The 144179-nt window shown below is 43.8% G+C and overlaps 1 protein-coding gene across 2 annotated transcripts; it reads right to left on the bottom strand.

Annotated features, from left to right (window-relative positions):
• Window positions 1-28909: 28909 nt before the first annotated feature.
• Window positions 28910-116166, bottom strand: TMEM106A (transmembrane protein 106A). 2 transcript variants are annotated; one of them, XM_077459808.1, is made up of 9 exons: window positions 116056-116166; window positions 115826-115947; window positions 92060-92279; window positions 79294-79357; window positions 65438-65597; window positions 53332-53472; window positions 37140-37186; window positions 34309-34362; window positions 28910-29285 (listed from the first exon to the last, which is right to left on the bottom strand). In XM_077459808.1, the coding sequence occupies exons 3-9, from the start codon at window positions 92250-92252 to the stop codon at window positions 29186-29188; spliced, it is 759 nt and encodes a 252-aa protein (XP_077315934.1). In that variant the 5' UTR covers window positions 92253-92279; window positions 115826-115947; window positions 116056-116166; the 3' UTR covers window positions 28910-29185. The 2 variants fall into 2 exon arrangements, with proteins under 2 accessions (XP_077315934.1, XP_077315935.1); XM_077459809.1 differs by having other exon boundaries at window positions 37140-37183.
• Window positions 116167-144179: the final 28013 nt, after the last annotated feature.

Raw genomic sequence — 144179 nt, 5'->3', positions numbered from 1 at the left:
GGCACGGAAATCCCATTCACCTTTCCTATCCGTAGACCGTGAGGAACCCTGAGAGGAAAACACATCGGGTCGGTGTACTGGGGTGAGTGGCTGGAGCCCCCCCATAAGCTCACAAGACACACTACTATAAGGTGGATGTGTCCAACCCATCTGGTAAGGGTACTTATTCTTTCTACTTGCTTACAATTCAGTTCCAAGAGTCGCCAAGGGCGGAGAGCGCAGCAGGATAATTCACCCTGAATGCCATCTGCGGACTTGTAATTTAGCTTTGGACGCTCCAGAGCGAATCATTTTTGGGACTGTTCTCAAATATTTAATGAACTTTTGCATTCACTTGCTTGTAGTGTCAGTTATGCACATTATTCACTTTTTTCACCTATTTAAATAGGTGCCTTTAAGCGCAGCACTAATTGTATTTATGTTATGTGAACTTGGTTTGTTTGTGTGCTAGCAGCTGGGCTGTGTTTTTCCCAGAAATTTTATAGTTTTATCACTTTTCCTTTCACTTGTTTTTGTTTGAATTAGCGCGGTGTTTTCTTTTTGTTTTTTAGGGTAAACAGACAACTCTCTGTGCTGTCAGGGGTGAGAGGAGCGATCTGTTGTTCATACTAAACAATGATCGCTCTCCTCACCCAGTCAGTCCCCTCCCACCACAGTTAGAATCACTCCCTAGGGAACACAGCTAACCCCTTGATCGCTCCCTAGTGTTAACCCCTTCCTTGCCAGTGACATTTACACAGTAATCAGTGCATTTTTATAGAACTGATCGCTGTATAAATGCCAATGGTTCCAAAAATGTGTCAAAAGTGTTTGTCCGCCATAATATCACAGTCCAGAAAAAAAATCGCTGATCGCCGCCATTACTAGTAAAAAAATAACAATAAAAATGACATAAATCTTTCCCCCAATTTTGTAGATGCTATACCTTTTGCCCAAACCAATCAATATACGCTAATTGTGATTTTTTATTACCAAAAATATGTAGAATATTTAAACTGAGGAAATTTTTTTTTAAATTTCCAAATTGGGCCCATTTAGCCTTTTTCACTCCCCGGTGTCATGTGACTCATTAGTGTTACAAGGTGTGAATGGGGAGCAGGTGTGTTAAATTTGGTATTATAGCGTTCACTTTCTCATACTGGTCACTGGAAGTTACTCGTGGCACGTCATGGCAAAGAACTCTGAGGATCTGAAAAAAAAGAATTGTTGCTCTACATAAAGATGGCCTAGGCCAGTGATGGGGAATCTTGGCACCCCAGATGTTTTGGAACTACATTTCCCATGATGCTCAATTACTCTGCAGAGTGCATGGGAATCATGGAAAATGTAGTTTCAAAACTTCTGGGGTGCCAAGGTTCGCCTTCACTGGCCTAGGCTATAATGCGATTGCCAAGACCCTGAAACTGAGCTGCAGCACAGTGGCCAAGACCATACAGCGGTTTAACAGGATAGGTTCCACTCAGAACAGGCCTCGCCATGGTCGACCAAAAAAGTTGAGTGCACGTGTTCAGCCTCATATCCAGAGGTTTCATACGAAATAGACATATGAGTGCTGCCAGCATTTCTGCAGAGGTTGAGGGGGTGGGGGGGTCAGCCTGTCAGTGCTTAGACCATAAGCTGCACACTGCATCAAATTGGTCTGCATGGGTGTCGTCCCAAAACAAAGCCTCTTCTAAAGATGATGCACAAGAAAGCCCACAAACAGTTTGCTTAAGACAAGAAGACTAAGGAGTAGGGATGAGCTTCGACCGTTTGTTGAATTACGAATAATTATGGGCCATTCGCGCCAAATTCAAGTGGCGTGTCAAGGCTTATAATTCACTGCGGCATCACAGTACATTGCTGGCTGATGATTGGCCAAGCATGCACTATGACCCGCATGATTTGGTCAATCACAGCACAGTAAGAATGGAGAGCCATAATTGGCCAATTGTGCCTCAGGAGAATTAGTACACGCCCCACACTATATAAGGCCACCTGGAATTTCGGCCTTGTGTAGTGTGTTCTGGTGTGCTGAGAGATAGATAGAGAGAGAGAAAGAGAGAGAGACAGTGTCATTTCATTTGAGTTAGATAGAGCAGGCAGGCGAGTCAGTTATCTGCAGTCGTCAGTGTATTTAGTATATATAGGCATCCCAGGTGTTGTGTATATATATATATATATATATATATATATATATATATATATATATATATATACACACACACACACACACACACACTGTATTCAGTTTAGCTAGATCCGGTCCTGTTATTCTCTTCCTAATATACTTACAGGCAGGCAGTTGCAGTATTTTCAGTAAGTGTTCTGTGTCCTGTGCACAGTGTGCAACTAACGCTAACTGCAGACAATTGCTGGTGTTCTCTTCCTAATAATACCACAGGCAGGCAGCTGCAGTATTTTCAGTCAGTGTACTGTGTCCTGTGCACAGTGTGCAACTAAAGCTAACTGGAGACAATTGCTGGTGTTCTCTTCCTAATAATACCACAGGCAGGCAGCTGCAGTATTTTCAGTCAGTGTACTGTATCATGTGCACAGTGTGCAACTAAAGCCAACTGCAGACAATTGCTGGTGTTCTCTTCCTAATAATACCACAGGCAGGCAGTTGATTCAGCTAGCTGCAGTAGATTAGTGTACTGTATACTGGGCACAGTGTGCAGCTAAAGCTCACTGCAGACAATTCCTGTTGTTTTCTTCCTAATAACACTACAGACAGGCAAGAGATTCAGCTAGCTGCAGTATAATCAGTATATATATACATCCCAGCATTGTGCAGCTACGTCTCACTGCAGGCTATTCCTTGTGTACCTATTCCAATACATCAAAGACAGTATGTCTGGAAGGCCAACAAGGAGAGGCAGACAGTCACAGGCCAATAAAATAGGGCAAGCAGGCTCTGTGTCTAGAGGCATCGGTGCTGGTCGTGGACTAGGGTTGCCACCTGTCCGGGATTCACCCGGACAGTTCGGGTTTGGAACCATGCGTCCAGGTTTCAGACTACCTGAAACCCGGACACATTTTTCAGATTGGACTATGGCCTCCCAGCAAGGTTGCTGGCTGCAGTTGTCTAAGCTGAGAATGTCTGTTACACTCTCTTTCACACTGCCCAAAGCCAGCACTAAGAGTTCCCCCTACATACAGATGGGAGAGGAGAAAGGGCTTGATCTGCTCCTTTTCCTCCCTCCCCTACCCCTCTGTGTCTGCCCACACTCCAATCCCCAGTGCTGTGCCTCAGAAAAGGGAAGTGGGAGGCTGGAAATTTGAAGTCCAGCAGCCTCAGATACATCTGGATGAGAGGTGCTGACTGCAAAGGGGTGACTAAGCCTACCATCCTTCTCACCATCCATCCCTGTCTGTGACTGAAGTCTCCCCCTTCTATCTTCTGCCTCTGAGTGAGTACACTAGGGTAAATCGGGATTCTTAGAGCACCCTTTATAACACAGTTCCCCTTTACACCAGAGGCCACAGTGTTCCCCCTTACATCAGAGTCCTCACTGTGCATCATAGTACTCAGTGTTCCCCTTAAATCAGGGTTCCCAGAGCATCCCTTATGTTAGAGTCCCCATAGTTCTCCCTTACATCAGAGTCTACAGAGTCCCACCTTACAGTGTAAGGGAACTCTGCGAGTTCAGATGTAAAAGGGGAACGCTGCGGATTCAGATGCAAAAGCGGAACTCTGTGGACTCTGATGTAAAGGGGCACTCTTATGATTAGATTCATATGATTAGAAATGTTATTTAATTGCAAAATAAATGTATAGTTTATACTATAAAAAAAAAGTGCACCGCTAAAAAAAGCGTGCCGCTAAAGTGTTCGGGTTTGACTTGAAGAAAAGGTGGCAACCCTATCGTGGACACATTGCATCCTCATCAGCACGTGGCCATGGGGCATGCTTGTCCTTTTTTGCAGCAGCTGGCCGTGTTGAGGCACAACATAGCGGAGATTAGAGAGGAGGACCACCGTTGTTTCCACCAGACCAAGTGTCACCTCAAATCAATAGATTGTTAATATACATAAACCTTTCTATGTTAGTTGAGAGTATTCTAATAATCACAATATAAATTCAATCAATTGTGAGAAAAGGCCTACAAATGCCCATATAAAGTGCTTTTGTGCAAAAATAAGTGCAACATATGATACTTAATGCGACTGATGCTAAAATTCACACAATTCCTACTGTGTGTTGAATTTTTCAACGCTAATAAACTACAAACAATCAAATTAAAGTGCAAACATATGAAAAAAGCACACGGTATGGCTATAAGATTTATAACCATATACTCCAAACCTCCTATATCTAATGGTGTAAAGTCACAAAAAGGAAGCATCCAATATGGATGTGTATACGTGGGATATATATCAAGCAACTTTCTTATATATCATAAACAAAAAAATATATCAATAATTATGTGCATAAAAAATAAAAAATATAATAAAAATAAAAATAATTTTTTTTTTAAGAATGAACAATAAAACAAAGTTAGAGAAAAAAAGAGCAAGAAGTCTATTAATGTCCACAGGTGAAAAAATGTGAAAATTGGATAGAAAATCAAAAAATCCTCGGTTGTGCAAATCCAGCAGAAAAAAGGTGACTTTAGTGCTTGCAATATATTCTTCAGGTGACTGCGTGCTCCCCCACAAGGTTCCCCACTCACCAGAAAGATACACCCCTACAGGGGTACTGTGCCTTTAAATCAGCCTTTATACGATTCCAATACTCAGGCCCATATACGATACAATTCTTCAGAGAGATACACCCCTACAGGGGTACTGTGCCTTTAAATTAGCCTTCATGCGATTCCGGCTCTCAGGCCCGTATACGATATCCAAAAAGAGAGTCCAGTTTATTCCTCATAGGAGAAAAAATAAAATCTCCATAGTGTAATATGTAATTTGTATGTGATCAAATGGAAGCACTAATTAATTGTTTTGACGGAAAAAAAAACTTTTATTCTTATAAAGCATGTATACCAAAAGAAAAAATTTATTTTTTACATATAGCAAAAAAATATATAACAAAAAGTATATATATAGAAATTATTATTATCCAATGCTCCCACTTATCATTTAAAAATCAGTGGGATAGCAGAAAATCTAAATCAAAAAGATCCCATAAATAATATAAAAATAAAAATATAAAAAAATATATAAAAAACAGAGAACGGATTTTAAAACATTCAGATGGCTCTTAACCCGAAGGGATCGAGGCTAATCCTATATTAATCAGCAAGAGATCCGCAAAACGGAAAAAATCGTCCGCTCCAGATTAACTCTCAATCATTGCGGGCAGTCCAATACTGTAAAATATGGAGCGGAGATCCCTGATTCCCAGGGTGAGGCTGAATATATCCCCTCTGCGGGCTTTAAAAATTATTCGGGGCCTGATCGGAGGATACACAGCGTGCGCTCCAGCTGCATTCCAACCGTTCGGGGCGACCCGGAAATGACGTAGTGTGCGTGGCTCCGTTGAACGCGTTTTGTCATTGACGTCTTCAGCGGTGGAAACAATGGTGGTCCTCCTCTCTAATATTAGGTAGCGCCAGACACCCCAATTTTTTTGAGATTATTAACCATTTGTGAAAACCCCTTATGGGGATTTCTTGGCTGGGGAGCTGCAACCTATATATACATATATATATATACAGTGGTGTGAAAAAGTGTTTGCCCCCTTCCTCATTTCCTGTTCCTTTGCATGTTTGTCACACTTAAGTGTTTCGGAACATCAAACCAATTTAAACAATAGTCAAGGACAACACAAGTAAACACAAAATGCAATTTGTAAATGAAGGTGTTTATTATTAAAGGTAAAAAAAAATCCAAACCATCATGGCCCTGTGTGAAAAAGTGATTGCCCCCTAAACCTAATAACTGGTTGGGCCACCCTTAGCAGCAACAACTGCAACCAAGCGTTTGCGATAACGTGCAATGAGGCTTTTACAGCGTCCTGGAGGAATTTTGGCCCACTCATCTTTGCAGAATTGTCCTAATTCAGTTACATTAGAGGGTTTTCGAGCATGAACGGCCTTTTTAAGGTCATACCACAACATCTCAATAGGATTCAGGTCAGGACTTTGGCTAGGCCACTCCAAAGTCTTCATTTTGTTTTTCTTCAGCCATTCGGTGGTGGACTTGCTGGTGTGTTTAGGATCATTGTCCTGCTGCAGAACCCAAGTTCGTTTCAGCTTGAGCACACGAACAGATGGTCGGACATTCTCCTTCAGGATCTCTTGGTAGACAGCAGAATTCATAGTTCCTTTTATCACGGCAAGTCTTCCAGGTCCTGAAGCAGCAAAACAGCCCCAGACCATCACACTACCACCACCATATTTTACTGTTGGTATAATGTTCTTTTTATGAAATGCAGTGTTCCTTCTACGCCAGATATACTTGGACACACACCTTCCAAAGAGTTCCACTTTTGTCTCATCGGTCCACAGAATGTTGTCCCAAAAGTCTTGGGGATCATCAAGATGTGTTGTGGAGAAATTGAGACGAGCTTTGATGTTCTTTTTGCTCAGCAGTGGTTTTCTCCTTGGAACTCTGCCATGCAGGCCATTTTTGCACAGTCTTTTCCTGATGGTGGAGGCAGGAACGCTGACCTTAACTGAGGCAAGTGAGGCCTGCAGTTCCTTGGACGTTGTTGTGGGGTCTTTTGTGACCTCTTGGATGAGTCGTCGCTGCGCTCTTGGGGTAATTTTGGGCGGCCGGCCACTCCTGGGAAGGTTCACCACTGTTCCATGTCTTCGCCATTTGTGGATAATGGCTCTCACTGTGGTTCGCTGGATTCCCAAAGCTTTGGAAATGGCTTTATAACCCTTTCCAGCCTGATAGATCTCAATTACTTTCTTTCTCAATTGTTCCTGAATTTCTTTGGGTCTCGGCATGATGTGTAGCTTTTAAGGATCTTCTGGTGGACCTTACTGTGTCAAGGAGCTCCTATTTAAGTGATGCCTTGATTGTGAACAGGTGTGGCAATAATCAGGCCTGGGTGTGGCTAGAGAAATTGAACTCAGGTGTGGATAACCACAGTTATAGTATGTTTTAACAAGGGGGGTAATCACTTTTTCACACAGGGCCATGATGGTTTGGATTTTTTTTCACCTTTAATAATAAACACCTTCATTTACAAATTGCATTTTGTGTTTACTTGTGTTGTCCTTGACTATTGTTTAAATTGGTTTGAAGTTCCGAAACACTTAAGTGTGACAAACATGCAAAGGAACAGGAAATGAGGAAGGGGGCAAACACTTTTTCACACCACTGTATATATATGTTTTTATCATTTTTTTCTATTTCCTGTACTACGGCTGTGTCCAATTTTAATAACAACATGCCGGAGAGTTGGTAGAGTGGATGACCAAGCCGTCCTCATCTTCTTCATCCTCTGTTACCCCGACTACCTTGGTTGCCAATGCAGGTGCCAAAGCGGCCTATTCCTTGGACTCGAGGTCATCATCAGTTACTCCTTCCCTAGCCCCACCAGAGGAGTTCGACCACAGTGTTGGGTACATGCTGTAGGAGGATGCACAGCGTTTTTAAGGCTCTGATGATGGTACCCAGCTTGAGGAAGGCAGTAACGTGAGCCCAGAGAGAGGGGTTGCACAAGGACAACAAACTGGCAGTCATGTTCCCCCAGCTGCAGCATACTGCCAGGTTTGCTCCAGTGATAAGGAGGGAGGGGATGATGAGCTCACTTACTCTACTTGGGCGCCTGATAGGAGAGAGGAGGAGGCAGAGGAGGCACATCTCCAATGAGGCAGGATGCCCTCCAGGGGCCAGCTTAAGGGCAGCCAACCGACTGCATCACACCGCAGAGCTCCGCAAGTGCAGGGCGCTGGTGACTCCGTGTGTTATTCCAAAAGTTCTTCTGGGCCTTTTTTGAGACGTGTGCAGCAGATCGCACCGTTGCTATTTGCAAATTATGTCTCAAGTGTATCAAGCATGGACTAGACAGCAAGCACTTGGGCACCACATGCTTAATCAGACATATGTCGAGCTCCCATGCAGCCCGTTGGCAACATTACCTAAAAGACCCACACCAAAGAACAAGAGCAAGACCTCTCCTTGCTCCTCTTCATCAGCTGGGTCTCCAACCCCACTATACCTTCAGTCCTCTCAGACACCTGCACTGATAGGAATGAAGGTGTAAAATTAGGTGTGCCAAGTACTTGCGGGCAATCTTCTATCGGTACACCAACGTCCAATTCTAGCAGGCAGATTTCCCTACCCCAGTTGCTCCACCGGCGAAAGAAGTTCACTCCCAACCATCCCCATGCCCAGCGGTTGAATGCTAGCTTGGCTAAATTGCTAGCACTTCAACTGCTCCCTTTTCAGTTGGTAGACTCTACCCCCTTCCGTGAGTTTGTGGAATGTGCGGTACCTCAGTGGCAGGTTCCCAAAGGCAGGCCAGGAAAGTCTGTGTCCATTTCCGTCAGTCATATAATGCCAGTGGCTGACCTCCAAAAGGAATTTAACCTGCCCAAAAACCGCCTAATCTGAGACATGAGCAGCAGTTGGAACTCAACGTTGGCCATGCTGCAGCGGCTGCACATGCAGCAGAGGGTCATCAATGAGTGCCTGTGCGACTATGGCACCAGGACAGGGTCAGGAGAGCTTGGTCTTTTTTCCCAAGCCAGTGGGCCATGATCAGGGATGCATGCACTGTCCTGTCACCATTTGAGGAGGCCACAAGGATGGTGAACGGTGACCAGGGCCGCTGATAAGCCAGTACAATTGGCCCTGTTGTACCGGGCCCAGCCAGCAGGGGGGGGGGGGGGCCCGGGCAATCTGAGCAGAGCATGAAAGAAAAAAATATATATATTTCTCCAGCCAGCACGAGATGGGTGTGATCACCAGAGAGGTGAGGAGCGGCAGGCAGCACTCCGAGGCTGGAAAGGAGGAGGAGAACACTTTCCAGACAGTAAGTAAACTCAGGGCAGGGGTTGGCTTCAGTTTAACAGCACCAACGGCAAACAGCCTGCATGTGTGACTTGCTCACATTACACTCACATCTCTACTCATGTCCCTTGTGTCAGTGAGGAGAACAGCACCATGGAATCCTCTCCTACACTGCTATCTACATATTTTTACTTCCCAGCAGGATGTCAAACCAATTGGTCTGCTGCTCTGTCACTCAGAACTGCACCGGCCTCCTCCTGACGTCCAGTCTGTGCAGGAAATACAATGCGCAGCCTGGAGATTTAAATGTCTGCTGGAGCAACAGTGGTAAGAGCCAGTGGCCTCTCTTGTTATAGTTGTACACTGAACCCTGTTTACCATCAATGGTGTACTGTGATGGAACATGTGGGCAGAGGGGTGCACTGAGGGAACATGTGTGCAGCGATGACACATATGTACATGAGGGTAAATCAATGGAACATGTGTACAGTGACAGAACATGTGTGCAGAGGTGTACAGTGACAGAACATGTGTGCAGAGGTGTACAGTGATAGAACATGTGTAAAGAGGTGTACAGTGATAGAACATGTGTGAAGAGGTGTACAGTGATAGAACATGTGTGCAGAGGTGTACAGTAACAGAACATGTGTAAAGAGGTGTACAGTGATAGAACATGTGTGCAGAGGTGTACAGTGACAGAACATGTGTGAAGAGGTGTACAGTGACAGAACATGTGTGCAGAGGTGTACAGTGATAGAACATGTGTGCAGAGGTGTACAGTGATAGAACATGTGTGAAGAGGATTACAGTGATAGAACATGTGTGCAGAGGTGTACAGTGATAGAACATGTGTGCAGAGGTGTACTGTACTTCATATAATGGGGGCCCCCTGTGTGTCCTGAGAACAGTGTACTCATAATGGGCGACCCCCTGTCATGTCATGTGGATGGGGGAGATTTAACTCCTTATATTGAGAGACCCCTGTGTGTCCTAACTCACTGGGGAGAAGCCAGGGTTGGGGCTGAAGGAGGGACCAGGGGCAGGACCAGGGGTGGGGCTGAAGTAGGGACCAGGGCCAGGACCAGGGGTGGGGCTGAAGGAGGGACCAGTGATGGGGCTGAAGGGGGCCCGTCAGGTGGGCTGTAGGGGGCCCAATGATTTCTATCAGCGGCCCTGGCAGTGACAGTGCATACATCAGTGACACTGTCCCTCTTGTCCACCTGTTGGAGCACATGCTGCATGGAATAATGGACAGGGCACTTGAGGCAGAACAGAGGCAGAAAGAGGAGGACTTCCTTACCTCTCAAGGCCCCCTTTATCCAGACAGTGTTCCTGCGTGCCCACCGATCACACAGGAGGAGGATTGTGTCAGCATGGAGGTGGAGCCTAGCACTCAGAATCAGCAGCAGTCTTCAAGGGATCATTTACAGTCCGAAGAAACCCATGGACTTGTACGTGGCTGGGAGGAGGTGGCTGCGGATCATGTCGTCCTAGTGACCCAGAGGACTCCGGACCAAATACCTTAGCAAACCTACGCAATTTGCAAACTACACAAACCTACACAAACTCAAATTTCCTGGTCCTCCTGGACAACGTGTTGCTGAGGCTTCGGTCAGTCACAGAAGGAGTGGTGGAGAAGGTGGCCATCTGATCGATGCAACAGTTCTTTAGTCTGCAGCCCCAAGGTATGATCGGTTCCAGCAACCATCGCCAGCATCTGATTCACATGGTGCAGGAATACCTAGGGGCAGCAAATGTTACAGGGGTGATAATCCTTCCCTATGTTTTCCAAAAAGCTTAAAAATAGATTTTTTGGCTGGAGCTACACGTAAAAAATGTACCAGTTCAAAATTAGAAACAGATTCTACTTAAAGCGGAGGTCCACCCTAAAGTGGACCTTCCGCTCATTGGAATCCTCCCCCCCTCCGGCGCCACAATTGGCACCTTTCAGGGGGGAGGGGGGTGCAGGTACCTGTACAGTACAGGTATCTGCACCCACTTCTGGCATAGCTATCTGCGGAAAGGGGCGTAGATTCTGCAGAATCTATGCCCTTTTCCGAAAGTCCCCCGCTGCCTGCTGGGAAACACATGGATCCCAGAGACAGCGGAACCATCCTTATTGCGCAGCGCGACTCGCACATGCGCAGTAGGGAACCGGGAAATGAAGCCGAAAGGCTCCACTTCCTGATTCCCATACCCAAGATGGCGGCAGCAGCACCCGAGAGACGATCGAGAGATCGGCTTCGGGTGCCGACATCGCGGGCGCGCTGGGCGGGTAAGTGTCCTTATTTTAAAAGTCAGCAGCTGCAGTATTTGTAGCTGCTGGCTTTAAAAAAAAAAAAAAAACGGCGGAACTCCCGGCGGACTCCCGCTTTAAGAGCAAACCTACAGTCCCTGTATTGTTTGCACCGCCTGTATGTACTGTACTGCTGTTCAGAGTATATAGGGCCTTTCCTTTTTTTTATTTGGGTGCAGGGTTCCCATAATATCCATACAAGACCCAAAGGAGCTGGGGGGGGGGGGGGTGTTTCTCAATGATTTTCATCCAGACATGACATTAAAGGACCAGACCAGACATGACATTAAAGCCGCAAGCAGTTTTAAATGACTTTTTTTCCTTTAAAAATTTAACTTTGAGCAGGGACTGTTCTAAACACGGGAAACACGCGCCACTTTACAGGCATACTATAGACACCCCCCAGGCACGTATTTAAAAGGAATATTTCACTTTTATTTTTTCACTTTAAGCATCATTAAAATCACTGCTACCGAAAAAAACTGACGTTTTTAAAACTTTTTTTGCATTGATACATGTACTCTGGGGCAGGGTCCTCAAACCCTATTAAGGACAATAACTTGCATATTAACCTTTAAAATTCGCACTTTTGATTTCTCACGTTTGAATCTCATAGACTTTAATGGGGTTCGAAAGTTCGCACAAACTTTCTGTCCGTTCAAATATTCTGATGCAAAAAAAACCGGGGGGTGTTGGGCTCATCCCTACTAAGTACATAGATTACTGGTTGGTGTCAAACGTGTGTGGCGCCAACCAGATAGTACAGGAGTACAAAGACAAGTGTGTCTGCCTACAGTCATGCATGGTGTTGGGAGTGTCGTGGTCTGGAGCTGCATGAGTGCTGCCGGCACTGTGGAGCTACAGTTCATTGAGGGAACCATGAATGCCAACGTGTACTGTGACATACTGAAGCAGAGCATGATCCTCTCTCTTCTGAGACGGGGCCGCAGGGCAGTATTCCAACATAATAATGACCACTAACACACCTCGAAGATGACCACTGGCTTGCTAAAGAAGCTGAGGGTAAAGGTGATGGACTGACAAAGCATGTATCCAGACCTAAACCCTATTGAGCATCTGTGGGGCATCCTCAAACGGAAGGTGGAGAAGCATCCATCCACTGCTCCGTGATGTCATCATGGAGGAGTGGAAGAGGACTCCAGTGACAACCTGTGAAGCTCTGGTGAAATCCATGCCGAAGAAGGTTAAGGCAATGCTGGAAAATAATGGCGGCCACACAAAATATTGACACTTTGGGCCCAATTTGGACATTTTCACTTAGGGGTGTACTCACTTTTGTTGCCAGCAGTTTAGACATTAACGGCTGTGTATTGAGTTATTTTGAGGGGACAGCAAATTTACACTGTTATACAAGCTGTACACTATTACTGTCACAAGGGATGCTTACATTCCTTGTGACAGCACTAAAAGTGATCAGATTTTTTTTTTTAAAGAGACAGTGTAAAAAATAAAATAATAATAAAAATGTAAAGTGCTCCATCCCTTTGTGCTTACACAGCTGGGGGGGGGGTGCTGTGTAATATGCGGGGGTCTGTGTAATATGCAGGGAGACTGGGAGGGGAGCTGTGTGATGTGCAGGGGGGGTAGTTTAATATGCAGGAGGAGCTGCGTAATATAAATGGGTCCAGAGGTGCAGGGGATTGTGTATTGTAAAGGGGGCCAGAGGTGCAATGGATGTATAATGTAAAGGGGGCCAGAGGTGCAGGGGGATGTGCAATGTAAAAGGGGCCAGAGATGCAGGGGCTGTGTAATTTAAAGGGGGCCAGAGATGCAGGGGCTGTGTAATGTAAAGGGGGCCAGAGATGCAGGGGCTGTGTAATGTTATCTTGAATACATTGAATCCGGCCCTAAAGTGGAAAAAGGTTGCTGACCCCTGATATAAATTATAGTACAACATAGAACACAAAAACCTAAAAATATAGTTTATTAATCCTGACCAACAAAAGTAACAGAAGGCATGATGTCTAAGACAGGACATGAAGAAGCAAAAAATAAAAAAAAGCGTGGGACAATTTTCTGTAACAGAGAAAACATCTTGAACCACAAAGGCAATTGAATTATCGAATTAACATTCTACAAGTTATTTCTTATTTAAATAATTATTAGCCTGTGAACGAAAGCTGCGGGCAAAAAAAACAAATATTTTAACTACACTGTAAATGTGCTTGCAGTGATTATGCCTTCCATAAACAAGTTTGTATTTGCTTGCAATGCCTTTGCTTTGAACTTGATAGAAAATGTGACTTCTCCAGGAAGAGTCAATTTCCTATCACAGCCCCCAACCTCCACTCATGTCACATCCTTCTCCTCTTCTGGGAGTGTAATTATTCTTTGCTCTGGCCCAGCTTCTCCTCACCTCCCTACATAACCTGTCATGTAGCTTAAGGGGAAGGGATGAAGGGGAATGCAATAGAATGTCAACGCTAAGCCTGCTGGGGTTGCTGACATTACATTCACGATGGCAGCACCCAGCAGTAGTTACAGGGCTTCCGGATGTTTCTGGAGGGTGTTTACAATCAAATAACACGCATAAAATATGTTAACTGCGCATATAAGCTTATGGGAAAATTGGTCTGGCAATAAAGTCTCTTATAAGTGTGGGCCAATTTTTATCTAATGGAAAAAAGGATTTCATAATCACCAAAGGCCATTTGATATTTCGCTGGAACAACAGTCCCCAGTGTTATTTCATATAATTATTAGCAGCCTGTAACAAATAAGAAATGGAAGGTATCCAAAATGCTATAACAATAGTAAAAAAACAATAGCACACTGATCAACCAACAATTTCCCAACTAGTACCAGTGCACATGCCAGAAGGAGACAGTCCAGATGTAGCTCACACACTGTGGCCAGGGCTGACACCAGCATAAGGCAGATTAGGCAACTGCCTTAGGATGCTGGGGGGGGTAAAATCAAAATTCCCAGCCACTTGCTGGGGATTCAGATTTTAAACATGCTGCAGATACCGGCTTGGAGTGTGTGCTCTCTTGTGAAGCCGACTGATGGCATTTAATGTGGAACTGATACAAGCGGCTGTGAAGCAACCAATCACTTCCACAACTGGCAAAACGTTCTGCGTGAAGTTGAGGGTAAGCCGTGCAGCCATTACTTTGTCACTGAAACCGGCCCACTGAGCCATCGGCCCACCGGGAAACTCCCTGTAGTCTCAATGGCCAGTACATACCTGGCCCGGTGAGATCATGGTAGGTGTTGCTGTGAAGAGCGACCGGCCAATATCCCAGACATCCCAACCTGCAAAAACTAATTTCAGGGTGGTGACGCACTGGCACCCCCCCCCCCCCAATTAAATGCAGCCTGACCAGTATCAATTAAAGTTAGCTGCTTTTTACATACATAGGCATTCTGTGTCTCTAACGCTAAAAATAGCGCCTGTAAAGAGCCTCTCCAGTGTGAAAGCCCGAGTGCATTCACACTGGAGCTGTGCGCTTGCAGGACGGTAAAAAAAAGACTAAGCGCCTCCAAAGCACTGGCAAAGCGTCGCTGCAGCGGCGCTTTGTGGGCAGTTTTAACCCTTTTTTCGGCTGGTAGCAGGGGTTAAAAACACCCCGTTAGTGGCTAAATAGCGCTGCTAAAATGACGGTAAAGCACCGCTAAAAATAATGCTTAAAGTGAAACAATAAAAGTGAAATATTCCTTTAAATTTCGTACCCGGGGGGGTGTCTATAATATGCCTGTAAAGTGACGCATGTTTCCCGTGTTTAGAACAGTCCGAGAGCAAAAGGACTTTTCTAAAGGAAAAAAGTCATTTAAAAGTACTCACGGCTATAATGAATTGTCGGTCCGCAATACAGATAAAAGTAATTGAAAAAAACATGGGATTCCCCCACAGTCAATTACTAGACCCTTTGTGTCTGGTATGAATATTAAGGGGAACATCGAACCAACATTTTTTTTAAAAATTGCGCGGGGGTCCCCCCCCCCAAATTCCATACCAGGCCCTTCAGGTCTGGTATGGATTTTGAAGGGAATCCGCGCCAAAATGTAAAATAAAAAGGCGTGGGAGTCTCCCCAAAAATCCATACCAGACTCTTATCTGAGCACGCAACCTGGCAGGCCGCAGCAAAAGAGGGGGGGGGACGAGAGAGCGCCCCCCTTCCTGAACCATACCAGGCCAGATGCCCTCAACATGGGGAGGGTGCTTTGGGGTACCCCCCAAAACACCTTGTCCCCATGTTGATGGGGACAAGGGCCTCATCCCCACAACCCTTTCCTAGTGGTTGTGAGGGTCTGCGGGCAGGGGGCTTATCTGAATCTGGAAGCCCTCTTTAACAAGGGCCTCCTCCCGTGTGAAATGGCAACGGGGTAAAAATGTACCCCTACCATTTCACAGAAAAAGTGTGAAAATGGTAAAAAAAACACAAGACACGGCATGGGACAAGTCCTTTATTAAAAAATAAAATAAAAAAAATATGTCCCACGAAGTCTATTCATCTTCAAAGCCGCACGCCGCCATGATCTGCCTCCACAGGAGGCACCCGCCATAATGACTGCCTCTCAGGTGACAGTTCTTTTATAACTGAGGGCGGAGCCACGCGATGACATCACCGGATGACCCCACCCCCTCTGGCGCATGGGGACATCCCTATGGCTTTCCCGTAGCATCAGAGGGGGCGGGGACACCTGGTTCTCCCACTGCCGTCTCTATCAGTCCAGTCTTCTCCCACCGCCGTCTCTTCCAGTCCAGTCTTCTCCCGCCGCCGTCTCTCCCGGTACCAGCTCTTTTTTTTTGTTACATTTCACTGCTTTCTCAGGTGAATGGGTAGGGGTACAATGTACCTGATACCCATTCACATTGGTGAGGGTGGAATCTGGGGGCCCCCTTCATAAAGGGGGGCTTGCAGATTCCGTTACGCTCCCGCCCGCAGGCCAGGGTTGTCGGGAATAGGCCCTTGTCCCCATCCCCCCATGTTGAGGGCATACGGCCTGGTATGGTTCAGGGGGGGACGCTCGCTTGTCCCCTCCCTTTTCGGACCTGCCGGGCTTGTGGACAGCCTACACAGAAGAGTTGAAGTTGTTATAGCTGCAAAGGGTGGGCCAGCTCAATATTGAACTCTATGGACTAAGACTGGGATGCCATGTTAAATGTGCATGTAAAGACAGGTGTCCCAATACTTTTGACAATATAGTGTATGTTTGACCATTGAAGGAAGATTTCAGGAAGTACGGGCAGTCTATGGCCATACAATACTACAACTTTTTATTGCTGCCTGCCCTCCCCCCTGGCTATATAATCCCTCACCCCCACCCCACCTCCGTTTGCTGCTACCTTCCCTTCCCCTGCATTGTAGAAGTGTGGGGACCCTATAGCTATAGGTTTTTCCCTCTGTAGCTATGCCTGCAGTGTTCTGACTACAATGTAATAAAAAATAAAAAAACAATCTGGCCCCTCAGTGCTTGGTAGGAAGACGATTATGCTGCGCAAGTAGATGAATTGCAGATGTGACTGGCCTCTGCTGTGTGCTGTCTGCCAGCATCCATACTAAATGATAAAAAACTAAATACAATTAAAGCAGTTCTTTGCCCTGTTTGGCCATTTTAAATTTAGATTCAGGGATCTAGTAGGTTGGCCATCCAATATCGGTCCCTTTCTTTGGTGACCTGAATCCTGGGGTCCTTGCACAGACCAAGTCCCCCTTCATTTTCACCCCACTCACACACAACTCCCGGGTCTAGGATGGGGTAAAATTCCCCCCTTGAAGCCTGCTTCATTTCTTCCTTCTCACTGCCAACACCCCAACCCTCCTCGTGTTCAAAAAAAAATAGAAATTCCTCTTTTTTTTAGGACTTTTTACAGTGCCTTGAAAAAGTATTCCTTCTTTTCTTAAACTGTCAATAATAATAAAATGTATATTTTTAAATAACAAATGTAGTAGTTTGGTTGCCATATACAATGCCTTGAAAAAGTATTCATACCCCTTGAAATTTTCCACATTTTGTCATGTTACAACCAAAAACGTAAATGTATTTAATTGGGATTTTATGTGATAGACCAACACAAAGTGCCACATAATTGCGAAGTGGAAGGATAATGATAAATGGTTTTCAAGTTTTTTTTACAAATAAATATCTGAAAAGTGTGGCGGACATTTGTATTTATCCCCCTTTACTCTGATACCCCTAACTACAATCTAGTGGAACCAATTGCCTTCAGAAGTCACCTAATAAGTAAATAGAGTCCACCTGTGTGTAATTTAATCTCAGCATAATAACAGCTGTTCTGTGAAGCCCTGAGATGTGTGTTAGAGAGCCTTACTGAACAAACAGCATCATGAAGGCCAAGGAACACACCAGACAGGTCAGGGATAAAGTTGTGGAGAGGTTTAAAGCAGGGTTAGGTTAGAAAAGCTTTGAACATCTCACGGAGCACTGCTCAATCCATCATCTGAAAATGGAAAGACTATGGCACAACTGAAAACCTACCAAGACATGGCCGTCCACCTAAAATGACAGTCTGGGCAAGGAGAGCAATTATCAGAGAAGCAGCCAATGCAATCCACATATCTGGCCTTTATGGAAGAGTGGTAAGAAGAAAGCCATTGTTGAAAGAAAGCCATAAAAAGTCCCATTTGCAGTTTGTGAGAATCCATGTGGGGGACACAGCAAACATGTGGAAGAAGGTGCTCTGGTCAGATGAGACCAAAATTGAACTTTTTGGCCTAAAAGTAAAACGCTATGTGTGGCAGAAAATTAACACTGCACATCACCCTGAACAAACCATCCCCACTATGAAACATAGAAAGAAACAGACGAACGGATGGACCATTGGGGAGGGGATGTGTGGGTGTTTGTGGGTGACCCGAGTAACCAATTTTTGGCAGGCTGGACAAGCCCTGTTGAATGTTGGCACCCAGTAACATCAAAGCTACCAGGTTTCTGTACTTGGGTGTGGCGCTCTTCATTATTTCTTAGGGTCTTTCTTAGGGTCACCCCTCTCCAGGTTGTCCCTCTTTGTGAATGTCTAAAGTTGGCAGGAAAGAGTAAGCAAAGTAATGCAAATCTGTCCTTTATCTATTGCACTTGCCTATATTCTTACATAGGTTACCAGGCTGGGCATTGTTTGTAAGGGTGGGGGGTGGAATCCATCCTTTTTATTGTTATGCCCAGGCTGTACACTTCTGAACTTGGGCGGCTGGACACTTTTCTCCCCAAAGCACCATTTATATGTCTTGGCAAGGATTTTGGTGATGCAGTAGTGGAATAGTGAGCATGTGGACCTCAGTCTCATCCTCCAGCGGTTGTGTTCTATGTGGAGATCCGTGCGTCAGCTCTCTCCACAAGCAGCTCAGCAGCTTCCTCTACATAGAGGCACAACATATTTTCAGTGGACCCATCCCTGCTGCCCTGCCTTGTTGATGTCAGAGGAGAATGGGCAGACTGGTATGAGATGAAAGAAAGGCAACAGTAGCTCAAATAACCACTCGTTACAACCATGGTATGCAGAATACCATCTCTGAACACACAACACATCAAACCTTGAAGCAGATGGGTTACAGCAGCAGAAGACCACATCGGGTGCCACTCCTGTCAGATAACAAGAAACTGAGGCTACAATTTGCACAAGCTCACCTAAATTGGAAAAACTTTGCCTGGTCTGATAAGTCTCAATTTTGATGCTACATTCAGATGGTAGGGTCAGAATTTTGTGTCAACAACATGAAAGCATGAATCCATCCTGTCTTGTATCAATGGTTCAGGCTGGTGGTGTAATGGTGTGCGGAATATTTTCTTGGCACACTTTGGGCCCCTCAGTACCAACTGAGCATCATTTAAACACCACGGCCTACCTGAGTATTGTTGCTGACCATGTCCATCCCTTTATGACTACAGTGCACCCATCTTCTGATGGCTCCTTCCAGCAGGATAATGCACCATATCACAAAGATCAAATCATCTCACCACTGGTTTCCTGAACTTGACAATGAGATCACTGTACTCCAATGGCCTCCACAGTCACCAGATCTCAATCCAATATGGCACCTTTGTGATGTGGTGGAATGGGAGACTTGCATCATGGATGTGTAGGCAATAAATCTACAGCAACTGCGTGATGCTATCATGTCACTATGGACCAAAATCTCTGAGGAATATTTCCAACACCTTGTTGAATCTTTGCCATGAAGAATTAAGACTGTTCTGAAGGCAAAAGGGGGTCCAACCCGGTACTAGCAAGGTGTACCTAATAAAGTGGCCGAGGAGTGTAGAATAAACCTAAACTGAATATCTTTAATATTGTTTTTAATACTGTGCTTTTTTTTAGGGAGGTATTTCAGGACACGATTGCAACATTTCACAAGTATGAGAAGGAGCTCACAGGGTAATGTTTGGCATGGTGGAGCGCAGCTCCAGCTCGTAAAAAGACAATGCATTCGTATGCCAAAGAACATACTGTACCATTATCCCTTATTCAGTAAACAAAAATTTGATTTTTTCAGGTACCTTATAATCATTTCAAAAGACATCTAAAATGTAATCACTTCATATAGTATAATTATATAAATGAAAACATCTTTTAGGCTGGTAATTTCATTTAAATCCATATTTGTTCATAGGAATCTATAATTCCCAATTCCTCATTGTTATGGATTTAGAAAAACACATGAACTATGGGAGTGATGGCGAACCTTGGCACCCCAGATGTTTTGGAACTACATTTCCCATGATGCTCAGGTACACTGCAGAGTGCATGAGCATCATGGGAAATGTAGTTCCAAAACATCTGGGGTGCCAAGGTTCACCATCACTGAACTATGGTATACCTAGAATTAAATAGAATTAAAGTGGCTGTTACCTTAAACATTTATTGAATTTTCTTTGTTTGACAAATTTCATTATTTCACATTACATTATTGAATAAAATCATATTATTTATAAGATTATAATTCATGATTTTGTGTTTCTAACTTTATCACATCTGGGATGTCTACTAGAGCCTTGTTTGGTCAGGTTTTAGTAAGTAATTACTAAGAATTACAGGCCTATGATACATAACACCAAATTTTCATGCAAAAGAATTGTACCGCTTTTGGAATAGAATTCCTGACAGAATCATACCGCCAGGGAGGTTAATGAGACTTGGTGGAGAGTAAGGCTGCTTTCACACTGGGGCGATGCGCTGGCAGGACGGTGAAAAAAGTCCTGCTAGCCGCATCTTTGGAGCGGTGAAGGAGCGGTGAAGGAGCGGTGTATTCACCGCTCCTAAACCGCTCCTACCCATTGAAATCAATGGGACACCGTGGCAATACCGTGGGCAAAGCGCCGCTGCAGCGGCGCTTTGTGGGCGGGTTTAACCCTTTTTCGGCCGCTAGCGGGGGTTCAAAACCACCCCGCTAGCGCCCGCAGACCGCCGCTAAAACGACGGTAAAGCGCCGCTAAAAATAGCGGCACTTTACCGCCACCGCCGCTCCCGCCCCAGTGTGAAAGCAGCCTAAGGCTGCTTTCACACTGGGGCGGTATTCAGGCGTTACAGCGCTAAAAATAGCGCCTGTGTAGCGCCTGAAAAAAACCGGCCCCTTTCCCTCCAGTGTGAAATCCGGAGGGCTTTCACACTGGAGCGATGCGCTGGCAGGACGCTGAAAAAAGTCCTGCTAGCCGCATCTTTGGAGCGGTGAAGGAGCGGTGTATTCACTGCTCCTATACCGCTCCTACCCATTGAAATCAATGGGACACCGCGGGAATACCGCCGGCAAAGCGCCCCTGCAGCGGCGCTTTGCGGGCGGGTTTAACCCTTTTTCGGCCGCTAGCGGGGGTTAAAACCACCCCGCTAGCGCCCGCAGACCGCCGCTAAAACGACGGTAAAGCGCCGCTAAAAATAGCGGCGCTTTACCGCCGCTAAAAATAGCGGCGCTTTACCGCCGACGCCGCTCCCGCCTCAGTGTGAAAGCAGCCTAAAGGAACTTGCTTTAGCGGGGATAGCTTAGTAGTAACACCTGACATGAATTAATTGGTTACTTCATTAACTACTTTATAGCAAATAAGTTTGATTTATTCTTATATACTTGCAATCCTTGGGGACCATACATGCATGGAGTTCTTTGTTACAATATGAATTATCTAATATATTTTTTAAGAAAACTTTTTCTGTAATTAGGGAGGTTACTCTTACAAGGAACTTGGTGCGCGATTGGCCTGAGTGGCGCCTTGTCCGCCTTGTCTGTGTTTTATGTGAGTCTATTGTTTGAATGTATCTTGGTTATTGGTTGTAGGACGCACCAGGAGTGTATTTGTTAGATTTTTGGTGTGTCACTATCTAATGCCCAGCAGGATCGGATGTACTTCAGCCATAGGGCAATGTGATTTTATACTGGTGTGGCTTTTTAAATAATTAATAAACAGTTTGAATTAACTGATATCCTCCTATATTTGTCCGCTACAGCCATAGTAGCTGTCTTTTGCTTTTTGGTATGCTATATGACTCCCTGTGATCAGGCAAACCAAACAAACAAGCTTTCCTCTCTGGAAAATACTTTTCTGACATGGTGAAATCCCCTTTTTGCTAGTTCTCACTGCAGAACCAGCAGGGGAAAGATGCAGCATCAGATCGATTTATATTTTTATTGAGTATAAATATTTTTTTTCATAAATCATACTTCTCTTTTAAATCAGTCATCAGGGGGCATCAGGAGAGTTGTGGTGGTGACAGAGTTAATGTATTCTATCTTGGGTGCGGTTTCACGTTTCAGTGATTTCCAGGGTCGAAAACTGGTGGAAAATATTCTCAGCAGACAATACCTAGATCTGGTCTGTTCTGGGACATATGCCTGTGTTACGAAACCCCAGACATAGACTTCCTAGCATTTCGATTCAACAAGAAGCTAGGCAAGTTTGTTTCCCAGGATGCAGAACCCAACAGTGGATGCAGCAGATCCAGTGATAGCACCATAGGGATCAGTATACTCTGATCTATTTCCTCCACAGAAATGTTTTCCTGGTCTACTTTGAAGGAACTAAGTTGAGAACATTCCAGTCCTTTCTATAACTCTGGACTGGCCTTGGAGTGTGTGGTATGAAGACTTTGTTCATTTGCTAGCCAACGTTCTGTAGCCTTTACCAGATCAGCTAGATCTGTTATCTCAAGAATTGATGTTTCACCCTCAGTTGTTGACTTTGATGACCTAGCTGTTAAAGCCCAGGTTCAGGGGTATTTTATATTCTGTAATATCAAGCTTGATAAAACGTGTAAAATGTCTTCCTGTAATATTTATCAATGAATGTGGAGGACTTTTTTTTCAGTGGTTTAAGTTTTTTGTGTTTTTATAGAGGGCTGTGTCCTTTTTTTTCCCTTCAGTTATTACAACACTCGACCTATACCATCATCATTGCCCATTAAAACCTATTCCACTGGGCCAGTGTGTATTTTCTCATCAGGCCTTAGTGTTACAGATTTGTAAAACTGCAACCCAATCTTCTTCACATGCACGTGTCTGCTACTGCGGATGGTAATTTTGCCTGAAAGGTTCTGTAAGGAGCTTTTTAGTGCTTTCGTTTTTTTCTTTTTGGGCTGTTTTGGAGATCCCTTAGTTGTCCTGACAAGACTTTACCTTGCATAAATCTGACCTTCAAAAATACAGTTCCTGCTTATGCGCTGCCATACAGTCCTGTTTCATCACTCTCATTACCATCTTCTTATTCAGTGCTTAAAGAGGACGTAAACCCTTCCAAACAACTTGGACCTATAGGTAAGCCTAGATTAAGGCTTACCTGTAGGTCCAAGCAATATCTCCTAAACCTATATGGTTTAGGAGATATTTGCCCGAAAATGAGCACCGCTGTCTACGGCGCATGCGCCGTAGACAGCGGCGCGCAGGCGCACTAAATGCGGCAAATCCAAGAATGGATTTGCCTAATTTGTCGACTCCCGTGCGCATGCGCGGGAGTGACGTCATCGCGGCTTCGCCGTATGGCAGCGGTGGAGCTGCGAGACGCGACTTCCGTGCGCATGCGCGGGAGTGACGTCATCGCGGCTGCGCCGCTGTGATTCGTCGGAGCTGCGAGACGCCACCAGCAACATGGATGCGGCAGACTACAGGGGACAGCGGCGACTTCGCTGGCTCCTGTGTCAGGTAAGTGACACATAATGAGCTACTATGCCATGCATAGTAGTCCATTATGCTTTACCTTTGCAGGGAAAAAAAAGAGGAAGTAAACCCATCAGGGTTTACTTCCTCTTTAACTTACTCGCTGCCCAGGAAAATGCCATTTAAAAAACAAGATTGAAGCAAGTCACCGGTTAACAACGTTCTTACCCCACCGTACATATACTGCGTCTACGCTCTGCCAGATCACGTACCAGCTGATATACCAAACACAGAGGGCACCCTTACGTAACGTATCATCTATGCTCTTTTTTTTTATATGCTCTATAATATTCTTCTTCGTGTTTTATGTTAGCATTTCTACTTTCTTGGGAAATAAATTAGATCCTTGCTTATTTAGACAATGTGTTTATTTGTACCATCATCATTAACTTTATCAGAGCTTTGACTAGGCTAGCTAGCTATAGGAATAGACAAGTTAATATGCATTTATAATAAATATGGGGAATCCAAAACCACCCCTATATTTATTTCAGGGGTAAATCTTCCAGAGGTCAACTGGATAATCACCCATTACACTAGATGCAGATCCATTTGCGCTAGAGTATTATTTATATATAATAATATTTTGGTGACTAAGCACCCCAACCTTTAACTGGCCTTAAGTTGAGAACTTTTCTTTGTAGTTTGACATGTGTCACCCTTCCATGTGCTTTTTGCTGCAAAGGCCAGTTACAGGTTGGGGTGGTTGCCAATGGTTTGTATATGCTTCAACTTTGGAGACTTTCAAAATGTATAGAGTTAGGACTGTAATTCACTAGGGTGCTGCGAAGTGGCCTTGCAGCTTACGCCTATATTTGCAAATGTGTGCAAACTAAACCCCTGTTTGTACCGTGAACGTTTTGACAGGACAATTTGGTTTGTTGCAGGCTTGTTGGCAAGTGAGCTGGAAATTTTTCTTTGTTGTTTTTTGACACCTTTAGGTGATCCCTGAAAACTCATCTCTTCAGGAAAGCCTATCCCACTTTAAACTAATATACACTATATTCCAAAACTATTGGGGTGCCTGCCTTTACACACACATGAACTTTAATGGCATCCCAGTCTTAGTCCATAGGGTTCAATATTGAGTTGGCCAACCCTTTATAGCTATAATAGCATCACCTCTTCCGAGAAGGCTGTCCACAATGTTTATGAGTGTGTCTATGGGAATGTTTATTCTTTCTTTCAGAGTCACATTTTGAGGTCCAGCATTGATGTTGGACAAAAAGGCCTGGCTCGCAGTCTCCCAATTCTCCAATTCATCCCAAAGGCGTTCTATCGGGTTGAGGACAAGACTCTGTGCAGGCCAGTCAAGTTCCTCCACACTAAACTAGCCATGTTTTTATGATCCTTGCTTTGTACACTGGTGCACAGTCATGTTGGAACAGGAAGGGGCCATCCCCAAACTGTTCTCACAAAGTTGGGAGCATGAAATAGTCCAAAATGTCTTGGTATGCTGATGCCTTAAGGGTTCCCTTCACTGGAACTAAGGGGCCAAGCCCAACCCCTGAAAAACAACCCCACACCATAATCCTGCCTCCACCAAATGATTTGGACCAGAGCACAAACCAAGGTCTAAAAAGACAAGGATGAGCGAGTTTTGTGTGAGGGAATTTGAGTCCTGACCCCAACCCGATAGAACACCTTTGATAAAAACAACAACACAAGATACTAGTGCTTTAAAAGATACTGGTGTGTCCTTTTCAGTTCAGTCTGTATTGTTCATTAAAATAAATTCAAAACAGTTTTTATCAAAGCAAGATTTTTTTTTTTTAAAGTCATCTGAGAAAACAGTACTTGGAATTTTTTGAAAATCCAGAAAGGTTGCTTGCTGTCCTTAGAAGATAGGGGATGTATGGGCACAATCACCTGCTGCAGCTGCTTCTTTAGAGTGAAATCATCTCATGAGTAGGATACCAATAAAAGAATATATAGAAGAGCACCAAATCAGTAAAAAGTGCATTTATTTTATACAATCAAAGTCTCACTTACATCCATAATTATTATTGATCTCCGTTTGATAGTCAAATCACTGTTCCCTTTCGCTGGTGCTGTTACTGGATCAATCCTCCTCCACAGTGCGCTAGGGGAAGCTCCGCTGTGTTCTGTGATGCACAGAGACACAGACTGGCTCGTAGACAGCGTGTGACGTCAGCCGGGGGGTACCCGAGAGCACAACGCGTTTCTGAGCTTGCGCAAGCTTCGTTCAGGCATGCGCGCTCCTTTCTCAAGTGCAGGTATAGGCAATGCTGCAGTGGACTGCTCTTAAATAGGAGAGTGAATAGATAATGACAGACAAGATAGCAATTAACCCTATAATCGATGCAAGCAGGTTGAGAGGGTTATACTAATGATAATACTATGGCAAGTGAATAAAATATATGGTAACGAAGGTGAACTTGAAAAAGGTGAAACGTTTTAGAGAAGAGTATATATATGTATTGATCCAGTATATATATAATATATATATATATATATATATATATATATATATGGAACAAAGAATGTATGTATAAAAGAGTTGTGAAACATTTAGAGAAATGAAAAAGAATGAAAATAAATAAAACATTTTTAATGCAAAAATACTAATAAACTTAATAATGATAATAAAAATAAAAATAGTGATAATAATGGAAATGAAATAAAAGTAAAAATGAGAATAAAGATGAAAATGAATAAATAATAATAGGAATAAAAATGATAATAAAAATAAAATAAATATAAAGATGGTAATAGTAAGTATATTTATAGATGGTAGGTAATTTTGGATCTCAAAAGTGTCAATAATAGGCCAAATTGAGGAATGTCTATAGAGATGTTGATAACAACTAAAGGCTTGAATAATGTGAACATGGTGATCATAATGATAACAACAACAATAGTAGTGATAGTATTAATGCTACCACTACCACCATTACTACTACTAATCAATCTTGACTGATTGGAGGTATTATAAATGAAGAAATAACTTCATGGTAATAGCATATAATCATGAGCCCAGTTACAGATAAATGCGACTTGCATCGAAATTGATAGAGGTGATGCGATTAAATTATGTTTAAAAGATATGTGTATAAAAAAGGTATATGTATAAAGGAAGGAAGGAAGGAAAATTGTTTACGAGCCTTCACAGTTAAAATATATACCCAAGTTTTGCGTGTACAGAAACGGAGAGATCAAACTTATAACAATTATATAAAAATCACATACATAAAAAGGAGAAATCACATACATAAAAACAAGGTATTCCATATGTATATACATACCAGGAGTTTCTCTCCTGGAAGGACTGCAATCCCAATGCCCTTCCCCTCCCCGGTATATATATATGCATATGGAATACCTTACCTTGTATGTATATATATATATATATATATATATATATATATATATATATATATATATACACATATATATATATATACACACATATATATATATATATACACACACACACACTTATACTCTTCTCTAAAACTTTTCACCTTTTTCAAGTTCACCTTCGTTACCATATATTTTATTCACTTGCCATAGTATTATCATTAGTATAACCCTCTCAACCTACTTGCATCGATTATAGGGTTAATTGCTATCTTGTCTGTCATTATCTATTCACTCTCCTATTTAAGAGCAGTCCACCTGCAGCATCGCCTATACCTGCACTTGAGAAAGGAGCTTGCATGCCCGAACGAGGCTTGCGCAAGCTCAGAAACGCGTTGTGCTCTCGGGTACCCCCCGGCTGACGTCACACACTGTCTACGAGCCAGTCTGTGTCTCTGTACATCACAGAACACAGCGGAGCTTCCCCTAGCGCGCTGTGGAGGAGGATTGATCCAGTAACAGCACCAGCGAAAGGGAACAGTGATTTGACTATCAAACAGAGGACAATAATAATTATGGATGTAAGTGAGACTTTTATTGATTGTATAAAATAAATGCACTTTTTACTGATTTGGCGCTCTTCTATATATTCTTTTATTGATAGAACACCTTTGGGATGAATTAGAGCGGAGACTATGAGCCAGGCCTTCTCATTCAACATCAGTTCCCATAGACACACTCCTAAACCTTGTGGACAGCCTTAACAGAAACATTGAAGCGGTTATAGATGCAAATGGTCGGCCAGTTCAATATTGACCCCTAAGGACTAAGACTGGGATGCCATTAACCACTTCAGCCCCGGAGGATTTTACCCCCTTCCTTACCAAAAACCAAAGCGCTTTTTGCGATTTGGCACTGCGTCGATTTAACTGACAATTGCGTGGTCGTGTGACGTTGCACCCAAACAAAATTGACATCCTTTTTTCCCCACAAATAGAGCTTTATTTTGGTGGTATTTGATCACCTCTGCGGTTTTTATTTTTTGCGCTATAAACAAAACAAAAAAAAAAAAAAAACACAATATTTTTAACTTTTTGCTATAATAAATACCCACATTTTTTCCTCAGTTTAGACCGATGTTCTTCTACATATTTTTGGTAAAAAAAAATAGAATAAAAAAATAATAATATATCTCAATTAGCAAAAGTTATAGCATCTACAAAATAGGGGATAGATTTATGTTATTTTTTTTAAGTTTTTTTTTTTTAACTAGTAATGGCGGCGATCTGCGATTTTTTTTCGTGACTGCGACATTATGGTGGACACTTTTGACACATTTTTGGGACCATTCACATTTACACAGCGATCGTGCTATAAAATTGCACTGATTACCGTGTAAATGTGACTGGCAGGGAAGGGGTTAACACCAGGGGGCGCTGCAGGGGTTAATATGTTCCCTATGGGAGTGATTCTAAATGTGGGGGGAGGGGACTCACAAGGGGAGGAGACCAATCGGTGTTCCTCTGTACAGGGAACACACCATCGGACTCCTCTCCACTGACAGGACGTGGATCTGTGTGTTTACATACACAGATCCACGGTCCTGCTGTGTTCCCGGGCAATCGCGGGTGCCCAGCGGACATCACGGCCGCCGGGCACATGCACCGGGTCCAGAGTGATGCCACGGGTGCGCACGCGCCCCCTAGGTGGCCAGGAATCAGAGGACATCATATGACGCCCACCGTGTGGGCGTTATATATGACTATAGGCCGGGGCTGAAGTGGTTAAAGTGCATGTTCCGGTAAAGGCAGGTGTCACAATACTTTTGACAATATAGTGCATCATCCATCAGCTCATCCCACGCAATTTTTACTTTTTTGTATAACTGGACCCTCCTTTTTCGATTGTATGCTCTCATGAGCAGTGTTCTTTGAATTATATTGAACTGTATTGTTACTGAACTCTCTCCCTTTATTTTGTAAAGTGCTGCACAAACTGGTGCTATACAAATCCGGTTTGATAAAAATATAAAATGTGACAACTGGGCGGCAATACAATATCTTATTCGGCATCAATTCCATAATCTTATTTGGCTTGTAAAGGCTAGAACATCATAGCGTCATATACAACCTCATGTAAGCCTGTCTCTTATCTAATCAAAAAAACGACTGCAAATACAGCTAGATACAGAACTAAAGATTGAAACTTTGAACGGAGATGTTGAAACATGGAATGAATCGCTATACCAGAAACAATTATTTGTACAAAAAGGAAATGAAGTATAAAAAAAATGTTTTACTCAAATATTAAACAAAAAGAAAAGTTCAGTTTACATATTTTTATGAGTTTTTTAAATGCATTTTAGTGCCCATAAGTGATATAAATAATCAACGATACAGAAAATGCTCTTCATTTAAATTGTCACAGTCAATCTAGAAAAATGACATGTATTTGCAAATAAGAAAGATTGATCCCTAACAACAGGGACTATTAAGGTATTTTTCAGAATGTATATAAAAATATAAATTCTGCTTGGTGCAACAGACGAAAGTCACTGGGGAACCGTGGAATTATTTTTACAGTCTAGGTACTCATATCCAGAAAATTGTACCTCTTCCTCATGACCGATGTGCGAGAATTTCAGAGAGCCCCTGCAAGCGACAAAAGTAAAAGTGGATACTGAATTAATAAAACGTCATGGGAAAAATAATATTGTTTTAGCCAATGGTCTAGGATTTAAGGGAGTTTAGAGGAATTATAAAAGCTCAGCTGACTTAAGCGGTTAAAGGTCTTGATACAATGGTGCCATCTAGAGGATGTTTAATATATGGTTCTTGACTTTTTCCAAATTTTGATTTTTCGATGATATAGCTCTAATTGGAGATCTTCTGCTTTACAAGTGGTTATTATTTATACAGTGTATCCAGAAAGAATTCACAGTGCTTCACTTTTTCCACATTTTATGTTGCAGTCTTATTCCAAAATGGATTAAATTCATTTATTTCCTCAAAATCCCACAAACAATAATACCTCATAATGAAAACGTGAAAGAAGTTTGTTTGAAATCATTGCAAATTTATTAAAAATAAAAAACGAACATAAGCCTTTGCCATGACACTCAAAATTGAGCTCAGGTGTATTCTGTTTCCACTGATCATCTTTGAGTTACTTCTACAACTTCATTGGAATCCATCTGTAGTAATTGATTGGACGTGATTTGGAAAGGCACACACCTCTCTATATAAAGGTCCTACAGTTAACAGTGCATGTCAGAGCACAAACCAAGCCATGAAGTCCAAGGAATTATCTGTAGACCTCAGACAGGATTGTATGGAGGCACAGATCTGGGGAAGGGTACAGAAAAATGTCTGCAACATTGAAGGTCCCAATGAGCACAGTGGCCTCCATCATCCATAACTGGGAGAAGTTTGGAACTACCAGGACTCTTCTTAGAGTGGGCCGCCTGGCCAAACTGAGTGATCAGGGGAGAAGGGCCTTAGTCAGGGAGGTGACCAAGAACCCAATGGCCAGCATTCCTCTGTGGTGAGAGGAGAACCTTCCAGAAGAACAACCATCTCTGCAGCACTCCAATCAGGCCTATAGGGTAGAGTAGCCAGGCAGAAGTCACTCCTCTCTAAAAAGCACATGACAGCCCGACTGGAGTTTGCCAAAAGGCACCTGAAGGACTCCCAGACCATGAGAATTCTCTGGTCTGATGAAACAAAGATTGAACTCTTTGGCCTGAATGGCAAGTGTCATGTTTGGAGGAAACCAGGCACCGCTCATCATCTGGCCAATACCATTCCTACAGTGAAACATGGTGGTGGCAGCATCATGCCATGGGAATGTTTTTCAGCGGCATGAACTGGGAGACTAGTCAGGATCAAAGTAAAGACAAATGCAGCAATGTACAGAGACATCCTTAATGATAACCTGCTCCAGAGCTCTCTGGACCTTAGACTGGGGCAAAGATTCATCTTCCAACAGGACAACCACCCTAAGCACACAGCCAAGATAACAAAGGAGTGGCTATAGGACAACTCCGTGAATGTCTGAGTGGCCCAGCCAGAGCCCAGACTTGAACCCGACTGAAAATCTTTGGAGAGATCTGAAAATGGCTGTGCACTGACGCTCCCCATCCAACCTGATGGAGCTTGAGAAGTCCTGTGAAGAATGGGAGAAACAGCCCAAAAATAGGTGTGCCAAGCTTGTAGCATCATACTCAAAAAGACTTGAGGCTGTAATTGGTGCCAAAGGTGCTTCAACAAATTTTTGAGCAAAGACTATGAATACTTATTTACATATGATTTTTTTTGTTTTTATTTTTTAATTTTTAATAAATTTGCAAAGATTTCAAATAAACTTCTTTCATGTTGTCATTATGGGGTATGGTTTGTAGAATTTTGGGGAAAATAATGAATTTAGCCACTTCTGCCCCGGAATATTTGGCTGCTCAATGACCAGAGCATTTTTTGCTATACGTCACTTTAACTGACAATTGCGTGGTCGTGCGACGCTGTACCCAAACAAAATTGATGTCCTTTTTCCCCCCACAAATAGAGCTTTCTTTTGCTGCAATTTGATCAGCTCTGTGGTTTTTATTTTTTGCGCTATAAACAACACAAAGCGAAAATTTAGAAAAAAAACGAAATAACACAATATTTTGTACTTTTTGCTACAATAGATATCCCCAATTATTTTTTTTTGTAAACAATTTTTTTTCTGAGTTTAGGCCGATATGTATTCTATTTTTGGTAATAAAAATTAAAAAAAAAAAAAAAAAAAAAAAAAAAAAAAATCGCAATAAGCGTATATTGGTTAGTGAAAATTTTATTGCGTCTACAAAATAGTGGATAGATTGATGGCATTTTTATTTCTTTGGCAGCGATCTGCAATTATTATTGTTACTGCGACATTATGGAGGACACATCAGACATGTTTGACAAATTTTTTGGGACGATTGATAATTATACAGCGATCAGTGCTATAAAAATGCACTGATTACTGTATAAATGTCACTGGCAGGGAATGGGATAACACTGAGGGGGGGTTAAATGTGTTCCCTGGCTGTGTGTTCTAACTGTAGGGGGAGGGGACTGACTAGAGGGGATGACAGATCGTGGTTCCTAGCTATTAGGAACTCACAATCTGTCTCTCCTCACAGAACAGAAAAGGGATTTGTTTATACACAAACATCCCTGTTCTGCCTGCGATGGCTTGTGGCCGTCGTTCATTGCGATCGTCTGCCACGAGCATCGGCACTCCCGCAGTGTAGCGGGCACACCTGCTATGCCGCTTAAAGGAGTCGACATATAGCTATGATGGCTCACGGAACGTGCCAACCTGACAGCCGCTGGTCGGCAAGTGGTTTATCAATTTTGGATTTAGGCTGCAACATAACAAAATGTGGAAAAAGTGAAGCGCTGTGAACACTTTCCGGATGCACTGTATAAATTGGAAGTTTAGTCATTTTAGTTTTCTGGATTTGCACCTTAGAAATGCAGATTCATGTTTTTTTTTTACTAATTATTTTTAGTAATTTGTTTCAACTATTATTACATAGATTTCTGCCATAATGTCTCCATGTTGCATTCATTCTGGTATACTGAGTCCTCCATATTGGTTTGTCTTCCGATTTTGGTAAAGTTTGTGACATCCCAGGTAGAGGTGTAAGCTAGCGTCTCTCTGCTATCCCAAAGCCTGGCCAGCATGCACACTGCCTTCCCTCCACACTCCTCTCTTGTCTATACCATCGATCGTCATACTCTCACTTGTCTCCTGCATCTACTGTCCATCACCATACCCTCTTTATTTCTCCCCTGCATGTTGCCCACAGTCATATCAACCACACTTCTCCCCTGCGCATGCTGGCTGCTGTCATACCATCTGCACGCCTCACTTGCATAGTGCCCATTCTTGCCTCATTCTTGCCACATACTGCTCCATCCATTATACTAAGCAATCCTCTATGTACATACCACCCCTGCATTATCCTAATTATTCCTCTCCTGCGTATACTGCCCCCTCCATTATCCTCAACACTCTTATTTTGCACACACTACCCCCTCTGATACACTTACCAATAGCCTTCTGCACATACTGCCCCCTCCGATACCCTCAGCAGTTCCCTCATGCACATACTGCCCCTTTCAGTATTCTCAATCCTCTACTGCTATGTCTCTTACCTTCCATACACCACTCAAAGCAATCCTCCCCTGCACATACTGCTACCTCTCATACTCTCTGCAATTCTTTCCTGCACACACCTCCAGTATTCCCAGCAATCCTCTGTGCACATACTACCCCCTCCATTATCATCACCACCCCTCTACTGCCTTCTATCATCCTCAATACCCTTCTCCTGTACATACTGTTCCTCTGACACCCTCAGCAATCCGCTCCTGCACATACTACCCTCATTACCTTCAGCAACCCTCTACTGCATAGACTGCCCCCTCTCCTATCCTCCGTACACCTCATGTCTGCATATTTCCCATCAATTCTTCAGCTTTGTTTCAAATATCCCAGATCTTGCTCATTATGGAACAAGCTCACTTGTACTAGTACATTTATAATTGTTTTATTGGTGCTTTCATGTGCCGTTATATTTTGCCATTACTATACCATTACTTGCTGAGCAATTTCTGTTTTTTCTATTAAATGTCAACATTACTATTACCACATCCTAAATGCAGGCTTGAGAGATGACACTGTGGCTTAACATTTTTGGCTTGCACAATAAGCTTTCTGGGTTTGAAAATACTGGGGAGAAAATCTAAATTTGAATGCCACTTAAAGTGAGCGTAAACCTTTATTCTTTTTAAAATTAAAATAAAATAAAAAGTTATACTTACCTGGGCAAGGTGCAAGGGTATGACACAGAGTGGCCTGTTATCGCCTCTTCTTGGGTCACCCGCCAGTGCTGTCCGCTCCTCCTCTTCTGCATGTGACCTCATAGCAAGCCTCTTATTATTTTATTGATTACAGGTACCTTTATAGTGCCATCAATTTACGAAAATTTCTCTCTCTCTTAGATTATACAATATATATATATATATATATATCTCCATCATATACGCTAGCACAGGGAGAACATGCAAAACTCCAGGAAGGTAGTGCCGTGCTTGAGATTCAATCTGACGACTCTAGTGCTGCCTCTTGTTATGGGGGCACACATGTGGGCTGCTCCCAAACCGAGCTGCACGAGTCCATAGACGCACACACACGCAGCTTGGCCCTGCCCCATGTCCCCTCCTCAAAGGATTTGACTGACAGCAGGAGCCAATGACTCCCGCTGCTCTCAGTAAAGCCTGTGAGAGATGGGAGAGGGGAGAGAAGAGCTGCAGCCGGGCACAGAGCTGGATCAATGATGGAGTAGTCAGGTAAATGTTAAGGAGGGGGGGTACAGACACTGGAAGGTTTTTTACAAATGCAGAGAATGTATTAAGGTTAAAAAACCTTTAGAGTTTAGAACCACTTTAATATGTTATGTGGCCATACTTGCACTCTGACAAATGAGGTGGTATTTGGCATACCTCAACACCATTCACAGCCATCTAGCTATAAGTGGTAGAGACTTTGCTGTCCTCTACAATAGCCATGGCATAAGCAATCCTGTACCTTGGGGACACCATAGCAGCACCAACCCTATTACTTACTGCACGGTATACTTACTGTATAAGTAGCAGAATGTTGTGAATTTTGATCTGGTCCCAGGTGCAGACCTTACTGAAACAAAAAAAATATATCATTTTAAAATGCTAAAGATTTAGTTATATTTAAATCTTTTTTGATCATTTAATTAAGAAATCATGCAATAATGATCGCAATGAACAGCGTGAATATGTTGGAAAAATGACCATTCCTAATTTTATTGCTATAAGATGGGTCATTTTTTGTGCAAAAGAATTGACCAGGTCCCTTGAATATATTTATAGACCAGTCTAACTTTTCCAATATTCTATTTGAATCACTTGTAAACCTGTGGCCATCATTTATGCTGGCAATACAAAGATCTTTTATGTATTTCAGATGATGGTATACCATTTTGAGGCTTACAGTATATGAACCTTTAACTGTTGAGCTCTTTCATCTAAATTTGGGTAGCCTCTTTGCATAATGAAAAACCTCATCCTTTTCGGAGCAGAAAAATTACCGCACTTTTTTTTTTTTTTTTTTTTTTTTTTTTTTACATTTAACATCACTAGCAAAATAAAATCAGGGAGGATAGGGTGCTTTTGTGGCTTTTTGACCAGCTTAACTCCAGGCATACAATATAATTAACAAGTAAATGCCGTAATGCTGCTGATGCTAAAAGTTTCCATCTACTTATAGCACTATTATCTTTTCAGAAGTCATCTATATTCTTCACACTGAGCAAGTGCAATGCAGGACAGACTGAACACACTGTTACCTGCGCCCCCGCCCCCCCCGTATCCATGACATGTGTGATCTCTGCACGATAACATGCACAGTGCACCAACCAGTAACCAGTGCGACTTAAGGCTGACCTTCAGTAATTTTTCCATATTTCCATCTATTAAATCTTCTGCCCTTGTTGTTTTAACTTTGGATAGTAAAACATATTTTTTTCTGCCAGTAAATACCTTATGCAGCCCACTTCCTGTTTGTCTGGTAAAAAGCCTAGGCTTATGACATCATGCACAGCTCTCTCACGCTTGTGAATTTTCTTGGAAGGGTGCGAGGGATGAGTTATAGGAGAACCAATGAGAGCTGCAGAGCTGGATGTGTGTCTGTCTAAATCCAGGAAGTGAACAGGCAGCAGCTTCAGCTGCCCACAGTTAAAATGGCTGCAGCCAGACCCCGTGGCGTCGCTATGGGGGGCGGCCCGCATCCGGGTAACACCCACCAGAAGGTTGACATCAGCGGTGCATCATTCATGTGTGTGGTGTGTGCAGGGCTGAGCCCCACTGAGCCCCACTGCACATTTTTTTTGGGGGGGGTTGCTGCATTTTTATATTTTTGTCCCCTGCTCTCCCCCCCCCCATTTTTTTTCTTAATGGTCAGACGGTTTTTCTGACTGGGACGCTGGTGTTCCCCCTTTTTTTTATAATCTTTCTTTATAGGTTTTACATTTCTGTCAGCGTCAGCCCTCAATTTAAAGTGCACCCACTCACACATTTCCAAGTTTCTATTAAATTTGGAAATAAGCCCCCCCCCCCCCCCCCACATCATGTCTGGGAAGCCAACAAGGAGAGGCAGACGTTCCCATGCCACTATGAGGGGGCCTGCAGCATCTGTGTCCACAGGGAAAAAAAAGACATGGTCCATCCTCAGGCAGGGCATATTTTCCTCTGTTTAATGATGTTGCCCATGCTATCCAGCCACAGCATGCAGAGGTGGTGGTGGACTGGCTTACTAAACTATCCTCATCCTCTATGACCTAAGCTGACACTAGTGCACTGTCCACCGCAGCTGCCAGAGTGGCTTTTTCTGCCTCCTTGTCCACAGCTACTCCTGCCATAGCCCTAGCATCATGCATGGAGGAGTCAGGTGAAATATTTGAAGTGTCGGGCACTTGCTCCTTGAGGGTGCACAGACATTATTGATTCGGATGTTGGTTTGTGAGGTTGAGGAAGGGAGTAACACGAGCCTACAGAGAGGGGAGAAAACTGATAAAACAGCAAATCTGCAGTTATGTTCCCCCATGAACCTGGACCTGAGTGTACTAGAATTTGCCTTCTTCACATAAGGCTTGTTCACTGTGGTGCAAAAAATTGTTGTTATTTCCATCCAAAGTCTGCCAAAGACACCAGAATTTATCCAAAAAATGTCTAATCTTGTTCCGAGTGCACTAAATTGTGGCCTCATCAGATTGGCTCCCCAAGCCGCTGTTTACAAAATAAAGAACGCTTGCAGGAAAAATACATTTAAATGTATTTTTTTTTCTTTATATATGTCAGTTTTGGTGCAGCAGATTCTATACACGGTACAGATGCACCACTTTACAGGCAAACTAAGGGGGACCCCAAGGCACTAGATTTAAAATAGTTTTTAATTGTAATTGTTTCATTTAAAGGATCATTAAAATCACTGCTCTTTTAACCACTTACCAGCCGCCCTATTGCAGATTGACAATGTGGTTCCATTATCCTGACTGGGCGCCATATGACGTCCAGCAGAATATGCCACTCGTGTGCGCAGCATGGCAATCAGTGGTGCTGTGCGTCACTCGGACACACCGTATCTCCGATCGTGGTAAAGAGCCTATGATGTAGGCCCTTTATTATTATTATTCAGGATTTATATAGCGCCAACAGTTTGCGCAGCGCTTTACAACATGAGGGCAGACAGTACACTTACAATACAAATCAATACACGCGATCAGCGGTGACCAATCACAAAACTGTTGCGTTTAGGATTTAGTTACTTCATTTTTTTTTTTACCAATTTTCATGTTACCATCATTTTGTCTACCCCCTGTATATAATATTTTAATGTCATGTTATGCGCAACAATGATTACCCAGTCCCTCAGTGACTTACAATGTGTTTGGGTCCTGAACTTTACTCTTCACAGTATAAAATATCTGCTAAAAAAAAAAAAAAAAAAAAAAAGAAGAGTCAGTTTATAACAACTGAGAAACAAATGCAATAAGAGTTTATGTCAAGACACAAAAGTTTTAATATATTCCAATGTAAAAAAATTCTTAAAGTTTAAAACTTTATGAATTAGTTAATATTTCTAGAGTACTTTTTTGGGGTGTGAGGGGAAACCAGAGTACCTGGAGGAAACTCATGCAACCACAGGGAAGAACATGAATGCTGAATAAAGCAATCCGATGACCCCAGCGTTACATGGTAGAAAAGTTAACCATTATGCCACTGTGCTCGGTTCCTCTGCCACAAATTACACTTTCTTCAGTACCTGTACAGTGCCCTGAAAAAGTATTCATACCTCTTGAAATTTTCCACATTTTGTCATGTTGGAACCGAAAATATAAATGTATTTTATTGAGATTTAATGTATAGACCAACACAAAGTGGCACATAATTTGTGAAGGGGAAGGAAAACGCTAAACGGTTTTCAATTTTTTCTTACAAATATCTGAAAAAGTGGCACTGGTAGCTCCTCCCCGCATCGAGTGTCCACATTGGAGAAGCACTCCCCTTGCTAGACATCCATGCGGGCGCACTCCTGACACCTGTGTACATTCACACATAATGCAGGACTCAGCACTGCCTCCCCAGGAGCCAATGGCTGCGCTGCTATCAATCTATCCAATCAAGAGCTGAGACAATGGGCAGAGATGAAGAGCGTGTCTCCACCGAGGGAACAAACATGCTCAGGTGAGTAAAACGGGTGGCTAGGAGGCCAGCCAGTGTGAGTTTATTCAACCCCTTTAAAGTCAGTATAATAAACGTAAATAACCCTTCAAATTCATATCTTTAAATTCAGTTCCTAGATAGTAAACAGCCAATAATAAACCCATTCACCACTAGGGGAGCAAAATGAACAGGCCTATTCTAACATGACAAAAAAAAAAAAAAAAAAAAAAGAAGGAGAGAACAGATGTCCTCTAGTAAATCTATGTAATCTAGCGAGTCAAACTAACCAGAAAATGAAATCGGCAAAAGTCTCTGCAAGAAATATCGTAAACAACAACAACAGGGTACCAAGTGGTAGTTAGGAATGAGCATACAAGTCTTAGTACTGTAGATGCTTTAGGATGTATGATCCCATAAGTGCCAGTGCTTTTTAAAGTGAATTACATTATAATTTTTAAGAGCCAATAGTAATTAATAGTACACCTGGGTGTTGATTCTAAGAATGACATCACATATAGATTAGGACCCTCAAATGATTTCCACATTTTTGTTATGGTAAATCTAGCCACTATAAGAATATTTGCCACTAATATTTTTTATTGAAATCAGAAAGTGTCAAGGTTGATACCTAAAAGGGCCATAGCAGGTGATAGTTTTAACAAGTCGCCTGTGAGAGAGGCGGTAAAAAGATGGATATCGAGTTCCAGAAACTGGTCAGATTTTTACAACTCCATAAAATGTGGAATAAGGAACCAATTTAATCCTTACAACGCCAGAATAGTGGTGATGTAGATGGATATATTTTAGCGAATTTGTAAGGAGTTAGGTACCCTCGATTCAATATTTTCTGGGAGTTGTCCCAATGCACTAAGCAGGATGTTGCAGTTTGGTTTATTCCCATAGCATTGTACCAACATTCTTCCGAAAAGGATTGCCCTACATCTTTTTCCCCATTTATACACATTAGGATTTTTCTCATATTTAGGATATTAAGAGAGAAAAAAAAAAAAAAAACTTTATAGAAGAAAGCTATACTTGTGTTTTACAGGTTTGTTAATTGTGAGGTGTGTCCAAATTAAAGAAGGAACTTCAAAATCTTGATTTGGATAAAACTTTTCGGTTGAGCTTATTTCATTTATCGTCAATCGTGGCTTTGTATCCTGAGGGAAGGTGTACGTAGAAGTTAAAGCCCTCGGCAATCCATTTGTTCAAGAGTCGGCCTCTACAGTAATCAAGGGCTCTGAATGGCATAGGTATCTTTTGTAAGTGTCCTAGAGCATGGAACTTTGAGACAAGAAACTTCCATGCTAACAGGGTAGCTTTAATGGAAAGCAATTTAGGAACAATGACCTTAGGGAATATCGTGTAAGCCACTGACAGGGCAAATAAATAACTTCCCTTGGTGATTTCTCTTTCGATGGAAAACCATAGCTTATTGTCATTTGGGAAGAACCAGTATTTAATTTGATTCAAAAGTGTTGCGTAGTAGTAATTATCCATATCAGGTAAGTTCATACCCCCTTTGTTTTTAGAAGATGTTAAAATAAAAAAACAAGGGTAGCGTTCTCTGTTATTCCAGACTAGGTTTCTCAATCTAGTATTTAGAATCTTGAAAAAGCTTGAAGGTATTGGAATAGGTATGGAACAAAGAAAAAAAAAAAAAAGTATAGTATCTTGGGTAGGGTTTGCATTTTAAATGCTGCAATTTTGCCTATCCAGGATAGGTGCGTTTGTTTTATGGTTTGAAAATCTTTAGAAATCAAGTCTAAACGTAGGAAAATTAGCTGCATATAGTTTTTTTTTGTGGGAAATGTAAGGTTGATACCTAGATAGATGAACGAAGATGCATTCCAATTATACTTTTGAGGATGGTAAAAGGTATCGTTGGATATATTCATAGGTAGGGCAAAGCTTTTCCTGTTGTTAATTTTGTAATAAGATACTCTACTAAATAAAGGCAAGTACTGAATATAGCACATGCAGGGATTTGTTGGGATTAAAGATAGAATGATGTCATTGGCAAATAGCCCAATTTTATGTATTCTATTACCTATCTTTATTCCTGAAATATTGTAATTGGACCTAATGGTTTCCGCTAAGGGTTCAATTACCAAAGAAAATACAATGGGTGAGAGTGGGCAACCCTGTCTGGTGCCGTTTGGGAGGTTAAAAGTCTTAGATAATATTCCCCAAGGTGGAAATTTTTACTGATGGTTGTGTATAAAGTAGAATTGCTTCATAGATAACATTATTGAAAATCCAAACTTCCAGAGTACTGGAGATATAGTCCAAATGCACTCTATCGAACGCCTTCTCTGCATCCAGACCCAAGAGCAGTTCATGTATTCTCAACATAGTTGATCAAATTTATCATCCTTCTCATGCAGTGCAGGGCTTGACGACCCTTAAAGCCTATTTGGTCACAGTCAACCAAGTAAGGGGTGATTACTAGCAAATGATTGGCCTATATTTTGGCATAATTTTAATGCCCGAATTGAGCAATTAGACTGGTCTATGGTTTAAAGGAGAGGTCAGGTCTTTGTCAGATTTTGGGAGATTATTACCACTTCTAATAGTTCTTTCGGGCAACATTTGGATGTAGGGATGCAATTAAACAGATTTGTTAAGTGCAGAGCTAAAATATTAATGAACGTTTTGCAATATTCGTTGGATAGACTATCATTACCTGGTGATTTATGCAGTGGAAAGTCTTTTATAAAACTTTCTGGGTTTCCATTAATGATATGTGTTGATTGAGTATGTCAAGTGTATTAGAGTCAATTTTGGGTAAGTTCACTTTGTCTAAGCCCACGTACACACGGTCGGAGATTTTGCCAACCAAATCCGTCGGATTTTGCCCGTCGGATTTTGCCCGTCGGATTGTGTCCGAAACTGTTGCATACACACAGTCGGGCCAAGTTGGCGAAAAATCAGATCTTTCAGAACGTGATGACGTAATTTCGTTACAATGGGACTACATTCAGGCTAGTAGCCAATAGCTTTGATGTAGGAATTTGATCTGAGCATGCGTGGCACTTGGTCCGATCAAAATGCTCTACACATGATCGGATTAGGTCCGTCCGGCCCAGTTGGTCGGGAAATATTTCCAACATGTTGGAAATTTGGATCGGACAGAGATTCGGACGGAATCAGTCCGATGCATACCACACACAGTCGGATTATCTGACGACGCGGTCCGATAAGACTCATTCCGACAGATTCTCCGACCGTGTGTACAAGGGCTAAGAATACTGTAATGTCTTTTAATGTTGGTTGGATAGTATCTGTCATTTTTTTAAAGTTGTATAAATCTCCATAATCGAAGAAAGCATCTGCTATTTCTTGTGGGTTTATTAACGCTTTCCCAGATTTGTGATGAATTAGTCTGTCAATTTTTGTGTGTTTTGATAGTACAGAGGCCATCAATTTGCCTGCCCCATTATTCTGGGAGTAATAATTCAATTTCAGTCATTTGGGGAATTTGTCATGGTTAGTTAATAAGGTTGACCTAAGCTCATTCCTTTTATTGTTGAGTTTTTGTAATAGATTAGAATTATCTGAGGATTGTTTAAGTTATTTTTCAAGACTAGAAATGTCTTGTCTTTTAAAAGCATATTAACAAAATGTCAGCCTCTCTCTTTTATCCCTAGATGCCATCGGATGAGGATACCCCTTATAAAAGCTTTGTGAGTACATTTTGTCTGCAATGAAGAAGTCAATTCTGGAATACGTTTGAGAAAAAAAGTGTAGTCTTTATTCAGTAGTAGTTGACCTGGTTGTCTATTACGGAGTCCAAAAGGTGGCTGTCCCTTTGACTACTGTTATAACACTTTTCTTCTTTTTCTGGCTGTTGGAGCAGAAGATACGCGGGAAAAGACGATGTGAAAATGTAGGTGCTTTAACCTTCACAAAATGCGATTTTTGTACTCATATAATGTCACTCTGACGTTTGATAGCATCAGTCCAGAGAGCCTTTCTTTCATGAGGACTGTTAAGCCCATTGGTGTTCAGAATTTTTTTAATTTGCAACATTTAAGGTGTTGGCAAGTAGTAGCAACATCCTATTGTGGATAAATAATAATGCACATAGTTAGGTAAAAATGTACCATTTCCTTCTGGGGATAAAAATTTCACTGAGAGCAGATAAGTTTGAGGGCTTAGCAATATAAAAGTCTCTATAAGGAAAAACATTTAAATAATTAAGGGTAGTTAACCATAGCAATCCAGTGAGTTTAGGCATGACCAAGTTGCTCTTCTTGTGTGATTTATACTGCAAAATTATTTCCTCTGAGTTATCTTCATCCATAGGGAGTAACCCCCCATTTGCCCCCCAAAAACTTCAGGCCGTCATCCAGTGTATGGATGTTGTAGGAATCATTACGATCAACAGTTTGGTGGAGAAACTCCATTTATACCTGAGGTTATGATTAGAGAGAATCTTAGTAATGGAATTCAGGTTTTTCCATGCCAGTAAAGTTGCTTGTGAAAGGTCCGAGTAGAAAAAAATACCTGCATATGGATCAGGTAGTGGGACATGTCATGCGCTTTGCATCAGGAGGTCTTTAATATGATAGAAGTGAATTCTCTCAATAACGTCTCAGGAGTTTTTCTGGTACATGCAAAGGTTTTGGATGAGCCCTGTCTATTGTCAACTCCTGATGCAGGATCTTGAGAAGGTCAGACAATTTTTTTCAAAAAGTCTTGTAATTCAGTATTTTTGACAGTTTCAGGGGTCCCTCGGAATTTATTATTGCGTCTGGAACAGTCCTCGATATCTGACACTTTCAACTTAAGTTGCCTCATTTCTTCTATTAGCTCAAAATGGTCCACCAGTTCATTATGCACGTCAAGGATATCCTCCATTTTGTTTTCCATATCATCAATTCTTACTCCTAGACCTTCTATTGTCACGTTAGTTTTGTGCATAAATGACTGCACATCCTGTTGAATTGCTTCTCTCAGGGAGGGAAGCATTTCTTTAATATCTACATCAAGAATAGGCTGTCCAGATGTGGGAAAGACAAGCAGTTTTTCAGCAGTGAACTACTAGTATGTTCATCTGAGGGGGAAATCATTCTTTGTCTCTGAGGGCCAATAATCTCCTCTACCATGTCAGAGTCAGTCACATATCTGCAGGTTTCAGTGTTTCCAAGTTCACTGTGTCACTGAGGCATGCTGGCTGCTGTCCAGCGCCAGAGTGCTGAGGTGAAGCGGTGCCATTTTTCCCCTCACAGGATCACCATATTGATAATAAAATGACCCCAATTTTCCAGAGCCTCCACAGTCCTTCCTTTTCCCCATTGTGACCAGCTATTACTCAGGGTACTACAAGATCTTGTGCGCCCTCAATACCTCTTTCGTTGCCATGTCCCACTTCAGGGAAAGTTAGTGCTGCAGAGCTCAGCTAGATAGTGGCCATCTTCCTCCGCTGCCAGCCACAGCCCCCTCTAGAGAGAAATTTTTGCCCATTCTTCTTTGAAAATAGCTCAAGCTCTGTCAGATTGGATGGCGAATGTCTGAGCAGCAATTCTTGTCACGAGTCTCAATTGGATTTAGGTCTGGACTTTGACTTGGCCAGGCTAACACATGAATATGCTTTGATCTACACTATTCCATTGTAGCTCTGGCTGTATGCTTAGGGTCATCCTGCTGGAAGGTGAACCTCCACCCCAGTCTCAAGTCTTTCACAGATTCTAATAGGTTTTCTTCTAAGATTGCCCTGTATTGGGCTCCATCCATATTCCCATTTTACTCTGACCAGCTTCCCTGTCCCTGCTGCGGAAAAAGCAACCCCACAACATGATGCTGCCGCCACCATGTTTCACGGTGGGGATGGTGTGTTTAGGGTGTTGTGAAGTGTTAGTTTTCCGCCACACATAGTGCTTTGTTTTAAGGACAAAAAGTTCCATTTTGGTCTCATCTAACCAGGCCACCTTCTTCCACATGTTTGCTGCGTCCACCACATGGCTTCTCGCAAACTGGACTTCTCATGGCTCTCTTCTTGCCGCTCTTCCATAAAGGCCAGATTTGTGGAGTGCACAACTAAGGCCTTATGCACACAGAGCATTAGAAAAAATGAGCTGCAAAGCCAAAAACGGCTGTAAAAACATGCTTTTAGTAGCTTTTTGCATTGGTGTTAATGCGTGTTTAGCCACTCTAGCTTTTTGCAGCGTTTCCCTGCCTCAGTCTACCCTTCAGAAAACCTGGTATCGATTTTAAGGAGAACCCCCACAGCAAAAAAAAAATAAAAAATCCCATTAATGTGCCACTTGGTGTTGGTCTATCACATAAAATCCCAATAAAATGCATTTACGTTTTTGGTTGTAACATGACAAAATGTGAAACATTTCAAGGGGTGTGAATACTTTTTCAAGGCACTGTAACAATCAGTATTTTCTGCTGGAAGATTACTTAGAGTCCCCAAACATTATATAGGGCAGAGGCCCTAGTGAATAAATTGGTGGGATTGCAATGATTTACGTCACATGGTATTTGGACAGCGCTTTTTCAAACGCAATTTCTGGAAAAAATACACTTTTGAATTTTAATGCAAAAAAAAACCCCACAATACAATACATATAAATGTTACGCCAAGTAAAGAGATACCAAACATGTCATGCTGTAAAATTGCGACAGCCTGTGTAAACATTCTTGTGACAGCAATAGGTAGGCGACAGGTACTCTTTAAAAGGCAAGGTCTATAAGACCCCAGATGCCTTCTCTGCCCTTAAAAGCATTCGATCACACCACAAATTGGGTTTTTCGAATGCTTTTGATGTTTGAAATTGGCGGTGTTGACATCTGGGTAAACCAAAAGTGATGTCAGGTTATCACTTCAGGGTTATCCTAGCCGATCAAACCGGGTCCGGGCTTTTTTCGGCTCTCTGATCAGCCGGCGGAGGTGCCAGCTGGTCACCTGGGTCTCCCATTGGGATGGAAGCTCCCAAGAAAGCCGCAGAAGGCGGCGGGAAAGGGAGGACATCCCCTTCCTCTGCTTGTAAAAGCAATCCATCGGCTAGTTAGCTGCTAGGATTGCTTTTACAAGAGAGCCGATCGCTGCCTCTAAAAACGGTACCAGGATAATGTAGCGCTAAAAAATTTTAACTCAATATTGTCAAAACACAAAAATGAATGACATCAAACTTAGTAGGTGAAAAAACATGTATAAAGAAATCACGCCAAATATGTGTCCTTAAGAGCCCATTCACAAGGGCTAAAAAGGAAAAATATATGTGAAACAAGAAAGTCCAAAAGGGAACACATCATCCACAATTCACTTGCTCCACCAGTGTCCCTGCATTCACAATTCGTAGTGCTTTCACCACCAGGTGACACCAAGTATTAAAGCCTCTTACCGGATCCTGTGGACCATCGTATACTATGGTAAAATGCGCACGTGACATCTTCTTATAAAGGGAAACTGCAAAAAACGCCAAACGTGATCCAGTCAGGGTTGGTTCGTCAGCAGCATGAAAAATAAAATGCATATACGCCCATAGTGTAAGCCATAAAAAAAAAAAAAATATTTTTTTTTTTTTTTAAATAAAACACCACAAGTTAACCTTGCAAAGGGAATCACGCTGACTCTTCGTCATCACGCACACTTTGACCGGCGAGAGAGTTTGGTGCAGCCACACAGCCTGTAGCTTTTAGGGAGAGCAATTGTATCTGTTTTTATTGCATTATGTCGGTTTTTTAAACCTATTGCCCAAAGATTTGCTTAGTGTGATTCCCTTTGCAAGTTTTACTTGTTATTTTTTTAATAAATGCTCTTTATGGGTTACACGACAGGTGTATACGCTTTTTATTTTTGATGCTGCTGACGAACCAACCCTGACTGGATCACGTTTGGCGCTTTGGAGTTTCCTGTCATAACGAGATGTAACGCGTACATTTGACCATACTATATGATGATCCCCAGGATTCGGTAAGAGGCTTTAATGCTTGGTGTCACCTGGTGGTGGAAGCACTACAAATTGCGATTGCAGGGACACTGGTGGAGCAAGTGAATCGTGGATGATTTGTTTGCTTTGGACTTTATTTCACATACATTTTTCTTTTAGCCCTTGTGAATGGGCTCTTATGGACACTTATTTACATATTTGGTGCAATTTCTTTATACACATTTTTTAACCTAATAAGTTTGATGTCATTTTATAGGTTTTATTTTTGTGTTTTCACAATACTGAGTTACATTTTTTTAGCGGTGCTTTGTATATTTATCACAATTCTTGCATCTAGTGTCACTGATTGCTTAAGTGGCTGCTCATTTGTAATTTATGTGTTTTAGTGCAGATAGCTTATATGATTTTTGGTACCTGCAGCTGCAGGCATCACCCTGGTATAATCACTTGAAGTCCAGCGATGTACAGGTACAACGCTGGTCCACAAGTAGCTATAGATATGTAATATATATTGGGGAGCACATCTAAAAATGCCTATCAAGGAGAATAGGGCATACTTATTATTTGCAACAGAACTCTTCGCTGTGTCAAGGACTAGGTAAAAAACATGGATGAGTGAATTTAAAAGAGATAGCTGGACAGGTTTGCTTAGATGAGATCATTAAAAGTATTTTTAAAAAACTGTAATTTCACTAGAAGCACTTCTCTATGTACTCCTTACCGGTAAAGTGTCAGACTTTTAAACCCAACACCATCCAAAATGGTTTTGAATTAAAGCGGAAGTAAATCCATCCATAAAACGGTTTCATAGAAATGTCAGAAATGTAACACTCCCATTGGTTGTGCTCTTAACCAAACTGTCAAACCATCCAATGGCTGATGTCATAACTGATAACTTCTGTAAGTGATTTTATGGTGTCTTAATTAAGGAAAATTTCCCCTTCCTGTTTTGTTCATTGCAGGCTAGAGACACAAAGTAAAAGGGAACTTTCCCCATCAGGGAAAGTAACAACATTTTTATCATCATGGTGAAAGGTTAGAATTTCAGTCAGATTTTTATTGCTGCCAGTATCTTCCTGCCCAGACAACAGACACCAAGTGGAAATTCTACCCCATCCAAACTCCCAAAAAAAGTTTTGATGAACGTTTTGGTTAAAGAAGAGTTTAACCACGACCCATTTGGCAGTTTTTGCTCTCGCCAGCTTCCAAACGCAAGGGCATCTCCTTTTTCTATAACCAACTGCATTCTAAAAACTTTCCTTTACTAAATCTAGCCCCCTTACTTAAATGGTCTTCTGATTTATAATCTTCCATCACAGACCAGCAATGGCAGAAAACCATCAAGGTTAACTTAACTACTTCCAAATGTTCAACTGCAAAAACTTCATCTCCGGTGGTACTATACACCTTATGCTCTAGCCAAATTTAAGTACAACAGTTCTGGCCTATGTTGGAGAGGGTATGGGCAGATAGGCCCTCTGCTGCACATGTTATGGTATTGTCCGCACATACAGAGCTATTGAAATGCCATACAGTATATCATTCAATAGCAAGTATAATGGGTATCATCTCTATAGTATAGCTTGTTTAAAGTTGGCTAAGTATTGACATTGACAAGTTTCCCCCGACCTAAGGCCTATAACCATGCATGTGCTGTTCACAGCACACCTGGTTCTACTAAGTAGAAATCAAATAACATTCCCAATGCAGGAGGACTTCCGGCCGGATGTGATCGAGGCAGCAGCGTGTCTTCACAGCTCCGCTCCTCCGGACCATCATCCACCTCATTTGGAGCCGCCATCCGCCTACAAATATCACCACCTGCAAGGGGAAGGTGAGCTGCAGCCGGGGATGCCATCTTCTGCCGCCCGAAAAGGGGCTAAAGCATGCAGGGACCAGCGGCATTCCCACGCGGCGGGAGACACAGCGCTTGACCCCGCCCCCGCCATCTTGTCTTCCCCGCCGCCTTCACAGCGCGCCAAGCATACAGGAGGGAGGATGGCGCAGCTGAAGGAGCTGAGCCAGTGCTGGATCTGGTCCCAGCAGTGGACACAGACGCCATTACCAGGCCAATATTGGAAGCAATCAGTGCAAGTAAAGCAGAGCTTATGGGTCGCATAGATCATCTCTCCTCTGAATGCAATCTGATTAGACATGATCTGGACAAGACAAGGGGCCGCCTGACTACTGTAGAAACGAGGGTGTCAGATGTAGAGAACAAATCCCATAGCTATGGTGCCCAGTTGGCGGAGCTCAGAGATCAGGTCAGAGCGTTACAGCATAAGTCTATTGATGCGGAGGACAGACAATAAGTAATAATATTCGGGTGGTGGGGCTACCGGAGGGGACTGAAGGTGACAAGCCAGCACAATTCTTTAAACAACTGTTGTCTATTGCTGAAGTGCCTCCCACGTATGTGGTGGAACGAGCACACAGAGTCCCGACGGGTAACAGGCCCCCAGGAGCTTTCCCCCGGCCATTCCTGGTCCGTTTTTTGAACTTCCGTGACTGGGACCTGATCCTGACACGGGCCAGAAAAGTCCTGGAGCTACGTCACGGCAATGAAAAGATTATGCTCTTTCCTGATGTCTCTGCTGCCACGCAACAGAAGAGGAGATCTTTTACTGATGTGTGACGTCGACTGAGAGACAAGGAGATCAAATACAGCATGCTGTATCCAAGTAAACTCCGTATTCAACTCAGGGGTGCTGTAAAGTTCTTCGAACATCCTGAGGAGGCCAGTCACTGGATGGGCAAGGAATTGTGAGTGGTTTTCCCTTCTGGATGGCGTCGGAAAGAGTTTTTTTTTGTTATGCCCTGGTTGATCTCTCCGGCCGAGTGCACGATGGCATTTATTTGTGCCAAAGGCTGCTGCAGATCTATTCTACCTTGCTTTTACCCATTTTTCCTTCCCTGCAACGAGCCCCGAGCCACTTTGTATAAACACCACGTTGTTCCTGGAATAGAGAAATAGGGGTTCTTTTTGGGTCGATGATCCAGAGGTCTGGGCCAGTGGATACTACACTTACTGCCGCATACGTTTTCAGATATTGTGGGTGGCCCTTTCCTGACTGAGCTAGCTATCCTGTCCTGGTGAGGATTCATGGGATAAGGGTCAACCTGGTCTCGTGGTACAGGACTGGGGGGGGGGTGGATGCCCATATGTTATGCACCTGGCTGCAGGCTCTCTCTGCGTGGGTGACACGCGCCTACGCGTGCATTGCAGTGGCCAATCGTGCCTTGATATATGGTTCCAATATGATACAGAGAAACAACGTGGAGTGGAAGAGGCCTGAATTAAGTACTGCAGGACTACCGATCACTGCGGCGTGGCAGTGCCACAGCCACAACTGTTCTTTTGGTTGTGTTTTTGGGGTTAGGGACAAAGCTGAATACCGGACTAGTTGGGGTTGTTTCAGGTATAAAGGCAGGGGTGGGTTTTAAGGGAGTCACAGCTCGACTTGGGGATTTACTTACAAAATGTGGTCACAATGTACTTATACATTGTCTGGATTGAATTAATCCTAAACTTACCGAGGGTACTCTGGTCTATTTATACAAACCCCAAAAATAATGGCGGATGATGTGAGAATTGTTTCATGGAATGTTCGGGGGTTGAGTCACCAGGTGAAGAGGGCCGCTATGTTTAAATTTATTAAACTGTCCAAGCCACATATCATCCTCCTGCAGGAGACCCATCTTGATGGCAGCAGGGTCCTAGCTCTGTGTAGACCGTGGATACAGAGAGCTTTACACTCAACGTATTCCACGTTCGCCAGAGGAGTCTCGATCTTGATTAATAGAAGTATCTCCTGCAAAATCCATCAGGTTATCTCTGATCCGGGAGGCAGATTTGTGGCTGTGGTTATAGATGTTTCTTACAAACAAATGGTACTGGTTAATGTATATGTCCCGCCTCTTTTCCATGTCAATGTGTTGTATGATCGGTTGTCCAAGATTGCACCATATGCTCACCTCCCGGTGCTTTGGTTGGGGGGACTTCAATGCCGTCCTTGATGCGGCTTTGGATACCACCAACCCGAACAGGGGGGAATCGGCCGATTTGTTTGGCTGGTGCTCGGTGGCGGACCTTGTGGAGCTGTGGAGATGGAAACACCCAATGGAGAAAGGGTACTCACATGTGTCGTCAACTCACAAGTCGTGCCGAGAATTGATTTGGCGTTTGGGAATAGGCTGATGCTGCAATATGTGACTGGGGTGACCTACCTAGCGGGGGGATTGACGGATCATAACCCACTTGCGGTTACCCTGGCGCTTCCATCGGGGGGGGGGGGAGGAGAGGGGGATGGAGACTTTCCCCAGGTTGGATACAAAATTACTTGGTCCACGAACAGGTGTCTGAAGAGATGCAAACGTACTGGTCTACTAATGTAGAAACGGCTGACCCACGGGTGGTATGGGACGCGTTCAAAGTGGTGACACGAGGGCATTTAATTTCGGCCATTAAAATGGCTAGGCTGACTGATGGGAAGGAGGTGGAAGGCTTACTGCAACATGAAAGTCAGGCAGCCAGGGCACATGCGGACTCCCCAGCGTATGAGGCCCTGCTGGAGGCGAGGCGCACGTTATCGTTGCATTTTACTAGTCAATCCTGCGTAAGAAACAGCTAAAAAGGCCCAGACGGTCTTTGCAGAGGGTGACAAAAATGGGAACCTTTTGGCAATGCTGGTGGCAGATCATGGCTCCCTCACCTGTGTTCCGGTTCTTGGGGAGCAGGGTGGAGGACTGATTAGTGATCCGGGGGCTATCATGCATGAGTTTGTTAGATTTTAATCCGCATTATACTCCCCTATCCCTCCCTACGACCTGTTAGAATTGGATTCCCTCATGTTAAATCTGTAATTCTATTTTTCTTTGCATCTTCCTCTGTAAACCTTGCAAAAATCAAGAATATTTGAAATAAAGATACGTTTAACCACTTGCCGACCGCCTCACGCCGATGTACGTCATCAGAATGGCACGGGCAGGCATAAGCACATATATGTACGTCCTTTGCCTCCCGCGGGTCGGGGGCCCGATCGGGCCCCCGCCCGGTGCCTGCGGCGGTCGGTTTTCGTTCGGGAGCGATCCCGGACGAGGGGACGGCCATTCATTCATGGCCACCCCCTCGCGATCGCTCCCGACGAATGGAAATCCCCGGTGACATCACTTCCTCTCCTGTAATGTAAACACAGGAGAGGAAGTGATGTATTCTCTCCTCCGTGTCGGTATTTTTCGTTCCGACACGGAGGAGAGCGGATCAGTGAGTTGCACCAACACATCCCACACACAGTAGAACATGCCAGGCACACTCACACCCCCCCTTTACCCCCCGATCACCCCCCCAATTACCCCTGCCCCCCAGTCACAGTGACACCAATGTCATTTTTTTTTTTTTTTTTTTTTTTTTTGCATTGGTGTCATTTGTGACTGTAATAACTGTTAGGGCAGTTAGGGTTAGCCCCCTTTAGTTCTAATGTACCCCCCTAACCCCCCCAATAAAGGTTTAACCCCGTGATCACCCCCCGTCGCCAGTGTCACTAAGGCTGGGTTCACATTGCAGCGGTTTATGAGAACGAATGTGATTCGCACCGCACTGCAGTGCAAATCACATCCGATCTCTGTGCGATTCGAGTTCAGCCATTCGCCGCACCCGCCGCACCCGCCACACCCGCCGCACCCGCCGCAAATTCGCACGGGACCCTTTTTTTGGCCCGCAGCAGAATCGGATCGCATGGGTGTTCACACCATGCGATCCGAGTTTGCAGATCGCACTGCGATATGCGAACTGATCTGGGGGTGTCAGTAACATTTCACTGACACTCCCAGCAGTTCGCATAGGGCAGTGTGAACTGCCGCCGGGAGGCATGCGATGCGGGAACCCGCCGCGGATTCGTGGCGTTCCCGCATCGCTCCAGTGTGAACCCAGCCTAATAAGCGATCGTTTTTCTGATCGCTGTATTAGTGTCACAGGTGACGCTAGTTAGGCAGGTAGGTATTTAGGTTCGCCGCAGCTTTTTATAGCGCCAGGGACCCCCATATACTACCGCATAAAGCCCCCTGATTGCCCCCTAGTTAACCCTTTCACCAGTGATCACCATATAACTGTTACAGGTGACGCTGGTTGGTTAGTTATTTTTTTATAGTTTCAGGGCACCCGCCATTTATTACCTAGTCTCACTAGTGTACCCCTAAATTTAGGGGTGTCTACTTTCTAAAATGGGGTCATTTGGGGGGGGGGGGTTTGTGCCATCTTGGCATTTTATGGCCTTCAAAACTGTAACGCCCTTAGAAAGCCTGAAGGCGGTGCTTGGTTTTTGGGGCCCCGTACGCGGCTAGGCTCCCAAAAAGTCCCACATATGTGGTATCCCCGTACTCAGGAGAAGCAGCAGAATTTATTTTGGGGTGTCATTTCACATATGCCCATGGCATGCGTGAGCAATATATCATTTAGTGACAACTTTGTGAAAAAAAAAAAAAGTTTGTAATTTTCCCGCAACTTGTGGCAAAATATAAAATATTCCATGGACTCAACATGCCTCTCAGCAAATAGCTTGGGGTGTCTACTTTCTAAAATGGGGTCATTTGTGGGGGTTTTGTGCCATCTTGGCATTTTATGGCCTTCAAAACTGTAATAGGTAGTGAGGCGTGAAATCAAAAATTGACGCCCTTAGAAAGCCTGAAGGCGGTGCTTGGTTTTCGGGGCCCTGTACGCGGCTAGGCTCCCAAAAAGTCCCACATATGTGGTATCCCCGTACTCAGGAGAAGCAGCAGAATTTATTTTGGGGTGTCATTTCACATACGCCCATAGCATGTGTGAGCAATATATCATTTAGTGACAACTTTGTGTAAAAAAAAAAAAAAAATTTTTTTTTTGTCATTATTCAATCGCTTGAGGCAAAAAAATAAAATATTCAATGGGCTCAACATGCCTCTTATCAATTTCCTTAGGGGGTCTACTTTCCAAAATGGGGTCATTTGGGGGGGTTTTGTACTGCCCTGTCATTTTAGCACCTCAAGAAATGAGATAGGCAGTCGTAAACTAAAAGCTGCGTAAATTCCAGAAAACGTACCTTAGTTTGTAGATGTGACAACTTTTGCGCAAACCAATAAATATACAATTATTGACTTTTTTTTTACCAAAGACATGTGGCTGAATACATTTTGTCCTAAATGTATGACTAAAATTGAGTTTATTGGATTTTTCTAATAACAAAAAGTAGAAAATATCATTTTTTTTCAAAATTTGCGGTCTTTTTACGTTTATATCGCAAAAAATAAAAATCGCAGAGGCAATCAAATACCATCAAAAGAAAGCTCTATTTGTGGGAAGAAAAGGACGCAAATTTTGTTTGGGTACAACATTGCATGACCGCGCAATTACCAGTTAAAGCAGCGCAGTGCCAAAGTGTAAAAAGACCTCTGGTCATTTACCAGCAAAATGGTCCGGTCTGAAAGTGGTTAATATAATCCTCTATTAGATTAACAATAGTGGAAACATTTACCTGGTTAGTTACCCGTGACCCAACTGTTCCATCTTCTTTCAGGTTGAGAGTTCCGACTACAACAGACATGTGTAGAACCTCAACATTGAGGTCCAAAATTTTTATCCCAATCAGGTTATCATTAGTTATATTCAATTTATTCTGTGAAAAAAAAAATGCAGTGAAATTACAAGATAGTTTGTATGGAAATTGTTTATCTAAAGAGGACATCAATATGCTGGTGCACTGCCTAGCCTAATTTATACACATCTTACTAGCGCTTCCTCGCAGCTCCTGTCTGTGCCACACTAAAATCCAAGGTGTAGTCTGGAGTTGGTGACTTGGGGGCAAGGGGTACAGTGGCATCACAGCCTCCATCATGCAACATTGCTTGGCCCTAATGATTGGCTGAAGACACGAGCACTGTCACAGGTGATGAGGTCACGTAACCTCCAATACCCAGAATCTTTCCCATATGCAATATTGTCACTGTGCAACAAAGGCAGAAGCAGCTGGTAAGGCAATTTTAAATAGGGAGGTCCTTTATAAAACACACTTTTCTTTTACATCACTTTCCTCTGAATGAACAAGATAAAAATGTCTACCAGGAATGATGGGTATGCTCTGTATGTACTTCATGTTGTATACTACTATTAAAGTAGTAGCAGCCAACTCAATGAAGTTGATATTCTAAAGACAAACACTGTGCAGTTTGCACTTGCAGAAGCTCTGCTGACTTCCATTGTCCAATTATGTTCAAGCAAAAGGGCTCTCTTTTTATTTTCCTTGCACGTGATTGGATACCCTTTGCAAAGTGAAGCTTTACCTCATTTATTAAGCACTAGAGCAACTGCAAAGTGCACAGTCCATTTGCCTTTGGTAGATCAACCTCAATATGTCCTTAAAGTGCATCACTATATAAAAACATTTTAAATTAGATAAAATATATACAAAATATAATTAACATCACCATCAGTGATCAAATAGTAAAAGAAAACAGCAAAATGAAATAAAGAATCAAAAAAATAACGGGTCCATAAAAAAAGTCTCCGTATGTACAAAAGGAGGCAACAGACTTCCACTCCTGGTGAGAAAAGTATCCAAACATAGTTAAGGGTCAATGATCCATAGATGAACCGCCACAAGTGAAGAAAGCACCCATGAAACCAATTCACCTCTGTGTACGAGGCTCTTACCAGAAAGATGCGACCAGATGTGCATATGGGGTACTGTAAGGTCCCCGCAATGGTCATATAAAAAGCAAGGGGACTTGCATGGTGTAATATTAGGTAAGAATGTCCGCTTTTATTACAAGTAAAGAATGTGCACCAAGATGTATAAAATGCCAGGCAAAGACCCTCCTTCCAGTCCGACTTCCGGCAGAGATGTGCATGACGACGTCGCATCCGTTAGCTCTACCCAACGTCTTTAGTCCCAGTAGACGTCATCAGGGTTTACATCATGCAAGTTCTCTTGCTTTTACATGACCATTGTGGGAAAGTTTGGATCTTTCCTTGCTTGGTAAAGAAAGTGTTACTGCTGCAAATGTTTTTTTTTTTTTTTGCACATGGTAGGCTCAAAATATTTTCTGCACCAGAAATATATAAAAACAGCACCTCAAAGTTGTATTGTCAGTCATAAAAACAATGAACCTGAAACCAGCAGGTATTTATATTACGATAAGTAGGCTGTGCTGATCAGTCATTCTTGCTAAGAGGCTTGTGAACAAATTGGAGTTCAAAACACAAGTGTTAAAAAAGGAGTTTTGCAACACTGGTGTTACATGTAATTAAAGAGGAGCTACAGGCTCCTTTTATGTTTCAATATTTTTATTGAAGGTTTTCAGTACAATACAAACAAAAGTCTCATTAATGCGGCAAAGTATTACATCTAGCACGATGCACAATTGAGCAAAACACCGGTCAGTTCCTAAGACATGTTGGCAGCGGCAACGCAGGTTCCATAACTAAAAACCCTGGATCACACAGAATCCCATCTGCCGATGCTGTTACCTCTTGAGTTTTATAGATGTCCAATCATGCAGCTAGCACCGCTAAATGAGAGATTTAAAGAAAACAAAGAACAGAAAAGAAGAGGGGAAAGACCCAATAGCAGAGGAAGAGAGAAGATTAGAGAATAGGAGAAGGTGGAGAAAAAGGAGAATTGGGGGAGAGCTGGGAGGGAGCCGTAGTCCTGGATCCTCGAATCCTTGCTACTATAATAGCGTTAAACAGAGCGTGTCCTGGGATCGTTAGTTAGATAGAATATGGGATCCATGGATTGTCTATGGAACATTTTCATCCTGTCTTGAGACAGCGCAGATAGCCGTTCGTTTAGCATTAACCATGACATTTTATGTTTGAGCTGGGCTATCGGTAGTGCGGCAGATCTCCAGTTACGAGCTATGGTGATCTTAGCTGAAATAAATAGAAAGGTAAGGAGCCTCTGCTGAGGTCTGGAAGCCCCTGCCGCTGTGCCCCCCAAGAGGGCCAGCTTAGGTGATTTTTTCAGGTTCAGTCCTGTGATTGTGTAGACAAAGTTATACACTCTAATCCAAAACCTTCTGACCTTCGGGCATGACCACCAAATATGGTAGGTGGTCCCCACCTGGCCGCATCCCCTACAGGCTCCTTTTAAATAATTAAGTCATAGTGGCTGACTTTTTATATAAAAAGGACAATTACCTGTCCAGGGATTCAGCGATGTCCTCACCCGAGCAAATTCAATTGGCTTCGGGTGCAGGCACCAGCATCTCAAGTAAGGGAAAAAGGCAGTGAAGATTTGCAGCTCCTTCTGCACATGTGCAAGTGACGCTGCACCTTGTGAATGGCCCCATAGTGTCCCAGAACACTGTGGGGGAAGGAGGGGCAGGGTGGGGCCAATGGTGGCCTAGGCAGAAGGGGTTGTTGTCTGAGGGTCAGTCGGAGCTGGATAGATGAGGAGAAACTTTTACCTCACTCCCCTAAATATTACTGTTGGTTGTTCACCCTTCTTTTTGGTTGCCTCCCCTGTTGATGTTTGGTGAGAGGTGGTGTACGTTATTTTTTCAGGGCATTTTGCGTGGGGGTCTGAGCAGTGATCAAGGTTTTGAAAGTGGGCATGATCAATTGTCTGAGGAGAATGATGGGTGGGGCCCATATTTTGTATAGGAACATTCCAGAATAAGTGACTTCAATAAGGCGATATTGGTATTGGGGCTGTATCAGGTGGTAATGCGGTAACTAATTGTCTCCGAGTCGGAGGAATTGCAGCCGGGGGCTGTGGTATGGACCTGGTGCTTGATACAACCTATTCAGTAGACCAGGCTTGTAACAAAATCTATAACAACAATATTGCGCAAATGGAAAGAAGAAAAGAAAAATATATAAGCGATCGGCTGCTGACACGCTAAAATTAGGGACCCTTTTAGCTGAGAGATATGTCAAAAGTGTAGTGTAAGCGCTCTGCTTATATGACTTAAGATGATCCAAAATGGTATGTGCTCATGTATACTAAAACATGAAAAAAAATAATAACCCCCAAAGAGATAGGGGTGATGCTACAAAGTAACAAAAGTTTATAAATACATAGAAAGTGACCTCTAAATATGTGTATAGAAAATAAATATCAAAATATGTGTATAAACAAACAATATTTGTATAGAAACTGTATAAATAATTATCCCAGTGATAAGACAACCAAAAACTGTAAATGAATGATCACAGTAATAAAGTTCATAGATGTGCATATAGTCCAGATAAACATGCAATTTATCAATCCGGATGTATTGTGATGACAACAAAAATTCCTGTGGTATTGTGATCGAAGAGAATAGTATTTCACCCTGTGACGATCCCACCACCTTATAGGGCACGAGCTTACCAGATCTAAATGACCCTAGTAGACATACGCCTCAGGGGTCAAACAAAGCTTGTGATCTCAGCCAGTGTAATGGATATACCGATCATGGCATTTGCGACTCCAACAAACGACTAGATGAAGTAAGAATTCCTCAAGTACAAGTCCGACAACAACTCAGGCATGGGGAATGAAAAAATAAAGCCAACATGGCATAATAACGTTTTTAAAAAACTCTTTAATAAAAATATGGCTAAAACTCACATTTCCAAGATGGGTAATACAGCATATCAGAGAGAAAAAGATGGCAGTAGCAGAGTCCTCTGCTACTGCCATCTTTTTCTCTCTGATATGCTGTATTACCCATCTTGGAAATGTGAGTTTTAGCCATATTTTTATTAAAGAGTTTTTTAAAAACGTTATTATGCCATGTTGGCTTTATTTTTTCATTCCCCATGCCTGAGTTGTTGTCGGACTTGTACTTGAGGAATTCTTACTTCATCTAGTCGTTTGTTGGAGTCGCAAATGCCATGATCGGTATATCCATTACACTGGCTGAGATCACAAGCTTTGTTTGACCCCTGAGGCGTATGTCTACTAGGGTCATTTAGATCTGGTAAGCTCGTGCCCTATAAGGTGGTGGGATCGTCACAGGGTGAAATACTATTCTCTTCGATCACAATACCACAGGAATTTTTGTTGTCATCACAATACATCCGGATTGATAAATTGCATGTTTATCTGGACTATATGCACATCTATGAACTTTATTACTGTGATCATTCATTTACAGTTTTTGGTTGTCTTATCACTGGGATAATTATTTATACAGTTTCTATACAAATATTGTTTGTTTATACACATATTTTGATACTTATTTTCTATACACATATTTAGAGGTCACTTTCTATGTATTTATAAACTTTTGTTACTTTGTAGCATCACCCCTATCTCTTTGGGGGTTATTATTTTTTTTCATGTTTTAGTATACATGAGCACATACCATTTTGGATCATCTTAAGTCATATAAGCAGAGCGCTTACACTACACTTTTGACAGTAGACCAGGCTTGCCTCCAAAATACCTGGACTTAAAAGAGAGTCAGTCTTCGTGGAATGTGATAAAAAAAATGCATTTGTTAATTGTGTTCCTTAATAAAAGGCTGTTATGGCCGTTTAAATCCATTCTAAAGTGGTTGTGTCTTATTTATGTAAGTGGGTAGTCAGGCATGGTCATGGCAGCCGGTAAGTCAGCAATACATCAGTAATGCTGTTCCAGTTTGGTGGCATTTTGTCCTTATCCCTAGGATCCTTCCAGCTGCTTGCCTGTGTTAACAAAGTACCCTAGACTGCACTGAGAGGAATTCCGATTATAAAGATAAGTACATATAATTGTTTTGTGTTCTAAACTTTTCTACTGAAGTAGAGATTTTAAAGAGGAGTTAAACCCTGATGGGTTTACTTCCTCTTTGTCATCCTGCAAAGGTAAAGCGTAATGGGCTACTATGCATCGAATAGTAGCCCATTATGTCTCATTTACCTGACACAGGAGCCAGCGATGTCACTGCTGTCTCCTGTAGCACGGAGCGTCCTTCTTACGGGTATCGCTGCTCCAGCCACTCGTCGGAGCAGCGATGACGTCACTCCCGTGTATGCGCACGGCAGCAGCCACTAACGGCATATCACTGTTAGCAGCGGCATGCTCAGTGCGCCTGCGCGTCGCTGTCTGCGGTGCGCAGTGCCTGTCTTTTTGTACATATCTCCTAAACCATGCAGGTTTAGGAGATATTTCTTGGACCTACAGGTAAGCCTTAAAGGGGTTGTAAAAGTTAAATGTTTTTTCACCTTAATGCATTCTATGCATTAAGGTGAAAAAACATCTCACATTACCGGTGCCCCCAGTCCCCCCGTTTTACTTACCTGACCCCTCGAAAATCCCGCGCTCGCCCCGCAGTCCTCTTCGCCGCTCAGCCTGGCCGCTGATTGGCTGGAGTGGATGGATTGAAAGCAGCGCAGCCATTGGCTCGCGCTGCTGTCAATCACATCCAATGACGCAGCGCGCCGGGGGGCGGGGCCATGTGATACAGCGAGCGGCTATAGCCGCCGGCTGTATCACGGGAGCGCGCCCACAGGTGCTTCTCACCATGCGAGGGAGCTCGCATGAACATGAGAAGTACCTGCGGGAGAAAGCAGAGACAGCCGCCGAGGGACCCCAGAAGAGCAGGTTTGGGGCCACTCTGTGCAAAATGAGCTGCACAGTGGAGGTAATAACATGTTTATTATTTAAAAAAATTATAAAAAAATGTTACTTTACAATCCCTTTAATCTAAGCTAACCTGTAGGTTGTAAGGGTCTACAACCACTTTAACTGTTGCTATAGAGTCTTATGCCCCCATTTACTCCTGGGCAGAGCAATTTTCAGGCATTTGAGCATTTTTAGAAGTGTATTAAAAGCCTTTTAGACATGTATTACAAGCATTTTAGAACTTCAAGGGTTTTTGTTTAGCCAATAGAAAGCACTAGAGGTAGATTAGGGGTAGAGAGCTGCTATTTGAGCAGAAAAAACGCATGGCAAAATGCTCGTAAAACACTCATGTCACACATTTTCAAGCATTTCCATTGAAGTCTATGGTGCCAAAAACACTTGTATTCTGCCAAAAAAGAGAAGCTTGTGTATTTTTTGGAGTGACAAACATTTTGCTACAGGAGACAAAACACCCAGATGTGAATCGGGTCACTGAAATTAATAGGATTTTGTTTGTTGAGCGTTTTAGAGCTTCAAGTTGAAAATCACTCAAGTGTGAACGGGGCCCAACAGGCTATGCTATGTAACTACTGAAGAGCCCATGTTTGTGCAGCTTTCATTATCTCTTGTGCGGTCTTAATCAGCGGTGTATACATGCTCTTTGCCATTTTGACCCCAATATGCATTATTGGCTCTACTTTACCGGTTTAGTAAACTGCAAGTTCCAGTTAATCTCTGTCTGATCATCTGATCAAGAAAGATTTGATTGAAAATGTTGGCCTTTTGCGTATACATGAGGGCTATCGCTTATGGATTATCAGGATCTGGTTTTGCATGCTGGCTTTTTGTTGTGCCTGGCAGTGGCTCCTCCCACTGAGTCTTTAGAAGCGCTGAAAAGATCCTTGTCTGATTTCTTTATCACTTTTCATTGATACTGTTTTCTGCTGAACTCATTGTTCCTCTACTGAACTTCCTATTTAAGCCTCTGCACTTCCTGTGTTGCAGATTGTGCTTATGTCAGTGTTCTGGTTGCTACCCTAACCCTGCATCCTCATCACCACTGCTCGTGTACCTATCCTTGGCTGCAGATTTACCGACCACCCTCAATGCTCTCCGCATTAAACCAGATACATGTGGCTATTGACTTTGGCTAGGTAACTGACTATGCTACTGCTTGCTCCTTTAATACCAAACCTTGCCTGTTAATAACCACAAACTTGCCTGCTGTTTCACCTACTATACTCCAAGCCTGACTCCAGACTGATCCCTTTTAAATATAGGAACCACATTGACCAAAGAACTAAAATTGTTTGATCAGTGGACACCTACACCTTAAACGTCTACAGCAAAAGGGTATCTTCAGGTCACTTTACCTCCAATGGGAGTTTACTCTCATCATCAAGGAACTAAAAAAAGTTAAGCTGGCACATGACTCAGACCCTTACAGAACCTTAGCGTTGAGTCACAATACAAGTGCAATTAATTTAGAATTCATTCAACGAAATTCCCCAAATACGTTAATTCGGAAATATTCGCATTAACGAAAACCCATCTAACAAATTTTTTCCGAAAATCCAAAGTAATAAACTATTACGAACCATTAAATTATAGGCATTGGAATTTCCTTTCAAATTTGGCCGTTAGTGAATGTAACAAATACGAATTTATCAGAAGTTATGAATTTTCCTAAACAAATGCTGCATCTAAACTAACGGAACGGAACTAAAATAGTAAATACGTTATTAATTAGTATTAATTCGCTATGTTCCATTCATTTAGATGCGGCATTCATTATTTCGGATAATTCAGACCTTGATAAATTCATATTCATTACATTCATAAATGGGCAAATTTGAAAGGAAATTCCAATACAAACAATTTAATAGTCCGTTATTAGTTGGTTATTTTGGATTTTCGAATTTCACGAATGCCGCATCTAAACGAATGGAACATAAATTCAAACTTTTCCGGAGATACAAATTTATTCGAAATAATGAATTTTGACCATAACGAATGACCCAAAAACAAAAAACAAAATGAAACGGAAACAAAAAACTAACAAATTTTTCGGCAGTGCACATGTCTAAGAGTCCCTATCTCACATTTAGTTCAAAATACAACTAACATTTCAGACATAGCGCATCCTTTGCCTTGACCTTAAACCTACCAGCTATGTCTAGACCCTAAATCCACCAGACACTCCTTGTCCCCTACTCTGTGGTAGTGACTATGGATTCAACCGTTCAGTCCCCACACATAGACATGGGAAATAGAATCGAATATCTTTCACACACACACACAAAAAAAAAAAAAAAAAAAAAAAAAGGAGGATTGCATGCTATTATTCGCCCATGAATCCACTATTCAAACATGTACTAGGAGATTGATTTTAAAATATTGTTAAAGTGTTACTAAACCCACAACCACATAGTACAGAGCCTTGGGGGCACTCTGTACATCCTCAGTTTGGTGTGTATTGCTAGAGTTTCTTTCTTTTCTTGTGAGAGGGCATGTGATCGACGCAGGGCCAATCAATACTGTCCAGACAGGGGGTCAGGGGTCAGGCAGCCTCATAAGACAGTCAGAGGAGAATAAACCCCTTCCTACAAGCTTTAAAAACAGGAGTCCTGCAAATGTATCTTTTTTAAAAGTCAGCAGCTACAAATACTGCAGCTGCTGACTTTTAAAATAAGGACACTTACCTGTCCAGGGCACCCGCGATGTTGGCACGCGAGGCCCAACCATCTCTCAGTCCTTGGATGATGCTGCTGCCGCCATCTTTGGTAAGGGAATCAGGAAATTAAGCCTTGCGGCTTCACTTCCCAGTTCCCTACTGCACATGCGCGAGTCACGCTACGCAATCAGAATGGATGGGAAGAGGCGTAGACTCCCACAGGAGTCTATGCCCGGTAGTGGGTGCAAATACCTGTCTTAGACAGGTATCTGCACCCCCTCCCCCCTGAAAGGTGCCAAATGCAGCACCGGAGGGGGGGGGTGGTTCCAAAAAGCAGAGGTCCAATTTTTGTGTGAACCTCCGCTTTAACCAGACACTGATAGAAGTCACAAGACTGCTATATACTTCTGATGAGAAAAGGTATTTAGGAGTTTATATTTACTAAAATATATGCATTTCCATGTTCTGTGTACTGTGGGAAAATTGGGGAAAAGGGGAAGGTGAAACACTGGGACTTTAACCACTTCAATGCCAGGCACTTAGACACCTTCCTGCCCAAGGCAATTTTTTAGTTTTCAGCGCTGTAGCAATTTGAATGACAATTGCGCGGTCATACAACACTGTCCCCAAACAATTTTTTTATCATTTTGTTCCCACAAATAGAGATTTCTTTTGGTGGTATTTGATCACCTCTGCAATATTTATTTTTTGCGCAACAAATAAAAAAAAGACGGATTTTTTTTTAAAAAAAACAAGCCATTTGTTTCTGTTAAAATTTTTTGTAAATACGTTTTCTTCTTCAATGACAGGCAGAGATATGGCTAAACTGACGGGCACTGATGGGCACCGATGAGGTGACATCAATGATGTGGTACTGATGAGGTGGCACTGACAAGCGGCACTGGTATGCAGCACTGATGGGCACTCATAGGTGGCACCGATAGGTGGAATGGATGGGCACTGATGACACTGATGGGTGGCATTGCTGGACATCACTGATTTTATTTGGTACATGATGGTTTCCAGTCAGTGCATATTTGTGGGCACTGATTGGCACAGATTGGGCTGTCATTTGCACGTGGATGGCCATAGGTTACATACCTGGCCATCCACATGTTGTCCACTTCCCTGGTGGTCCTGGGGGCTTCCCTGGTGGTCTAGTATGGGCATCCAAGGGGAGGCTGACCCCCCCGTCAGGAGAGCCGCCGTTCGGCTCTCCTCTACACGCGTCTCACAGACGCGAGTGAGGAAAAGCCGATCAACGGCTTTTCCTGTTTATATCGTGATCAGCCGTGATTGGACACAGCTGATCACATGGTAAAGAGCCTCCGCTGGAGGCTCTTTACCAAGATCGGTGTAGCGGTGTGTCAGACTGACACACAGCACCGTCGATCGCCACGATTCGCAACCTCAAGGCGCGCAGCGGCTGTTATCCTGACGGACGTCATATGACGCCCAGTCAGGATAACTGAACCACTTCCTGGATGTCAGTCTGCTATTGACCGAGCGGGAAGTGGTTAAATGAGGCCATGGCCTGGTAAGGTCATGACCCTCCATCCCTGACAATGATATTGTTAAAATTAGGAGCAAGAGGGTGGGATTTTGAACAAAGCATGTGGTTAAAATGAATACAACATTGGAGATTGAAATATTTAATATTCTGTAAATAACAAAATTACACACATAATTTCCATACATACATATGTAGCACTAACTCCCAAAGGAGCTGCTGGTTAGTTTTGGACTTACCGTTACCTCCTGTTTTCCTCATTGTACGTTTTGGGGTTCCCATGATAGATGACCCAGTAACTTAGAGACTGACAAACAATCCACTTGAATGGATTTTATTTGCAATAAACGTAGACAATAAAACAAACAAACAGTCTCTTGAATTGGGATCAGAGGGTTGGAAAGGAAAGTTCAGGTACTCTTAATGTCAAAGTCAAATTTGTTGAAGAACTTGCTTACTTTGACTGCATCCAGAGAATAGCCATTTGCAACTGGATGATCACTCAGGTTGGGCAGTCCTTCTCTCACAAGGCCTAGCAGCCAACAAGGTGCTTACTCAGGAACAAGTCTCTGCCACAGACGTTGTTGTAGAACATGTAGGAAACTAAGCTTGAAACACTTGTAGGATACATGGTTCTTTCAGCCAGCTTAGTGATATCCACAAGACCGGATTCTCTCGGTTACCTCAGCCCTTCCAGGCTTTTACTAAGATGCTAACCCGTACGTGGTCTTCCTCTGAAGAGTCTTCCCCTGGAATACTTGAAGTTACTGGGTCTCTCCCGAACCGGAGACGGCACCCAACCACCTCAGAATCCTTCTTTTACTTTCCTTGCCTCAGGCTAGCCAGCCCCGAGACAAAGTTGGGTGGATCTGCACCCCAGGCCATAGCCTTCCTGGGGGCTGGTCAGGAGGACCAGGACCATGAAGTCAACACATCATTCTGAACCGGAACCCCGAACCATGTGATGTCCGCATCTTAAATACCCTCTCCCGGAAAGCACAGCGAGAGCGCCACTCCCACTGGGTTGGCTCCGAGAGAGATTAACTTAAGCACCTAACCAGATCATAGTTCCATGCCTACCAGAAGAGACAGTGCCTCCTGTGGCCAGGCTGAACATCTCCAGTCCAGTCAGACTGATGCTGAAGTCTAATTTAGACAATTATACCCAAACCAAACTACAGTTTAGGCAATTTTAACTTTTGGAAAAAAAGCACATAGCGCGTGCTCTTCAGGAGCCGCCGCTACACAAAGAAATAGGAATACACATTAAATGTGGCGTCAATTCCTAAAACAGTTGTAACTGGTAATAACATGGTTAAAAATGGGTAGCATGAGAGAGTTACAGAGTTCACCATATATCACAGTGGGATACAAAAATGTTGCAAGGTAACATCTACATGGCGCATGACCTATCTCTGTGTACTGTGGGAGACCAGAGTGAATGCAGGGTCCTTGGTTTAGTAACACTTTAAGCTGATATATAATTTCAATCACACTACACAAAATCTACCAAGTGTCTGATATATTGGAGATGCCAGGGGCACAGAGGTTCCTTTTCTCCATATTTTTTGGAGCTGCCACAAACTTTGGGGGTTATTGCAAACTGGCAAGGAAAATTTGTAGGAACAGAGCCATAGGCTTATCTTCTGCATTACACTCCATTAATTTAAAAAAACATAAAAAAAAAAAATGACATTCCTGAACATATTAAAACGACTTTTTGTTAAAGAGAAAAAAAAATATGCAAATATGACAAATTCCTTTTGAGTCTCACAAAGTACACTACTTTATAGGTGCAGGCATCCTACAATTCTTCACAGAATACTCTATGATAAAAGGAATAGATATTATTCTCAACTTACTGTGGTTTCAAGGTACACAGTTGAACTGGAGGCATCATGGGAAACAAGTGATGAATTCACCCCTGCATGATCCACAGTGACAGAAAGTTGAATGAGCAAAGCTGCACCAATGGCACAGATCACCAGGCAGGAGAAGACAGCAATGCATACATAACACTTCCTGAAAAACATCCAACAAAGTGTGCCCATAACACTTTTACACCACACAAAAATGACATTCCAGTATACTGTACAGTGTTAGTTTAGTTTCAAAGAATATCCAGAGAAGTTAGAGTGTCTTTAATAGACAGAGAATCAGGCTTGTGGAGTCCATTTTAGGAGATCTTCCTTTGTTGAGCCTTGCTATTTCCAAATAAAGCTTACATTTAATCTACTCGCCAATAACTTACAAAAAAAACAAACAAAACGCACTTGTTTTCATTACATTCCTTATTTTACACTATGACATCATCACTGGATCTTTGCACTTCTCTACGGAAAGCAGTGAGATCATGGCTGATAGGAGGGGCCAGCAAGGCACTGTACATCACTTCCTGAAACCATCCCAGTACCCGTTTCGGTACTCAATATCCATCAGCTCTGACACAAGCAGAGAGCCGTCTCTTGGGAGAAGTTATACAAATATTAAAATGCCTTGATGGGTGAAAGTCAGTCTGGAGGAGTGGGTGATCTTAGGCAGGCTGCATTTGCATCCAGACCACACACAGGTGATACTGAGCTTCATGATTGAAATAGTTGAAATCCAATAAATGAAAAAGGGGCAGGTCAGGTACAGTTAGGATCGGGAGGAAGAGAAGAGATGATGCTAGATGTCCTTCAACCAGGAAAGGGTTTTATATAACTTGCCAAGGCTAAGGCACACTGTGAGTAGCCTAGAGTAAGAAATTGAAGTATGGAAAAGGTAACTGAAGATTGAACTTGCCTTTGCACGGATATCCCAATTTATTCAGTCCACTGACTTTAGGAGAGAGACTTGGAGGTGGGATGTTTTAAAGTCAACCCATTATTAGGTTGATCTTTTTGCATACCTCATTATCCCTGATGGGTCGGGACCATCCCAAGATTTGATTCCTGGTGCGAATTTGGGCTGAAATTCACAGTAGAGCCCAGTGCTGAATCAAGTTTCCAGCACTTGATTCCACCAATTCACCTGCCAACTGTGCACCGTGCTGCAGCTGGCAAGGCTGAGACTGACATGCTTAGTGCCCAGCCAGCACAATTCCTCCACCTCCCCCACCCACTCTACATCCTGTATGAATGCAAGAGGTGGGGGGCTAGGTCTGCTCCACCTCCTCCTCATGTTCCCCTGTATACTTCCCGTCTTCCATGTATCATAGTGATCCTTCCTTCCTGCCTTAGGTGCATCATAGTGATCCTTCCTGTAACAAACAGATGGCCCCTGCCCCCACCTATAACCTATGGCCTTCGCAGCAAGGAGCACATGGAAGGGCAACGCATGAAAACTGGAGTTAGTACTTACCGGTAACTCCTTTTCCGGTGGTCTTCCAGGACAGCCCTTGAGAGATGGAGCTCCTCCCATCGACACAGGAAACACATTGCCACAGTTCAAAAGGCGGTCCCTCAGGTCCCTGGTCAGTCATTCACCAAGAACCGAAGGATGGAACTGAAAAACATATAAACCATAACAGGTAATAACATTAGTACATCACTATAATCAAATAAAGGGTGGGATCGTGCTGTCCTGGAAGACCACCGGAAAAGGAGTTACCGGTAAGTACTAACTCCAGTTTTCCCAAGTGTTCTTCCAGGACAGCCCTTGAGAGGATCCCCAAGTACTTACCAGATTAGGGGGGGACCACGGCCTGGAGGACTTTCCTCCCAAAGGCCTGATCCTGACTAGACATTAAGTCCAGTCGGTAATGCCTTGTAAAGGTGGAAAAGCTTGACCATGTGGCTGCTTTACATACCTGCTCCGGGGTGGCACCAGCTCTTTCTGCCCAGGATGCAGACAACGCTTTTGTGGAGTGAGCTTTAACACCCTCAGGAGGATCTCTATTCAAGGCCTTATACCCCTCTGCTATAGCTAGCCTAATCCATCTAGCTATGGTTACTTTTGAAGCTTTCTGTCCCCTACGCTGTCCGGAAAAAAGGACAAAAAGGGAGTCTGAGATTCTGAATGGATTTGTTATTTTAAGATATTCTAGAATACACCTCCTCACATCCAATAAATGAAAACGTTCCTCTTTCTCATTTGCTGCATTTTGACAAAATGAAGGGAGGACAATATCTTGGGACCTATGGAAGCTAGATGCTACCTTTGGTAAGAACCCAGGGTCTGTCTTTAGAATGACTCTGTCTTCTAGGATCTGTAGGAATGGTTCCCTGATGGAAAGTGCTTGGATTTCACTGACCCTACGGGCTGAAGTGATTGCCACCAGGAGAACTGTCTTAAATGTAATAAGCCTTAGGGAGGCCTCTGAGATAGGCTCAAAGGGTGACCCCAAGAAAGCCTTTAGCACAACTGCTAAATCCCAGGATGGGACTTTTGTGATTCTGACTGGCTTGCGTCTAGCGACTGCCTTACAGAATCTAGCGACAAAAGGATTTTCCTGTAAGCGTTCATCTAGGTATACACTTAAGGCAGCTATCTGTACTTTAATAGTACTTAGGGTTAAACCCTTGTTTACACCTTCCTGTAAAAACTGTAGAATATTAGCCGTATTTATGTCCCGGCTATTCAGCCAGCTATTGAATTTTTTCCAGACTTTTTTGTAAATAGCTCTCGTGACTGGTTTGCGACTCTGTAGTAAGGTCGCAATTACCTCGTCTGACAGGCCCTTACTCCTTAAGATTTCCTCCTCAGTAACCACGCTGACAGCTTCAGTGTGGCGACCTGCGGATGGTAAAGAGGTCCCTGCGACAGGAGGTCCTGTCTGTAGGGAAGTCTTAGAGGCGGACAGTCTGTCAATTGTAGCAACGTTGTGAACCACGGTCTCCTGGGCCAAAAAGGTGCTACTAGAATCAAACAGGTTTTCTCCTTGAGGAATCTTGCTAGGACCCTCGGAATGAGATGAAGAGGGGGAAATGCATACGCCAGACTGAAAGTCCATGGAGTTTGCAAGGCATCTACCGCCAGGGGTTGATCTCCTGGGTTTAGCGAGAAAAAATTGGGAACCTTTGCATTTTTCTTGCTCGCAAAAAGGTCTACCTCTGGTTCTCCCCAGTGAGCTGTTATGAGATTGAATGCCTCTGGGTGTAAGGACCATTCTTGGTTCGAAATCTTTTGTCGACTCAAGAAGTCCGCCTTGTTGTTCAGCTCCCCTTTCAGGTGAACTGCAGAAATGGATTCCAGATTGGCTTCTGCCCACTGGAGAATGCGTCTGGCTACCACCATCAAACGAGGACTTCTGGTTCCTCCTTGTTTGTTTATGTATGCTACAGCCGTCGTATTGTCTGAACGGACTTGTAGATGGTGACCCTGTATTGCGGGGTGGAAAGCTAGAACAGTTCTCAGGATTGCTGTTAGTTCTTTCCAATTGGAAGAGAAACATTTCTCCTCCGGGGTCCACTTGTCCTGGACCCAGCTTGAGCCTAGGTGGGCTCCCCAGCCCCAACTGCTCGCATCCGTTGTTAGTGTTGAAGTGATAGGAAGGACCCAATGAACCCCTTTGTTTAGGTTCTCCCTGTCCTTCCACCACCAGAGGGAGCGTTTTACCCTTGAGGGGATCGATACCTCCTCCTCCAGATCTCTGCCTTTTAATTGTTCTAACAGAAAACCCTGAAGTTCTCTTTGATGGAACCTGGCCCATTGTACGGCTGGAATGGCTGCCGTCATAAGACCTAAGACCGACATTACTTCCCTCACCGTACACTTGGGGCTGCATTGAAGAAAAGATATTCTCTGCCACAGATTCAAAATCTTTTCTTCCGGCAGTATAATTTTCTGATCTACAGACTTGATCCAGTACCCCAGATACAGGATCTCCTGTGTTGGGGTTGTCTTGGATTTCTCCTGACTGACAATCCACCCTAATCGACTCAGACTGAGTTGAGTCAATTCTAGGTCCTGAGAAAGACGACTCTCTGAGTGGGCTGTTAGGAGCAGATCGTCTAGGTAGGGGATAATTGAGACTGATTGAAGCCTCAGAGGAACTAAAGCCTCTCCGAGAACCTTGGTAAAGATTCTCGGAGAGGATGATAGACCGAAGGGAAGTGCTCTGCACTGAAAGTGGTAAACCTTTGTGTCTATCTGCACTGCCATTCGAAGAAATTTCTGGCATTCCTCCCTTATTGGAATGTGCAGATAAGCATCCCTTAGGTCCAGGGTTGCCATAAATGTCTCTTTCTGCAGGAGATTCTTTATGGAATAAATGGACTCCATCCGAAATCTCTTGTAACGGATGGAGCGATTCAGTGGACGGAGGTTCATAATTAGTCTGAATCTCCCTGACGGTTTTCTTACCACAAAGATGTGCGAGTAAAAACCGTCCCCTTGTTCCTGAATCGGGACTGGTGTCAATACTTCTTGATCTACCATTTCCCCTATTAGTAAAGGTAAGGCCCTGGCCTTTTCTGAGTGACTTGGAAGCTTTGTCACCAGAAACTTGGAAGGAGGGTTGCTGTGAAATTCCAGCGCATGACCCCTTTTTATTATATTTAAGACAAACTCGTTCGAGGTTGTCTCTTCCCATTGAGGAAGAAATTTGCTTAATCTTCCTCCCACAGGAACCCTGACGTCACTGGGGTTTGGGATCCTGATTGGGGCGGCTAAACAGTATGCCCCCTTTTTCTTTCCCTTTATGTCCCGACCAATGCTTTTTGGGGGTTGAACTCTTCTCTGATTTAGAGGGTTCCTTAAAGGGACGAAAAATTTTTCTTTGAAAATTTTTCTTTTTTGCGGGAAAGGTTTTCTTTTTGTCCGCCGTCCTTTCTAAGGCGGAGTCTAATTCAGGCCCGAAGACTAAGTCTCCTGTAAAAGGGACGCTGCACAGGCGGGTTTTAGACGCCGTGTCTCCCCCCCAGGTTTTCATCCATACTGACCTCCTTGCTGCCACTGAAAGTGCTGCAGATTTAGCCGTAAATTTAACGGAGTCCGTGGAGGCGTCAGAGATGAAACTGGTGGCCTTAAAAAGCATAGGGAAGGATTTCAAAAGCTCCCCCCTAGGAGTGCCTGCCTTTAAGTGTTCTTGTAGTTGCGATAACCAGAACTCCAGGTTTCTAGCTACACAGGAAGTGGCTAGAGCTGGTTTTAAGCCTGCCATAGAGGCATCCCAGGCCCTCTTTAAGACAATGTCTGTTCTCCTGTCCATGGGATCTTTCAGGTGGCCCATATCCTCAAAGGCCAGATCAGCCTGCTTTGAGATTTTGGACAGAGGGGCGTCTAGTTTTGGATTTTTATTCCAGACCGCCTCTGGGCTCTCATCAAAAGGGAACCTTCTCTTAAGGGATTTAGGAAAGAAAACCTTCTTGTCTGGTTCAGACCACTCCTTAAGGACAAGGTCAGAAAGCACCTTATGTATAGGGAAAACCCTTGCTTTCTTTTTCCCCAGAGCCTCATACATTTGATCATGTCTGGATAACTGAGTTTCTTCCTCCTCAATTTCCAGCGTATCATAGATAGCCCCCATTAGCTCATCTACTTCCTCGAGAGATAATCTATATTTTGAGGCTTTAGATGCTGCTTGATCCTCTTCCTGACCCGAGTCAGTGTCAGAGGATTCGGGACTAATCAACGTGGGGCTAGGCTCCCTGACCATACGGGGCTCCCCTGAGCTGGGTGTTGTAAGGCATGGTGAGGATGAGATTATAGTTGTTTTACTCGTGGAGGCAGCTGCAGCTGATCCCACGTCAGTGATTAACTCCCGGAGGGACTTAAAGGTCGACGCCATTTCCTCTTTAAAGGAGCCCAAAAACTTTGCTAAAGGGGAATCTGCCTCAGATTTAAGCAAGCTTGCAATGCATTGCTTGCATAGGGCTTTGTTAGAGCCCGAGGACAACCTATTCCCACAATTAGGGCACTTTTTGCGGCCTGTCTTGTCTTCCCTTGGCATCTCTTTAGCCTGAAAATAAGAAGACAAAAGGATTTCTTAGCGTCAGCACCATGTCCCTCTTAGAATCACCACTAACAAACAACCTCACTGTGAGTAAACCGCCACCGTGGGGTACTACAGGGCCCAGCCTACAAACACCACCACTCCACCAGAGTAATAGCATGCCCAGCAGCCTACCTGGGTTTGGCTGGTGCCTGTCTCCGCCGGAGTATCCTGGGGAATAGCCTCCATGGTCCCCCTCTGACGCTCCGAATCCCGCCGCTAATCCGGTATAGCTGGACGCTGGTCGGGCTTCACAGGCACAGCGCTGGCTCTCCCTCTCCTCCTTGTACCCTTAGAGACCCGGAACCGGAAGTCTCGGCACGCAGTGATGACGCGGTTCCGCCGGAAGTGAACGCTCGGCGTCTCCGACCCCCTGCAACGAGGAGGGAAGATGGAAGGTTCCACTCACCACTCCTGGGGGAAACCGGCGTCATTCTGCCCCTGGCCACCTCGGCACTGGAAGGAGGAGGGTAACGGGTCTGCTCCGGTTCAGCTGGACGGTACCCGAGCCAAAGAAAAAGGTATGGACCCAAACTGCAGCCATAAACCAGGACCCGGTCCCTTAGGCTTGCAGGTTCTCAGGCAGCCCCTGAGAGGGGCCTCCAGGTTCCTGGCAACATGTTCCTCCGACGGAGGAAACACAAATGACTGACCAGGGACCTGAGGGACCGCCTTTTGAACTGTGGCAATGTGTTTCCTGTGTCGATGGGAGGAGCTCCATCTCTCAAGGGCTGTCCTGGAAGAACACTTGGGAAAAACAATTCCCAACTCAACTCTCCAACCAGACTGCCCATTAGAATGCATGTGCTCCCACTGTGGAGATGCTCATAAATTTACAAGGATTAGGACCGCAGGTAATACAGGGTGTCATGAAGAGGTCTTGCAGCTTATGCATGCGTTTGCAAATGAGTGCTAACTAAAACCCTGTTTTTACACATACTGCTGGACAGGTTAATTTGGTCGGTAAGCAGACTGGTTGGCAAGTTGAGCTGGGAATTTTCTCTGGTTTTGTTTTTCATAGTGACCCTTCCTGCACCATAGTGACCCTTCCTGCCTTCCATGTACCATAGTGACCCTTCCTGCACCATAGTGACCCTTCCTGCCTTGCCTGCACCATAGTGACCCTTCCTGCCTTGCCTGCACCATAGTGACCCTTCCTGCCTTGCCTGCATCATAGTGACCCTTCCTGCCTTGCCTGCACCATAGTGACCCTTCCTGCCTTGCCTGCACCATAGTGACCCTTCCTGCCTTGCCTGCACCATAGTGACCCTTCCTGCCTTGCCTGCACCATAGTGACCCTTCCTGCCTTGCATGCACCATAGTGACCCTTCCTGCCTTGCATGCACCATAGTGACCCTTCCTGCCTTGCATGCACCATAGTGACCCTTCCTGCCTTGCATGCACCATAGTGACCCTTCCTGCCTTGCATGCACCATAGTGACCCTTCCTGCCTTGCATGCACCATAGTGACCCTTCCTGCCTTGCATGCACCATAGTGACCCTTCCTGCCTTGCATGCACCATAGTGACCCTTCCTGCCTTCCATGCACCATAGTGATCCTTCCTGCCTTCCATGCACCATAGTGATCCTTCCCTCCCTTCCATGCACCATAATGATCCTTCCCTCCCTTCCATGCACCATAATGATCCTTCCCTCCCTTCCATGCACCATAATGATCCTTCCCTCCCTTCCATGCACCATAATGATCCTTCCCTCCCTTCCATGCACCATAATGATCCTTCCCTCCCTTCCATGCACCATAATGATCCTTCCCATGCACCATAATGATCCTTCCCTCCCTTCCATGCACCATAATGATCCTTCCCTCCCTTCCATGCACCATAATGATCCTTCCCTCCCTTCCATGCACCATAATGATCCTTCCCTCCCTTCCATGCACCATAATGATCCTTCCCTCCCTCCCATGCACCATAATGATCCTTCCCTCCCTCCCATGCACCATAATGATCCTTCCCTCCCTTCCATGCACCATAATGATCCTTCCCTCCCTTCCAAGCACCATAATGATCCTTCCCTCCCTCTCTCTCCCACTTAGGGTTGGTTCACATAGTGCAGGACGGGGTCGTTCTGTGCGCACTTTCCACACTGCATGCAACCATGTGGTCCTTTTGGAACAAACATGGGTGCCATTAATTGTTAATGGCAGCAGGTTTGCAGCCAACATACCACATGGTACTGCAGTATTCTGTGGTTTGGCGCGGTACGATTTGAAAAAGTAGTGCACTGCAGAGCATCCCCATTTATTTGAATGGGTCGTGGTCGGCGTGCAGTTGCTCAATCACTGTGCTTAAGCCCCTCCCACTATCATGTTTGGCCACACCCAATTTTTGCTACAGAGCGTCACAGATCACCATCTCCCTGAAAATCATTGCATATATACCTGCCATTATATTAATTGCACTGTGTAGCTATGCAGACAGTTCAGGCTGCCTGGGTTAGGAAAGGGTTATGAAAAAAGGTATAGGTAGGAATGGCGCTATGCCTCAGACGTTACAAGAACAAAGAAATGCAAATATTTACTTGGGAAATTAGCCCAAAAATAATGAGGTCAACCGTATTAGGATCTGTGCAGTGCCTAAACCATAAATATAATATATCCTTTTGTGTACTAGAATATAAAGAAAATAAATGAATGAATAAAATAAAAATTGTTTTAAAGTGAAGTGAATGGAAAAAAAAATGAAAATAAAAATTAGAAATCCCTATAAAAAATAATGCTGCCGCGTTTCATAATTTTTTATTTTCTCATTGCTGGGCACTAGTCACTATTATTGTTTTTGGATTTATAACTGCTTTATTTATTCAGTTGACAGGTGCCTCTTCCAGGACTGCTCCCTAACCCAAAAAAGGTTGGCATATGTTGTTACCATTGCCCAGGTAACTGTAGGAAGGATTTTCCCCTTTGCAGATTTTTGGTTATTAACCATAAACTGAGGCTCTAGCGCACATTTGGAGTCAGACACATTATAGCTTGAAACTTTTTCCTGGACATATGGTAGGGGTGTGGTGGGTGTGTGGCGGGACCCCATTCTGTCACTGGGAGTATGGTATCGGAGGTGCGCTGGACTGATCAAGAGGACATGGGCTCAGCAGTGTCCCTCCTAATTGCAACAAACATCAAGCTAAGGTGTGTAGTGACACGGGACAACATGTTTCAGAGGAACTCTGTACTTTTATTACTGCATACAGTGACACGGCTCTTCAAGTCGGGGAAATGCCATGATGTTGAAGTCTCACATGAGGGCAGTCCCCACCTGGCCCCATGCATTGATGAGCGCATTCACAGCGAAAAATACCCCCACGTGCAGGGCGAGTTGGCCCCACCCACGTACAATCAAAACCATGCATCAAAGTGATGAATAAAGTTTGTCAGATGTGGTAGCATGTTCTAAGTAAGATCAAGGACAAGAATTAAAAAGTTCTATAATGCATAGCAAAGACTTTTTGATTGATTTAAAGGTTTGTCGATTTTGCTGAAAAGCCATTTAATTGCTAAATTCAACAGACTGAAATGTACTTTTGTTGCGTTACGTTTTAGGTTCAAGACAATCCAAGGCTAAGGTCAGCCAACCACGGGTTACAGGAAAGAAAAGTGCTCGATTTTCCCATCAACACAGACAGAGTTGATTCGGGAATCTCTCCTGCCGGGCCATTGTCTTCTCCTGGCAGGGGGGCACAGGAGGGTGGGGGAAGCCATCCCCACCAGGGAGAAGACTCATTATTGCTAGCGGCTATATCAGCCACTAGCGATAATCACAGGTAAAACCCATCATGCTGGTTGTACCCGAGTTGATCGATCAACTTGCGCATACATGGTTTGGATTAAGGCCGCCATCTGCTGAATCTGCCGAAATTAGAACCTGCCTTAATAAAATTTCTGAGTCTTGAATTTCTCAGGTCCCCTTCACTCTGTTGCACTGCAGTAAAACCCACATTGCCCCAATTTACAGGAATACAAGAATCATGAAACACTGCATTGCCATTCATTCTAAATGGCCTCTTTCATTTTGAATGCCACAAAAAAAAAAAAGGAGAAGGTCAGGATCATAAAAAAAATAAAAAATTTATAAAAATCACTAGGTGGATGCAGCATGGTTTCATCTTTCCCCTGCTGCCTCCAAGACAGAGAACAGTGATCAAAGGCCAATGTCACAGTCTCTGCATGGGATGGGAGCAGCTGGCTAAGGCCGCGTACACACGAGAGGATTGTCCGTCCAACTTAGTCCGCTGAAACGTGTTTCAGCGGACAGTCCGCTCGTGTGTGGGCTTCAGCGGACTTTTTCAGCGGACAGTCTGGCGGACTAAGTCTTTCGGAATTTCCGTAATACAGTCCGTCCAACTTTGGTTTCAGCGGACAGTCCGCTCGTGAGTAGGCTAGTTGGACGGACTAAGTATGGCGCATGCTCAGAAAGGATTTACACGGCCGAAGGTTGCATTGCAGTGTATTGGACGTCGTATTTCTAGTCCCGTCGTACGTGCTGTACACGTCATCGCGCAAGCTTTCAGCGGACTGTCTGTTCATCGTGTGTGGTCAAGTCCGTTCATTCAAAAGTAGGACGGACTGTCTGTCGGATTGTCTGACGGACTTAGTTGGACGGACAATCCTCTCGTGTGTACACGGCCTAAGGCTTCCAGCGACATGCTGAGAGGCTGAGGCAGCTGCCAGTCCAGGCATCTGGGTGGGTCCCGACATTAAAGTCAGGATGCCTTCAGAGCCTGTACCAGTTCAGGGATGTTGACCAGAAATGGGTTTTAGCCCACTGTTGTCTGAAAACAGGGCACTGGAGTAGAGAACAGAGTACACTCCCATGACCCACAGTAGAGGTAGGGCCAAAAGAGCATTGGCCCTACTTCTCCTTTAAAGTGGAACGTCACTCTCCCAATCAACATTTTTAATCCTTATGCTGCTAGTATTAGTAGATAGATAGGAAAGTAGATCATATTTACTGGTTTTAAACTTTTTTTTAGCTTTCTTTAGTTACTTCCTGGTCTATTGCCTAGACAAATGATGTCATACATCCCAGGAGTCTTTAGGAGGGGAGGAGAGAAGAGAAGAAGGGGTTTTCTTAGCCAAGCACACTCTCCTGCATGCATGTTTGAGCTAAGGGCAGATTTTGGGAAGTAAATGTTACATCAATGATTTGCCCTTAGTGAAGATGGCCGCAGACAGAGATGATAGGGGGCGTTTTTCAAAGCGGATGGATGGGCGAGTTTGGTTTGAACATTAAAAACAAATTAAATTGTCCTTTTTGGTTTGTGGTACTTGCAGAGAAGATCCAATTTAAGTATTCACACAGGCACAACGAATGATCAAAATATTGTTTATATTAATGTAGCACCCTCTAGTGTGCTACTAGCATCAGAGTAGGTAAACCATAGTCTGTCTCAGGTCTAAGTCTAAGTCATGGAATCTGGGTTAGGGTTTACTGGAGTTCAGGGCAGAATGACTCATGCACGTAGCTCTCTGGAGCCTCCCCCTGGTTCTAGAAAGTTGGAGAACATTCTGGAGTCTGGAGGGTGGAGGCTAGGAGAATTGTTCTGCATATTTAAGGGAACTTAGCCAATCTCCAAGATGTGGGCCTGGCAGGCGACTAAGCGAGTCCTTAAATATGGATTATGCTGGTAGGGGAGTCGGGTGTAAGATGGAGATGGAGTGAGCGCTGACGAGGCGGTCGGTGGCACTCTGCCTCAAAGCCTGTTCCTCATGGTCTGGCTGCGCAGCAGTAGGGAACCCTGGCATTTCCAATCCCTACGGGGGTAGTGCTACTTTAAGATTATCTCCTATGATGTAGAGGCTAGAATTCAGCATTTTCCTGAAATACCTCAATCAAAAAAATACTGCATTATGGCCACTAGAGCTGACAATCATAGGGGAAAAATCATATTACAAACAATACTGCTCAAAACATTTGTGCAAGGTTATTTGCATAGTGTCCAGAGAGCTTCAAGGTGTTGTGTCCCAATAGTCATGGGTTTCCCTTCAAGCAGTTGAGTGAGGATATTAAAAAGAAGAAAAAAAAAAAAAAATATATAATTAATATATTATATATTATATATATATATATATATATATATATATATATATATATATATATATATATATATATATATATATATATATATATATATATATTTTTTTTTTTTTTTTTTTTTTTTATATAATATATATTTTTTTCTTCTTTTTAATATCCTCACTCAACTGCTTAATATATTTTTTTTTACAAAGCAAAAAGGAGGACTATATAGTGATCTAAATTCATGCAATGCACATCTAGAATGTCACCAAGCAAGATCAAGAAAAATCTGGCAGAACTGGTTGTAGTCGTGCCAAGAATGAAAAGCAAAAACCACATATTACTGCAAAGGACCTGGAGGAATAATTAATTGCCACTTGTGAGCTCAAGATGAAGGTCAATGTTTGAAGAACACAAAACCTAGCTAAGCTAGAGGCATTTTGGAACCACGTGTTGCGAGAAGCTAAAATCAAAACGTAACTCCTTGGCATCAATAGCCGAAGACACATAAAAAAAAAAAATAATAATAATAAATAAAAAAAACACACATAGCTGAATCTAGGGCAGCCTTTCCCAACCAGGGTTATTAGGGGTTCCTTGAGAAAGTTCTGCGCCTCATAGTAATAATTGATACCATTTTTAGCTATCTGTAAGGGGGAATGCTCCAGTCTGGCACAGTTGTACAGGCTCCTTTCGTGTAGAGAAAACACTTTAGTCTGATTTCACTGCAAACTGTGAGCTTTCCACAATGTTCATTAGAAGGTACAGAAGTCCGATAAAGCTCATATCCTTTTGGCTGGACGACATACAGTATCATCTAGTCCTCCTGTCCCTGGCCTGATCTTTTATTTATTGAATTTCAGTTTTAATCATGGCAGGTTTGGCATTGGATATGGATTTTAACAAGGGCAGTCTGCCAAGCAATGCCCACGCCTCTAGACGGACATCCACCCATCAAGCCATTGTAATATTTGCATAACTGCTCCCAAGAGCCAGCCCACTGCTTGCATCAGGAATGGGGGCTCTTGAGGAGTACCAGGGCATGTACAGCACCCCGCTGGCCCATCCCACCAGCCATGACCTGCCTGCATTGCATAGAGAAGAAAAAAGACCAAGTAATAATGTCACTGTCTAAAATAAGGTATGTCACGGAAATGTAAAGGTTTTATTTAAAATGCTATTAAAAAGCTGATGAAATTGATAAGGAGTAACCAGGAGAAGCAAAACCTAGGCAGATTAAACTTCAGCTGTTAAAGTATAACTGAAGGCAAAACTATGTTTTTAGATTTTGGATAGAGCGGAGGGGGATCAGAACCCCTGTCAGCATTTTATTGCCAACTGTGACCTTATTAGGATGGAGTGGGGTTGTTTGAGATCATACATTTTATGTATTATACCGTTTTGAAACAATATTTAATTTATCTATTAATCAATCTATCCATTTTGTCAGAATAATGTGACTTCAGTTTTTAGACAAATTGTAGGTCAGATACAAAGATTAGATATTAGTCTTCGATTTTATCCAAAGTGGCCACCATGGTATCCTACCAGCCCATCAATCTGTATGAGAGGCGCCCCTGGTCTACTGGGACCCTAGACATTCCATACAATTTAATATTACCTGGAAACTGAGCTATTAAAACAATTATCTACAGAAACAAATCTGCACTACTTTTTATATTGCTTTCTTGCAATGAATCGGATGCCCAATTACAAATAGTAATCAACTAAAACACATAATGAATAAATATAAAGAATCCCAGCTTACGTTCTCCGTGGTTTTAGCCTCTGGTCGCTGTATGGAATCAAAGCTACCAACTCCTTTTCTTGGCCTAAATTGAAACAAAAAGAATGTCTCATCTTATATACTGCAGTAGACGAGGGGCAGAGCCATTATTGTGCGAGATTTAGACCAATGTTCATTACATACAGTACAGTGATAGATGCCACCCTATGGCCGGTTCACACTGGTGCAACAAACGCTCGGACTTTGAGAACGCGCCATGTGCTCCATACCAGACCCTTATCAGAGCATGCAACCCGGCAGGCCAAGAAAGTGGAGAGGGGAAATGAGCAAACAGCCCCCCATCCTGAACCATACCAGGCCACATGCCCTCAACACTGGGGGGGGGGGGGGGGGTCAGGTATGTTGCCGTTTTTACATTTTGGTGTGGAGCCTCCCCTCAAGACCCAAGTTGCACTCATCTCAAAGTCGGATCAATTGGATCCCGTTCATTAAAGTCGCATCAATGTTAGGCTGAAGTTGCATGACTTTCATGTCAACTCTGTTGTACTATGAATAATGTGGTGTATTTATATACCACAAAAAAAAAATAAAAAGATACAATTTGCAGAAAAAAATAAAAAATGTTGAACAATAGCTCAGAATATCCAGTTAAAATGTATTTTGAATATATCAAGTGCAGATTATAGAATTGAAACCAATACCCAGACACAGTTTCTCTGCTTTTGTTTTTTTATTTTAGCCATTCTATATTCTGTTATAGGAAGAAGTCAGATTTACATTTCAGTTCCCATTTTCTGTGCACAAAAAACAGACTCTGGTGCCATAAAGTAGCAAGATATGGTCAGAAGAATTAGGAGTGCCAAGGAGGAGGGTCAAGGGGAAACCGGATCCCGAGCTTCCACTGAGATGGCGTCAATGTCTTTTTCTGTTCATGCACGATCAAAAAAAATAACGTGCGATATACAGCATGTGAAAATCTGTATGTATGGGAATTTAAAAAAAATTACCACTGGGATCTATTGGTTCATATACAGAATCTCACAAAAGTGAGTACACCCCTCACATTTTTGTAAACATTTTATTATATTTTTTAATGTGACAGCACTGAAGAAATGACACTTTGCTACAAAGTAAATTAGCGAGTGTACAGCTTGTATAACAGTGTAAATTTACTGTCCCCTCAAAATAACTCAACACACAGCCATTAATGTCTAGACCGCTGGCAGCAAAAGTGAGTACACTCCTAAGTGAAAATGTCCAAATTAGGCCCAAAGTGTCAATATTTGGTGTGGCCACCATTATTTTCCAGCACTGCCTTAACCCTCTTGGGCAGGGAGTTCACCAGAGCTTCACAGGTTGCCACTGGTGTCCTCTTCCACTCCTCCATGACGACAACATGGAGCTGGTGGATGTTAGAGACCTTGTGCTCCTCCACTTTCCATTTGAGGATGCCCCAGAGATGCTCAATAGGGTTTAGATCTGGAGACATGCTTGGCCAGTCCCTCACATTTTCCCTCAGCTTCTTTAGCAAGGCAGTGGTCGTCTTGGAGGTGCGTTTGGGATCGTTATGTTGGAATACTGCCCTGTGGCCCAGTCTCTGAAGGGAGGGGATCATGCTTGGCTCCAGTATGTCACAGTACATGTTGACATTCATAGTTCCCTCATGAACTTTAGCTCCCCACTGCCACTGGAGACATGCTTGGCCAGTCCCTCACATTTTCCCTCAGCTTCTTTAGCAAGGCAGTGGTCGTCTTGGAGGTGCGTTTGGGATCGTTATGTTGGAATAATGCCCTGTGGCCCAGTCTCTGAAGGGAGGGGATCATGCTTGGCTCCAGTATGTCACAGTACATGTTGACATTCATAGTTCCCTCATGAACTTTAGCTCCCCACTGCCACTGGAGACATGCTTGGCCAGTCCCTCACATTTTCCCTCAGCTTCTTTAGCAAGGCAGTGGTCGTCTTGGAGGTGCGTTTGGGATCGTTATGTTGGAATAATGCCCTGTGGCCCAGTCTCTGAAGGGAGGGGATCATGCTTGGCTCCAGTATGTCACAGTACATGTTGACATTCATAGTTCCCTCATGAACTTTAGCTCCCCACTGCCACTGGAGACATGCTTGGCCAGTCCCTTACATTTTCCCTCAGCTTCTTTAGCAAGGCAGTGGTCGTCTTGGAGGTGCGTTTGGGATCGTTATGTTGGAATAATGCCCTGTGGCCCAGTCTCTGAAGGGAGGGGATCATGCTTGGCTCCAGTATGTCACAGTACATGTTGACATTCATAGTTCCCTCATGAACTTTAGCTCCCCACTGCCACTGGAGACATGCTTGGCCAGTCCCTCACATTTTCCCTCAGCTTCTTTAGCAAGGCAGTGGTCGTCTTGGAGGTGCGTTTGGGATCGTTATGTTGGAATAATGCCCTGTGGCCCAGTCTCTGAAGGGAGGGGATCATGCTTGGCTCCAGTATGTCACAGTACATGTTGACATTCATAGTTCCCTCATGAACTTTAGCTCCCCACTGCCGGCCGCACTCAAGCAGCCCCAGACCATAACACTCCCGCCACAATGCTTGACTGTAGGCAAGACACACTTGTCTTTGTACTCCTCACCTGGTTACTGCCACACACTCTTGACACCATCTAAACCAAATAAGTATCTTGGTCTCCTAAGACTACAGGACATGGTTCCAGTAATCTATGTCCTTAGTCTGCTTGACTTCAAACTGTTTGCGGGCTTTATTGTGCACCATCTTTAGAAGAGGCTTCCTTTTGGGATGGTGGTGGTGGGTGGTCATGCAGACCAATTTGATGCAGTGTGGCACATATGGTCTTAGCACTGACAGGTAGACCCCCCCACCCCTTCAACCTCTGCAGCATTGCTGGCAGCACTCATATGTCTATTAACCAAAGACAACCTCTGGATATGACACTGAGCACATGCGCTCAACTTCTTCGGTCAACTATGGCAAGGCCTGTTCCGAGTGGAACCTGTCCTGTTAAACTGCTGTATGGTCTTGGCCACTGTCCTGCAGCTCAGTTTCAGGGCAATCTTCTTATAGCTTTGCCATCTTTATGTAGAACAATTGTTTTTTTGCAGATCCTCAGAGTTCTTTGCCATGAGGTGCCATGTTGAGCTTCCAGTGACTAGTGACTAGAAAGTGAGAGCAGGGACACCAAATTTAACATACCTTCTCCCCATTCACACCTGAGACCTTGTAATACTAACAGGTCACATGACACCATGGAGGGAAAATAGCTAATTGGGCCCAATTTGGACATTTTCACTTAGGGGTGTACTCACTTTTGTTGCCAGCAGTTTAGACATTAATGGCTGTGTGTTTACACTGTTATACAAGCTGTACTCTCACTACTTTACATTGTAGCAAAGTGTAATTTCTTTAGTGTTGTCACATGAAAAGATAGAATAAAATATTTACCACAATGTGAGGGGTATACTCACTTTTGTGAGATGCTGTATATGAATGGTGGCGATCAAATAAGAAGTATTGGGAATAAGACTCTTTACGATAAGATTCAACCTTCCAAAACATACACAAAAAAACATAAAAATACATACAAGCTGAGAAGCTGCAAACACTGTATGTATTCCCACACCAACACAACAGAAGAATAGTGAATAGTGTTGCGCAACTCAAAATTAACAATGAAGCTACATGGATCAGTGGTGTAATGCATAGGGCAGAGCCAAAGTGACATCACTTCCAGTCCGGAGTCGAGAACCGAAAGTATACATTGTTCATGCTGGCTCATGTGACTTTAATCATTTTAACATCATGAGCGAGATTCCTATAGCAGTTTGTGTGTAGTTTTATTGGATTAAACTTGATCACACTACTGGGTGGCTTCCTTTTCTTTTCCTTGCGCGTCACCTATATAGTAGTTGTTATGCAGTTGTCCATTTAAAGACGACCCATTGCTGGTATTTTCAGAACCATCAGTTACACCAGGGCCCTGGGTATTATAGGAATGGATGGACTGATGCACCAATTGTTGATTAGCGCATTGTGGCCTGCATATTTACATATACACAGATCCTAAACGGATTGAGCTCTGTCATTTCAAACGCCATTGATTCAAATTTTTAGGGAGTCATTAATGACTGGAATGGTACCACTGGATTGGCATAAGGAAAATGTGGTCTCTATATTTAAAAAAGGGATCAAAGTCTTAACCAAATAACTATAGACGTGTTAGTTTAACTTCTATAGTTGTGAAGATACTGGCGAGTTTAATAAAAGCCCATATAGATGAGTTCTTGCTGGAAAAAAATATTCTAAGTAACAGACACCATGGATTCATGAAAGACAGAAGTTGTCAGACAAACCGGATTTCTTTTTATGAGGAGGCAAGTATTTGGACAAAGGAATGGCTGTGGACGTGGTATATTTAGATTTTGCAAAAGCGTTTGACACCGTTCCAAACACAAGACTCATGTGTAAGGTAAAGTCTGCAGGCTTGGAAAGATCAGGTTTGTAAATGCAGAGAAAACTGGCTAAAAAAAAAAAAAAAATTCTGAGAATAGTGGTTAATGATTTTTACTAGGGTTGTCCTGATACCAAGTATTTGCAGGAGTACTTGTACTCCTGCAAATGCTCGCGATGCCTAATCCGGTACCTGGACACTTGGGAACTATCAGTGCAGTGGCGGGGAATTTATAATTATTGGATTTCCCTATTGGGCTTTTAATAAAGCAGCTAGAAGCCGTGGACGGGAGAGGAGGAGAAGCACATAGGGAGATCTGTGATTACAACTTCCCCCATCACCGCACCAGTTCCAGAGTGTCCCCTGCATCCTCCTGTGTTCCTGTATGTGCTCCTCCAGTCCCCACCCCCTGTCCTTCTCCGGTCCCCCCCTGTCCTCCTCCCCCTCAGGTTTTCTTCTAAGATTGTCCGGTATTTGGCTCCATCAATCTTCCCATCAACTCTGACCAGCTTCCCTGTCCCTACTGAAGAAAATCATCCCCACAACATGATGCTGCCACCGCCATGTTTCACGGCGGTGATAGGGTGTTCAGGGTGATGTGCAGTGTTCGTTTTCCACCACAGATAGCGTTTTGCTTTTAGGCCAAAAAGTTCAATTTTGGTCTCATCTGACCAGAGCACCTTCTTCCCCATGTTTTCTGTGTCCCTGATATGGCTTTTCGCAAACTTCAAATGGGACTTCTTATGGCGCTTTTTCAACAATGACTTTCTTCTTGTCACTCTTCCATAAAGGCCAGACTTGTGGAATGCACTACTAATAGTTGTCCTGTGGATCTCTGCCGTTACCATGGGCCTCTTGGCTGCTTCTCTGATTAATGCTCTCCTTGCCCGGCCTGTCAGTTTAGGTGGACGGCCATGTCTTGGTAGGTTTGTAGCTGTGCCATACTCTTTCCATTTTTGGATGATGGATTAAACAGTTCTCCGTGATGTTCAGAGCTTGTTTTTTTTGTTTTTAATAACCTAACCCTGCTTTAAACTTCTTCACAACCGTATCCCTGACCTGTTAGGTGTGTTCCTTGGCCTTCATGATGCCGTTTGTTCACCAAGGTTAGCCAACAAACCTCTAAGGACTTCACAGAACATCTGTATTTATACTGAGATTAAATTACACAGGTGGACTCTATTTAATTAGGTAACTTCTGAAGACAATTGGTTCCACTAGATTTTAGTTAGGGGTATCAGAGTAAAGGGGGCTGAATACAAATACACAATTTTCAGATATTTGTAAAAAATGTGTAAAACTATTTATCATTTTCCTTCCACTTCACAATTATATGCTACTTTGTGTTGGTCTATCACATAAAAACACGTTTTTGGTTGTAACATAACTAAAATGTCAAGGGATATGAATACTTTTTCAAGGGACAGTATATCCATAGTTAGTCTGGCTGAACAAAGTCCTATTTAGTTCAACCAATAAAAAGAAAAAAAAATGATATTATATTACATAGTAGGTGAGGTTGAAAAAGTCCAAACGATGTGTGTGATTATATGTCAGTATTACATTGTATATCCCTGTATGTTGCGGTCGTTCAGGTGCTTATCTAATAGTTTCTTGAAACCATCAATGCCCCCCCACAGAGACCACCGCCTGTGGAAGGGAATTTCACATCCTTGCCACTCTTCCCGTAAAGAACCCTCTCTACGTAGTTTAAGGTTAAACCTATTTTCTTCTAAGTCTTGTTAAACTCCCTTCTGCAAAAAAATGTAATCCCTATTGTGGGGTCACCAGTACGGTATTTGTATACTGAAATCACATCCCCTCTCAAGCGTCTTCTCCAGAGAAAATAAGTTCAGTGCTCGCAGCCTTTCCTTGCGACGAATATCCTCCAGACCCGTTATTAGTTTAGTGGCCCTTCGGCCGGACCAGAGTCTTGTAGAGCTGGAAAATTATCTTTTTAGCACTGAAATTAATCTCCTTTTTAATGCATGCCAATATTCTGTTTGCTTTGTTAGCAGCAACTTGGCCTCTGAACTCGCCCTTGTAGCCAGTTTTCAAACCACGTACTTACCCTATGGTAAACGTTTATGGGGGAACTGTGTCAAATGCTTTTGCAAAATCCAGATACACCACGTCTACTGGCCTTCATTTATCTAAATGGCAACTCACCTCCTCATAGAAGGTTTGGCAAATATTATAATTTTTTTTTTTTTTTTTTTATAAAAATGTATATATTATATACACACACACACACACACACACACACACACACACGTAAGTGTATCCGCCACCAAGACACAGGACATCCGCCACCAAGATTTAGAGCGGATGTCCTGTGTATCTCGGCGGTGCTCGGTAGTTCTTGGCAGCTTTCAGGTATTTTCGGACACACTCGGCCATTCTCGGCAGCTTTCAGCTTTCCAAAAGCTGCCGAGAGTGGCTGAAAATTGCAGAGAACGGGCGAGTGCGGCCAAAAATACCCGGAAGCCACAGAGAACCGCAGAGATAATTAGCAACAGCGGGGGATCGGCATATAACACACACCCCCGATTTTAGGGGGAAAAAAGTGCGCATTTATATATTAATTATATTATATATTCATGACCCTATGGCCGAGAGAGTTGAGAGAGAGAGATGTGGATCAAACACGTGACAAGACTTACAACATAAATAGACCTAAAGTGTGCCTTGGTGGTTTGGTCGGTATGTCAAGAAAAAGGGGCAAAAGACTCAGGGGGAATAACTTTATTGATTCTTGTGGTTATTGAGCCAGCTTGGTGAAGGATTTGGGATGTATGTGGCAAAAAAACAGACTTCCATCGGCCTAGTTTCTTGATTACATGGTCTGGTACTCCATGCAGGGAGGCTCAAAGCCCAAGTTTCTTAGGAGGATCCTGACATGCTTGATAAACTGGCTGGCACTCAGAAGGTTGGTTATAAAGGGTAGCAATGAGCTACCATCAGATTGGCTGGGTAGATGGGACAGTAGTCGGTCGAGTTGTTAGTCTAAAAACAGGTTGATGCCAACCCCAGGGCCGGTGTGTTGCGTTTTGCAAACTGTGAGAGTCAGGTGGCGTCAGAGCAGTGTCTGACTGCCGGAGCCACTGACGATAAATTCAATAGGTCTTAGGATACCGTAGAAGATTTGGTAGATGGCTACTTGGACAACTAGGTTGGGCAAAGCCCCAAACAGAGAATAAGTAAGGATTTCATACATGTCTCTGAAGAGGTCACTCGTGATAGGAAGGCGTTTGCCACTAACTACGGGGTTGGTGCTTCACTATGCCCCTTAGGAGGGACTTGACTGCATGAGCCGAACACCGACGGTTTACTGGGGTCCTGTATCGATAGGAAATGCTGGTCACTCGTTAGGTATAGCCTGATAGTATTGTGAGAAAGGGCCAGCTGCGCGTGGCAATACGATATAAAGGCTAGGGCATTTCAGAGCATGCATGAAGTCCATAAGGCAAAAGCACACTCCTTTCTCAAGTGTAGGAGGAACAGGGAGAGAGGGATACTTAAATACTCAATCTTATTAAAGGAATACAGCTAAATGCATAACAACAAAGTAGATACTACATGATTAGAACAAAAAAATAAAATAATTATGCTGCATATACTACTAAAAATAATTAATGATTAAATAATGAAACCATAAGACGTGGTCGGCATGGATGTGTACCCAAAAAGCAGGAGCCCAACTGCATTAAAAAAGGCACACATACACAATACAAGCACATGCTGACCAAATTTAGATGGACCTTAAATGAACATCATGCAGCAGTTATTTAAAATAATAATACATGACCATTATATAACAATGTATGAAAATTCTTATAGATATAAATAAAAATATATATAGAAAATTCTTTAAAAATACATGTACACACTGGCATGATCAAATAAAATAAAAAACTATATAAATCTATTAAAAATCTACAGTATATCAAAAAAAATTGTTTAAAAACATGGGGTTGCGCCGAAATTTCAGCCGCCGAAACTGGCCTTTTCAACAACTTTCCGAAAGAGAATTCTTGCCAAAAATGGGGCGGGGCCCTGTCCCTGGTGCCCCCCAGTACAGGAGTGTCATTCTGGAGCGCCCCTGTCCAGTCCATTATTCCTTTCTTCCCCTCCCTCCCTCCCTCCCTGATGAGGCAGCTGAAAGCAAACCAGTGCTCTATAGAGAAAAGCTGTCAACACACCGCTATAAGGAGCGCATTGTCGGTATGATCAGCGGGAGGAGCATTATTAGTGTGCAGCACCGCGGGGGTTAAGAGTGCAGGACTTGTTCTTTGACATGCTGTTAGAAACGGTGAGCCTGCTCGGTGAAGCTAATGCCGCGTACACACAATCAAACAATCCGGTGGAAAAGTCCGGCAAACTCAAGTCCGCCGGACAATCCGCCCGTGTGTAGCCTCCGGCGGACTTTTTATACCCAAAAGTCCGGCGGATTAAGAAAGTATTTTTGCACTCCAATCTGTCCGCCGGACTCGCTTTTCGGCGGACAGTACGGCCATGTGTGCGCTAGTCCGCCGTACTTTTGAAATGAGCGGACTTTTCCCGCGCGGAGAAAAGTCCGCTCATTTTGAGCGCGTCTCCAGGTAGCCGGGGCCAGCGAAGGAGGCGTCGCTGGCCCCGTAACCTGGTATGGACTTAAAGGGGAACCCCCTATGCCGAAAAATCGGCGTGGGGGTCCCCCCTAGGTCCACATCAGACCCTTGTCCGAGCACGCCAGCCAGGAAAGGGGGTGGGGACGAGCGAGCGCCCCCCACCACCTGAGCCGCGCCAGGCCGCGTGCCCTCAACATGGGGGGGTGCCTAGTGAATGTCCCCACCCATTATGATGTCACAGTCCCAGCATCCTCTGGGACTGTGACATCATAATGGGTGGGGACATCATCCGGTGATGTCCCTATATAAGTCGCCGCCCGCTGCATCCCTGCCATTGTGAGCGGAGGCAGTGACGAGGCAACATCTGAAGAGAAGAAAAGAAGAGAAGAAGAGGAGAAGAGAAGAAGAGAAGGAGGAGAAGAAGAGAAGAAGAGAACAGAAGACGGCGACAGCAACGACAGAAGACCGGGCCACCGCCTGTAAAAGAGCTAGAAGAAGGCACGGTGGCCCAGCAAGAAGAACCGAAGAGGGGGACAGGACCCCCGAAGTCGGAAGAAGAGGGCGGCGGCGAAGAAGAAAGCCGGGCTCCTCCGCTAGTGAAAGAGCTAGCAAAAGAGCAGAAGATAGCGGAGGAGTCCGCGAGAAGACGCTGTGCAATAAACTATTTTAACCCTTGTGTGTTGTGTTTTTTTTTTTTACTTTTTTTTTTTCTTACAGGTGAATGGGTAGGGGTACATTGTACCCCATACTCATTCACATAGGGTGGATGCATTTTATTGGTATTTTATGTGATAGACCAACACAAAGTGGCACATAATTGTGAAGTGGAAAGAAAATGATAAATGGTTTTCCAAATTTTTTACAAATAAATATATGTTTAAAGTGTGGCGTGCATTTTTATTCAGCCCCCTTTACTCTGATACCCCTAATTAAAATCTAGTGGAACCAATTGCCTTCAGAAGTCACCTAATTAGTAAATGGAGTCCACCTGTGTGTAATTTGATCTCAGTATAAATACAACTGTTCTGTGAAGACACCAGAGGTTTGTTAGAGAACCTTAGTGAGCAAACAGCATCATGAAGACCAAGGAATAAACCAGACAGGTCAGGGATAAAGTTGTGGAGAAGCTGAAAGCATTGTTAGGTTATAAAAAAAAAAAAACATCCCAAGCTTTGAACATCTCACGGAGCACTGTTCAAGCCAGCATCCAAAAATGGAAGGAGTATGGCACAACTGCAAACCTACCAAGACATGGCCATCCACCTAAACTGACAGGCCGGGCAAGGAGAGCATTAATCAGTGAAGCAGCCAAGAGGCCAATGGTAACTCTGGAGGAGCTCCTGAGAGCCACAGCTCAGGTTGGAGAATCTGTGCACAGGACAACTATTAGTCGTGCTCTCCACAAATCTGACAGAGCTTGAGCTATTTTGCAAAGAACGACGGGCAAAAATGTCACTCTAGAAGTGCAAAGCTGGTAGAGACATCCCCAAAAAGACTTGCAGCTGTAATTTCAGCAAAAGGTTGTTCTACAAAGAACAACAGCTGTATTGACTCAGGGGGGCTGAATACAAATGCACACCACACTTTTCACATATTTGTCAAGAATTGTTGAAAACCATTTATCATTTTCTTTCCACGTTACAATTCTGTGCCACTTTGTGTTGGTCTATCATATAAAATCCCATTAAAATACATTTACGTTTTTGGTTATAACATGAAAAAATGTTGAAATATTTAAGGGGTATGAATACTTTTTCAAGGCACTGTTGGTCCAGGATTCAGGTGAATGGGCATTCCTGTTGGTGGTGGAGTTGTTCCTTCTAAGGTAGAGCACATTTATTTTTCAATGGAGCACTGATGAGATACTGAATTCTGTGGAGCACTGCAGGACTGTTTCATCATCTACACATTTATTACTGGACTATTCTTTTGTTTTCTGTTTTTTAGTATAATGAATATTGCTTCAATATTTATGTATTGTTGACATAATTTTCTGCATTAAATTTTTTTTTTCAGCTGCACATTTATCACATAATTCATTGTTTGAGTTGCGCAACACTATTCTTCAACCAAAGAAGTGTAGAAGTGGTATTAAAATGCTCTATTTTTACCTACAGGTAAGCTTATAATAAAGAGATATATATATAATTTTTTTTTTTTATTATCGCTCTCAATAAATATTCCTCCTATTTGCACATCATCTCAGTCTTCCAGTGATCCATAACCATACTATTTAACTATGATTACGAACCATGTCCACCCCACATCGGAGTTAGTTTTTCTGACCATAAATTCCAATTTAGAGTTTGGTCTATGTACTGAAAAAATTTAGCAGAATACCATTTTATTCTATAACTTTTTAACAAATGATAGTTTGGCATTAGTAGTTATCATGTATACATATATATGTTTTGCACTCTCTTAAAGAGGAAGTAAACCCTAATGGGTTTACTTCCCCTTTCATTCCCTGCAAAGGCAAAGCATAATGGACTACTATGCATCGCATAGTAGTCCATTATGTGTCACTTACCTGACACAGGAGCCAGCAAAGTCACCGCTGTCCCCTGTAGTCCGCCGCATCCATCTTCTTGGTGGGGTCTCGCAGCTCCGCCGCTGTCATTCGGCGAAGCCGCGATGACGTCACTCCCGCGCATGCGCACGGGAGCCGACACGCGCGGCAGCTCCGTCATTGAGAATGCCACGCTCAGTGCGGTGCCTGTTTTCGGGCAAATATCTCCTAAACCTATATTTCTTGGACCTACAGGTAAGCCTTAATCTAGGCTTACCTGTAGGTCAAAGTGGTTTGTAAGGGTTTACAACCACTTTAATGCTGTAATAATTGGTACATAACTTATAAAAATGCATAAAATCTAACCATTTATTCTGGAATTGGTGTTACTCCTAAATATAAAGCAGATTTTGGGAGATATTCACATCAGTACCTGCCCACAAAAAAAGTTCATAATTTAAATGTTCCTACCTTACAAGTGGCAATTTGGGAGTTACGAGTGTAACGTGGACCAAAGTACTTGGAGAAACCTATTAAATTCTCTATGGGTTTTAGAAATCCAAATCCAGGAGCAAACTACTCTGCAGCCCTTGGGTGGTATAACACGGTAAACTGAACCAAATAGGTTAATTGATTAGATCCAGGGATTATAGTCTTTTTTGCATCTTCTATTTTAATTTTTTTTTAAATAGAGAACCAGACACACTTAAACTTCCAAAAAACACCCCATATTATAAAAACCGCCTTTTTAAAAAAGGAGTGCCTTAGCAAAGTGCCTCCATATTGTCTCAAATCGCTCAAAAATTGTCAACCAGCCAGCATTATTGTTACACAAAGCCATACATTTTTATTGTGCGGCACCAAAACCTTGGACACAGGCCAACCGTTGGCATCCTAAAAATGGATGACATCATTGGTTGATAAGGATGCTGTACAGGTGCCTGAAGTCTTCCTTGTTTGCACCACCCCTTCTCCCCTCTGTCACATTAGCTGAATGAAGGAAAGAAATTGAAAGAGAAGAGAAACGTATACTAGTCAATACTAGTCTGCAAAGGTGAAAGGTGTATTTACTTTGTAAATCCCCTCTACTGTTGGGTGGCCCATGAGTGTGGATGCTGTTGCGATATGTAAAACTATTAGTTTAGTATTTTACATTTCAGACTGAGGCATAATTTTAAATCATACATTAACTGAAAAATGGTTGAGAAACATGGCTATAAAAACACTGTACCTCGGGGAATCCTCCCTATCCCTCTACAGGTTGGGCAGGTGACTGTGGGGGGCTCTTCAGAAGAGCTGCTTGATCCAGATGCATCGTTGTTAATGCTGATGTACTTTTGATATTTCTCTGATCCAGATCCTTCCAGTATGGAGTTCTTCTCTTCTTTGTCTGTCCGCTTAAAAGGGGACAGTAATTTTTTCATGATGACCTTACAAATTTACACTTGGAACTATAAGGGGAGAATAAGAGGAAAATAATAAGAATTCATCACCGATTATTCAAACTAAAATCACAGGTCACTAATAGTTCTAGATCGGAACTGGCATAGAACGATAAATCATCCCAAGTTCAAGCAATCTGTCCAATTTATTTGCCCTTCCTTTCCCACAAAACAGTCGGTTTATCAAAATACAGCTTTAGGAGGTCTGGATTAAGGTCCAAGCTAACCAAAATACTGTAGAACTATTCTAATGCTCAGTGGCCAAAATGAATTCCAGGATTCATAGGATCCGAGTAAACTTTAGTTCAGCACTCAGTTTTTTATATGCTTTCATTTTATATCCCACACAGCCAAGTTCAGATCACATTATGCTTCTAAAGATGGAAATTTTGATTGTCTACTTTTAAAAGTGGGAAGAAGAATCTTGACAGTCTTGAGGATTCTCAAACTCACCTGATCTTTAATATTTTGTTGAAAGTGATTGTAAAGTCTCAACCTTAATGCATTCTATGCATTAAAGATGAAAAACATTCTTTGCTGCAGCTGCCCCAAAAACCCCCTTTTTTTTACCCGACCCTAATCTGATGAATGAATGAATGAATGAAATACTTATATAGCGCACAATGCGAACTGAATCGCCTCTAGGCGCTGATCCAGCGATCTGCACAAGCTCAACAGTTCCGGCCGCCGTCTCTCTCCTCATTGGACAGACCGATAGCAGCAGGAGCCATTGGCTCTCTCTGCTGTCAATGAAATCCAGTGACACAGTAGCGGGGGGGGGGGGGCCCGAGTCCCGCTGTCAATGGATACAGCAGCAGGACTCAGGAGCAAGCCTGCACGGGTTTCCCCATGGAAAGCGGATTTCCGTGGGGGGGACCTGATGAAGGGGCGAAGCCAGGAGCACCGGCAGGGCACCCCAGAAGAGGAGGATCCAGGTTGTGCTGTGCAAAACTCTTGAACAGAGCAGGTAAGCATAAACATGTAAGTTATTTAAAAATAAATAATAAATAAAATCTATCTATATCTATCTTTACAACCCCTTTAATGACGGGATACTAAAAACTGGATTCAGGTCTTTGCATGGCATTACATTGGTTAATTTGGGTCCTCTGCACAGTTGTAGCAGTTAGATGTTAGGGTGTGTACAGTTGCAACACAATGAATAGCAGAACAAGTAACCCGGTTGTGTTGGGCCTAGCCTAGCAAAGTTTCCTTACCCTTTTTCCCCTGACTTTCCTAAAAAAGAAGAAGATGTAGCCCACCCACATCTTTTTTTTTTTTTCTAGATTTAATCCTTTGCCAGTTGCTTCACATGGTAAAAGGATATTTACACATTCCCTTATATCCTTTGATACAATCAAAATGGTAAATGGCAGTGTCTCCAACCCTCTGCAGGGCACGGGACACATGGATTCCCATTTGTTTTTTTTTTGCACGCGATTAGAGCCTGAGGCTCCAAATGGTTTAAAAAAATAAAAATAAAAAAGTACTGCGCCCCAAGCCCATCCACTTGTGCGACAATAGCGAATATTCGCTATTGTCTTCCCAAATCTCCTCCTGAGGTCTTAGGACTCCCTGGCCAATCTCGTCTCAGGACACGCCCCCTGTTCAGGCTGGATGAGAACAGAGGGGAGAATGGCCCAGCTCTTCATTCCCACACTGCCTCATATGTTAAAGTCATCTCTGCCCCCTCCTTCCCATCAGTCTAATGCCCGGGCGGGGGGGGGGGGGGGGGGGACTGTCATTGGTGTCCTACTACCATGCAAAAGTTTTAGGCAGGTGTGAAAAAAATGCTGTAAATTAAGAATGCTCTCAGATAGTGTTAACAGTTTATTTTTTATCAATTAACAAAATGAAAAGTAGATGAACAAAAGAGAAATCCAAAAGCAATATTTGGTGTGACCGCCCTTTGCCTTCAAACATCAATTGTACACTCTTAATGACATCAGCTGTATGTTTGGGGTCATTGTCATGCTGCAGAATACATTTGGGGCCAATCCCATGCCCCCTGATGGTAAGGCATGATGGATAACTATCTGCCTGTATTTCTTAGCACTGAGGACTCCATGGACCCTGACAAAATGTACAACTCCATTTGCAGAAATGCAGCCCCAAACTTGCAAGGATCCTTTACCATGCTTCACTGTTGCCTGCAGATACTCATTATTGAACTGCTTTCCAGCCCTTTGGCAAACAAACGGCCTCCTGCTATAGCCAAATATTTCTAACTAACATTTCTCTGAACTCCAGTTCCTATGTCAGTGATGGCGAACCTTGGCACCCCAGATGTTTTAGAACTACATTTCCCATGATGCTCAGGCACTCTGCAGTGTGGATGAGCATCATGGGAAATGTAGTTCCAAAACATCTGGGGTGCCAAGGTTCGCCATCACTGTCCTATGTTTTTGTGTATAGTTAAGTTGCTTAACATCAGAGGTATGTTTCCACATTGGAGGTATAGCTTTGTGGCTGCAATTCTTCCATGAAGACCACTTCTGGGCCGACTGGACAGTAGATGGGTGTACCTGGGTTCCACTGGTTTCCATCAGTTCTGTGCTGATGGCACTGCTGGACATCTTCTGAGGTAAAAGGGAAGCAAGCATGAGGTGTCTTTCATCTGCTGCATTAAGTTTCCTTGGCCAAACACTGCATCTACAATCCTCAAAGTTGCCAGTTTATTTGTGCTTCTTCAAAAGAACTTGAACAGTACAATTTGAATTCCCAGTCCGCTTTGAAATCTTTGCCTGGGAGAGACCTTGCTGATGCAGTATAACTACCTTGTGCCTTATTGCTGTGCTCAGTCTTGCCATGATGTATGACCTGTGACATGAAACAACCACCTCACCTTAGTAGCAGAGTTTGGCTGTTCATCACCCCGTTAGTCAGTTTTAAGCCTCCTACACAGCTGTTTCCGTTTCAGGTAATTGCTGTGTGGCAACCTAAATATGGATGATCATTAGCACATGCTTGGTGTAATTGGTTAATAATTTACCTGACTAATCCTACAAAATCCCTGACGTTGTGCAGTGTACAAACATAAGAATTGATGCTGGTTTGAAGCCAAAGGGTAGTCACACCAAATATTGACGGGATTTAGATTTTTCTTACGTTTACTCAATTAGCATTTTTTAAATTGATAAAACTAAACAAAGAATGAAATATATTATTTTGAAGGCATTCTTACTTTACAGCATTTCTTCACATCTGCCTAAAACATTTGCACACTGCTGCATTTTTAAAGATAAAAAAAATTCAATAGAACACAATTTGTATTATATTAACGTTAAAGGAGTTTGATAAAAATCTAATATAAAAATTTGTTTTGATAAGATGGTTTGCATGGAAGTGAGCAGTTTGGGAATAAAAAGAAAATTTCAATGGCAATTTTGAGATAAAAGCACATCTGCCTTTTAGTTTCAGGATGGAACAAATTAAAAATTTGTTGATTCACCATCTCTTGTGGACGTTCCAGTAATGTTGCAAGGAATTTGAAAAGATTAAATCTGTTTCCACTGGTGGATGACAGCCTCCAGTATTCCTTCCGCTAGATCCTTGGAGTCACCTTAGACTTCTTGGCTTATACAGAAAGAATGAAAAGGGGCCCCTTCTATTTCAGTTCCTTTTCTAAGTTCTAATTCTTACTTAGTTCTCTTGATACTTGAGTTGGCGTCAACCACACTAACACCTGGGAAATATATTGTTTTATTTTCTATTCAGCTTGACTGTATCTCATTCAGACCCAAAGGGGAATACCACCGACATTTTAAAGAAGGATTCCTTGTCCTAGTAGTAACCATTTAATAAATAAATAGTGCAGCGCTAAATGCTAGGTGTATATATGAAAAATAAAATGCATAATAAAACAAATGGTGAACCCAAGTGGTGATTAAGCCAATAGTGCAATAATTGAAAGTAGCAAAACAAAGTCCATTAACAAAATAGTGACAAAATCAAAATAGTCAATAACACTCAAAAATGCATCATTCAATGAAAATAAAAAATGAAAGCCCATAATGGAAATGAAGTCCATAGAAGTAGAAAAGGACACCCATGTGAGGGCACAGTAGAGTTAAAAACTTCTTCCCGAGTTGTGCAGTCCACCACCATACATACAAAATATTTTAATGTAAAAACAGGTGTACACTTAATAGAGCTGTATAATCCAACATGAGATCAGAAGAGATTGCAATAACTCCACGAGCATCACCCAACACGTTTCGTAATATTGGACATTGTTTGAGCCTCATTTTGATCACAAAATTCCCATATAATAAATGAATCAAAAAAAAAAAATGTAATTAAAAAAAAAGGTCATATAAAAGGAATGATATATATCCATAATGTGTAAGTAGCCAAATTCATTGGATCTAAAGGATTTTGTTTTTCTTCTCCCATGTGCGTTATGAAGACACAGATTACATTTTTTACATGGATAGTACCCAGTTAAATTATGGAAAAAGTGGGTCTAGAAGGAGGATTGATTACATTAGCAGCAACTTTCATCTGTAAAGATGGAGCACCTCTGTAGATAACATCAGCTCTTTCAAGCATTAATGGCCCTATAATACAGTCATTTTTTAAAACATCTCAGTGTTAAGGATGTATTAAATTTCAGGATGTTGGATCGAGAAAGACAAAAAAAAAAAAGAAGAAAAAATAACCGACCATTTGGGGTACTTGGAGTTACGATTGGAACAGTTCACATCTAAGTTTCAAGATCGATGGGGAAGTATCCCTTTTCCAAAAAAATCATTATTTTAATTGTAGTCGCTTGTACCTCAAAATCTTGAGCACTAATGCACTTACGACGTAATCTTAAGCATTGGCTGTGCGGGACCGAACTCAACCAATTCTGATGATGGCACCTATCGACAGGAATAAATTAAATTCCTATCTGTCAATTTAAAATACATGCTGGTAACAAGCCTAGTACCTTCCACTCTGATCTCCAAATCTAGAAAGTGAATCTTCTCTGGGCTAGCTTCAAATAATAATGCTATGCCCCTAGTGTTAGCATTGAGAGTGGCCATGTAGCAGTGGAGTGAGTCCAAACTGCCATTCCAAAGGAGGAGGATGTTGTCTATATAACGAGCCCAGGAGGATCAATTCTGGTCTCCTCTAGGCAAAGACCGCATACTCCTCGCATTTGGCCATAAATAAATTGGCCAAACGGGGCAAACTTGGCCCCGATGGCCACGCCTTTTTTCTGGAGGTAGTATTGGCCATTAAACCAAAAGTAATTATGACTAGTGGTGAAGGACAATAATTCCATGATAAATTATTTTTGGACTTAGGGCATAGAGACCTCTATGTTGTCTAAAAGTTGGATCGTGTCTTTAGTATCTTTCAGATAAGGTGGCATATTTTTGACTAGAGGTTGTAAATAAAGTCTATATATCTACCAATTCTTGATGTAACCAAATCAATCCCACTAATTATGGGTCAAGCGAGAGGATGTGTGATACTCTTATGGACTTTGGGGAGATAATATATCATAGGAATACGAGGTGCTATTGGAATTAGATATGGTTTTTCTTTTATCTAAAATTTAATCATGGTATGAACGTGTAGTGGGACATCAGTGTGTTTATTAATAGGGAGTGATGTGCCCATCAACGGTCATTGGGGCACATCAAGGCACTCAAGTCATATTACAATATATATCACCACTTAGAGCCTTAACTCATATTAAAAGGTTAGATAGTTGTCCTTCTCACCTGTGCATCTAATATACATATTATATATAGATTTCTAAATATAAATTTTTATGTGTAACAATTTTCATTAACAATCTAATTCATGTCTAACTTTACAAATGTTCTAGTGCCTTCCCTTTATCCATTCACTCTATAGACCATTGGGTTAGAATTTTTGGTTTTATCCATTAGGTTTTTAATTTAAAAGGGGTTGTAAAGGTAAATGTTTTTTCACCTTAATGCATTAAGGTGAAAAAATATCTGACAGTGCTGGCGCCCCCAGCCCCCCGTTTTACTTACCTGACCCCTCAAAAGCCCTGCGCTCGCCCCCGACATCCTCTTCGCCACTCAGCCTGGCCGCTGATTGGCTGGAGTAGATGGATTGAAAGCAGCGCAGCCATTGGCTCGCGCTGCTGTCAATCACATCCAAAGATGTGGCGCGCTGGGGGTGGGGCCGTGTGATACAGTGAGCGGCTATAGCTGCTGGCTGTATCATGGGAGCGTGCCCGCAGGTGCTTCTCACCATGCGAGGGAGCCCGCATGAATGTGAGAAGTACCTGCTGGAGGAAGCCGAGACAGCTGCCGAGGGACCCCAGAAGAGCAGGTTCGGGGCCACTCTGTGCAAAACGAGCTGCACGGTGGAAGTATAACATGTTTGTTATTTAAAAAAATAAAAATATACCCTATAGCCGCTCGCTGTATCACACGGCCCCGCCCCCGTCGCGTCATTGGATGTGATTGACAGCAGCGCGAGCCAATGGCTGCGCTGCTTTCAATCCATCCACTCCAGCCAATCAGCGGCCAGGCTGAGTGGCGAAGAGGACGTCGGGGGCGAGCGCAGGACTTTCGAGGGGTCAGGTAAGTAAAACTGGGGGCGCCGGTACTGTCATATGTATTTTCACCTTAATGCATAGAATGCTTTAAGGTGAAAAAACATTTACCTTTACAACCCCTTTAACACTCATGACGCCTGTATATTGATAGATATTGTCAATATGTCATTATTCTGCAGTTATTGATTGTGTATGTTTAGCCGCTTGCCGATCGGTACACACAGAGGTACGTCGGCAGAATGGCATAGGCAGGCAAATGGGCATACAGGTACGTCCCTTTAAAATTTACCGCTTTTGGGCACGCATTCGTCCGCTGCGGGAGCATGCCCGCAGGTCCCAGGAACTCGATGTTCTCTGGCTGCCCGTGATTGCGGTGTTGAGAGGAAGAACGGGGAAGTGTATGTCCCCGTTCTTGCTTGTGTTGTGACAGATCACATATCCCTGTGATCGGGAGCAGTGATCGCTGTCATGTCATAGGTAGCCCCTCCCCTCACAGTGAGAATCACTGCCTAGGACACACTTAACCCCTTCATCTCCCCCTAGTGGTTATCCCCTTCCCTGCCAATGTCATTTAAACAGTAAGCTGTGCATTTTTATAGCACTGATTGCTATATAAATGATAAATGGTCCCAAAATAAGTGGCAGATGTGTCCGCCATAATGTCGTAGTCACGATAAAAAAAAAAAAAATTGCAGATTACTAATAAAAATGGCATAAAGCTAACCCCTATTTTGTAGACGCTATAACTTTTGCGCAAACCAATCAATATACGCTTAATGCCTTTTTTTTTTTTTTTTTACCAAAAATATGTAGAAGAATGCATATCGGCCTAGACGGAGGGAAAACATTTTTTTTTTTATATATATTTTTGGGGGATATTATAGCAAAAAGTAAAAATTATTACTTTTTTTCCAAAATTGTCGCTCTTTTTTTGTTTATAGTAAAAAAAATAGTACCAAAAGAAAGCTTTGTGGGAAAAGGACGTCAATTTTGTTAGGGTACGTCGCATGACCGCGCAAATGTCAGTTAAAGCGACGCCGTGCCGAATTGCAAAAAATGGCCGGTCATGCAGCAGCCAAATCTTCCGGGGCTGAAGTGGTTAATGGCCAAGTTAGGATTTGGCTATTTACACATTATGGATATATATCATTGATTTTATAGGACCTGTAACCAGTTATTTTTTTTTTAAGATTCATTTATTATATTGGAATTTTGTGATCAAAATGATGCTTGGGAGGACATGTGTCTTTATAACCAACCCTCCCTGTAACCAGAGGTGGCGCCTGAATGTTTTAGTTCCGGTTTTGATCACGTGCTCCCTCTGGTTCAGGTCAAATTTGATAATGAGGTGTGGACCGCAGGGTCCAAACGTCATTGCGCTTCCTTTTTTTCCCCCCTTGTCATAACAGGAAGCAACGGCGAGGCGCAGAACGGTTTGGATAATGAGGCGTGGATCGCATGATCTAATGCCCCAATTGCCCTTCCTTTTCCCTTGAATCATAATGGGAATGATAGCGAGGCGTGGAACGCACGCCGACGCCATCTTGGAACAACATGGATCCCTGAATTCAGGTGGCGTTACCATTGCCAATTTGGGGGGGCTATTTCCCATTGGATTGAAAACACACACACATTATATATATATATATATATATATATATATATATATATATATATATATATATATATATATATATATATATATATATATATATATATATATTATACATATATATACACATATATATATATATATATATATATATATTATACATATACACACACACACACACACACTGCAGTCACTGTGCATGACCCTCACACCCCAGATGATGTCCAATTGGATAAAACATGTCGAGTTATGCTCGTGGAGTCATTTCAATCTCTTCTGATCCCATGTTGGCATATACAGCGCTATACAAGTGGATGTTGGCACGTATACACCTGTTTTTACATTAAAATATTTGACAGTATGCAGTTTTTCACCGTGTGCCCGTTCATTCCCTACATATATGCCTGGGACAGGCCTTTCTCATTGATGTCTGCCGTTATTGGGAGCCTATTTGCTTCAAGTGGAACCTCTCCATTCAATCTGGACATTGTTGATGCATACCTTACAAATGCTTGTTTGATTCAATACTTATCAGTATGTGACTCCACACCCTCTGGTACGCGTGCCATTTTCAATATATGGTGGGGGACTGCACTACTCTGAGCAGTTTTTAAACTCTACTGTGCCCTCACATGGGTGTCTTCTCTCTGTTCTATGGACTTCATTTCCATGGTGGACTATTTAATGATCCATTTATGATCTTTGAGTGTTTTTGACTATAGCACAGTTTTTTACTATTCATTTTATCACTATTTTGTTGATGGACTTTATGTATTGATATTTTTAATTATTGCACCAGCCTATTGCTTAAATCGCCACTTTCATTTAATCACCACCTGTTTTATTATGCACTTTATTTTTTTCATATATACACATAGCGCTGCACAATCATTTTTTATACTTACACTATATGTATAGTGAGTGTAAGCTGCTATCTATAATCTCTGAGTGCAGTTTTTATCTTCCCTTTAAGTAGTAACCATTTGCCTACCAGGCTAATTCTGACATTTCTCACATACATGAAAAAAAAAATCTGCATTTGTTTGCTAGAAAATTACTCCCAAACATTATATATTTTCTGAAAGCAAATGGACAATTAAATGGTGGTTGTTGCAAGTTTTTATGTCACCCAATATTTGCGCAGCAGTTTATCAAACACATTTTCAGGAAAAAATACACTTTAATTTTTTTTTAGTGCAAACAAAAAAAAATATAATCCCTATTTTTTCTGGTAAAATACAAAAGATGATGATATACCAAGTAAAGAGATACCCAACATGTCAAAAATTCGTAAACCCATGGGACGACGATAAACGATGGTACATTAAACTATCCATATACAGCACTTTAAACTTGTAACCTGTAAAGCTTTTTAGAGTTAAACAGGAGGCCTGGCATTAAAACGATTGCCTTTTCTGACATTCACAATGATACCAGAGCGCTTTCACACCGATCGCTAGTCGGCTGCTAGCAGCCGAGGAAAGAGTTAAACGTGCCCGTGTAGCGGCGCTTCAGCAGCAGTGCCCATTCACTTCAAATGGGTAGGAGCAGTGTATACACTGCTCCAAAGGTCCTGCCAGCACAGCACCCCAGTGTGAAAGCACTCAGGCTTTCAAATTGGGGTGGCAGAGGAGGCATTTTTCACACGCTATTTTTAGCCCTTTAGCACCTGAAAACCGCCTCAACGTGAAAGCGATCTAAATGTTTGATCACCGTTTACATGTGTGTGCGAAACCTACATACATATTTGCATTTGCTTATCATTTTTTATTGTGTCTACATTTTTTTTTTTGGATCAACTTTATTACTATCACAAGAGATGAACAACATTCTTTGTAATGGCATGGGCAGTAGCAAGTACTCTTTATTGAGAGATCTGTTGTCTATTAGACGGTAGATCCCACATCTCTTCTCTGCCCTCAAAAGCGTCTGATAAAACGGAGATCTGTTTGATAAAATGCTTTACAAACCAGTAACAGCTTGTAAACAAACCAAAACCAGAAGTGATGAAACCCTTGTCGTTTCTGGCTTCATTTGTCACAGAGGCTGTACCTTCCTTTGCCGTGTACTCAGACAGCCACAAAAGGTAGAAGCAGTACATCAGTGGGGGCGGACGAGGAGGGAGGGTGGCTTCCTTCTGCGCTCTATAAAAGTGACCCAGCAGCTATAGAGCTGCGTGGATCACTTTTATAGGAAAGCCCATCACTGGCTGAAAACGTTGATACCCACAGCCATGATCCTGGTATAAGCACTTCCACCAAGGACATACTAGTATGTCCTAAGGGCTGCAAGTAGGTAAAGTTTCAGTAAACCCATAACATGAAATTAACTTTAAAGAGGAACTATACTCACCTTGAATCCAATGATGCGCTGTACCCGGAACTCCACGCTTCCAGGCCTCTATTGCCAGCCACCATTGGCTGGACTGAGATTACATCACTCCCACACTCCATCAGCTTTGGCATTGCCAAATATGTGCAGCGAGATGCGCTTGTGCAGCTTTCTGTACATGAGTAGACAAGCAGGCATATAGCTTTAATGCAGAGGAGACAAAGCTTCTGCAAATCTTAGCCTGAAGTTCCTCTATAAGCATCAAAAAAATATATTGTCCGACTATGTGTGCTGTTCTATTTATTTACAGTTGTGCTCATAAATTTACATACCCTGGCAGAATGTATGATTTCTTAGCCATTTTTCAGAGAATATGAATAACACAAAAACATTTTTTCACTCATGGTTAGTGCTTGGCTGAAGCCATTTATTATCAATCAACTGTGTTTACTCTTTAAATCATAATGGCAACAGAAACTACCCAAATTACCTGATCAAAATTTTACATACCCTGGTGATTTTGACCTGATAACATGTACACAAGTTGACACAATGCAGTTTGAATGGCTACTAAAGGCAGCCATCCTCACCTGTGATCTGTTTGAGAAAAAAAAAAAAAAAAAAAAAAAATAATATATATATATATATATATATATATATATATATATATATATATATATATATATATATATATATATATATATATATATATATATATATATATATATATATATATATATATATATATATATATATATATATATATACCGTATTTGCCGGCGTATAAGACGACCTGGCATATAAGACGACCCCCTAAAAACCTGCACAGTTAAAATGTTTTGCCCGTACTCACCGTTTAAGACGACCCCCGATTCCGACGCTTCATATCCCTCTTCTTCTTCGTTCTTGCTGGAGCCATTTCCTTCTTCCTTCTGGTGCTGGAGCCAATCACGGCGAGCAATGTATTCTATTAATGAATACAAAGCCTGCTGGGATTGGCGGAGGCTGTTACATCATCAGCCCGCGCCTCACTCTCAAAGCCAATCGGAGCAGGCTACTGTGTGTAGCCTGCTCGGATTGGCAGAGATTGCTGCTCCAATCCGAGCAGGCTCTGTATTCATTTGAATACATCGCTCACTGGGATTGGTTCAGTGGTATATACTGTATGTAGCCGAAGCTACATACAGTATTACCGGACATCTAGAAGGCATCCCAGCAGCTGACCCGGCATATAAGACGACCCCTCCTTTTTGCTCAGTTTTTTTAAGTGTAAAAGGTCGTCTTATACGCCGGAAAATACGGTTATATATATATATATATATATATATATATATATATATATATATATATATATATATATATATATATATATATATATACACACACACACACACACAATGCGTTTCTGGACTCCTGACAACAGACCCTTGCATCTTTCATCCAGTGCTGTACTGACATTTCTGGATTCTGAGTCATGGGGAAAGCAAAAGAATTGTCAAAGGATCTGCAGGAAAAAAGGTAGTTGAACTGTGTAAAACAGGAAAGGAATATAAAATATAAAAAGATATCCAAGGAATTGAGAATGTCAAGCAACAGTGTTCAAACTAATCAGGTGGGAAATGCAGGGTTCTGTTGAAACCAAACCACGGCCAGGTAGACCAATTGAAATTTCAGCCACAACTATCAGGAAAATAGTTTGGGATGCAAAGAAAAATCCACAAATAACTTCAGGTAAAATACAGGACTCTCTGAAAGCATGTGGTGTGGCTGTTTCAAGATGCACCATAAAGGAGGCACTTGAAGAAAGATGGGCTGCATGGGCGAGTCGCCGGAAGAAAGCCATTACTACGCAAATGCCACAATGTATCCCGCTTACAATATGCCAAACAGCACAGAGACAAGTCTAAAACCTTCTGGCACAAACTCATTTGGAGCGATGAGACCAAAATTTAGCTTTTGGGTCACAACCATAAACATGGAGTCAACAAGGCCTACAATTATAAAAAGGTACGGAGGTGGATCGCTGATGTTTTGGGGATGTGTGAGCTACAAAAGCATAGGAAATTTAGTCAAAATTGTTGGCCAGATGAATGCATTAGGTTATCAAAAAATATTGGAGGAACATTTGCATTCATCAGCCAGGAAGCTGCGCATGGGACGTACTTGGACATGCCAATGATCCAAAAACACAAGGCCAGTTGATCTGTCATTGGCTACAACAAGATAAATTGAAGGTTCTGGAGTGGCCATCTCAGTCTCCTGGCCTCAATATCATTGAGCCACTCTGGGGAGATCTCAAAACGTGCAGTTCATGCAAGACAGCCCGAGAATTTACATGAACAGGAGGTTTTTTTCCAAGAGGAAAAAGCAGCTTTACCATCTGAGAAGAAATAAAGCCTCATCTACAAATAGCACAAAAAATACACGGTATTAAGAACTGTGGTGTGTAAACTTTTGGTCAGGGTCATTTGGTAAATTCTGTTGTCAGTATGATTTAAGAAAAAAAAAGAGTAAACAGTTGATTGATAATAAAAGGCTTCAGCCAAACACTAACCCTGAGTGAAAGAAAAGTTTTTGTGTTATTCATATTGTCTAAAAACCTTGATCTACCTTGAAAAGTATTCACACCCCTTGAAATTTTCCACATTTTGTCATGTTACAAAAAGAAAAAAAAATAACTTAAATATGTTTTATTGGGATTTTATGTGATACCCAAATCACAAAGTGTGAAGTGGAAAGAAAATGATAACATTGTTTTTAATTTTTTTTTACAAAGAGATCTGAAAAGTGTGGCGTGTATTTATATTCAGCCCCCCTGAGTCAATACTTTGTAGAACCCCCTTTCACTGCAATTACAGCTGCAAGTCGTTTTGAGGATGTCTCTGAACATCTCTGAACAGCAATTTTCAAGTCTTGCCACTGATTCTCAATTGGATTTAGGGCTGGACCCTTATAAACACATGAATATGTAAAAGGGAAATAGTCACGCTAGTATTATGACAATCTTAAAATGAATAAGTATGTTCAAAACCCAAATGCACAAAATAACACTACGTGAATAAATTATAAAGGACTATATCTATCCATACCAGTGAAAAAAGCAATTGACTAAAGTCCACATAAAAACTTTATATAGTGCAAAAAAAAAAAAAAAATTGTATAAGCGAAACAAATTACTGTATAGTTCACATATAATGAACACTGAGTCCAATTCTAAAAAAACATAGAAAGAAAAAGGGGGAAAATAAATACAAAAAAAAACAAACAAACACACAACACACAGGTTGATTTCACCACCACCGAGGGAACGAAGGATAGGCTTCTCCTTAGGACATACACGAAAGATGATGGAGACCCTTATGATGTGGTAGACCTGTCAGTAGCGAGGTCATTATCACTTGCAGATATAACCTTCTGCGAGATCTTTGGTCGATCCAAAATGCCAGTACTTCCAGGCTCCTAGCATCATCCTCCCTCCTTACGTGGGTTTTCCATCCAAAATATAAGGGGCTCTCCTGGCGGGAAACCTATATACTCTCTCAGACCAGAACAGGCCTTATTCACATAGGAAAGGAAGCATAAATATGCTTTGATCTAGTCTAAACCGTTCCATTGTAGCTCTGGCTATATGTTTAAGGTCGTTGTTGTGCTGGAAGTTGAACCTCTGCCCCAGTCTCAAGTCTTTTGCAGACTAATGCCACGTACCCACGATCGGAATACTCATCAGAAAAAGCTCCGATGGTTTTCCCGTCAGAATTCGGCTCAAGCTGTCTTGCCTACACAGGGTCACACCAAATTCCGATAGTTTATAACGCAGTGAAGTACAACACGTACGACACGACTAGAAAAAGGAAGTTCAATAGCCAGTAGCCAATAGCTTCTGTCTGAGCATGCGTGATTTTTGGCGTGTCGGAATTGCATACACACGATCGGAATTACAGATAGAAAGTTTTTCCGTCTGGAAAATTGAGAACATGCTATAAATTTTTGGCTGGCAGGAATTCGGACAGCTAAATTCCGATGGAGCATACACACGGTCGCATTTTCCGATGAAACGCTCCCATCTGTCTTTTTCTGTCCGGAAAATTCCAATCGTGTGTACGCAGCATAACAAGTTTTCTTTGACGATTGCCCTGTATTTGTCTCCATCCATCTTCCCATCAACTCTGACCAGCTTCCCTGTCTTTGCTGGAGAAAAAACATCCCCACATCATGATGCTGCCACCACCATGTTTCAGGGTGGGGATGTTGTGTTCAGAGGGATCTTCAGTTTTAGTTTTCCACCACACATAGCATTTTGCTTTTAGGACAAAAAGTTAAATTTTGGTCTCATCTGACCAGAGCACCTTCTTCCACATATTTGCTGTGTCCCCCCCCATGGCTTCTTGCAAACTGCAAATGCGACTTATGGCTTTCTTCTTGCCACTCTTCCATAAAAGCCAGATTTGTGGAGTGCACAAATAGTTGTCCTGTGGATCCCTGCAGCTCCTCCAGAGTTACCATGGGCCTCTTGGCTGCTTCTCCGATTGATGATCTCCTTGCCCGGCCTGTCAGTTTAGGTGGACGGCCATGGCTTGGTAGGTTTGCAGATGTGACATACTCTTTCCCATTTTCGGATGATGGATCAAACAGTGCTACGTGAGCTGTTCAAAGCTTGGGCGATCGATATATACATATATAAATAATTTTTCTTTTATATAACCTAACCCTACTTTAAACTTCTACACAACTTTATCCCTGACTTGTTTGGTGTGTTCTTTGGCCTTCATGATGCCGTTTGTTTACTAAGGTTCTCGAACACAGTGGTCTTCAACCCCATCCTCAGGGCCCACTAGCAGGCCAGGTTTGCAAGATAACTGAAATACATCACAGGTGATATCATTTTCTGCTCAGTGATTGCAGTATTCTAGTCTGCATCTCCCCAAGGTAATACATAAAACCTGGCCTGTTAGTGGGCCCTGACCACAGGGTTGATGTCCACTGATCTAACAAATCTCTGAGGGCTTCACAAAAGAGCTTTATTTATACTGAGATTAAATTACACACAGGTGGGCTCTATTTACTCGTTAGGTGACGTCTGAAGACGATTGGTTCCACTAGATTTTAGTTAGGGGTATCAGTAAAAAGGGGGCTGAATACAAATGCAAGCCACACTTTTCAGACATTTGTAAAAAAAAATTGAAATCTATTTATCATTTTCCTTCCACTTCAAAATGACGTGCCACTTTGTGTTGGTCCATCACATAAAATCCCAATAAAATACATTTACGTTTTTGGTTGTAACATGACAAAATTGTGGAAAATTTCAAGGGGTATGAATACTTTTGGAAGGCACTGTACACATTTGATGAACAGCCACACGAACTGACAGAGCAGATCACCACCCAGGATGAAGTCGCCCCAACTGTCGGTAGAGAGAGCAGACAGTAACGTGCACTCTAAATTCTCAACCAGGACACTGTGGCACCCCAGTTGGGAATAGTTGCATTACACTACAAGTCCAGGAAACCATGAAGATCCTCTGGGGTGCAGAAACTGCTTGCCTAAGAACCAGAACATTTACATTAATGTTAAATGATCTGGGGGAAAAAAAAGAAAAAAAAGAGAATCAACCCATCAACCCAGCAGGGATACAGACAACAATAGAAAACATAACAGGGGTTATGATCCTTCTCTAGTCTATTAAAAAAAAAAAAAGAAAAAAGAAATGAAGTGTTTAACCTGTAGATACAATTTAATCGGTAGTAAAGCATATTATTATGCTAACAGCCTACAAAGATATATTTGCTCCATAATGAAAAGTTTGGAAAACAGGAAGTGACCCCAGAACCTGATCTTTAGCAGCATCCGCAGTTATAGGACGGTGAAGCTGATCCAGTCATTATTAAATGATCCTGGCTGCACATACCAAGGCTACCAAGGCTTAAAATTGATGCCTCTGCTTTCTATGGCCATATAAAGGGGACCTGTACAATTCAAAAGAGACTGAATAGGCTCTGACATGTTCCTGGCTTCTTCTAGGTGTTAGGTCTGTGGATGTCTTGATTAGCCAGCACAGGATGACAAGTCCTGCACATGTGCACAAGAACTCATTTATCCCACTGCTGAGAATGTGCATGTTAGAAGCGCCCCGATACACCACCAGCAATGGTCATGCCAATCCAGGGTGCTTCCCATCTTTCTCCTTGCACACAGCAGTATTATGGCAAGAACCCTGGAGACTTGCAGTGGTATTATAACATAAGCAGAGGCCTGCGGCAAAAAAACCAGGGGACCCGCAGTGGGATTGCGGCAAGAATCCCGGAGACGCCCAGTGGGATTGCGGCAAGAATCCCGGAGACGCCCAGTGGGATTGCGGCAAGAATCCCGGAAACGCCCAGTGGGATTGCGGCAAGAATCCCGGAGACGCCCAGTGGGATTGCGGCAAGAATCCCGGAGACGCCCAGTGGGATTGCGGCAAGAATCCCGGAGACGCCCAGTGGGATTGCGGCAAGAATCCCGGAGACGCCCAGTGGGATTGCGGCAAGAATCCCGGAGACGCCCAGTGGGATTGTGCCGCTTTAACATTAATTTCAAGGGGCCGGGGAAAAGCACACCGAGTGGTGAGACTTAATGTTAACATGTATAGAAATGAAGGCCCAACGTAATACTGTACCTGCAACTAGAAAGAGTGCTCACTGGGACACAAGCGCCTAACACAAATATCTGCAAACAGTACAAGAATATTTGCACAAGGCCAGTACCTTAGAAAGATATTAGATCAGGTCTGGTTCAATTTAAAGGCACTTCTATTGCACCAAGTGACTACTAAAGAAGGACAGGACAGCAGGAGCACTAGAATCACTATGGGCTCATAAATAAATTACATCTCCTATTCACATGGGATATATGTATGGATCTTAAAAATCTCTAGCGGTGACACAATAACCTGTGCTAACACTTTATGCTTATCACGTAGCATAAAAGCGGGTTCACACCGGTGCCCTGAGGTTTTGGTGCAGCGAGATTTATCCACGTTTTACACACAGTTTTAAGCGCACTCCCATTGAAGTCTATTAGAGAGTGCATTTTTTATGAAAGCGCATCAAAGTCCTGCATGCTGCATCCTTGATGTGCTTTCAGAAAATGCACTTCTAATAGAAGTTTATGAGCCATGTGTAAAATGTGGATATAATCATGCTGCACCCATGCTGTGGTCAATCCACAGTGCACTGGTGTGAACTAAATGTGAATGAACTACAAAATATATGTCCAGCCAAAATAATGATTTTTTTTCGTTCTAGAAGCAGGAAAGATTAGAACACTTGTTGAGGGTAATGTCTCTAATGGAGCCCTGGATTGCAGTAAAAATGCATTTGTTGACACAGCAACACAGACAACAGAAATTGAGTAGGGGAAGGGTAGAGCCCCTGTCAGATTTCTTGTCACTTCCTGTCTAGTGAAACGATTGTCAGCAGGACAGGAAGTTAGGGGAAATTCCTCTAATGCAGGGATATGCAATTAGTGGACCTCCAGCTGTTGCAGAACTACAAGTCCCATGAGGCATTGCAAGACTGACAGCCACAAGCATGACACCCAGAGGCAGAGGCATGATGGGACTTGTAGTTTTGCAACAGCTGGAGGTCCGCTAATTGCATATCCCTGCTCTAATGGAATCCTGTATAGAAGTAGACAGGGTTTCTAATCCTTCCCCGCTGTATACACACTAAAAAACAAAACAAACAAAAAACTCCTGAATCTTCCAGCATATACCATCCAAACTTTAAAGGCCTCATGTACACTACTTCTGGTAAACGGACGCTTATGAGCAGTTGGGCATTTTTTACAGCTGCCCCTGAACTCTCTATGTTATCTTTTCAGTAAATGTACACAGGGTTTTTTTTATATTAGTTTCTAGGCAGTTGAGTTTACAGGGAGTCACCGGGTTACAAACCTGTTAGGGACGGTCCTCCTGTTTGTAATTCGGAAATATTCATAAGTCGGCCGCACATGCGCAGAACGACAATTATGGACATTTCCGATGTCCCGTTGAATGCCATTCTGCACATGCGTGGTAAATTATGGACATTTCCGATGTTTTCCGTCATTTTCCGAGGCTCCGCCTGGCTGCGCATGCGCAGAACGGCCATGTCTGGGCAAAATGGTCCCCATTTTGATTCCCTGCAGCGCCCGGTTCATAAGTAGGAGATGTTCGTAAGTCGGGCGTTCGTAAGTTGGGGACCCCCTGTATAAACCTTTTTTGGAACGCAAAAAAAAAATGGGTTCAGACACATCTTCAGAGGCATTTGAAATGCGAAATGCTTGTAAATGTTGCAAGGCTTCATGTAGGGACGTTTCTCAACCTCGCTGGAACAGCACAGCTATTAATCCACGTTAAAAACGTGTGTTTTAGCCACGTTTGCGTTCAGAAGCTTTACTAAAGATAACCTCAGGAGACCCTCCCAAATGATTAGAAAGCACTAAAAACACGTATGTATTAACTATTTCAGCCATTCTGTGAGAGAACAGTGCTTGTAGCCGGCTGTTATTTCTTTGGTTGGTTTGTTAATATGGATCCCATGATGAGCGTGTGTGAGGAAATGCTCCTGATGTTGCTTTTGCTGAGGCTCCAAAAGATGTAGAAAATTGCATGAGAGGACCAGGATTTGTTGCTACTGGACACATCCATTGATGGCTCAACTCATGTCCACAGGATACTTTCTAATATCTATGTTCAGATGCGTAATTACCCAGAGATTTTTTATTTTATTTTACACGCATGTCAATTGCCACCTTTGGCATTCTCTTGGAAAAGGTTAGACCCCGTCTAGTTCGCATGGACACCAACATGAGGAAAAGCGTGCCACCAGAGGAACGTCTGTTGGTGACTCAACTTCACATGGTATATAAAGCTTGCAGGCAATGATAATGGAGTTTTTGGTGTGTCGTTAGCATTTTCCAGGCTCAAAAGCAATAAATAAAATGTTTCCCTTTTAAAACGCTTCTAGACCATAACGCGGGTAACCGCGCTTAGCATTTGAAATGCCTTTTAAAATGCATTTTTTTGGGTTCCAAAAAAAAAAAGCCTCTAAACTCAATTGCCTAGAAACTACTATAAATGACCCTGTGTATATATAAAAAGTAATACAGAAATCAATGCGATCCCTGAAAATTTCAGTATTAAAACAGCGCTCTAAATAAAGTCCAAGAAATAACCATATAAAGTTAAAAAAGAAGAGTCCTTAATGTGCAGAAAAAGTGACTGTATTGGTTTAGTCAACGTTGCAAGGTGATAACGGTGGTTGTTTCAAAGTGCTGTTAATATCACTTCCACCAGATAATGGCAGGATTTCACCGCGTGTGACACGTCCCCTTTCGGGGTTTAAACTCACCAGACACAGTTGAGCAAAAAGCCTTAAGGAGGTATTCCCTCTTTAGGTATCCCAAATTCATACGTCATCCACTAGGGTCCAGCTTTCAATAGTGCTTCACAAATGTCATAAAACAAAGCAGAGTTTGCACCGAGCGAATTTCGGGGCCTATTGATCCAGGGATGGTCCGGTGCCGTCTCACCAGAAGGGAGAGGCCCAGCAACTGAAGAACTTTTAGGAGAAGGCCATGTGCAAGGCTGGCTTCTCTGGAGGAACCTGGAAGCTTAGTTGAAGGATGTAGCCTGGATCAACACTCATACGGTATTGCCGGATCGGCTGAGAGAAACTGGTACCGTATGTCAGTTCTTTAAATTTATCCACATCCTTCAGTAACGTTCAAGTGTATCTCACAAGTCTGTGGCAGAGACTTTACCGGACATCCCACCGGCTGCTAGGCCTAGTGAGAGAGGTCTATCCGGGAGTTGTTGAATCCAGTGTGGAACCATTTTATTCTCTGGATTCTCTCAATATCTTCACCCTGAAATTTAAGTGCCTGAACACACCCCTAACCCTCTACCCTCAGTTAAGAGTCTGTGTTTATCTAAATAAATAACCCAAAAGAGGATTCAGTGTCAGTTTCAACATTCTTTGGGCCATTTTTACCATGGGATCCCCAAGACGGAGAAGCAAGCAGGTGAGGCGACGGTAAGCCCAAATAAAAACAACAGCTCCTTCGGGGGTTAGTGCCACACACATTTTTATAATATGCTTTGATGCAAACGTGGCTAAATGGACATTTTAGACGCCGGTTTCTAGCTCTCAAGTTAAATCATTCAGGAGAGGTTAAACAACGTTCCGTGTACATGAAGCCTAACCCGAGAGGTGAGTTTGGAGGCTTCTGGCAATGCAATGAATACTGGAGGGGAAGGGGGGGGCAGACATTACATGTGGTGGTGCATTTCTTGTATGTGCTTTCTAAGGGTAGAAAAGTTCTGTACAACACTTTAGGGCCCAGTCACACCATGCCAGACCACAGTGGTACATTTAACGCACATGTGTTACCCTGCACTACAGCCTAGGAGCAGACTAGCGCATTTTTGGCACCTAAAATACTTGCGTAAACATGCGTCTTTCAGGTGCTCCTATTCAAATCTTTACAACCAAAAGCACATGATTCTGCCCCAAAGAAGCCAGTATATTTTTCTGTGCTTCACCCAACAAGTCGCACAACTCCCAGATATGAACAGATCCATTGATGATAACGGGATTCCTCATCCCGAGAACTGTCCTGCTTCAGGAATTGCACAACAAAATGCTCAGGTGTGAACAGGGGCTTAGCCACAGTTTCAGATGTGGGAAAACGCTCAGTCCAATGTGTACATAGACACACGCTTGTAAAGAGTATTGTGACGGGCTGAGAGATGCAGCGGTTTTACAAACTATTCCATATAGTGATGGGCTCAGACACAAATCCAACCCCACCTGAAATATCCCACTGGGAAGCTGTAAAATCATAGGCAGCGGAGGCATTCACTGCAGTTGCACATATATGCAACCCTTGCATACATGTGGCTGCGGGGAATGCCTAGGATTGGCTATTGGCTTTGGCAACCACCCAGAAGGGACAGCTCAGGCAGGTTTGGACTTGTGTCCAAACCTGACTGTGCTCATACCTATTCCTGTACATCCAAGAATCTTATACCTCATACACATGATCGGATTGTTGACCAACAAAACTGGGAATTTTGTCCAAAGGGCGTTGGCCCAAACTTGTCTTGCATACACACAGCCACATAATTGTTGGCCAAAAATTACAAACGTAGTGACTTACTAGATGTACAACGTGGTTTTTCAGCTCTTTAGCGCCACCCTTTGGGCTCCTCCTGATAATTTTTGTTATGTTAGAAGTTTGGCGCTTTTCAGTTCATTTCTGAATGGCCATTCATCAACCAGCCATTATTTATCATTGGCCTTGGAGTTATTGCTTTGGCATTTTTTTTGGTTGAACAATGATTTGATTAGGTATATTTTTGGATGCATAGAATGCACTTTTGGTTAAGTTCTATTGGCAGATAGCATGTCTAATTTTATTTGTTTTCTTTTTTTAATGCACAATAAAAAAAAAAAAAAAAATTTGGAGAATAATACTTGGCTATGTTTTACTTCAAATGGACAGTTTGGGAGTAGGTAGTTACATTTAAAAAAAATACAATGTAAAATTAACAAAGAACAACATAGTTGTATTTTTGATCTTAAAAACTACGGGATAATGATAATCCAAATGCAGAAAATTTGAAAACCTGTGATCCAACATTTGCACGATGGAGCATACACGCGGTCGGATTTACTGCCAACACCCTGTCATCGAACATTTCCCATCGGAAAGTCTGATCATGTGTATGCGGCTTAAGGCTTGGTTCACACCAAAGTAGTTTGCTTTTGATCCGTTTCTGCAGTGCATTTTTTTGTACACACGTTTTTAATGCATTTTCACATGTTTTTTGATGCGTTTTTTATGGGTTTTTTTGGGCCAATTTGTTGTTGAGTGGATTAGAAAAAAATAAAAAATAAATCGCAAGCAAAAAAAAGCATACTGCATGCTTTTTTTTTTTTTTTTTTTGCAGCTTCTTCATTGAAGTCTATTAAACCAATAACGCCTCATTTTGCTTTAAAAAAAAAAAAAAAAAAAAAAAGTCAATGACCCTTTCCAAAAAGGCAGCAGCTCTGAAAAAAAAAAGCATAGCTGTAAACGTGTCCCATAGGATACCATGTTAAATGGACTGTAGCCCATTTCTGCAAAAAGCATTAAAAAAAAAAAAAAAAAAAAAAATACACAAAAGGTGTGAACTGAACCCGAGTCACATGGCTTCACATGGAATGCATAACTCCGTATAGTGCACGGCAGCCAGGTTTACTATATGGAGATGCGCAAGCGTTCATGCATACCGGTGTGGGCCTCCAATTTGCTGTCAATTAGGACTGAGGATGGACATGTTCGCAGCTCCACATGCCCAAGCCCACCAGGAAGCTTACACTGTGCAGCGCTAATCACAGGCAGCGAGACACTTCCTGATCCGCTGCAGAGATGGGAAATGTCTCACTGCCTGGGATTAGCGCTGCGCAGTGTAAGCTTCCTGGGGGAATTGGGCACATGGGCCTGCAAGCCCATCCTTAATAGGGATGAGCTCAGGCCTGTTTCGCATGCTCCACGTGCAGAGCCTGCCAGGAAGTCGGCAATGTCTCACTGCCTGTGAATAGCGCTGCGCTGACTTCCTGGCTGGCTCTGCATGTGGAGCATGTGAACCCGCCGGAGCTCATCCTTAATCAAGACGCAACAGCTGCCTGGACATAGTTGCTGCTCCCATAGTGACATCCGTGTGGGTGCATGGCCCCAAGCGCAGGGGTACAGATTCATACCCCCCGTGTAAATAAGGCCATAACAGAAAGATGCATAGATCTAGTTGCATATATACTGCGTCCTTAGCTGAGCCCTCATCCCTGTACGGATGTAAACACTTGGCCATACAAGATGAAACATGCAGCTGCTGCCTAATTTTTACCAGCTGGGTGCATGAATTCAGCCCTCTGCTCAGATGTACGCCTGTGTGAATGAGGCCTATAGCTCAGGAATAAAACAGACAATATAGATACAGGCATACACTTTTAAAAGCTATTTGCAAATCAAGCAGGATCGAGTCTGCAATAAATTGTTGGCTGATGTTAATCTGTTTACCTGCAGATTGATGTCGTCTGTTCCACTTTGTACAATCATCTGTATCAGCTATCAAACTATGAAGATTTCCGTGTGTCTTACACAGACAAATGTGGAAGTGAATCTGCACCATAAAACCCAACCTAGAGAAATGAAAGTATGCAGATTACTCAGAACTGTAAACATAACATATCAATATGAGGCTGTAAAGTAAAAGTCTATGAAGGTCTGCACTCTGCAGCATTCAGTACCTGCACCTCTCTGTACTAGTCCAAAGGTATATAATAGACGTAGTGTCTCCAGGAACTGAGCCTGACCAGGCCGCACCTCCTGTAGGCGGAGAGGGACCTTGTGAAATCATGAGGAAGATGTTTATGTGAAAAGTGCACACACTGGTTTTAGAAATGTTTAGAAAATCACACACGTAAAATGATGTATAAGCAATCCCAGGCCTGTTGTAAAATGTAAATAAAATAGAAAAGTGGGCCTGTATGAAAAACATAGAAAAGGGACAACAGAAATGGACCAATCGGGTCTGATCTTATGTATGCTGTAGCGCAGTCGTCATCAACCCTGTCCTCAGGGGCCACTAAGGCCTGATTCACTTTATGCAATTTTAGTGTTTTTTGCATTTTGAAGATTTGCACCACAGAACGTGTTCCATAGGAAACCATTTTAAATGGACTGTAGTGCAAATTTTCAAAAAGCACTAAAAATGCATAGGTGTGAATAAGGCCTAACAGGCCAGGTTTGCAAGATAACTGAATTACTGTAAATCACAGGCGATATCATTTGCTGCTCCGTGATTGCCGTACTCTAGTCTGCATCTCCCCCAAGGTAATACATAAAACCTGGCCTGTTAGTGGGCCCTGACGACAGGGTTGATGACCATTGCTGTAGCGTAAAAAATACTGGTGTTTTTTCCACAAAAAGGTGACACGTCCAGCCATAGATGTGAATGGCTATATGTGGCCATATTAGAGGACATCCCTTTAAACCCAAACACCTTTCAATTACACAGGTTCTGAGGCTAATTAAATGCAGATAAATCACCAAGTGAGTTTAATTACACCTTAACCAGTTGCCGACCGCCGCACGCCGATGTACGTCGGTACAATGGCACGGGCAGGCATAAGGACATACATGTACGTCCCTTGCCTCCCGCGGGTCGGGGGCCCGATCGGGCCCCCGCCCGGTGCCTGCGGCGGTCGGTATTCGTACGGGAGCGATCCCGGACGAGGGGACGGCCATTCATTCATGGCCACCCCCTCGCGATCGCTCCCGACGAATAGAAATCCCCGGTGACATCACTTCCTCTCCTGTAATGTAAACACAGGAGAGGAAGTGATGTATTCTCTCCTCCGTGTCGGTATTTTTCGTTCCGACACGGAGGAGAGCGGATCAGTAAGTTGCACCAACACTCACACACACAGTAGAACATGCCAGGCACACTCACACCCCCCCTTTACCCCCCGATCACCCCCCCAATTACCCCTGCCCCCCAGTCACAGTGACACCAATGTCATTTTTTTTTTTTTTTTTTTTTTTTTTGCATTGGTGTCATTTGTGACTGTAATAACTGTTAGGGCAGTTAGAGTTAGCCCCCTTTAGTTCTAATGTACCCCCCTAACCCCCCCAATAAAGGTTTAACCCCGTGATCACCCCCCGTCGCCAGTGTCACTAAGGCTGGGTTCACATTGCAGCGGTTTATGAGAACGAATGTGATTCGCACCGCACTGCAGTGCAAATCACATCCGATCTCTGTGCGATTCGAGTTCAGCCATTCGCCGCACCCGCCGCACCCGCCACACCCGCCGCACCCGCCGCAAATTCGCACGGGACCCTTTTTTTGGCCCGCAGCAGAATCGGATCGCATGGGTGTTCACACCATGCGATCCGAGTTTGCAGATCGCACTGCGATATGCGAACTGATCTGGGGGTGTCAGTAACATTTCACTGACACTCCCAGCAGTTCGCATAGGGCAGTGTGAACTGCCGCCGGGAGGCATGCGATGCGGGAACCCGCCGCGGATTCGCGGCGTTTCCGCATCGCTCCAGTGTGAACCCAGCCTAATAAGCGATCATTTTTCTGATCGCCGTATTAGTGTCACAGGTGACGCTAGTTAGGCAGGTAGGTATTTAGGTTCGCCGCAGCTTTTTATAGCGCCAGGGACCCCCATATACTACCGCATAAAGCCCCCTGATTGCCCCCTAGTTAACCCTTTCACCAGTGATCACCATATAACTGTTACAGGTGACGCTGGTTGGTTAGTTATTTTTTTATAGTTTCAGGGCACCCGCCATTTATTACCTAATAAAGGTTTAACCCCCTGATCACCCGGCGGGTGTCATTTGTGACTAATAACTGTTAGGGCAGTTAGGGTTAGCCCCCTTTAGTTCTAAGGTACCCCCCTAACCCCCCCAATAAAGGTTTAACCCCGTGATCACCCCCCGTCGCCAGTGTCACTAAGGCTGGGTTCACATTGCAGCGGTTTATGAGAACGGATGTGATTCGCACCGCACTGCAGTGCAAATCACATCCGATCTCTGTGCGATTCGAGTTCAGCCATTCGCCGCACCCGCCGCACCCGCCGCAAATTCGCACGGGACCCTTTTTTTGGCCCGCAGCAGAATCGGATCGCATGGGTGTTCACACCATGCGATCCGAGTTTGCAGATCGCACTGCGATATGCGAACTGATCTGGGGGTGTCAGTAACATTTCACTGACACTCCCAGCAGTTCGCATAGGGCAGTGTGAACTGCCGCCGGGAGGCATGCGATGCGGGAACCCGCCGCGCATTCGTGGCGTTCCCGCATCGCTCCAGTGTGAACCCAGCCTAATAAGCGATCGTTTTTCTGATCGCTGTATTAGTGTCACAGGTGACGCTAGTTAGGCAGGTAGGTATTTAGGTTCGCTGCAGCTTTTTATAGCGCCAGGGACCCCCATATACTACCGCATAAAGCCCCCTAATTGCCCCCTAGTTAACCCTTTCACCAGTGATCACCATATAACTGTTACAGGTGACGCTGGTTGGTTAGTTATTTTTTTATAGTTTCAGGGCACCCGCCATTTATTACCTAGTCTCACTAGTGTACCCCTAAATTTAGGGGTGTCTACTTTCCAAAATGGGGTCATTTGGGGGGGGTTTGTGCCATCTTGGCATTTTATGGCCTTCAAAACTGTAACGCCCTTAGAAAGCCTGAAGGCGGTGCTTGGTTTTCGGGGCCCCGTACGCGGCTAGGCTCCCAAAAAGTCCCACATATGTGGTATCCCCATACTCAGGAGAAGCAGCAGAATTTATTTTGGGGTGTCATTTCACATATGCCCATGGCATGCGTGAGCAATATATCATTTAGTGACAACTTTGTGAAAAAAAAAAAAAAAAAAAAAAGTTTGTAATTTTCCCGCAACTTGTGGCAAAATATAAAATATTCCATGGACTCAACATGCCTCTCAGCAAATAGCTTGGGGTGTCTACTTTCTAAAATGGGGTCATTTGTGGGGGTTTTGTGTTATCTTGGCATTTTATGGCCTTCAAAACTGTAATAGGTAGTGAGGAGTGAAATCAAAAAATTACGCCCTTAGAAAGCCTGAAGGCGGTGCTTGGTTTTCGGGGCCCCGTACGCGGCTAGGCTCCCAAAAAGTCCCACATATGTGGTATCCCCGTACTCAGGAGAAGCAGCAGAATTTATTTTGGGGTGTCATTTCACATATGCCCATGGCATGCATGAGCAATATATCATTTAGTGACAACTTTGTTAAAAAAAAAAAAAAAAAAAAGTTTGTAATTTTCCCGCAACTTGTGGCAAAATATAAAATATTCCATGAACTCAACATGCCTCTCAGCAAATAGCTTGGGGTGTCTACTTTCTAAAATGGGGTCATTTGTGGGGGTTTTGTGCCATCTTGGCATTTTATGGCCTTCAAAACTGTAATAGGTAGTGAGAAGTGAACTCAAAAATTTACGCCCTTAGAAAGCCTGAAGGCGGTGCTTGGTTTTCGGGCCCCGTACGCGGCTAGGCTCCCAAAAAATCCCACATATGTGGTATCCCCATACTCAGGAGAAGCAGCAGAATTTATTTTGGGGTGTCATTTCACATACGCCCATAGCATGTGTGAGCAATATATCATTTAGTGACAACTTTGTGTAAAAAAAAAAAAAATTTTTTTTTTTGTCATTATTCAATCGCTTGAGGCAAAAAAATAAAATATTCAATGGGCTCATCATGCCTCTTATCAATTTCCTTAGGGGGTCTACTTTCCAAAATGGGGTCATTTGGGGGGGTTTTGTACTGCCCTGCCATTTTAGCACCTCAAGAAATGAGATAGGCAGTCGTAAACTAAAAGCTGCGTAAATTCCAGAAAACGTACCTTAGTTTGTAGATGTGACAACTTTTGCGCAAACCAATAAATATACAATTATTGACTTTTTTTTTACCAAAGACATGTGGCTGAATACATTTTGGCCTAAATGTATGACTAAAATTGAGTTTATTGGATTTTTCTAATAACAAAAAGTAGAAAATATCATTTTTTTTCAAAATTTGCGGTCTTTTTACGTTTATATCGCAAAAAATAAAAATCGCAGAGGCAATCAAATACCATCAAAAGAAAGCTCTATTTGTGGGAAGAAAAGGACGCAAATTTTGTTTGGGTACAACATTGCATGACCGCGCAATTACCAGTTAAAGCAGCGCAGTGCCAAAGTGTAAAAAGACCTCTGGTCATTTACCAGCAAAATGGTCCGGTCTGAAAGTGGTTAATGAGCCACAGAACCTTAAGTTTGAGTTTAACCACTTGCTTACTGGGCACTTAAACCCCCCTCCTGCCCAGACCAATTTTCAGCTTTCAGCGCTGATGCACTTTGAATGACAATTGCGTGGTCATACAACACCGTACCCAAATTAAATTTTTATCATTTTTTTCCCACAAAAAGAGCTTTCTTTTGGTGGTATTTAATTACAGCTGGGAGTTTTATTTTTTGCTAAACAAACGAAAAAAGATGCAAAATAAAAAAATAAATAAAAAAATCATGTTTAATAGTTTGTTAAAATTTTTTGCAAACGGGTCATTTTTCTCCTTCATTGAAATGCGCTGATGAGGCAGAACTGGTGGGCACTGATAGGCTGCACTGGTGGGCACTGATAGGCATGGTTAAGGTGGCACTGATAGGCACAGATAAGGCGGTACTGATAGGCACAGATAAGGCAGCACTGATGGGCACAGATAAGGCAGCACTGATGGGCAAAGATGGGCACAGATAAGATGGCACAGATGGGTGGCACGGATGGGTGGCACGGATGGGTGGCACGGATAGGTACCACTGATAGATGGGACTGATGGGCACTGATAGGTGGCTCTGATAGGTGGCACTGCTGGGCACTGATGGGCGGCACTGGTAGATGACACTGATGGGCACGGATATGTGGCATATGAGGTGCAGCACTGTTGTTATGGCAGATTGTGGGCACTGATAGGGTGCACTGTGGGCACTGATGGGTGGCACTATGGGCACTGATGGGTGGTACTGATGGGTGGCACTTTTACTTTATTTAGGTGGCACTGGCAGGGGGCAGGTGGGCACTGATGACTTGGCCGTGATCAGGACTCAAGTCCCTCTCATGGCCGCCGGTGATCGGCTTTTTTTTTTTCTCCTCGCGCTGACAGCGCGAGGAGGAAAATAGCCGATTGCCGGCTCTGTTGTGATCACATGATCAGCTGTCATTGGCTGACAGCTGATCACGTGGTAAGGGGTCAGGATCGACCCCTTGCTTCGTCGATCCGTCAATAGACGTCGTCCCGGCAAAGCAGGTCCTCGCGGATCCCTAGTGGTAAAGGGATGAGGTGGAAATTCGTCATACTCTTCTTCATATATAAATGTTGATAGGCATATTCATTCACCTGAGTATGGCCGCATACAGCTATTTACTTTTTTTTGGCGGGCTATATGCACCACCTGCGACTACAAAGTCAGGATTTTATGCTACAACTAGAGTTGCCACCTCATCTCTTTATTAAACCCGAACACATATGAATTACACAAGTTCTGTGGCTGGTTCGGTGGTAATAAAACTCACTTGGTGCCTTACCTGCATTAAATTAGGTTCAGAACCTGTGTAATTCATATGTGTTGCGGGTTTAAAGGGATGAGGTGGCAACCCTAGCTACAACATATTTGTATATCTTAAGGCCTGTACACGCGATATAAAATGCGGATGGAAAAATTCGTACGACGAGCTGTCTGACGTTTTCTGGATCGTTAGTACAGTGCTTTCGACAGCCGATTTTCCGCTTTTTTGCCAGAAAAAAGCTGGATGTGCAGACTATAAGATTTTAGTCGGATGTGAACTCAACGTCTGATTTTCGCTTCATTAGTACGTTTTTTTTCTCACGGAAAAAAACGTAAGAGAAAAACTACGCAGGCTCAGAAACGAAAGAACACATACAAAAATGCAATAAATGCAATATATTCTTGTGCCACATTTTTGATGCACTTTCAGTTGCATTTTCGGGGTGCTTATTTCCCAGCATGCACCTGTGAAACTTGGCCATATGACTCAAAAAATGCAACTGCAGGCGAGTTGTTGATGCATTTTCTATTCATTTCAATGAGGAGGTGCATTTTTTTAACATGCATCAAACACACCAAAAATGCAACGAAACACAACTGACCGGTGTGAAGCATTCCAAAGGATTTAACCACTTAAGCCCCGGACCATTTGGCTGACCAAAGACCAGACCACTTTTTGCGATTCGGCACTACGTCATTTTAACTGACAATTACACGGTCGTGCAACGTGGTTCCCAAACAAAATTGACGTCCTTTTTTTTATCACAAATAGAGCTTTCTTTTGGTAGTATTTGATCACCTCTGCGGTTTTTATTTTTTGCGCTATAAACAAAAAAATAGCGCCAATTTTGAAAAAAAATGCATTATTTTTAACTTTTTGCTATAATAAATATCCCCCAAAAATATAAACATTTTTTTCCTCAGTTTAGGCCGATACGTATTCTTCAACATATTTTTGGTAAAAAAAAAACACAAAAAGCATACATTGAATGGTTTGCGCAAAAGTTATAGCGTCTACAAAATAGGGGATTTTTTTTTTTACTAGTAATTAGCGATTTTTATCGTGACTGCAACATTATGGCGGACACGTTGGGCAATTTTGACACATTTTTGGGGCCATTGGCATTAGCGATCAAAAGTGCATTGATTACTGTAAATATGTCACTGGCAGTGAAGGGGTTAACACTAGGGGGCAAGGGAGGGGTTGATATGAATCCTATTTTGTGTTCTAACTGAAGGGGGGATGGGACTGTGCAGGGAAACTAACAGATCGCTGTCCATACTCTGTATGGACAGACGATCTGTCAGTTCCCTGTTCAGAGAACCATAAACTGTGTTTACACACACAGCTCCCGGTTCTCCGTGTGACTCGAGTGATTGCGGGAGCCCGGCAGTGATTGAGACCACCGGGCACTCGCATCGGCTCGGGGAGCGAGTGGGGGCAAGAACCCCCTAGTGGCAGTTTATGCTACTCATGTAACATAACGGCGATTCGCGCAGCCGAGCCATGCTACCGCAGTACAACTGTGGTGACTGGTCAGCATGCGGTTAAAGGGCTGCATTTTTTCATGCATTTTTATTATGCTTTTTTTAACTGAAAAACTGATCAGTGTGAGTGGACTCTGTAGGGCTCATGCACACGAGTGCATTCCCCCATACAGCATAAGCGCACTGGCACCATTTTGAACCGGAGTTCTCCTGGCGCTGCATACAGTCACTCCTCTAAATTAACCACTTAAGGACCGCCACATGTAAAAATAAGTCGGCAGAATGGCATGTACGGGCACAAGCACGTACCCGTACGTGCCTGCCTTCCAGTGGGTGGGGGGTCCAATCGGACCCCCTCCCGCTGGCTGCGGCGGTCCGTTTCGCTTCAGGAGCGATCCAGGATGAGGGGATAGCCGTTGGTTTCTGGCCATCCCCTCTCGATCGCTCCTGGCGAATGAGAAGCTTCCCCTGCCTGTGTAGTGTAAACACAGGCAGGAGGAAGTGATGTCACTCTCCTCGGGCGGACTTTTTGACCGGACTGCGAGGAGAGAAGACATAGTAAGTGCACCAATCACTACACTGACATGTAGGTACACATAGGCACACAAATCACCCCCTAATCCCCTCCCCTCCCAGTCACAGTGTTACTGATTGCAGTGATCATTTATTTACTGATCACTGCATTTAGTGTCAGTTGTGACAGTAAAAAGTGTCAGGGCAGTTAGTGTTAGGTGCAGGGTAGCCCCCTACCCCCCTCAATAAAGGTTTAACCCCCTGCTTGCCCCTAGAGTTAACCCTTTCACCCCCTTTTGCCAGTGTCACTAAGCGATCGTTTTTCTGATCGCTGCATTAGTGTCACTGGTGCCGCTAGGTAGCTAGTTATTTTTTAGGTTCACCGCCAGGTTTTTATAGCGTTAGGTACCCCCATATACTACCCAATAAAGGTTTTAACACCCTGATTGCCCCTAGAGTTAACCCTTTCACCAGCGATCACCGCATACGTGTCACTGGTGCTGCTGGTTAGCCAGTTAGTTATTTAGGTTCCCCGTCAGGTTTTTATATAGCGTTCGGGACCCCCATATACTACCTAATAAAGGTTTTAACCCCCTGATTGCCCCCAGGTAACCCTTTCACCCCCTTTTGCCAGTGTCACTAAGCGATCGTTTTTCTGATCGCTGCATTAGTGTCACTGGTGCCGCTAGGTAGCTAGTTATATTTTAGGTTCACCGCCAGGTTTTTATAGTGTTAGGTACCTCCATATACTACCTAATAAAGATTTTAACCCCCTGATTGCCCCTAGAGTTAACCCTTTCACCAGCGATCACGGTATAAGTGTCACTGGTGACACTGGTTAGCCAGTTAGTTATTTAGGTTCCCCGTCAGGTTTTTATATAGCGTCAGGGACCCCCCTATACTACCTAATAAAGGTTTTAACCCCCTGATTGCCCCTAGTTAACCCTTTCACCAGTGATCACCGTATAAGTGTTACGGGTGACTCTGGTTAGTTAGTTTGCTTTTTATAGCATCAGGGCACCCACCATTTATTACCCAATAAAGGTTTAATCCCCTGATCACCCGGCAGGTGATATCAATTAGGTTTTAGGATCAGATAGGGTCTGCGTAGCCCCAGACAGTGCTAGGTTAGTGCCAGTACCGCTAACACCCATGCGCAAAGCATACACCTCCCTTAGTGGTATAGTATCTGAACGGATCAATATCTGATCTGATCAGATCTATACTAGCGTCCCCAGCAGTTTAGGGTTCCAAAAAAATGCATTGTTAGCGGGATCAGCCCAGATACCTGCTAGCATCTGCGTTTTGCCCCTCCGCCCAGCCTACCCAAGTGCAGTATCGATCGATCACTGTCACTTACAAAACACTAAAACACTAAACACATAACTGCAGCGATCGCAGAGTCAGGCCTGATCCCTGCGATCGCTAACAGTTTTTTTTGGTAGCGTTTTATATTTAAATCCTGAGGGCAGTGCTTGGTTTTTGGGGTCCCGTACGCGGCTAGGCTCCCAAAAAGTCCCACACATGTGGTATCCCCGTACTCAGGAGAAGCAGCAGAATGTATTTTGGGGTGTAATTTCACATATGCCCATAGCATGTGTGATCAATATATCATTTAGTGACAACTTTGTGCAAAAAAAAAAAAAAAGTTTGTAATATTCCCGCAATGGCAGTGATTGGGTTTCGGGATGCCGTACACGGCTAGACTCCCAAAAAGTCCCACATATGTGGTATCCCCGTACTCAGGAGAAACAGCAGAATATATTTTGGGGTGCAATTCCACATATAACTATGGCATGTGTGAGCAATATATCATTTAGTGACAACTTTTTGTAAACTTATTTTTTTTTGTCATTATTCAATCACTTGGGACAAAAAAATAAAAATATTCAATGGTCTCAACATGCCTCTCAGCAATTTTCTTGGGGTGTCTGCTTTCCAAAATGGGGTCATTTGGGGGGGGGGGTTGTACTGCCCTGCCATTTTAGCACCTCAAGAAATGAGATAGGCAGTCATAAATTAAAAGCTGTGTAAATTCCAGAAAATGTACTCTAGTTTGTAGACGCTATAACTTTTGCGCAAACCAATAAATATACGCTTATTGACATTTTTTTTTACTAAAGACATGTGGCTGAATACATTTTGGCCTAAATGTATGACTAACATTGAGTTTATTCGATTTTTCTTATAACAAAAATTAGAAAATATCTTTTTTTTTCAAAATATTCAGTCTTTTTCCTTTTATATCGAAAAAATTTAAATCGCAGAGGCAATCAAATACCATCAAAAGAAAGCTCTATTTGTGGGAAGAAAAGGACGCAAATTTCGTTTGGGTATAACATCGCATGACCGCGCAATTACCAGTTAAAGCAGTGCAGTGCGAAATTGTAAAAAGACCTCTGGTCCTTAGGCTGACAATTGGTCCGGGGCTTAAGTGGTTAATAAGGGCCCTGTCACACTGATCAGTTTTTTATGCATTTTTGGTGCTGAAAAAGGGGAACAAAAATGCATGAAAAATGTATAACTTTAACCTTTCACTGCCAGAAACGTTTTTACATTTTTGCACATGTTTAAAAACGGAAAATTGAATTCAAATACCGTAATTTTCCTTATCTGACGAGCTCCATAGCAGCACAGATGGGTATAGGCCCCCAAACAGTATATATCTTCTGAAAGCAGACATCCTAGAGAATGGTAGTTCCAATTTTTTATGTAACATGATATTATCGCAAAGGTCTTGGAAGGTTCAGTAAAAAACACACTAAGGCCGGGTTCACACCGCTGCGATGCGGGAACGCCGCGAATCCGCTGCGTTTTCCCGCATCGCATTACTCCCGCCGGCAGTTCACACTGCCCTATGCGGACGGCTGGGAGTGTCAATGATATGTTAATGACACCCCCAGATCCATCCGCATATCGCAGTGCGATCTGCCGACTCGCACAGGAATCGGATCGCATGGTGTGAACCCCCATGCGATCCGATTCTGTTGCGGACCAAAAAAAGGGTCCCGTGCGAGTTTGCTGCCGGAGCGATGCGAATTCAGCCATACTATCTGTATGGCTGAACTCGCATCGCTACGGAGATCGGATGTGATTTGCGTTGCAAATCACATCCGGATCTCCCCCCGCAGCAGTGTGAACCCAGCCTAAAGTGAATTTTAGGGCAAACAAACTTAATAAATTACTCACATTTTTGGTAAGATATAAATGTTTACACTGAGTAAGTAGATACCCAACATGCCAAACCTTAAATTTGTACAGACCCCTGAATGGGTGATAAACTTCAGTACCCTATATTTTCTATGTGACACTTCAAAAGTCCCCTATAGGTCATCAGTTTAGTGTTATGGAGGAGGCCTTTTGATAGAATTATGGCTCTCACTCCGGCGTGTGCGGAGATATGTGACATGTATTGCAATCAACGTTTTCATACATAATTTTTTTTTTTTAACTGTTTTCATCACATCGGGGACAAAGAGTTGTCTATTTGATATTTTTGTGACAGGTTCTCTTTAATGAGACGTGCAGGATCTACAAGATCCTGCATGTCTCCTCTAGGCTCCACTGGATGTATTGCAATGAAAATGGCATTGCTATACATTGCTTCCCTATATGCGCTATGCTATTTTCCTGCCCTCTACGCTAGCCAGGGGAAAGTGACAGGGTGACCCGGAAGTGATGTCATACATGTCGCTTTCCGGGTCACCAAAAATAAAACGAAGAGTCCCTCCACCTGCTGGCACCCACCGTGTCGGTCCTGGGCCTGCAGATGGGCAAGCAGAGCCCAGAATACATGGCGTGGCACCATTACCGGGGGAGTGTGGAAGCAATCAGTTGGCAGCGTAACTACCTGAATGCTTCCACCTGACAGGCAGGAGTCTGCTTGTCAGTTTTAGCAATATGTGTACACAGACATCGCATGTGATTCGCACTGCATTGCTGTGCCGATCAGATGCGATGTCTGCAATGCGAATTCAGCCATACAGTTGTGTAGCAGAATCTCTAATCTCCTCCAGTCTAATGGGAACCTTCAAGGCCAAAGATGGCTGACATCCTTCAATACATGGTGGGTTGTGAGGCATAGTGGGTGCAAAGGTGGTAAAAGTCATTGGGCGCCAGAAGCTTCTTGGATGCAAAAGAGGTTTTATTTCTTTAACAGTCCTTTTTATATTTTGCAAGGGAAAGAGGGTTAGGGCCAGGATACCCTTAAGTAGTTTCAATTTCAAATGGCAGACTCCGAGACTTCAATAGGAGGACTTCTGCACATGCAGGATTGCTGTCTCCTATGGCAACAGTATTTAACAGTTATTAATTCAAACGTAACAGTTCTCTCAGCTTTACTACAACTTCTCCTTGTAGTTCTTTGGCCCCCTTGACCCCCTAGTCTCTCACTGGACTCTTTGATTCTCTGACTCTGAATCCCATGAGCTTTTCAAGGCTTTTGCATCACCCACGCTTCCCCGCTCGGTCCCTAGCTTGGCACTTCGGATACCTTCAAGCCTCACAAAAAAACAAAATCTTCACTTAAAGCAGGGTTCCACCCTAAAGTGGAACTTCCGCTCATCGGAACCCTCCCCCCCTCCGGTGTCACAGTTGGCACCTTTCAGGGGGGTGCAGATACCTGTCTAAGACAGGTATTTGCACCCACTTCCGGGCATAGACTCCCACGGGAGTCTATGCTTCTTCCTGTCCCGGCGCGCTGTCTGCTGGGACACACACGGGTTCCAGAGACAGCGAGGACCATTCCCATTGCACTGCGTGACTCGCGCATACGCAGTAGGGAACCGGGAAGTGAAGCCGCAACGCTTCACTTCCTGATTCCCTCACATAGAATGGCGACGGCAGCAGCTGAGAGGCGAGCAATCGATCGGCCTCGGCTGCTGACATCGCTGGACCCTGGGACAGGTGAGTGTCCATTTATTAAAAGTCAGCAGCTGTAGTATTTATACTATATTTTTTTTCCAGTGGACTCCCTCTTTAAATATATTGTATAGAAAAATTGTGTATCACAAATGTGAAAAAAATTCAAAAATGTATAAATACTTGTGGAATTACCCTGGGGATGAATAAACAATTAAAGTCCATAAAATGACAAAAAAAAAAGTCTACCACGTGATAATATCAATTAATAATGAAGCAACATATCTGAAGAGTCTTCAAAGGGAAAGTGGTTGGGGGAACAAATAAGTGGAGGAGAATCTTGTGAAGACACCGCCAGTTGTAAGAAGGCTTACCAGAGCCGATGGACTTAAAGCGGAGGTCCACCCTAAAGTGGACCTTCCACTCATTGGAATCCTCCCCCCCTCCAGTGCCACAATTGGCACCTTTCAGGGGGGAGGGGGGTGCAGGTACCTGTACAGTACAGGTATCTGCACCCACTTCCGGCATAGCTATCTGCGGAAAGGAGCGTAGATTACGCCCCTTTCCGAAAGTCCCCCGCTGCCTGCTGGGAAACACACGGATCCAGAAGGCAGCGGGACCATCCTTATTGTGCAGCGTGACTCGCGCATGCGCAGTAGGGAACCGGGAAATGAAGCCGAAAGGCTCCACTTCCTATATCCCATACCCAAGATGGCAGCGGCAGCACCTGAGAGACGATCGAGAGATCGGCTTCGGGTGCCGACATCGCGGGCGCGCTGGGCGGGTAAGTGTCCTTATTTTAAAAGTCAGCAGCTGCAGTATTTGTAGCTGCTGGCTTTTAAAAAAAAAAAATGGCGGACTCCCGCTTTAACCACTTGCCGACCAGCGCACGACGATGTACGTCGACAGAATGGCATGGGCAGGCAAATGGGCGTACATGTACGTCCCTTTAAATTTGCCACCCTGCCATCGGGAGCGCGCCGCCGGCGGCGCGCTCCCGCACTGGTCGGGACCCCCGTGAGTCCGGTCGCGGGACCCGTGGACTCGATCGCCGGGGGCATCCCCGCGATCGTCTCACGGAGCTGCCGAATGGAGAAGTGCCGTTGTAAACAACATTTCTCCATTCTGCCTAGCAACTAGTGACGCTGATCTCTGCTCCATGTGATTGGAGCAGAGATCAGTGTTCACTAAATGAAAGCCCAACCCCCCCACAGTTAGTAACACACCCCTAGGAACACTTAACCCCTACACTGCCACTCACTGGTTAACCCCTTCACTGCCAGTGTCATTTACACAGGAATCACTGCATTTATATAGCAGTGATTACTGTATAAATGACAATGGTCCCAAAAATGTGTCAAAAATGTCCGATGGGTCCCCCAGAATGTTGCAGTCACAATAAAAATCGCTGATCGCCGCCATTACTAGTAAAAAAAAATAATAAAAAATTATTAATAAAAATGCTATAAAACTATCCCTATTTTGTAAACGCTATAACTTTTGCGCAAACCAATCAATAATCGCTTATTGTGATTTTTTTTACCAAAAATATGTAGAAGAATACGTATCGGCCTAAACTGAGGGAAAAAAATGTTTTTTTATATATTTTTGGGGGATATTTATTATAACAAAAAGTTAAAAATAATGCGTTTTTTTCAAAATTGTCGCTCTATTTTTGTTTATAGCGCAAAAAATAAAAACCGCAGGGGTGATCAAATACCACCAAAAGAAAGCTCTATTTGTGGGAAAAAAAGGACGTCAATTTTGTTTGGGAGCCATGTCGCACGACCGCGCAATTGTCAGTTAAAGCGACGCAGTGCCGAATCGCAAAAAGTGGTCTGGTCTTTGACCAACAAATTGGTCTGGTCTGAAAGTGGTTAAAGAGGCATATACCACTTAAGTCAGCCAAGCATATAGTGATAAACACTATATATGGTATGGAGCCATAAACAAACCAGATAATTACGACCATGATGGAGATTTGGGAACAGCACTAGTCAGTACTGGTTGGGTCTCTGACTTGATCACCGCCTAAAGTTTTCAGATTGTCCACCGTGCCCGTTCGGTGAGAATACTGCTCCGATACTTGCTTCAGTTACTCACTGTGGTCACTGGTAAAGCTGGTTGGTCCCTCAGTGGTGGCGGCTTCCCTTCTACCTCCGACCATGACAGGTTCTCCAGCCAGCAGAACCTTCACTTTTGCAAGCGGCAGTCCCAACCCTGCACTGCCCTCTTACTTCTGCATGGGCCCTCACACAGCCTGGCAGCCAGATGCCCCCGGGATAGGCCCAATCTCCGGTCTAGCAGCCCGAGAGCAGATGACACATGTCCACCCAGATGGCAGTCCGGGTGGCACAGAACAGAGATCACCTAACTCCACCCAAATATAATGATCTCCCAGCAGACCAAGCAGGGCCGTCTTTAAGGCAGGGCAAAAGGGGCAGCTGCCCTGGGCCTTGTCATTGTTGTGGGGCCCAAAGCAGCTGCCTCATACTTGCCAACTATCCCAGTTTAAATTTCCTTGTCCCTTGAAGTTTTAGCCCTGTTGTGTACAGATGACTCACCTGCAGACCCTGTGTTTACATGTAAATACCTGGCATTCATACGTAAATAGCAGTGGCATTACTAAGCAAAGAGCTGTGGCATCTGCATTGATATGTAAATAAAGGTGGCATTCATATGAATATCATGCTTCCCTGCAGTGAGAAGATGATGTGCTGTAACCTCTAGCAATCAGTGAGCAGTATTACTGTACAGTAATCTCTAGCAACTAATTAACAAGCAGAAATCATTTGCTGTAACCTCTAGCAACTAATCAGTGAGCCGTAATGTGTGCTGTAACTTCTAGCAACCAGTCAGTAAGCAGTAATGATATGCTGTAACCTCTGGCATCCAATCACAATTGCTGCCTGATCTGATACAGTAAACTGATTTTAAGTCCAGCTTCTATTTATTGTATGTCTCAGAGCAGGTGGAGAGTGAAATTGCATGGGAGGGGGCCCCCAAAAAATGTTTTGCCCGTGTTCCAATCAATAGTAAAGACGGCCCTGAGACCAAGGGATTCAAGAAAACCCCTACCCATTGGCTGAGATACCCCATATACCCATAACCTGACCTTGAGTTGTCCTTCTCAACCTAATACCTCCAAGTGCCCGGCCACCTGGAAGCAGCAGAGAAAAGTACAACCAGGCCAAACTTAGGGAGAAATAGTGGATCTCTAGCAATTAACTACAGTAGCTACTACTGACAAGGAATTTGGTGAGGAGCTCCCTGACCAAACTCCAGGGCGGTACAGTTGTATGGCTGAACTCACATTGGATTCGCACATAAAAAGGTACAGGGACCTTTTTTTCCCCCTCACTGGAATCGGATTGCATGGGTGTTTGCACTGCGATCTGTGAACCGATCTGGGGGTGTCCTTAACTTTATATTGACACCCGCAGCGGTTTGCAGAGGGCAGTGTGAACTGATTGCGGGGGAGATGCGATGCAGGAGCCCGCACTGAATTCGTGCTGGTTCCCGCATCGCATATGTGTGAACCAGGGCTCCCACACAATTCCAGTGGTGTAGTCATCGGATTATGTATGAAACGCCCTGCTGTTAGGCCTGTACGACATAGCGAACGGGTTAACTCCTAAGGAACACTTCACACCAATGTGCTGTTGCGCATTTTTAAGGTCCCTTTCACACTGTTTTGTTGAAAAAATTCTGTAAAAACACGCATGTATTTTTCATGGGTTTTGGTGCATTTTCTAGTTACCTGATTCCAATCATGCACAACTGAAACACAACCCCAGTGCACGTTTGCAGTGTTTTCATTGATTTCAGGGGGATGTGTGGTTTTGGTTTTCTTTGGTGCTGCACCCGCAGCAAATTGGTGTGAAGAGTTTTATAGGATTTAATGGGATACATTTTTCATACATTTTTGTTCTGCTTTTTGAACACCAAAAGCGCATTAAAATAATTGATCAGGGCCCTAAAAGTCCTGCTTTCTGAATTTTTGGTGCATGTTTAAAAAGCACACTGACATGCACCTCTTCATTGAAATAAATGGAAAATGCAACAAAAAACGAGCCCTGGTTGCATTTTTGGAATGCTTTTTAAGTCACATGCCCATATTTCACAGGTGCATGATTGGAGTCAGGGAACCAGAAAATGCATAAAAAAGGCATGTGCTTTTGTCAATGGAGCAGTATGAAAGGGCCCTAAGTATAGGTGGCTGTACATAGGTATGTACCGCTATATGCATATAAAGTACCCCATGTATGCAGATGTACAGTGCCTTGAAAAAGCATTCTATCCCCTTGAAATTTTCCACATTTTGTCATGTCACAACCAAAAACGTGAATGTATTTTATTGGGATTTTATGCGATAGACCAACTCAAAGTGGTACATAATTGAGAAGTGGAAGGAAAATGATCAATGGTTTTCATTTTTTTACAAATAAATATGTGAAAAGTGTGGAGTGCATTTGTATTCAGCCCTCCTGAGCAGAGGCGGATCTAGGCTTTGTGAGGCCTTAGGCAAAACTCAGACATGAGACCCCACTCACTCCCATAATGGGAAAAATAATTAAAGCAATAACCCCCCCCCCCCCCCCCCCACAGCGCTGCTGGCTTCCCTCTTCTTCTCTCCCGCTGACTGGGGGATCTTCAGATAAAGGGGCTGGTAAATATGTAATTTACCAGCCCTTACTTTTCTAAATGAACACAGTGAGTGATCGGTACTGATCACTCACTGTGTTCATTCATAACTGAAGCATAGTAAGCTGTGTTTTCTCTGCTTCGGTTTATGAATTAATAGGAGACTTTGTCTCCTGTTCATTCATTTGCAGTGAAGCTGAGGCTACAGAGAAAAGGACTGGGGAAAATCTGTCCTCAGTCCCTTTCTCTGTGTCAAAAGTGAGACTTCAGGGGTCTGTTTAGACCCCTGATATCTCACCAAGGAAACCAAAAAACTCACCAAAAAACAAAATTTTTGGTTTTAAAAAAATTGTAAGAAAAATAAATAAAATTAGACAAAAATTTCTGATCAGACCAAAAAGTCATGCCCAATATGTAGCATAATTTAGCCTCACTCACTGTTTTCTGCGGTGCTCTGTGTATGCCACAGGTCACCATCTTCCTAGTAGGGGCCCCAGGGCATTACTTTGTCCATGATGCTATTATGATGGCACAGTACAATGGTGGTAAACATGTGTAGTAGAGGAAAATGGAGGGTATGACAGAGGGTAGTATGTACATGAGAGGAGTGCGGAGTCTATGTGGGGGGTGGTATGTACATGAGAGGGGTGCAGAGTGTATGTGGGGGGTAGTATGTATATGAGAGGGGTGCAGAGTGTATGGGGGTAGTATGTATATGAGAGGGGTGCAGAGTGCATGGGGGGTGGTATGTACATGAGAGGGGTGCAGAGTGTATGTGGGGGGTAGTATGTGTATGAGAGGGGTGCAGAGTGTATGGGGGGGTGGTATGTACATGAGAGGGGTGCAGAGTGTATGTGGGGGGTGGTATGTACATGAGAGGGGTGCAGAGTGTATGGTGGGGTAGTATGTATATGAGAGGGGTGCAGAGTGTATGTGGGGGGTAGTATGTATATGAGAGGGGTGCAGAGTGTATGGGGGGGTAGTATGTATATGAGAGGGGTGCAGAGTGTATGGGGGGGTAGTATGTATATGAGAGGGGTGCAGAGTGTATGGGGGGTAGTATGTATATGAGAGGGGTGCAGAGTGTATGGGGGGTAGTATGTATATGAGAGGGGTGCAGAGTGTATGGGGGGTAGTATGTATATGAGAGGGGTGCAGAGTGTATGGGGGGTAGTATGTATATGAGAGGGGTGCAGAGTGTATGGGGGGGTAGTATGTATATGAGGGGGGTGCAGAGTGCATGGGGGGTAGTATGTATATGAGAGGGGTGCAGAGTGTATGGGGGGGTAGTATGTATATGAGAGGGGTGCAGAGAGCGTATGTGGGGGTAGTATGTATATGAGAGGGGTGCAGAGTGTATGGGGGGTAGTATGTATATGAGAGGGGTGCAGAGAGCGTATGTGGGGGGTAGTATGTATATGAGAGGGGTGCAGAGTGTATGGGGGGTAGTATGTATATAAGAGGGGTGCAGAGAGTGTATGTGGGGGGTAGTATGTATATGAGAGGGGTGCAGAGTGTATGGGGGGGTAGTATGTATATGAGAGGGGTGCAGAGTGTATGGGGGGGTAGTATGTATATGAGAGGGGTGCAGAGTGTATGGGGGGTAGTATGTATATGAGAGGGGTGCAGAGTGTATGGGGGGTAGTATGTATATGAGAGGGGTGCAGAGTGTATGGGGGGTAGTATGCATATGAGAGGGGTGCAGAGTGTATCGGGGGGTTGGTATGGGGGTAGTATGACATGGGAGGGGTGCAAATGGTATAAAACTGGTATATGGTGTGACCGAGCCCTAATTTATTGCTCCAGCACTGCAGAGACCACTTTGCAGTGGCATGCATAGAGCAACTGAAGAGCACAGTACCAGGACTAGCCCCCTGTGCTGCAGACACGGCTCTCACCGCCCCCTCCCTCATCCATCTCTAGTCCCTGCATACAAGTCACAAGTGCTCCCATAAACTTGTCAGCTCATCTCCCTCCACACCCAACAAAGGGAACTCCTGCATGTCCGTGCTTTCATCCATCCCTCTTGGGTTCAGCAGAGGCCACCAGCTCCGCCTCTATAATCTGTCCCCAGGCAGCGCTGGAGCCTCGAGGACAATGAGAGAGGGGGCGCTGGAGAGTGCAGAGCCTGAGGCAGAGAGTGCGGCGCTGGTCACATAGCACTAGCAGCGTTGTCACTGTGTTCAGTAGTTGCTTGCTGAGCCTCGCTCATCCCGCTCACTCGTCCCGCTAGTTTGGGGACACTGACCGGAGATATTCGCTGCCACTCACACGCACCGGTCAGGCAAATTAGGCGATCGAGGGGCCCCTATGAGTTGCGAGGCCTAAGGCGATCGCCTAATTTTCCTAATTAGAGAGCCGCCTCTGCCCCTGAGTCAGTACTTTGTAGAACCACCTTTCTCTGCAATTCCAGCTACAAGTCTTTTTGGGGATGTCTCTTCCAGCTTTACACGTCTAGAGAGTGACATTTTTGCCCATTTTCCTTTGCAAAAGAGCTCAAGCTCTGTCATATTGGATGGAGAGTGTCTGTGAACAGCAATTTTCAAGTCTTGCCGCAGATTCTCAATTGGATTTAGGTCTGGACGTTGACTGCCCCATCCTAACACATGAATATGCCTTGATTTAAACCATTCCATTGTAACCCTGGCTGTATGTGTAGGGTCATTGTCCTGCTGGAAGATCAACCTCCGCCCCAGTCTCACGTCTTTTGCAGAAGCCTTTTCTAAGATTGCCCTGTATTTGGCTCCATCCATCTTCCCATCAACTCTGACCAGCTTCCCTGTCCCTGCTGAAAAAAAAGCATCCCCACGACATGACACTGCCACCACCATGTTTCACGGTGGGGATGGTGTGTTCAGGGTGATGTGCAGTTAGTTTCCTGCAACACATAAGGTTTTACTTTTAGGCCAAATAGTTAAATGTTGGTCTCATCTGATCAGAGCACCTTCTTACGCATGTTTGCTGTGTCCCCCACATGGCTTCTCACAAACTGAAAATAGGACTTCTTATGGCTTGGGGCGGACTGACCATTTGGCCACTCGGGCACTGCCCGAGGGCCTCGGGCCACTAGGGGGCCCCATCAGGGTTGCCAGCCTCAGTAAAACCAGGGACAGTATGTAATAAGCTGTTTTTTTATATTTGTCTCTCAAATGTCCTTTACCGACATCCTTTTCGTCTAAAAATCCTGAGATTATAGCTGCCCCACCTCTCCAGTACCTTCTCAGCCAATAGAAACAGGTCTGTGTATACTATGTGTACAAGCAGAGGCGGCTCTTTAATTAGGCAAATTAGGCGAACGCCTAAGGTCTCGCACTCGCAGGGGCCTCGCGGGCCGCCTAATTTGCCTGTGATCAAACGCTGATGTCACGGAGCGTACGATGGCAGCAAGTGTGGGAAGCGGGACAGTGGCCTCTAGGTGGAGGCTGCGGCTGGATTGCAGCACCAGGCGGGCTCCAAGGTATGTGGGCGGCATGTCCATGTGGGATCCGCAGCTCCTTCAGCCTGTGCCGCTCTCCCGACCTCTCCTCCGCACCTGCCCCCATGATTATGAAGAAGAGGAAGGAGCGCTGCTGCCTGGCCGACCGGAGAGAAGGTGATGCCTGTGTGCCTGAATAGGAGGAGCGGTGGGGAGACTGCACATAGTGGAATTGATTTTTCCATATTCCTCCTGCAGCCGCTGAATGTCTGCAGCAGGGAGAGGAGGAGAAGTGATCATTAAGCGGCTGCATGGAGGAATATGGAAAAATCTATTTTACTATGTGCAGTCTCCCCACCGCTCCTCCTATCTAACTTTTTCTCCATCCCTGTGCTGCACGGCTCCTTCGTGTGCTCCCTGGCTCCGCCCCTCCTGCTCTCCAGCCCCTCCTTGTGCTCCCTGGCTCCACCTCTCCTGCTCTGCAGCCCCTCCTTGTCCTTCCTGACTCCGCCCCATTTCGCCAGTACCCCCCTGCTCTCCACTCCAATTCTTTCTGCTCCCCCTCTCCAGCCCCCACCCCTCCTGTGCTCTCCAGCTTTCCCAATTCTCTCTGGCCCCCAGCACTCTCTGCCCCTGCACTTTCCGCCACCCCCCCCCACAATTTTCACCTCCACACCCTAGCACTCTCCGCCCCCACCCCCTGCACTCTTCACCGCCACACCCTAGCACTCTCTGCCCCCACCCCCTGCACCCCCACTCCCCTGCACTCTCCGAACCCCACCCCCTGCACTCTCCACCCCCACCCCCCTGTACTCTCTGCCCCCATCCACCCCTTAGCACTTTCCACCCCCACCCCCTGTACTCTCCGCCCCCCACCCCCTGCACTCTCCAGACCCCACCCCCAGCACTCTCTTCTCCCCTCCTCTCTCTCTCCTCCCCTCCTCTCTCTCCCTCCCTCCCTCCCCTCCTCTCTCTCCTTCTCTCCCTCCCCTCCTCTCTCTCCTCCCCTCCTCTCTCTCCTCCCCTTCTCTTTCCCTCTCCTCCCCCTCCCTTTCCCTCTCCTCTTCTCTCTCCTTCCTTTCCTCTCCCTTCCTCCCCTCCGCTCTCTCTCCCTCCCCTCATCTCTTTCCCCCTCCTCTCTCTCTCTCCTCCCCATCTCTCTCTCCCTGCCCTCTTCTCTCTCTCTCTCCTTTCCCTGGTCTCCCTCTACTCTCTCCCTCCCCTCTTCTACTCTTTTCTCCCCTCCCCCCTCTCTCTCTCTCTCCTTCATTCTCTCTCTCCTTCATCTCTCTCTCTCTCCTTCATCTCTCTCTCTCTCCTTCACCTCTCTCTCTCCTTCCCCCTCCTCTCTCTCTCTCCTTCCCCCTACTCTCTCTCTCTCTCCCCCCCCCCCTCCTCTCTCTCTCTCTCCTTCCCCCTCCTCTCTCTCTCCTTCCCCCTCCTCTCTCTCTCTCCTTCCCCCTCCTCTCTCTCTCCTTCCCCCTCCTCTCTCTCTCTCTCTCCTTCCCCCTCCTCTCTCTCTCCTTCCCCCTCCTCTCTCTCTCTCTCTCCTTCCCCCTCCTCTCTCTATCTTCCCCTCCTCTCTCTATCTTCCCCTCATCTCTCTCTCTCCCTCCCTCCCCTCATCTCTCTCTCTCTCCCTCCCTCCCCTCATCTCTCTCTCTCTCTCTCTCTCTCTCCCTCCCCTCCTCTCTATCCCCCCTCTCTCTCCCCTTCCCCTACTCTCTCTCCCCCTCCTCTCCCTCTCTATCTCTCCCTCCCCTCCTCACTCTCTCTATCTCTCCTCCTCCTCCTCTCTCTCCCCCCCCCTCTCTTTCTCCCTCCCCCCCTCTCTTTCTCCCCCCCCCCTCTTTCTCCCTCCCCCTCTCTCTCTCTCCCTCCCCCCTCTCTCTCCCCCCTCTGCCACCTTGCTGGGTCCCTGGTGTTTTATTGGCTGCATATGTCTGATGGGTGAGGAGAGTGCCAGTGGTGCTGATGAACGGTGTGTTTTTGCAGCCATTTTTATTGCTTGAATTATTTTCCTCCTTATGGGCGTGAGTGGGGCCTCATGTGTAAGTTTCGCCTAAGGCGTCACAAAGCCTAGAGCCGCCTCTGTGTACAAGTATGTCTATACTGTGTGATTGTATACTGTGTGTTTGTATATTTTGTGGCCCCATAATCTCTGATTGCCTGGGGGCCCCATAATCTCCTATTGCCCGAGGGCCCCATGAGTTGTCAGTCTGCCCCTGCTTATGGCTTTCTTTCAACGATGGCTTTCTTCTTGCCACTCTTCCATAAAGGCCAGATTTGTGGAGAGCACGATTAATAGTTGTCCTGTGGACAGATTCTCCCACCTGAGCTGTGGATCTCTACAGCTCCTCCAGAGTTACCATGGGCCTCTTGGCTGCTTCTCTGATTAATGCTCTTCTTGCCCGGCCTGTCAGTTTAGGTGGACGGTCATGTCTTGGTGGGTTTCCAGTTGTGCCATACTCTTTCCATTTTCGGATGATGGATTGAACAATGCGCCGTGAGATGTTCAAAGCTTGGGATAATTCTTTATAACCTAACCCTGCTTTAAACCTCTACACAACTTTATCCCTGACCTGTCTGGTGTGTTTCTTGGCCTTCATGATGCTGTTTGTTCACTAAGGTTCTTGAACAAACCTCTGAGGGCTTCACAGAATAGCTGTATTTATACTGAGATTAAACATGAGTAGACTCTATTTACTAATTAGGTGACTTCTGATGGCAATTGGTTCCACTAGATTTTAGTTAGGGGTATCAGAGTAAAGGGGGGCTGAATACAAATGTACACCACACTTTTCAGATATTTATTTGTAAAAAAAATTGAAAACCATTTATCATTTTCCTTCCACTTCACAATTATGAGCCACTTTGTGTTGGTATATCACATAAAATCCCAATAAAATATGTAGCAAGGTCCCACGCCTCTTTTAGTCTAATGAGAACCTCCAGAGCCAAGAGCTTCTGACATCTTTCTGTATAGCGTGGGTTAGAAGGCATAGTGGGTGTAACGCAAGATAGATTCATTGGCGCCAGACACTTCTTGAATGCAAAGTGATTTTATTTCTCTTGAACACAAACTTGGGAGAGAGGGTTTAGGGCCCTTAGGTAGTTGCAATGTTAATTGGCAGACTCTGAGACTTCTATAGGTAGACACCCATGAGGGGAAAGGCATCCGGCAAGACACCACATCTAAACAAATTGTAACAAATTCCTTTATAAGAATACAGTCACTTGACCCTCGTATAATAGATGGGCTACTATCCCCCATATTGTAACCATATATCTTAACCACTGCTACGTCCCCATACTCCCCCCAGAAAATGAGACCACACCAAAACTGGAGTAAATAATTGGCCGTAGCAGCCAATTAACTTTGTTTATTAAATATTCAAATAAATTAACATCAATAAACATAACTGTATAAAACTGTAATAAAACTGTAGTATCCGTTAACTCCACCCGTTGGTCTTTGCAGGAAAAACCCACCACTCTAAACACCATCTCCAATCCGACACTGCGGTACCTTAAAACTAAAATAGGCCTCCAGCTGACCTGCTGGCTCGGAGACACAAACCACTGACCGCAGTGCACCCGGTAACCACCTTCCAGCTAAAACCACCGTTAGCTGGATCACCACCCACGGGCCCCATATCACCAATGAGTCCCGCCCTCTTCCATAACTGGGGTTTAACCTCCACCCGCAAAGACCAACACCACGCCACAGCACACCAGGGGAAAACCTTACCCTTGTGTGCCCCGCCAAACCCTCAAGGCTCTCTGAATTCCATCCTGCAACCCCAGGGCCCACAAGTCAATCCCAACGTCATTCAGGTGCACTCCATCCCACCTCAGGTACCGCCACGTGTCCACCTCCAGTTCCAAGTGGCGAACAGCCAACCCCCCATTTCTAACCACGAAGCCACTGACCTCCTTGTTCACCTTTTTTCTTGCCCTATTGAGCTTGTCGACAGACCTGGCAAACCTCCATGAGGTCCTGGCCACCATGTCTGACCACACGATGACCATATGCGGGTAGGCCAACCGAAGCTGCCAAAAATCTAATTTGATATCCCGCACCAGGTCCAACATGAACTTAAGGCCTAAGTCATTGCCCCCAACATGTAAGACCAACACGTCAGGAGGCCTACTCAGACGTGCAAACTTATGCACTTCCGAAACCGTCCTCCCCCACAGCATACCCGGCACCCCAAACCACCTGATACAGGCATCTTGTCTGGAAAAGCCGAGCTACCTCCCCTCAGGTCGAACATCTCCTCTCCTAGCCCCCCAATACACGTAGGAATGGCCTACAATCCAGACCAGGCCCTGAGTTCCACCTGTAAGAAAAGAACAAAACAACCCCATAACAGTCTGTAGCACCCAAAACCATGACACTCACTGAACCGTAATGCCCCCCCCAACCAAAAATTAGTTAAACACCCAGCAGATGAGGGCGAACATACGATCGGAACCTCCTCGACTCCCACCTCCCAATCCGTTTGACAGCCGCCTCGTCCAACCCCCACCTAACCGCTTCCGTCGCTGCCCCTATACGAAACGAATGGGAAGAAAATTGCTGATCACCCAGCCCCAATGCCGCCAAACACTTCTTAAACACCGCCACGAATTGAAACCTAGAGAGTGATGACCCATCCTGATGCACCAGCAACGACCCCCCCACCTCCGGCCGCAACTCCAAAAACCCCCTCACCAGCTCCACTGGGCACAGGGGAGAACCGTGCAATGCAAAAATTTGCACCTTCCTGCCCCTGCCCCGCTGATCCGTTTTCGACCGCCGTAACCATATTGACAGCCTGTCTGCCCCGCAAACCAAATCCACCACCCCTAACCCCCCATGTTGTCGCTTAGAAGGGCTCACCAACTCACTAATCCTGAACGCCCCAAAAAATGCTAAGGCGAACGCTGCGCGGAAAAAAACCACCTCATAGACCGATGAACAGGTGACCCCCACCTGTGTCAACAACCTGCCCAGCAGCGCAAAGGACACTGGCCGTCTCGTGTCCCTGTTCGGCTTAGCGAGCCTGTAACCCCTCACCGCCTGCTTAACCCGGAAATAGACGCTTATTGCGATTTATTTTATTTTTTTTACCAAAAATATGTAGAAGAATACGTATCGGCCTAAATTGAGGAAAATAAATTTTTTATATCTTTTTTGGGGATATTTATTATAGCAAAAAGTAAAAAATAATGCGTTTGTTTCAAAATTGTCGCATTTTTTTGTTTATAACGCAAAAAAAAAAACGCAGAGGTGATCAAATATCCCCAAAAGAAAGCTCTATTTGTGTCAAAAAAAGGACGTAAATGGTGTTTGGTAGCCACATCACACACCTGCGCAATTGGCAGTTAAAGCGACGCAGCCCCAAATCGCAAAAAACTTTCTGGTCTTTGGCCAGCCAAATGGTCTGGGACTTAAGTGGTTAAAGTGTGACATGTTAGATGTCTTTTTATTTGGCATAAATCAGTTTTGATATTTTTCGGGGTATTGAATTCTGTTTATGTGCACTAAAATGTATTAAAGAGTATTTTTTACAAAAAATTTGTGTTTTAAAAATGGCTGCACAAATATGATACAAAATAAAAAATTGCAACAACCACCATTTTATTCTCCAGGGTCTCTGCTTTTAGAAAATATATAATCTTTGGGGATTTTAAATAATTTTCTAGGAAAAAAAAAAGTGCTGATTTGTACATGTATGACAGAAATGTCAGAATTGGCCACGGGGGGGGGGGGGGGGGGGGGGGGGGGGTAAGGTGGTTCATCAAGAATTGACTGTAATCAGGCGCACTCTCTGTAATCTGGCGCTATAATCAAGTGCTGAATGTAATCTGGCTCTGGCTGTAATCAAGGGAATCAGGTGCTGACTACAGTCCAACGGTTTAAAGGGGAAGTAAACCCTGATGGGTTTACTTCCTCTTTCATTCCCTGTAAAGGCATAGTAGCCCATTATGTGTCACTTACCTGACACAGGAGCCAGCGAAGTCACCGCTGTCCCCTGTAGTCCGCCGCATCCATCTTGTTGGTGGGGTCTCGCAGCTCCGCCGCTGTCATTCGGCGAAGCCGCGATGACGTCACTCCCGCGCATGCGCATGGGAGTCGACACGCGCGGCAGCTCCATTCTTGGAAATGCCGCGCTCAGTGCGCCTGTGCGCCGCTGTCTACGGTGCATGCGCCGTAGACAGCGGTGCCCGTTTTCGGGCAAATATCTCCTAAACCATATAGGTTTAGGAGATATTGCTTGGACCTACAGGTAAGCCTTAATCTAGGCTTACCTGTAGGTCAACGTGGTTTGTAAGGGTTTACAACAACTTTAACCACTTGCTGACTAACAGCAGTACATTAACTTTGATTTTCATCATGTTTTTTTGTTTTTGCATTTTTAATAATTTGTGCAACAAATTTTTTTAGTGCCGGGGGCCAAGTACACACATGTCAATTGAGGGACAGTTCCGGGCAATCCAGGACATGTGGGCACCCTACCTGCACCCCAGGGGACATGTGCAGTGTGCAAGATGGCGGTGCTCTTGCACACTGCACGTGTCCCCTGGGGTGCAGGTAGGGTGCCCACGTGTCCTGGATTGCCCGGAACTGCCCCTCAATTGACATGTCTGTACTGGGTCCTGGGCACCTTAATTCCGAGACAATACAGTGTCCTGGAATGACAGGAAAAGGGAGAGGGCAGTTTCTTGCCCCCCCCTTTTCCTCATGGGAGAGCGGCTGGATCAGCTATTTCAAGTTCCCCCCGTAGAGCCTGAGGCTCGCGGGGAAACAGCTGTTAGTCACGTGTATTGAGGAGGGGTACAGGTGACCCCTCTTCGGACACGTGAAAAAGCCCGGGAAGAACTGGTTTAAACCAGTTTTTCTGGGATATGTGGGGCTATATAAAGGGGGTTCCGTTTAGGGGGCTCATTCGCCTCAGAAAAAGAGCTGTGGTGTTCTCTCTGGGTTCTGCCCTGAACAAGCAATCTCTTCTGAGGCCGGAAGATGAACCTCCTTTGGCGACTGATCAAGCGGGCTGGAGAGGATGGCGGGGAAGCCTGGATTCGCCAGTGCTTAGACTTACCCCTCCCGTCATGTCAAGAGGCTCCGGTGGGAGCTACACCGCCTGTCAGCCGTCCTGGTCCAGAGGAGAGAAAAGGAGAGCGGCCAGCGGTGGAAGCCCAGGAGCCGTCGCTGCGGCAGGAAGAAGCGGATGCCGAAGATGTGGGGGAGGAGCCGGCGCGTCAGCAAGGAAGAGCCGCCCCTGGTTGTTTGAATGGGGCGGCGAAGAGGAAGCGTAACCCCCGCCGGAGCTATTCGCCTACTCCGCCGCGCCCTGCTGTACATAAAAGAGCTGGTCCTTCTCAGGACTGTACCAG

This window comes from Lithobates pipiens, unplaced genomic scaffold, assembly GCF_037356315.1.
Source record: "Lithobates pipiens isolate NorthernLeopardFrog02 unplaced genomic scaffold, aLitPip1_a1.2 Scaffold_28, whole genome shotgun sequence".
Lineage (NCBI taxonomy): Eukaryota > Metazoa > Chordata > Amphibia > Anura > Ranidae > Lithobates > Lithobates pipiens.
This window is presented reverse-complemented; position numbering and strand designations above follow the sequence as displayed.

Bases quoted from the DNA above. Each gene is read 5' to 3' on its own strand.
- TMEM106A (XM_077459808.1), bottom strand. From the start codon at position 92,252: ATGAAAAAATTACTGTCCCCTTTTAAGCGGACAGACAAAGAAGAGAAG. The intron at 79,358-92,059 runs GTACAGTGTTTT...GTTTCAATTTAG, and splicing joins GATAGGGAGGATTCCCCGAG to GCCAAGAAAAGGAGTTGGTA. The intron at 29,286-34,308 runs GTAAGTATACCG...TGTCGCTTGCAG, and splicing joins AACATTCTGCTACTTATACA to GGGCTCTCTGAAATTCTCGC.